This window comes from Camelus bactrianus, chromosome 1 (assembly GCF_048773025.1).
Source record: "Camelus bactrianus isolate YW-2024 breed Bactrian camel chromosome 1, ASM4877302v1, whole genome shotgun sequence".
In the NCBI taxonomy this organism is placed as follows: Eukaryota; Metazoa; Chordata; class Mammalia; order Artiodactyla; family Camelidae; genus Camelus; species Camelus bactrianus.
In genome coordinates, this window is record NC_133539.1 from 110035571 (window position 1) to 110137346 (window position 101776).

At 43.6% G+C, this 101776-nt stretch overlaps 2 protein-coding genes and 2 long non-coding RNA genes across 4 annotated transcripts; 2 read left to right on the forward strand and 2 right to left on the reverse strand.

Annotated features, from left to right (window-relative positions):
• Positions 1 to 2860: 2860 nt before the first annotated feature.
• On the reverse strand, positions 2861 to 32949 carry TF (transferrin). Its single transcript, XM_010947720.3, has 17 exons — positions 32793 to 32949; positions 30628 to 30797; positions 24783 to 24891; positions 23815 to 23991; positions 22899 to 23046; positions 22166 to 22221; positions 21464 to 21642; positions 20565 to 20742; positions 19183 to 19337; positions 17779 to 17869; positions 17154 to 17192; positions 15639 to 15797; positions 12878 to 13022; positions 11673 to 11737; positions 8060 to 8244; positions 6709 to 6898; positions 2861 to 3057 (listed from the first exon to the last, which is right to left on the reverse strand). The coding sequence occupies exons 1-17, from the start codon at positions 32833 to 32835 to the stop codon at positions 3023 to 3025; spliced, it is 2124 nt and encodes a 707-aa protein (XP_010946022.1). The 5' UTR covers positions 32836 to 32949; the 3' UTR covers positions 2861 to 3022.
• LOC123614746 (uncharacterized) lies at positions 2948 to 30621 on the forward strand. Its single transcript, XR_006722216.2, has 3 exons — positions 2948 to 3078; positions 12169 to 12253; positions 30111 to 30621. It is a non-coding gene; the product is annotated as an uncharacterized LOC123614746 (long non-coding RNA).
• A 1764-nt stretch (positions 32950 to 34713) lies between the features above and the next one.
• Positions 34714 to 56186, forward strand: LOC141578724 (uncharacterized). Its single transcript, XR_012509366.1, has 2 exons — positions 34714 to 36718; positions 56050 to 56186. It is a non-coding gene; the product is annotated as an uncharacterized LOC141578724 (long non-coding RNA).
• LOC105063256 (inhibitor of carbonic anhydrase) lies at positions 51947 to 88299 on the reverse strand. The gene is made up of 17 exons (XM_010947721.3): positions 88142 to 88299; positions 82427 to 82599; positions 78990 to 79098; positions 77997 to 78155; positions 76580 to 76727; positions 75539 to 75594; positions 73378 to 73556; positions 71874 to 72045; positions 70820 to 70962; positions 68498 to 68588; positions 67265 to 67321; positions 65982 to 66137; positions 63082 to 63223; positions 55230 to 55294; positions 54381 to 54565; positions 52924 to 53110; positions 51947 to 52136 (listed from the first exon to the last, which is right to left on the reverse strand). Exons 1-17 carry the CDS (start codon positions 88182 to 88184, stop codon positions 52102 to 52104), a joined length of 2100 nt encoding a protein of 699 aa, XP_010946023.2. The 5' UTR covers positions 88185 to 88299; the 3' UTR covers positions 51947 to 52101.
• Positions 88300 to 101776: the final 13477 nt, after the last annotated feature.

The following is a 101776-nucleotide window of genomic DNA, read 5'->3' on the forward strand; positions in this document are numbered from 1 at the left end:
CTATCCTAGTTTTACAGAAGGCAAACTGAGATGGGGGTTAAGTAACCCACCTGGTGATCCCAGGCAGTTGGGTGCCTTTATACGCTCTGACACAGCACAATTCATTTTCCAGGCATTTTGTTGATAAAGCTGGGCAACAGGGACTCCAGATCAGGGAAGGATGTTTAGGATGTGAGGTTAAAGGGAGTAAACCACCTACTATATTTTAAGTTAGCATTATCAATTAAAAGTATCAGAACTGACAGTAATCATACCACATTCTATTTCTTTTCTTTCTATGGTCCTGATCCCTGCTCTGTATCCCCCACCCAACACACACACACGCGCGCGCGCGTGCACACACAGCTCCTTTATAACTTCTCTTAGGGACTAAAAATGCAGGGAAGAGGGGAAGGACCAGACATGGAGAACACCTGCTGTAACTGGGCTGACTGCATAAGGATTTGTAGTCAGAGCTCTGTGAGTGAACAAGTGCTGTGTTGGCAGTGAAATTTGGGCATGAAGAAGGAAGGGTTTGACATGATAAGACAGGGTCATATTGTTTTTTCAGTTTGTTTCCTGGGTGTTATGAAGGCAGAAGAAATGTGCACACCTTCCACATTCGAGTGAGGAGGTGGTGCCACCATGATCAGGAAGGAGAGCGGGAGAGGATGGTGTCAGCGGCTTCCTGTCCTCTCACATCTCCGCCCCAAGGGCTCCACAGCACCCCTGGGGCTCTGTGGGGATGAGTGTGGAAGAAGGACTCCCAGATACTGACTGCTGCTGGCTGAACGTGCTCTGCTCCCTGCTTCTAACAGCAGGTGGAGAGTTACAACAAAACCAACATAGATGATTTTTCCTTCTCTTCCACTAATTAAAATGGCTCATTCACTGGATACATTTTCCCTCTTCTGTTCCCAGTAGCTCCAAATCACAAAACAGAGCCTATCTCAGACTCAGGGACACCAATCATGTGACTCTTCTATCCTGGTTTATCTCTTTAACTCTGTTTCTTTGAAAAAATAGAGCATTAAAAAAAAGAATTAAAATGAGACATGTTTACTATATTAAAAACTCAAGCAGTAATGAAAGATCAAAGAAGAAAGCCACAAATCACCTTAATTTTTATACCTATAGGGTCTGGTGAACATGATTTCAGACATTTCTCTGTACAGATGTACTGACAGGAAGGCAGTGTAACGGGAGGAATAAATAAAAATGAACAGAAATTATTTTCAGAGACTATAATATGCATTGCTGTGTTCACAGTCCCGAGAGCAGTGCCTGGATCATAGTAGGTACGCAGTGCATTGCTGATAAAATTAGATTTGTTGACTCATTGCAGTAAGACAGACCGCATGCCAGAGGAATGGTGGGGCATCTCACCAAACAAAGGAAAAGAAAGAGTTATCATAGAATTTAGGGTGAGGATGGAGTTTGGGTGGATATTGCATAAAGTCAAGTGTTGCTAGGCTCAAAGGAAAACAGGGCTGTGTGTGAAAACGTGAACATCAGGTCTGGACTGCAAAGTGGACCCACGGTCTGTTTCCTTGGATACTAGAAACTTGAGAGATGTAGACTTTTGGGTCCAGAAACCCCCTACCTGCAGCTCTGCCCCTGAGTGTAAATTGAGGCTGTGGTAGGAATTAGGGAATGAAGGGGCAAACCGCAGAGTTGTTTAGAAGGCACATTCAACAGCACTTGCTGACATTGGATGTGGAATGAGGGAAAATAGCGAATTGAAATTTGACTCCTCGGTTTACGACTCCTGTGAGTGGGTAGCAGACCATGTCTTTAACTGATATGAAACACATGGAAACAACAGTAGGATTAGGGAGGCAGGAGAAGGAAGAGGCAAGATGATCACCTCGCCTTTTATTTGTTGGACTTCGGATTACTGTGAGAACTCTACAGTATCGATGCCCAGGAAGGAGGAGGTATAAGTGTGGGACTCTGGCAGGGATCAGAGCTATAGATATAGATGCCCAGGAGGCATTCTCACTCCTTAGGGAGGATTTGGAGAGTGAGAAGAGCACTGGATCAAGAGAAGGACCCCAGGAAGATTACCCTGCACTTCCAGAACTGGTAGGATGAACCCACAGTAAGACCACAAATGGACAGAGAGGGAGGCACCAAAGCAGAGAGCTGCCACGTCAGCGAAGCTGGGGTGAGCTCCAAGGAAGGGTGAACAGTGTCAACAGACTCCGGGATAAAAGAACTGAAATTGGTTTTCACAGCTGGCAGGTGGATGGTGACCTTGACCAGCGTAGCTGCAGGGGAGTGAGTAGAGCAGAAGGCTGATTTCTGTGTGTTCAGCCTTTAACAACAAGTGAGGTGTGGACAGAAAGAGGCTCCACCTTTCAGGAGCTCCACTCAGAAGGGGAGGAGATGGGGCAGTGGCTGCTGTGGGAATCGGGGTCCAGGATGATTTTTAGCAAGAAGAATTTCCAGTGATTCACTTTTCCAAGACTTAAGGGTCAGGGCCTCAAGTATATTTGATGAAATGTATTAAAACTATTTTTTAAATATTTAAATCTGTATTCTTTTCCTCTACTGCCTTGAGCACCCCATCTCAATACTCACCCCACATCCTCCTTCCTGCCCCTTCCTAGCAACACACACACACACACACACACACACACACACAAACACACGCACAGCCATGTGCCATTGATTCTACTATAATGCTATTATAATTACCATGCAGATCCCTTTTAGAAAGAATTGCAACTGGGACTGTACCCAGAAGGTGTGGCTGTGGCAAAGTGCAGACGGATCTTGAGCTCTGAAGGAAGGGCTAGCTGCACATGTGTTTAGTCAGATGGTATAAAAGAAATCCTTTCAGACCAAACATTTAGGAAAAAATGAAATTTTAAAAAGATAAAACCAATAATAATTTTTATTTATTTTTTTGTCCTGCAGAGGTGCCACCACCACCAAACTGTGAAGGCAACCAAACCACTCAAGCCAGCAAAACCAGGGGGAAGCATATGCATCATGTGAGCTCCCATCTCCAGCAGGTGGTGGCCCCCACTCTTGGATTTTAATCTCTGTAGAAAGTGCAGGCTTCCAGGAGTTCTGTGGGCGCAAAGCAGAGAGGTAGGACAGTTAAAATCTACCTGTATTTATTTTCTGTTGAGTGAATTAACAGTTAAGCCTGATAAAAAGGTACTCAGACCTGTTGCCCTGCTCTTCTGATGGGTGGACATGGCCATTCCCCCAGTGGCCTCCTCCTCCTCCCTGCACAGCCCCTGTACCTACACTGGGCCCCACACCAAGGATGGTGACATGATTTCCCTGCCCCACATCATCCCCCACCTTGTGTCTTATGAACGGGGCTCCCACACCTGAGTCCATGTGGCTGGAAGGAACCTAGGAGGACTCCTCTCTGACCTCTTTAGTCAGGTGAGAAACTAACATAAGGAGATGCGCTAAGCACCCAGCACGTGTCGGCTTCCATGCTAGGGGCTGGGGATGGAGCAGGGTCCAGCAGAGTCAGAGTCTCCTCCATCACGAATGATACAGGTTAGGTAAATATAACTGGGGTGCTCACAACAGTGGCCATTGACAAGCATGTTCCTTACACTAGAATTATGTGGACAGCTCTTAAAATGCAGAAGCCCTGAACCTGGCATAGACTTGCTGAATCAATATCTTAAGGACCGTGGCTCATGGACCTGGGCTCTGTAGCCGAAGAATACTCGCCTATAGCTACACGGTATTCTCCCACGTCTTCCAAATGATTCCACGTGATGAAATGATGTCTAACGTAGCTATGGTGCAAAGGTGTGTTTCACCGTCTTCTAACTCTTAGAAAACTGATGTCCTAGATGAGTTCAGGCACACCTCATTTTATTGTGTTTCCCTTTATTGCACTTCACAGATATTGTGTTTCTTTCTTTTTTTTTTTTTTTAACAAATTGATGGTTTGTGGCAGCCGTGTGTCCAGTAAGTCTATTGGCACCATTTTTCCAATAGCATTTGCTCACTTCATTGTCTCTGTGTCACATTTTGGTAATTCTTTAAATAGTTCAGGCTTTTTCATTATTATTATGGTGATCTGTGATCAGTGATCTTTGATGTTACTGTTTTTAAACTGTTTTGGGGCCCCACCAGCCATGCCCATTAAGACAGCAAACTTAATCGATAAATGTTGTGTGTGTTTTGGCTGCTCCACCAACACAACAGTATTGAAATTAAGCCAGTGAATAGCCCTACAGTGGCCTCTAAGCATTCAAGTGAAGGGAAGAGTTACACAACTCTCACTTTAAATCAAAAGCTAGAAATGATTAAGCTCAGTGACGAAGGCATGTCGAAAACCAAGATACGCCTCTTGTGCCAAACAGTTAGCCAAGTTATGAATGCAAAGGAAAAGTTCTTAAAGGAAATTAAAAATACTACTCCAGTGAACACAGAAATGATAAGAAAGTGAAACAGCCTTATAGCTGATATGGAGAAAGTTTTAGTGGTCTGGATAAAAGATGAAACCAGCCATAACATTCCTTTAAGCCAAAGCCTAATCCACAGCAAGGCCTGAACTCTCTTCACTTCTGTGAAGGCCGAGAGAGGCGAGGAAGCTGCAGAAGAAAAGTTTGCAGAGGTTGGTTCATGAGGTTTAAGGAGAGAAGCCGTCTCCATAACGTAAAAGTGCGAGGGGAAGTAACGGACGCTGATACAGAAGCCGCAGCAAGTTCTCCGGAAGACCTCGCTAAGGTAGTCAGCGAAGGTGGCTACACTAAATGACAGATTTTCAATGTAGGTGAAACAGCCTTTTGTGGAAGGAGACGCCATCTAGGACTTTCATAGCTAGAGAGGAGGAGTCAGTGCCTGGCTTCAAAGCTTCAAAGGACAGGCTGACACTCCTGTTAGGGGCTAACGCAGCTGGTGACTTGAAGATGACGCCAATGCCCATTTAGCGTTCTGAGAGTCCTACAGCCCTTAAGAATTATGCTCAGTCTACTCTGTGTGTGCTCTAGAAATGGAAGAACAAAGCCTGGATGACAGCACATCTGTTTAAAACACGGTTTAGTGATATTTTAAGCCCACTTTTGAGACCTGCTGCTCAGAAAGAAAGATTCCTTCCAAAATATGACTGCTCCCTGACAGTGCACCTGGTCACCCAAGAGCTCTGATGGAGAGGGACGGCGAGATTCATGCTGTTGCAGTGACGGCAACACAGCACCCGTTCTGCGGTCCATGGATCAAGGAGTCATTCTGACTTTCAAGTCTTATTATTTAAGAAATACATTTCATAAAGCTATAGCTGCTATAGATAATGATTCCTCTGATGGATGTGGGCAAAGTCAACGGAAAAGCTTATGGAAAGGCTTCCTCATTCTTGACACCATTAAGGACATTTTGATTCATGGGAGAGGTCGGAATATCAACATGAACAGGTTTGGAAGAAGTTGATTCCAACCCTCATAGATGACTTTGAGGGGTTCAAAACTCCAGGGGAGGAAGTAACTGCAGATGTGGTAGAAACAGCAAGAGGACTAGAATTAGAAGAGAAGCCTGAAGATGTGACTGTCTTGCTGCAATCTCATGATAGAATTTTAATGGATGAGGAGTTGCTGCTTATAGATGAGCAGAGAGAGTGGTTTCTTGAGATGGAGTCTACTCCTGGTGAAGATGCTGTGAAGACTGTCGAAATGACAACAAAGGGTTTAGAATATTACGTAAACCTGTTTGATAAAGCAGCAGCAGGGCTTGAGAAGACTGACCTCAATTTTGAAAGAAGTTCTACTGTGGCTAAAATGCTATCACACAGCAACACATGCTACAGAGAAATGGTTCATGAAAGGAACAGTCAACTGACGTGGCAAACTTCATTGTTGTCTTATTTTAAGAAATTGCCACAGCCACTCCAGCCTTAGGCAACCACCCCCCTGATCCTTTAGCAGCCATGAACATGGAAGCAAAACCCTCCACCAGCAAAAAGATTATGACTCGCTAAAGGCTCAGATGATAGTTAACATTTTTTAGCAATAAAGAATTTTTAACTAAGATACGTACATTGTTAGACATTGTTTAGACATAATGCCATTGCACACTTTTTGTGTAGTGCAAACATAACTTTTACATGCGCTGGGAAACCAAAAACTTCATGTGACTTGTTTTATCGCAGTGTTCTGAAACAGAACCCACACAATCTCTGAGGTATGCCTGTAGTGTGTAGGACAACTTTAGAGTTACCAGAACCGATCATTGTTCGAGCTCTCAAGAGCAGCGCCATGTAAAAGAACCCTCTGCGATGCTGCGAATGTTCTCTTTGGTCTCCTACATAGAGCCACATGTATCTGTGGAACACTTAAATAATGGCTGATGTGACAGAGGAACTAAATTTAAAATTTTGTTTAATATTAATTAGTATAAATTTAGCCCCATGCAGCTAGAGGCTACCATTTCGAACAGTGCAGCTCTGTATAAAAAGGAGTTTAGAGAGAGCCATTAGCATAGATGCATCACTCTCTTCCTTTCTTTAGGAATAGCATGGAATTCTGCATGTCCAAGCATTTCACTGCCTCAGTGCCCTCAGCCATGTCCCCTTAACCATCTGGGCATACGAGTAGCCTTTCATTCACACTGGGATTGCATTGTTCCCTCATTATTTCTCTTGTCCATTGGTCATCTCCTGGTGACTACAGCCCACTCCTCCTTTTGTGTCCAGCACCCATAACCCCGACTGTGTTTGCTTTGCAGGTTCCCCATGCTGTTCCTTCTACTCACTTGATTTTGAACATTGTTTCAGGTTAGACACAGCCGTGACATATGCATGTCCTAAGTAGGATTCATATGTTGTTTTGTCCGGAAGTGTAGCCAAACATTTGGTGTCATCTCTGAACAGAAGGTCCTTGGTTTCTGACTGGAACATACAAAAACTGCCCGAGCAGTCATTTCCATTTTTTCCAAATACAAGCTGTCAAATGGACAGAAAGCACATGAGGACCTGTGACAAAGAGCTGCTGGGAGCACAAGGATGGGCTGGAGGAGGAGGCTAAAGGAGCTGGGAACCAGCCCTGGGAAGAAAGGGAGGCTGCAAAGGATGTCCCAGGATCTCCCCACATCCCTCACCTGGCATTCACACAATTATGGACCCCAAATCCATGCTTCCATGAGGCCCCAGAGTCCTCTGTGGGGTCTATCCTGGCCCCATCTCCCTTCCCCACTTCATTGGCAATGGCCTTGGAGACTGCTTCCAGGAAATGAGAGGACAAAAACGTGTCCCCTTTAAGTGTTATTATCAAAGAAGATATTAAATATAAGCCACCCAGTGAGGGCTGGTACAGGTAGCTGCTGAAAGTTCATGTTTGACTGCATCTTTGATCCTGTCTTGATAAGAGGCTTGACTCCTCTAGGCCTTCTAAGATTATAAGTGAAATAATAATTACAAAAAGTTTAGCATTCCGTCTAGAACCCAGGAAATGTTTATTAAATACTAATTATTAGTATCATTTACCTTAAGAGGACTCACAAAGGTATGCTATCTTAATCAAAAAAAGAAAAGAAAAGAAAACTGATGGTGGATCAGCAGGCAGGACGCTGTTGCTGAGGGTGGGTGGTGTTTGCGGGGGGAGGATGAGAACACACAGGCAGACCCCTCCCCAACAAGGCCAGCCCCGGTTGGTTGTTTCCCCAGAGGACAAGCTCCCTCAGGGTAGGGTTCCTGGGTTTTTCTGCCTGTTGGAATGGTTCTCAGTCTGCCTATGCAAGAGAAACACAGTCTACGTTTCATGACTCGTATCAAGAAGGGCTGGGAAACAGGACCAGTCACCTTCATTTAAAAAAAAAAAGGCAGAGGCGGGGGAATGTGAGGGTACCACAGAGCAAGGTCAGAGCCCAGCTGGAAGGGAGATGCTTAGACCCGGGAAATGTGCATTAGATGGTGTGTGGCCGTCGGTGAGCAGAAGATACAAGAGGAGCCAGGCCTGGGAGACCCAGTTCCACAATCCATGCCCTCCCAATTCTTGCCTTCCGAAAAAGAATGCTGGAATGTGGGCTGGCACTTGGCTGTGAACTCTCCCAAACAGTCCACACCCACCTGGGGAAGGAAGGGTTGGAGGCCCTGGCCGGTCCATACCTGCTGTCTGAGTAGCTCATCGCGAACACAAGCTGCCTTATCTTCCCGTGAGACCACAGCATGATGTGGGGCTTTGGCCAGGTGGCAGCTCTCAGCCTCGTTCACAGACTTCCTGGTGCCGTCAGTGCACAACAGCTGAAAATTCTCTGGCTTCAGGTCTTTTGCCCACGCGTCAGTGTTCCTTCCTGGGTACAGAAAAGGTGGGTCAGCGACAGCTTTGATCAAGGCACCCTCAGGGCAGGGATGTGACCAACACACTGGCATGTGGAGGGCCTGGACCCAGTAGCCAGCAGAGGTTACAGTGATGTGGAGAGGCAGAGATTTGCCAGGAATTCCCAGCAACCATGCCTTCCAATCTGCCCACCTAGCTGGGGAGAGTGAGCCACATTCTGTGGATGATGTTCAAAAAGATCTTCATTTCTACTAAATCCCAAAGCATTTGGACCTCATGCTCCAGCATAGGAAGACTGTGACCCTCTAAGCAGGTTGACAATCTCTGTGCTATACCATCAGGCACTAGCAAGCAAAAGAACTCTCCCCAGATGCCCCTTTGGAAGGTGGATCAGTGTTTGAAACCGGGCTCCTTTATACTAGCTCTGCGTGCAATGCACGCATGCCCCTGTGTGTACAGGTCCATATTCCTGTTCTCAGCCCTCTGCTTCATTGTTTCTGTATTCTCTCTAAAAAAGAGAATCTCACCCATTCTCAGGGTTTAAGCTCCTTCCTCCTGAGGCAATTCTCAAATAAGTTTTCCCAATTCGTGCTTCTCTCCTAAAATGCAGGATTGTGGTCTTTTTCTTAATTTAGTTTTTATTTAATTTTTTCATTTACTTGAGCAACTAATACATGAATTAGCTATCACAAAATTTTAAACTTATTTATATACAAGGTAAAAAACACCCCTTTTTCTATACTCTCAAGTGGACACTTTCGGTTTGAATAGAAAACTCCAAACTCTCTCCCCACCAGCAATTGCACACATCTTTTGCTCACCTTCTAATATTTCTCCTTTCCTTTCTTACTAGTCCCTCTACCTCAACACCTTCCAATGAAATCCAGCCTGATTCTCTCCAAACCCATTCTATTCTACTTAGCAATTTAAGCATTTATTCAATACTATGTTCTCAGCCCTCTGCAAGACACAGTCTTATTGGAGGTGAAATAGCACGCATACCAAGAGGAAAAAATGCAGGGCACAGATCATAACATTTTATATTTTTTATTTGTGACACACTCTAAATGCTATGGGAGCTGGGGAGTGAGCCCAATGAGAGCACGTTAACCTGGGAAAGGTAGCTGGAGAAGGCAAGGTTTCAGGTGTGTCCTGTAACATGCATAGGGTTGAGAGGAGAAAGGAATGCTTTTCTGTGGGAGAATGGCGGGTTCTAGCAAGATGCAGGGACCAGTAGGTGCCTGGTATTTCTAATGGGTGGGAGAGAGCAGCCCACTGGGACAGAGTCTTGGGCAGCTGGGCTGAACACGCCCAGGCCCTGCACGCCCTGAGTGTGGGATGGAGTATAGCATTTAGGTGGGAAGCAAAGTGGATCTTTGGGGACTTATGAATGGAAATCAGTGTTAATGCATCAGCCTGAAATAGGATAATTAGGAAAAATAAGAAGGGAAATGATTCAGTCTGGGTTAAGAGCAGTGGGCATCTGGAAGGGCATGATAAAAAATGTTCTTTCCAATAACAATAATGCTTGTTTATTGTGGCTTATTTGTAAAATGCTATAGTTGAAGGAAGAAAACTTTGAAACCCTTATAATCCCACAGCATTCACTTTCAACATTGGTGCCTTTCTTCTGGTCTCTTTTCTAGACCCTCGTATAATATGCAGACACATATCTACGTAATTAGATCATACAGTCCACATGCCTTTGTATCCTGACTCTTCCATATCACAACATACCATAGGATTTAATGAAGACATATTCTGAAGAAACAAAAACATACTAACTGAGAGACTAATCTAGGCTTGACTGGCAGGGCGTATATTGAAGCCCTTCCATAGGAGCAGAGGCTGTGTGAAGAGGACTGGGTTTTGAGAGAAGGGTGAGGAGTTTGGATTCCTACAAGTTGAGGTTGCAATGCCAGTGTACTTTGTACATAAAAATGATCCCAGGGGCAAATAGAGATCCTATTCAGAAGGGTACAAGAAGAAATCAGGGGGTGGCAAAGAACCAGTCTGGGGTAACACTCAGGTAGCCCGAAAAAGGACAGCCCTTAAAGGAAAAGGCAAAAATAACAGGAGGGAAGAAAGAAAAATTAGCCAAACCAATATTCCTTCAAGTGTGTACTTAGCAACTTCTGTGTACCACATACTGTGGCTGGTGATGGAATATAAGAGGAGGGGAAAAGGACTCCAAGCGTCCCTGTAGCCAGTTTATTACAGAAGGTGATGAATTCGACATTAAAAGCAGTGTGGACAGAGGATTCTGTTGTGGGATGGGGTGTGCCATCTGGGAAGGCTTCTTGGAGGAGTTGGTCCTGCAGTAGTTCATTCGAAATGAGGTTGGGTAAAGGGCATGAGGAAGGGAGGGAAGTAATAACCACCTGGACTCTAGGGGGTGCTATAAGCAGCTAGTGATACAGAGTGGACAGATGGGAATGCTCATTCTTACCAACATTTCAAAAAGTTTTTGTCGTGTTTGTTAATGTCATAGCCATCTAATATTCACATATTCACCCGCTAGTTTAGTACCCACTGAAGGTCCTTGCTTGAATCAGTTATTACTATATTGGTTGCCAAATAGTAGTTGTTTTAGCTTCATAATTATTTCTACATCTAGAATTAGCATTCTGTCATAAGGAAGATCTTTCCCTTCATACTCATTTGTTTAATCAGGATGGACTCATGTGTTCTTATTTTATTCAATGGGTTATTCTTTCTTACAACTATTTCTTTTAATGCTCAAAATGTCCCAGATTTGGTCAGTGGAGGGCCTTTAGAATGGTCCTGTGCTCTGACATGTCCCATCTCTCTGAGCGCTTCAGCATCATGTTCTGGGTTCACTGTATACTTTTCCTGCCCCTGTCCCAGAATCAGCTTTTTTCCAGGGGTCCCTGGTTCCTTCTATTGGAGAATGGTTCTAGAAGCCAAGGTCTTAGGTGCTCATTCCTACAGGGGTGCCACTGTCTGTGTGTTTTTTTTTTCAGTGGACCTGTAGTATATTTAAATATATATTGGGCCTGGAAATACAGACAATAGTTATAAAGGACCTTTGGGGGATAATTCACAAAATTTGAATAGGGACTATGGACATGACGAGTATTTAATCCATGTTAGTATAAATTTCCTATCGTGGTCATTGTGATGTGGGTATGTAAGAGAAAGCCCTCATTCTTAGGAAATGTGCCCTGAAGTATTTAGGGGAAAGGAGGCACAGGGCCTGCACCTGTGGGAAGGCTCCTGGGAGGGGAGTCAGAGCCACTGGGAACCCCATGGTTCTTGCCACTCTGCCTTCCCAGGAGAACGCTTTTCTCCTCACTGAACAGACAGATTGAGAATCAGAGCTCTGGACCCTGACAAAGTCCATAACACTTCCACAAAGTCATCTTGAACACAAGCGAACCAGTGACCCTGATTTACGGGAACAAAGGGTTGTGCACGTACCATCTGTGTTCTGCATGACAGTCTGGTCCTTCACAAAGGCCACGTCTCCCTTCTCAACCAGACACCTGCAGGGTCCCAGACAGGGAGAGAGAAGAAAAGAGGTCAGAGACACCTCTGTCATTCAGGAAGGTCACCTTATAGAACCAGCACTGGCCATCTGGTAGCAACTGTGACTCCCACTTTATCACTAATTCTTACATATTATGGATGTAAGTAACAAAGAAAAAGGAAACAACACCTCTAGTAGGCTTTGCAGTTATACAGTCTCAGTTCTACACACTAAATTCTAAATTCTGGCACAGTTTCTCCAACAGAGCTGCATCCATTTCCTTGCATCAGCACAGACATTAGGAGGGCAGTCTTCCAGCAAGGTGATTCCTTATTCACAGTCTACTTGCAAAATTGGAAACTTGTGGACTGTGAATTGTATTTACTCTAACTCACAAGGTGGTTCTAACTGGAAAATTGGGGTAATCTTTGCTTTTTCCTTCCCTAGTGAGAAGTTTGGTTATAATACCACCATCATCGTGAAGTTGATGGATTCATGAACTGCTACGTGACACAGGCCTGAGTCAGAAAGGGTAGGTAAAAAGTAATACGGTCATAAGGTGCACTGGTGTCTCTTTAAAAAATGATAAAGACTCCATGAGACAGAGGTGCTACTCAGAATGTAAAAATCACGTACTTTATTTTTGCATATTTCCGTGGTTCCCCCAGAGGTGCACAGAAGAGCATGAGTCCGACGGTTGACTCCTATGTTTGTTCAACTACAGTAAGGTTTCCTCACTTTGGCACTTAGTGACATTTGGGGCCAGATAATTCTTTATTGTAGGGTGCTGTCCTTTGCATGCAGAATGTTGAGCCGCCTTTACTAATTAGATGCCAGTATCACCCCCAACCCTATTGATAAAAACATCTCCAGGCACTGCCAAATGTCCCCTGAGGGACCAATCGCCCCCTGTTGGGAACTTCTCATCTGCACCATATTGCCACTCTTTGCTGTCTATGACCGACAGGTCCAGAGACAGTGTCCTGAGGGACCTGGATGCCACTTCACACAGGTCTCTACACACGTCTGTAAATGTGGCACCATAACAGGAAGGACTAACAGGCTGGGAACGTAAGAATCTCACCTGAGTTCCTCAAAAGGAATCTTGTCAGGGCTGAGGTTATTATTATATTTGCATGAAGGTTATAAGACTCACCTGAAAGCCCCTGTATAGCCGTAGTATCGCTCATGGTTGTTGGGAAGACACTCCTTTCCCGGAGACGTTTCGGAGCCGATACACAGAGCACAGAGGCTGGAGTTTTTCTGAGACCCAGGGGCACAGCCTGAACTGAAAAATTTATCTGTGCAGGAGAATGAGATGGAGTCAGCTCTTCCTGACTCAATAGGAGTGGCCTTTTTTTTTTTTTTTTTTTAACACATCACAGGTGGGTATGGCCCAGGATAGGTAGAACATACTTATCCTGTGACCTGCCACCAACTCAGGACCTGCCAGTCTGTAGGCTTTAAAAGGAAACTTGATTGAGATTGGGAATGGTTAGTGACCATCACAGTTCAGGGGGCGGGGATCCCACGGGCCTCCCAATAGTCTCGTCACTTGTCTAAAGAGAGAAGTGATGGAAATGAGATGGAAGACGACCTGCAAAGGGTAAAATTGGAGGTCTCGCTCCCTGAGCTTGTGCCGCTTGCTTTCAGGCGTTTCTTCCCTCTGCTGTTTATTAGAAGAGTCTTTAACAGGACTTAGAACTCCAAGTGCAAGAAAGTGCTGAGGGATTTTACTCCCAGTTCACCGGCTCTCCCGTGGCTGAATAACTGCCGGGAAGCTCAGGAGAGCAGAGCGGGTGCCCTTGCGGGTGGGCCACAGAACTGCTGAATGTCGACCCAGCCACACTGTACTTCCTGGCAAACTGATGTCGCAGAACACATCAGTATAGAAGTGCGGTCTCATCTCCAAATCCCTCCCCTCCACCAGCACACACACGGGACTTCCCTGGTGCGTAGCGGTCTTTAGAGGCCTCTCCTTTTAAAGTAGCTCAGGAAGTTAAAGTGCATAAGAACCATAAGAAAACATGTCCATAGTGAACTTACATGCAGATTTTTAGGGGGTAGAACTAAGCTCATAACTGAAGATAATCAGAGGACACACAATAAACTGATTTCCATGCCTTTGAAGGGGCCTAGTTGCTGAGCAGTCATTCGGTGAGACTGCCAAGATCTTAAAGAGACCCCAGGATCCCTCCCACCACCTAGAAAGTCTCGTAGCAAGGCTTGTAGCTGTCCAGCCAGGGTTTCTTAGTAACAAAGATCAAGTTGGTTTTTGCCTTTTTGTTCTTCCATTAATTTTTTACTAGAGATATAATTGACATGTAACATTATATTAGTTTCAGGTGTACAACATGATTCGCTATTGCAAATATATTGTGAAATGATCACCACAATAGGTGTAGTTAACATACATCACCTTACAGAGTTAAAAATTTTTTTTTCTTGTGGCTAGGACTTCCAAAATTAGGTTGAATAAAAGTGGCAAAAGCGGGCATCCTTGTCTTGTTCCTGATCGTAGAGGAAATGCTTTCAGCTTTTCACTGTTGGATACGTTAGCTGTGGGTCTGTCATATGTGGCCCTTATTATGTCGAGGTGTGTTCCTCTGTACTCAGTTTCTGCAGGGGTTTTTATCATAAATGGATGTTGAATTTTACTGAAAGCTTTTTTCCTGCATTTATTGAGATGATCACTTGATTTTATTCTTCATTTTGTTAATGTGATGTATCACATAAAAAATTGTTTTCTTGTGATGAGAGCTTTTAAGACCTACTCTCTTAGCAACTTTCAAAAATGCAGTATGGCATAATTAACTATAGTCACCATGCTGTACATTACATCTTCATGACTTACTTATTCTATAACTGAAGCTCATACCTTTTGAGCACCTTCACCCACTTTGCCCACCCCCAACTCATGCCTCTGGCAACTACCAATGTGCTCTCTGTGTCTATGAGCTCAGGTTGTTTGAGTTTGTTGTTTGTTTGTTTAGATTCCACATATAAATGAGAACATACAGTATTTGTCTTTCTCTGTCTGACTTATTTCGCTTAGCATAGTGCCTTCAAGGTCCATCCACTTGCCATTGTTGCAAGTGGCAAGGTTTCTTTCTTTTTTATGGCTCAATAATATTCTATTGTATGTATATATAAACCACAATTTATCCATTCATTCATGATGGGCACTTAGGTTCTTTCTGTATCACAGCTATTATAAATAATGCTGCAGTGAAGATGTGGGTGCATATATCTTTTCAAGTTAGTATTTTTGTTTTCTTCCAATAAATACCGAGAAGTGAAATTGTTGGATCATATGGTAATTCTATTTTTAACTTTTTGATCAAAAATCTAGTTTTATTTGGGGCAGAAACATGCCCAAATAAAAGATGACATTTCCCAGCCTCTTTTACATCTAAATGTGACTATATATCCCATTTGGGGGCAGTGAGAAGTTAGCTGAAGTAATTGGGTTTGAGTTCCTGAATGGCTGCTTTAATAAGGTGGCATATACTTCAAGTGCCCTTCCTCCTTGTTCCTTGAGGTTGCCTGTCATGAATGTAATGGCAACCATGGGTGACCTTGAAGACAGAGGCATCATGCTCAGAATGGTGGAGAAGGAAGAGAAAGGAGCCTGGGTTTCTAATGACAGTATCAGCCAGGAACTGCTCATCTCTGGTCTTTTGTATGAGAGAGAGAGAAGTAGATGTATATTGACTTAAGTTGTTGCATGCAACTGAGAAGAACCATTCCGATCCAGCTCCTCAGCCCTACCATTACTTTTAGATATTTCCTTGAAGTTCACTAAACCAACTGTATTACCATAGAACCAGGGCCACAGCATTTTGTACCGTACCGCACTCTTCCCTGAAATCTTTCCACCTGGTCCTGACCACAGTGCCCTCTCAGAGCTCACTCACCAAAGTCACAGTGGTTAATCATGTTGTAGAGCAGGCCCATGGGTATGTTCCAGCCAGCAGTTCTGTCCACTCCGGTGTGGCAGGACTTCCTGCCTCGCAGATTGTTCCAGTTGAGATCATCACCTGATGATGACTTAACCACAGCCACGGCAAGATACCCTACAAGGAAGACACCAAAAAAGGGAGTGTTAACATGACTGGAGCCTCCAGGGTGTCCGTCTACAATCAAAGCCTGCCACCTCCCTATGGAGCATAGTTATCCCAAATCATTCCTTCTCTCTTTGAAAGGGTCTTCCCAACAACTGACTGAGGGGAATTACAAGTCATTCCAGGAGGTGGAGATGAATCTGAACTGGAAAAACACAATAGTAAGAATACATTATCATCAGAGCATTGGCTGGTGTATAGCCCTTCCCCAAATGCATGAAGCTACTGACCTTATAAACCAGCAACTCACCCTCCACTGTGGAGCAGCAGAGGAATGGATACTCAAGAGTACGTTCTATGCATTAACAATTGTTAGGAAAGAGTAGTAAATGAGCGATAAACTGTAAGGATATTCTGGCCAGATGTTTTGTGCTAAGGAGAATATAAGTTTACACCAGAATAAATATGCTAAGTGAAACCTGTCAAAGTCAAGTTAGCTGCCATCTTTAACAGCAAATACATGCTGGTCTTTAAAACTGGGAATAGAAAGAATGTCAACTCATGATTTCAGTTTTCCAATTTAATTAATTCAGGAAATTGTTTCCAACAGAAAAGATGCAAGTTTTATTGTCCATGGAATAAGAATGGTTCTAGTTTTAACTAAAGAGCTTGGTTCCTAGTGTGCTGGAGAGAGGCTGGGAGGTTGTAGCTGGGAAAAGTGATGAGGACAGACTTGCACACAAATGGCTGGAAATGACCGGCAGGGACTTGAGCACGGGCCCCAGGGCCCACCTTGATAAGATTTCCTGTCTTGCTCCTGCCACACCTACCAGATCTACCCCTAGCCAGAGCCCTGGGTGAGAGCCGGGTTGGCCTGGGTTCCTGGGCCTTCCGCCTGGCTGGGAGGCTGGGCAATTTCATGCCCCTAAACATCTGCCTGTGTGAGCCACTCTCGTCAGCCCTGCCAGGCACATATAAGCAAGGCTCCTTGGCTGGTGCTAACTCTCAGCTAAAACTTTGCAGGCCTCATGCAATGTGAGACAGTCGGGAGTGGTGGGGAGGGCCTGAATTTGCTTGCTGGATGTCGGAGTCTAGATAGCTTGTAATCTCTCTGAGCTGTTGGTCCTCTTATGCATTCTTAGAGGATACAAGAGCTACCTTATAGGATTAAATGAGAAATCCTGTGTGCAAGTCATGGGAAGTGTAGAAGAGCAATCCTCATTGCTAGTTACCCTTCTCCCATGATTCTTTTGCATTCTGAAAATTGGCTTCTTATGTACTTTTGATTTAAATGTAAACTTCTCTTACCCTTTCCCAAAAGCAATGGGAATTTTTCTTAAACTCATGAGGTTACCAACCCCAACTCACCTTTCTCTGGTGTGCTTTTACAAGCTTCGCCAGAAGTGTCTGGAGAGGAGAAAAGGAAGAAGTCATTAAACACTCATTTGTAGATTGGAAATCGTCTTTCCCATGTGCAGTTGAGAATAAACAGAGCCAGGAGAACTATCTACATAACAGCAGTTCCCAAAAGGTCCAGGCTGTCTTTTTCAAGTTCACTTTAGCTTATTGGAATTAGCCCCAAATTGCACATTTCAAGTTTTTTGCTCTATCTGTCCCATGGCCACAGAGATCCCTGCTGACTATACTTGAATCCATGCACCAGGGCAACATGAGATGTATGAGTTTGGGAAGCAAGAAGACCTGCCAGGAATCCCAGCTGAGAATCCAGCTGTCCTCGGAATAGGGGTCACTTTTAGCTAGAACTTCCTGGTGCAAAGCCTCCAGCTCCCTTGTGGAAGGTACAGTAGAAGAGACCATCCCTCAAGATACTTGTGGGGACTAGCCGTGAGGGAGCCCAGAGCCTAGGAAGTGGGAGATGCTCAGTCAGCAAGAGCTTTATGGCCCATGTGGTATGAATCTGGCTGTGATTTTCCATCTCCTCTCTCCATGGCCCAGAGGCAATGAAACTCTGAGATGCGCCCCCTCCACGTACAGTAGTTCTCCGCCAGGACAGGTACCAGACCACATTTGCCCGCTATGTAGACAAAGCCTCCATCCAAGGTCATGGCATCAGCTTCTCCTTTCTGCAAAGACACAGCACATCACAGCAGGTGAAGAGAGACCAGCTTCTGTCCCACATGCCCTGCCAACTGTTTCCTTGAAGCCACCTTGGCCAACACTGGATGTGAAGGCCCTGGGAGACAGAAGGTGCTAGTACCGGACCCCCGAAGGATCAGTCAGGCACCTCCAACATAGAAAATAAAAGGTACTCTCATTTTCATCCAAACCATGATGAACTAATGATCAACTCTGGGTGCTTAGTTTCTTCAGGAGCAAAGACCACATTTAGTCCCCCTGTCCTCTCATAGGACGCACTGTCCCAGAGACTCTCACAACACCTTTGTGACACCAAGAATTCTCATTTGTAAGGCAGATGCGTGGAGTCACGGACTCTGAGCTGTGTCTGCAGTATAGAGTGCCTCCTGATGGGGGCTCCAGCCCCGAATCTTGGCCACATTGGCTGAGTGCTTTTACAGAGCTTGGTCAATACAAGATCTTCAATGAATGAGTCAAATAAACTTATATGATTTAATAGAGCTAATAAGCCCCAAATTTCAGAGATGCTTAAATTCAGCAAGACTGCCAAGCTTCCCATTGGGCCTGAAAATACACTTTTGAGGAAATGTGGCAAACTGTTCGAGCAAAATGTGTTAAGTGGGCAAAAACATGCAAGTATGATTCATAATAGCAAAAAGATGGGACCAAACTTGATGCTCAATAGCAAGGAAATGACTCAACAATTTACAGCACATTCATACTCTGAAATAGATGTCAACATTAAGACATTGTATTTTCAAAGAATGGTTTGTGATAAGAGAAAAGCTCCCTAGGTAACATTAGGTGAGAAAAGGGTAGTAAGTTGTATATGATGTGATCCTCCTGTTAACAGGATCTCCTCTGATAAGACGGTCATGATTCATTTTTATGTATTTTCTTCTTTATGCCCTTCAGTTATCTAAAAGCAAACATGGAATGCTCTTGTGAACAACAAAGCTAAACTTCTACCTGCTTGCACAGTAACACGACTCTGTCACCCTTGTCACAGCCCACGGTGGGTCTCGGCACACCCACACTGAGGTCCACCCTCCCTAAGCAGACATGCCTCAGATTGCCCTCTAACAGGGTTGTAACACCAGGAGGAAACAGAGCCTTAAGGAGCCCTTCAGATCCACCAGCTCAAAGGTCCTGAAGCTCCCGTGGGGCTGGGCACCCACAGTGAAGGCAATGTTCCTAGGAACCTGGCCTTTCGTATCATTCCCAGGAACACTCACTCAGCCTTGGGACAGGCAGGCAGCAGTGGCAAGGATGCTGCCCTGCGGAGGCAGGAGAGACGTACCATGATCTTGGCAATGCAATCTTCAGTGGTCTCTTCTGACTCACACTCTATATGCCCGCTACTGCTCACGCTCCATGCGTCACACTTGTTCCTCTCCATGTGACCCACTGCACACCATTTCACTTTCTTGCACCCATCCTTTGAGGTGTCCGGGACTAGAACATAAGGAAGAGAATCAGAGACGAGACCCCTCAGATATTGCCTGCTGGGCAGTATGAAGCTAACTGTCCTCATGAAAATGTTAGAATTTTTTTGGCAAAACAAACAGATCCCACTCAAGGAATTCATCTCTTAGAATCAAAGGCAATAACGGTTTCTTGGTTGGTTTCTTATCATTTTAAGTTAGCTTAAAGTTATTTTTTTCCAGCAGCCAGTACTCCTTCCAGCCCCGAGGCACTCGATCACTTCAGGCTGTTTTTTCCCCCTCTTCTTTTAGAAATAGCATTTAACCATCTGAGCCGTTGTTATATTTTTAGTCACTGTTTACTGTCTGTTCCCTGCAGGAGAACATGAGTGTGGCAGGGCAAGGGCCATGCCTGTCTTGTTCTCCATGGGCCGCTTGATGTTCGGGGCAGTGCCTGATTCATGGTCAGTGCAGTAAACATCTGCTGAATACATGGGCACCCACCCAACTTTTAGACTCAGCTCAAGAGACTTCTTCAGGGGAGCCTCACCTCAATTCCAGGATCTGTTTTCCTTTGTTTTGCACTCTTATAAAGCCATAATATTTTATTCTGGTTTTTTTTTTTTTCTGCTGAGGAAATCTCTCATATTTAATTGATCATTCAACAGAGTGACTATTCCTTGAACATCTGTCTTCCCTGCTGGTCTGAAAGTTCCATGACAGCAGAATCTAACAGATCTTGGTCTCATCATTGTATGCTCAGCACGTAGCACAGTGTATGGCTAGATGGTCAATAAATGTCTGTTGAATGAATGTTCAAATTCACCCCCAATTACTTAAAAAATTCAGGAGTAGGATTGACCTGTCTAAAGCTCCAGCTTCACCATGGCACATATTGACCATAATACTGGCTGCAGACGTGCAAGTTTGTAGCAGTTTCATCCTATTTGACTTACTTTGTGCCAGGTTAATTGGCTTCTCAAGGTAGGATAGGGTGGCCCTGATTTATACGAGGGAAAGTGCTGGTATCAATTCAAGTCATTTTAAGCATGAATTTCCCTTAATGCCCTCTGGTGCTGTCCAGGCCCATCTCATGATGACTAACGCCATTCAGCATCCATCTAACACTGGGCTGCACAGGCAAGGCAGATAAAGGATCATCGGGACAGGCATTCAGGACCTGGAAAGAGTATCGCTGGTCCCCACCCTTACCAGATTCCAAGCTCCTAGGGTCACATGATCCTTCCCAAATACTTACGTGTTTCTCCTCTTAGATTACGAATAGCAGTGACATATTCATATCCAAGGTACAGCTGGGAGTCCATCTTAGGGGGGATCTTTAAGAACCCATTGGCAGAGTCCTTAAACAGCAGGTCCTTTCCATGAGGGGAGCTGAAGAGCTGGAATTCCGTAGATTTATCTTTGCCAAAATGTTGCTGTTTGTAATAAAACACAGAACCAAATGACTACAGCAACATGGGAGGCCGCAATATGGCACTGAAGAAAATTTAAAAACCCAGGAAACCAAATGAAAACCGTGAAATTTTCAAAATGCCAGGAGAGAGAGCAGCTGGACCTGCTCTTTCCCACCCAGCACCTTCTCCATTCACAGCCCTCTTGAGCCACGTTAACACCTGATTTCCCTGAATGTGTTTCTGTGCTTGTCTCCCTGGCTGGATGAGAGCTCACTGAGCACAAGAAATGCATCTCCTTCGGAGGCTGACACCGTGTGGTTGCCACTTAGACCTCTGATGGGCAGATGGGAGGGCAGGGCGCGAGAAGGTCGGCTCAGCTCTGGCGTTCTGCTGCTCTAGAGGAGGAGAGCTGGCTGTGTGTGTTACTCCCTTGCAGTCAGGCTGAGGGACGTGGGAAGAGAGATCATTTCACTTCCATCGGGAGAGAAACGGAATAGAGCAATAAGGAGCATCTTCATGTCACTAGTCCAAAACGTAAGGGTCTGGCAGACCAGGCCGTAGGACCAGGCTCTGTGCAGCTCTGAGAGGAGGCCCTGCCGGGTGCTTTCATACAAGCAGGTGGTGTTCACTTCTATGTCCTGAACACAGAAGGACTTCTACAGTGGCAAGAAGGGAGTGAAGGAAGATGCTCCTAATCCAAGCAGGGTCTGCTAAGCAGGAAAGAGGACAGTGGATTCAATACCTGGGCCTGGTTGAGAAGCTCCCAGATCAAGTCCTCCTTGCCGCCCACGCTGCGGGCCACGACGGCGTGGGAAGGGACCTGCGCCAGGTGGCACTCCTTGTATTCGTCCACAGGCTTCCGGGTGTTGTCCCTGCAGAGCAGCTCATACTGGTCCCTGTCAGCCTTGTTAGCCAGGTTCTCTGGGGGACAGAAGCCCAGATGAGCTGACTGCAGGCAGAGCCATGAGCCCTTGTACCCTCCTCTCCCTTGCAACCCCACTGAATCCTAAACTGTGTGAGCTAAGAAGCCTTGAGTGAACACTGAGGGCCAGAAGGAAACTGACTTGCCAAAGATCCCACAGCCAGTTATAGGCCAAGAAGCTTCTGATGTGTTCAGGGTGACTGCCTATACCCCACAATAGGTTTCATCTCGGCAGGCTTACTACAGGCCAAGGTCAGCCAGACCTGCCCCCAACCCTTTGCTATTGCAACACTGACCAGGAGGAAGGATCCCTGTGTCCAGGAGGTTGAATGATGGAAAGAGGCCCAGGAGTCCACGGGAGCACCCCACAGGCACACACCTCTGCACAGGTAAACACCCCAGCAGTGATAAAGGTGGAGCACACTATGCTCATCTCTGACTACTGAACATTGAAAAGGAGGCAGAAAGAAAAGGAGGGCCCTCTGCTTGGGGGGGAACTCCAAATTCTTCCCCATCACGTACCCAGTACCGTTGAGTGCTTGACAAAGGCCACGTCCCCAGCACCGTCCATCAGACACCTGTGGGTAAGAGACTCATTAGGAGAGTTCCTGCAGGGCAAGCCCTTCTTCTCAGGCTTGAGGGTCTGACCCCACTGTCCAGCCCTGGGACAAGGGCAGAGCCTGTCCTCAGACCTGCAGCTGTGGAAGCACCATGGTGTCCTGCCATCCAGGGTACCACCAAATTGGGGGGATGAGCCCACAGGACCTGGAGGTCCTTCACCATGTGCCCCAAAGCATCAAAAAGGCATTGAATATACTGAAAAATGTTTTCAAACTTCCGGTGGAGGATACAGGCATAGGGTCTCCTGAAGGAGGAAAGGTGCCCTTGGCTTTCTATACAAGTTTAGGATATAACCAAGGGGAATGAGGGAGCAAGAAAGGAGCCACATCAGCTGCCTGCACAGGGGCAGTGAAGGCAGGCAGGAGAGAGGCCAGTGCATTGAGTGGGTTACACTGATGCAGTGGAAAGCAGAGGGTCTGTCACCAAAGAATGGTGTGGACACTAGGGCCATGCCTGTCACTTCAGGCTCTGCCTAGTCCACTGAGAGAACTCTCGGGAGACAGTAAGGGTCCCAGGAGAGGGGCTCCCTTTTCAATGTCATAGGAAGGGAGTACGCGCTGGCCTGTAGGGAGCCCCAGCCTGAGGACACCGGACACTTAGGAGCCCAGATGGAGCAGGAGTTGGTCCCACTCACTTGAAGGCCCCCGAGTAGCCGAAGTACGGTTCGTGGTTGGAGCAGGCGCACTTGTCTGTTCCTTTCCCCGCACACAGTTGACACAGTTTGGGGAAGGCTGTCCGATCCGCACAGGGGACACAGCTGGCCGCAAAGAAACTGGACGCTGCTGCTCAACGTGGAGAAACAGAGGCACAGAGCATGAGCCAGCCTGGCCAGAAGCAATTACAGCCCCTGGCCCAGACTTGCGAGGGAATAGAGCAAGACCCAAACAAAACCAGCACCCCCAGACCCAGTTCGCCCTTGTGAGTGTTCACGCTTCAAGATCAAGGATTTCCAAAAAGGGATGAGTTAACCTCTGCCCTCCCAACCCCTTCCCCAGAACCAGGCCTGTGCCTGCCACCAACCAAGGCCTTTCTCAGGTCACTGTCAGCCCCCTTCCCTGCCTTATCCGACTGGAACAACTCAGAGAGAGGTCTCCTCAGGGAGCCCGAGAGATTAGGGGACCTGCCTGGAGAGGTGCAGGCCAAGTTCATGGCCAGAAGATAGGATAGCCACCAGAGAAAGCTCCAGCAGAATGGGAAACACATCAGCCACAGACAGGAAAGCACCCCAGGGAAGTGGACAGAGGGGCCCAGCAACCTTGGCCCTGATTGCAGCCCTCCATCCGGCCTGATGCCCTTCCCCCACCTCCCCACTCCTCAGGACCACTTCTAGTGGGGTGTTGGGAGCTCTGAGAAAAAAGGACTCTTGTGACAGCCCCTAACGGCTGCCGGTGCAGCAGACCTGCCAGTTTAAAGCTAGTTAACCTCCCACCTCCACTCTCAGAGTCATCACACGTGACCACTGGATCGTCTCTGAGTGACCCCGGTGTAGCCCGTATGGGCATCTGGAGAAGAGATGCTTGCCGAGGGCACTCACCATCCTGCCCACTTACCTTTCTGAAGAGATTCCTGTGGCTCAGGCAGTTCCCAATAAAGTAAGCCCATGGGGATGTTCCACCCAGCGGACCTGCCAAGGCCTGTGTGGCAGGACTTCTTGCCTTGGAGCTGGTTCAGCTGGAGGTTACTGCCCTTCTTCACCACGGCCACAGAGTAATATTTGGTTTGTGGTTCTGCAAAGGCACAATGTGAATGAAAGACTCTCAAACTGGGCCCCAGGGAAGCATTGCTCATCACTACTGGGCTCCTGAGTAAGAAAGGGGAACCCAGGGATAACATTTATGGTGGGTTGGGTCGTAAAGAGGGAAGGATCAAAAAAACCTCCCTAGGCTTGTGGGGGAAAGAAAGGACCACAGAGGAGACATTGGTAATAACCCTTCAGGCAAACCCAGGAGCACGAAGGCCACGTACATGCACATCCCGATGCTTTTGCCTAGCCTCACATCCTGCAGGGAGTGTCTGCCTTACACCTACCAAGCCAAGCCCCCCAGGAGACTGGAACTGTGGCAGCAGAGGCCACATCATGGCTCTGTCTAAGTGTTCCTGTCCCCTGACAGAGGCCCAGGGACAGTTGGGTTGCTCTCAGAAGAGATGCAGGGCTGTCAGGGCACTGACTCTGTGGTCTCTCCTCTGATTGGGATTCTTGGCGGGCTCCTCTTTACAGCTCCAAGCCCCAATGGTTCAGCTCGGTGGCACACAACCTGCTCTGTTTCTCCAGAGAGCACACATTCTGGCCCAGGAGGTCCGCGTCATGAGCACCAGTCCTCAACCAGCCCAAAGACCCAGAGCCCTTGAGCTGTGCCTGTGGTGGTCGATGGGGTCCTTCATTTCCCATTCACTCCCCAGCGGGGGGAATCTCATCAGGATCTAATCCCCATTACCAGCCCAAGTGAGACAAGACTCGGCATCTACCAGGAGAGAGCAAAGATCACAGACGCCTTCCTCCACCCCCAGGGGGACTCACCATCTTTTGTCCCATAGAACTCTGCCACGACCGGCTTCAGGCTGTAGGGCTTCAGGCCGGCCTCGAACACCAAGCCCGCGTCCAGTGTCACAGCATCAGCTTCATCGTCCTGGAAGAGACCAGACCAGACTCCAGTGAAGCCCTTACGTCCGAGGAAGGCCTACTCATACTTGGGCACATGGGGGTGACTGGCGGGGCTCCCTGGATCTGGGGCCGAGACCTCACACAACACCGCGGGCTTCAGTTGACTCTCCCTCCCTGGTGAAGGGGATTTGGCCACCACATTTTTACTCCTCGTGCAGAGAGGAAGGAATGGCTCATTTTTCTCTTTTCGCTGGTGAGGAGTCCAGCTCTCAGCCCAGAAAACTACTGTGATTTTACAAGATTGACCCGAATTACAGAGGCTTTACCAGCAGGCCTCTTGGGGGAAACCTGCCCCCCGCCACCCAGCACCAGCCTGGGTGCAATGGCCAAGCACGACCGGCTCTGAGAGGCTGCAGTCAAGGTCTCGGTTCCTCCCCTTGGCCCTGCTCTTACGCAAGTTTACATTTCAAGCCAGGTGCTTTCCTTTGGTGACCTCCTTATCGTGGGCCTTCTGCTGAGGTCTTCCTAAGGTACCTCTGTCAAGACTGCCTTATGGCGGAAGGGAGCCTTGAAAACACTCTTCTCTACTCTGATTTAATACCCAGTACTTTTCCTTCCTGCCCTGGGTCCACATAACTGCAGGAGCCTTTTGTTCAGGGATTGCTGCTGTCTCTGGGTTTAACTTCTTTCTTATTTTCTGAACTGAGTGTTAAATGCTAATTATTACATCTATTATGGCTGATGGTTCATTTGATCAACTACTCAGACGCCACTGTCCAACTCAGCTGCATTTTACACATACAAAAATAGAGGCACAGAAAGTTTAAGTCACTTCCCCTGGCCACAGGGCTAGTAAGTCATGGAGCTGGGGTTTGAATCCAGGCAGTGTGGGTTTATTTCTTCCAATACACTGTTACTTGCTGGTTCTTTTGTTTTTGTTTTTAGTTTTTGCTTCTACTAATTCCCATCTTTAAACCAATAGTTCATTTGAAAGATTATAGATAATTTCCCACTATGTCTAGAATTTATCTTCTCTTAAAGTGGGAAAGCACTGTCTCCTTTTTTTAGCACTGTCTTTTATATAGGCACTTAATAACATATTTTAATTGCCTTTTTTCTTGCTTCGAGTATCTTTAATCAGAATGATTTTCTTGAAGCCTTTGCTGGTACTCCATAAATAGTTCTTACTGATTTAAATTACAAGGCAGAAACTATAGCTCCATGATTTGTGTCCTGTTACAGATAAGTAATAAAACAATACTATTTCTAAATGAAATAAAATAATAATGTAAGCCAAACAATATATTTGTCTAGCTGAAACTTTTCTTTCAATGGTTGAAATTGTTTTTGTTGTTTTGTTGTAATAAAGCATATAACATAAAATCTACCATTTAATAATTTTTAAGTGTACATTTCAGTGCCATTGAAAACATTCACAACTGGTGAAGGACTCTCTTATTCCACAACTAGACTCCGTATATGACAAAATCTTTGTGGCTTTCTTGATATCTCAAAAGGTAGGTGAAATCTCCAGAGGCTCTCCTCACCCACCCCAAAAGGAAATTAGTAAACAAACAAGAGCTTTTTCTAGAGCAGTGAGGTTGGGGCTTTCTTGGTCCAGACACCAGGAATCTGGGCAAGATTCACTGGGGCCTCAGGGGCTCCGGAACCAACAAGCCAAGTCCCAGCTCATGGGGTCCATGAGAGCAACAGGGGTTCCCAAGGGAACCCGAACCAGCAGGGAGGGGGAGGATTAAAATCACACGTGACCTCCCAGGTGCAGATAACCAAACCCACAAAGAGGCAGGCCACAATGCATGGACATCAACAGGAACAAGAGACTTGGGCCCTCAAGGATTGTGGAGGTTCGAATTGTCAGAAGCAACGAACAAGCGCTACAACGTGTGTACTTTATGTGCAAAGTGAAAGCTACAATCATGGAGATAAGCACAGAGAAGGAAATTATCAGGGACAAAAAGAAAAATTGTTTAAACTGGTGCTTCTAGAAGCAAAGCAATATAACTGTTGAAATAAAAAGTGAACGAATCAGCAACAAGTTGAGTAGACATGTTAAATTGAGAATTAGGGAACCGGAAGCGATATCTGAAGAATTTATCCTGAATGCTGCTAAAAAGAGGTGCAGAGACAGAAGCTATGAAAGAGGGGTTAAAAAATATGGAAGCTAGATTAAAGAAGGCCTAACATGTGTCTTCTTGGGATCCTAGCATTAAAAAAGAACTGAAGAAAGGGCAGTATTTAAAGAGATAATGCTGCAAATTTTCCAGGACCGATGAAAACCATAACTCCAAAGATCTAGGATATTCTGAGCAAGATAAGTACCAAGATTTCATAACTGGAAATATCATAGTGAATATATGGAGCATCCTAGACCAAGGGCATGAAATCTCAGAGTTATCCTGAGAGAAGATGATTGAAGGAATGACAGGTTAACACCAGACTTTTCAATGACTGCAATGAAAATCAGGACACAGTGGAATAATATTTTAAAACAGTATAAAAATGTCAAACTAAAATTATACATTCAGAAAAATTATCATTCAAGAATAAGGGGACGATTAAAGCATTTGCAGACAAAACAAACAAGCAAACAACAGAGAGAGTTTAACACCAAGAGACTGACTCTAAAATGGCACCAAAGGAACATATTTCAAGAAGAAAACATATTCCAGAAGGATGGTCTGAAATATAAGAAGAAATGGTAAACAGATCAAATGGCAAAAACGTTAGGTAAATCCAAATCTCCCTCTCTCTCTCTCCTCCCTCCCTCTTTCTGAATTTTTGGGTATGTACACACACACATATTTGTATAGTATTTATATATACTGTCTACAAATACATGAAATGTCTACATTCCAGGGTTAAGAAAAGATAGACATAAAATATCAAATAGTAATATCTAATCAGGGAAGAAGGAAGTCTGAGTTACTGTATTTCAGTTTTTTTATTGTTTCAGAAGGGGACTCAGGATTATTTTACTGTAAAATTTGTTAAGCTAAAATTATACAGTAAAAATTGAAAGGAAATCATTAAAGAATATAAATAAATCATTTAAGTTTACTACCAGTGGGGGAAAAGAGGAATAAAGGGAAAACAATCTAAATGAACACACACATGTACAAACTCAATTTTTAAAAATCAGAAAAGGAAAAATCAGAAATTAGGGGGCAAGCAGGACTAAGAGAAATGAAAAAGTAATATGGCAGAAATAAGTCAAAATTTATCAATGATAATGATTATTATTGGTCTAAATTTACCATGTAAAATAAATAAGATTGTCAGATTGCATTAATAAACAAAATCCAGCAATATACAGTTTTCAAAAGACACACCTGAAGGATAAACACATAGAAAGTCAAAAATAAAGGAATGGAAAAAGACTCAGTATTTACACAATGGAATACTACTCAGTCATAAAAAGAATAAAGTAATGCCATTTGCAGCAACATGGATAGATCTAGAGATCGTCATTCTAAGTGAAGTAAGTCAGAAAGAGAAAGAAAAATACCATATGATATCACTCATATGTGGAATCTAAAAAAAAGAAAAAGAAAAAAAGGACATTATGAACTCATCTACAAAACAGAAGCAGACTCACAGACATAGTAAACAATTTTATAGTTACTGGGAGAAAGGGGGTGGGAAGGGATAAATTTGGGAGTTTGAGATTTACAAATGTTAGCCACTATATATAGATTTTAAAGTTTCTGTTGTATAGCACAGGGAACTATGTTCAATATTTGTAATAACCTTTAATGAAAAAAAGATGAAAACGAATATATGTCTTTATACACGCATGACTAAGACATTGTGCTGTACACCAGAAATTGACACATTGTAACTGATGGTACTGCAATAAAAAAAAGGAAAAGAAAAAGATACAGAAGGAGAATACTAACCAAAATAGATTTGATGTAGTATGTTAGTATCAGAAAAATAGAGGTTAGTCAAAAAGCACTGACAGAAATAGTGATTATTTCATAATGATAAAATATCAAATTCACCAAGAATGATATGGATTAGTCTCTCATACACTGCTGGTGAGAGTGGAAATTGGAATAACTACATTGGATTTGCTTAAAACCCAAATACATTTGGCATTGTCTTAAAAGTAAAATACTCACATATCCCATGGCACAGAAAATCTGCTCCTACATCTATATTCAAGAAAAACTATTAATACTTGTGTCCCAGGAGATTTGTATAGAAATACTCCTCAAGCCCTGATTAGAAAAACAAAAAACTGGAAACAACCCGAATGCCTAATGACCCGAAAAGAAAAAATAAATTGTGGTACCCTAACACAATGGACTTTTGTAGAGCTCTCAAAATGAATGAACAATAGGGGTGAAATCTTAGCATAATATGTGGGGGGAGAAAAACAAGTATAAGAAGACAGCACATAGTAAAGTCATGTTTATAAAATATTTTAAGAAGCAAAACTATATGAACATTCACACATACCTATAAAAGTCTTGAAACTAAGATAAAAGGCAAGAAATTTTAAGGATTCTGTTTGCGCTGGATGGGGAAACACATAAGTAGTTGTAAGTAGGGCAAGGGCTTACATCACCCTGAGTGGTGCTGTTCCCACAGAATCCAGTGCGGCCACACAGCCGCCCTAGAAGTGAGCTATTGTTAATGACAAAGTTCCAAGAACCTCTAGTGGGTTTGTGGATAACATTGTTTCATATTATTAATATATTTAAAAACAAAGAGGGGCATGCATATACCAAAGCTGAAAGCATGTAATAAATCAAGAATTATAATTAACCCATGATAGTAACTGAGGTTCAGTTTTTTTGAAAAACCACGGAATAGTCCAGTTGTTTGTACCAAATCACTGAACCTTGAGTTAATCATGCTCCATTTGGCTGAGTAAACCTCTCCCACCTCATTCTTCCTTCCAGTCTCCTGCCGGCTCTGCTCTTGTCACCCTAGCCTCCCTACAGAAACCCAAACAAGCCCAGCTCTCCCCATGTCTCAGGCCCTTTGCACATGGTATGGTTCATCAGCTGGCATATTCTACCCATAGCCCTTGGCAGGCTTACCTGTGCTCATCCCTGGGGTTTCAGCTTCATTGCTCCCTCTCAGGGAGATTGTCCCTGACACCCAGGCCAAAGCAAGTTTCCTCTGAGAGTTTCTGTTTCTTTTCCTTTGTTGTCCATCACACAATTTGAAATTACATGTCTACTTATTTGCATGTTTTTCTTCTCTCCTGACTAGACTGTATGCTCCTCAAGAGTAAGGACCATGTGTGTTTAAATTCACCACTGCAGCCCCATTGCCCAGCACAGGGTCTGACACATATTCAGATGGGCAGGAACAATGCTGAAGGAGTGAAGAGTATTTGGAAAACCTAGAAATCAAAGGGATCAGCCATCATCTGCAGTCACGACGATGTATTCCTCTTCCCTGCGTGCATCATTCATCTATATCTTGCAATGCATCGAGAACTTCCAAAACAGTGTTACATGGTCATCTTGATAGTAAGTACTCTTGTTTTATTCTCTGAGTTCAGAGAACTTAGTGGCTCAAAATAGTCCCCTTTCAGAGTATGTTGGACTTTGCTTTACGACTCATCAAAGGTGGACCGATCCTATTTCCACTTCTGAAGTGATTTTATCAGCACTAGGAGTTGGCTGCTCCCCACGCCACCCCCTACCTGTGAGTACAGAATCACCTCAGGAGAAAGAGAAAGTATGGGTTTTCTTCCACTCTCCTTTAGGCAGCAGTGACTTACCGCAATGGCCTTGATGCAGTCGAGATAGCTGGTTTTCTTTACACAGGAGACAACAGGACCAGCCTCAAGGACAGTATTCATATTTTCACGGAAACTGGAGCACTTACTGGCTTCATGACTTGAAACGGTGCACCATCTCACAGTTTTATCAGGGACAGCCAGGCACAGCCCTAGGGGAGAGACACCAGAGATCCCTGTGTCAGTGGGAGAGACAGCTGCACCCTCGGAAGGGTCATGAAGGCTGCATCCCCTCTGTCCTGCCCTCCTTCCACTCCTGTCCACAAACAATGAAGGGCATGGGCTCCGCTACACTCTGAGTCTGGGGACAAGTGATGGGCACACTAGTGGCCTCTTAGTTTCCCACTGACCAGCCTGTGCTGGTCAGAGGGATGCCGGCTTGACCATCAGCTCTCAGTTGGAGACAGTGATCTGCTCCTCTGTTCTCTGAGTCTCCTTCATTCATCGTCATGGCCTGTGACCTGCCACGGGACACAGACTTCAGGATGCACAAGGAAGTTTTAGCTACATCAAGGTGTTGGCTCAGTGCTACAACTCTGGGAAGCCAGAAGGGTAGGCATTACATCTTTTAGTATTTAGTATCTTTTAGAGATGAGGAAACTGGGCTCAGAGAGGGCTACTTTACCCAAGGTTACCTAGCCTGTTAGTAGCTGGTCTCTAGTTAGTAGACCAGGTCTCCAGACTTTGGTCTCTGCCCAGGGAACAAAAGAAGATAACGTTGAGTTGTTTTCCATCTTCTTGGCCAGTAGATAGGGGTAAATGATTGATGAAGCAATGAATTTGTTTGTGACACTTGTCTGTCATCCTTTGATTCAGGAATAACTAGAAATTCCACGTATTGAATGTTTTTCTCTGTTTCTGATGACCCATCCCTCAGTTTCTACCATTAGGCTTTTTGGCTGCCACTGGGAGAAGCTAAAGCCAGCCATGTCTGTAGTTATTAATCCACATATTTGCAGACATGTTGTCCCCATGATGTGAGCATTTGGCACTGCCCCCAAAGTCCTCTGTCATTTCTTCTCTGTGGACTAACAGCACAGGGCTGACTTAGGGAAGTTGATGAATATCCGCAAAGCACAAAGCAGGAGCAGGGAGGGAATGGCTCTCCCAGATAGAAAAGGAGGGGCCGTAGGGAATTACTCCCCCCAAGCACCCTTTATTCTACCTCTGCCCTTGGGAAATCAAAGCAGGCAACAGGGGGTCAGTGGCAGGTCCTCCCCAAAACCACTTCTCCAAACCCTCCCCAAACTATCCCTCTTGAGGTCCCAGGGCAGGAATTTGCCCTCAGTCATGTATTTACTTTCCACAGCCCTATGAGATTTTCTGAAGTTGGGAAGAGGGGAGGGCAAAGGCAGGCAAGGTGGGTGGACTCTCAAGGGCTAACTTTTTCAGAGAGACAAATAACCTCACACAGAAGGCTCCAAAGATATGACAAATGCCCCATGAGTGGCAGGCAAAAGTTAGAAGATACAGGGGGCCCAACAGTTTCAAGAGATGATGGGTGTGGGAGGGCCATCCAGCGACAGGCTCTGAAGCACAGATGTGTGCAGCAAAGTCCACTCCACTAGTGCCTGGATCTGTGGTCTCATTTATTCTCACCTGACCCTCCCAGTCCAGGCTATAGTACCCTTCTCACTGCTAAGGACCCAAAAAGTTTGGCTTCAAATTCCACACTCTGAACCCCTTGACAGCCCTGCCTCATTAGCGGGCCATGGAGAGCATCAGCAGCATCCATGGGGCATCAGACCGTCCTTGGGGATTGGGGCACATTGGGGGAGGTCTTGAAAGCCATTCTAAGCTGTTTGGACTTGCTTGAAACCGCAGCGAAGGGATTTGCTAAACCACGATGGAAGTGCCCCAATTTATTGTATTCCCCTACTACAAGATTTACTGGGTATGAGGAGGAGGAAGCAGGGAGAGCGTGAAAAGTGGCAGAGGCACAGGCAGCGCCAGCAGATGCAAGCTGGTGTAAAGCTGCCCCAAAGCTGTCCCCGAGGCTGTGCTGAAGGAGGTGCAGAGGGGCGGCGGGGAGAAGTAAAGGAGAGGTCCCGGGCTTCCAGCCAGAACACTAAGCCCAGGGCCGGTGCGGCGGGCTCCGGGGCTCAGGGGGCTCAGCGACTCCGGGCCTTCCCAGGGCCCGCACTCACCCAGGACCGCGCAGGCCAACAGGGCGCGGACGGCGAGCCTCATCCTCCCGGGTCTGAGGTGCGATGAGATGCGGGATGCCAAGCGCAGAGGGACCTGCTTCTGCGCCTCCTCCCTGCGTCCGGCGCCTCTTTATCCCCCGCGGGGCTGGCCAAGCACAATCTTTGACCTCCTATGTTTGCGCAGCCCGCTTGCCCAATCGCCCCTCAGCCCTCCCCCTTCTCTCCGCGCCCTGGCTGATCGCCTCATTTCCTGACCTCTGGGACGGACCCATGGATGGAGTCCAGCAGAAAAATGCTGATTAGAGGGAAAGAAAAATAAACCCGTTGTTAACCCGCACTTGTTCTGTGCCAGGAGCAGAGCTGCCCAAGGCAGGGACGGGGATGGCTCTGCTTCCGAATCCCGAGGTGCCAGAGCTGGTCGTGCGCATTCCGTAGATGGAAGAGGGAAGGGCACTGCCCCAAATGCAGACTAGAACAGGGGAATGACAGGCAAAGACCTTCCTGGGAGAGAATGTGAGAGAAGAATGAAGCTGGTCTCGAGTCAAAAACAGGCTAAGCCTCCTTCACTTGTTGCCAGGTGCCCCCAGAAATCCTGCTCCGTCCTGGACCCTTAAAGCCCTGCGGAGGAACTGGCCCTCCTCTTGCACACAGACCCGGGACTGATAACCTTCCTTCCTGTCATACAGTCTGCTGGACACCTTGGCTAGGGACAGAGTTACAAGGGAGTCTGAGTCTCTCCCTCAAGAAGCTGCCCGGGAATGTGGTCAAGTCTCTGTGACACACAGAACAAAGTGACACAGGAGCACAAAGAAAGGGACCCAGGAGAGGATGTCGCCTGATCTCAAGGCCCTGGGTCATCCCTGGCTCCCTCCAGAAAAGTGGTCTCCAAACCATTTTGATAGCCCATCATTATCCGGAAAATACTGAGGTGGTCCATTCTATGTATATACTTTTAAAACTAGTATTGTGTACATTTCAATCATGAGAGGAATAGAAATTTTTTTAAACAACGAGACAAAGATGAAACATTTATTTTAAAATCTCTATTTATTCTGCCCTATACACAACGAACAATATTTCAAGGTAAAATACACACTTAGGGAAAGGGCAAAGTTTCTGATAGTAGCTGTAAATCCATAGTCCAGAGAGTCATCAAGATAATTTTAGGATTTTCTTAAGTTACTTCTTAACCAATCCAATCAGATGACCATTGTTTTTGGTCCTATTTACACTAACAAATTTACACTAGATGTGTCAGTAGTGTCATTTGATTTCTGTTCACCTGTGTTAGTATTACCAGAATCATCTAATTCTCGTTTCTTTGCAGGAATCTTTCTAAGGCATTTGTGTATTTTGTGAGGTCTGAGGAGTTAAACCACATTACCTAATCTGTGCATCCACTTTGCTGGGCACATGCAAACCACAAAATGTGGAGCCACAAAAGCCAAAAGCAAAGGACAAGTCAGGGAGTCGCACCTTCCGGCACCCCCTTCCCCACCCCACCCCTTGTGAGGTGTTCCCTGTCTTCCTTCAGGACACCTCAAAGTCCTTCCATGATGCGTCGGCCTGGCCTGTAGACGAGGTGCGAGACGGTACTCATCCCCATATGAAATAGGGGTGAGTGTTAACTTGTTCATCTTTTGCATGAAGAGTAAATATAACCGGAAGGTAAGTTCTATTTCCCACACCCCAGTAAGTTGGCTCACATACAAGGGGTTACACATACCCCACCGCAGAGAGCACTGCTTTAGCAGGGACTTTCTGTCTATGGTAAGGACATATGACAATCCCAGCCCTCCAAATCCCTGCCCTACCATGAAGAAGAGTGGCAGCTGCCACCCTTCCTCAGCCCCTGCCCTCGTGGGCCCTCCTCCTCAAGCCTTGGGAAACCCAGGTTTGGAGACCACTTTGCTGGAGGGAGCCAGGAATGACCCAGCAGGCATTAGGGGAGTCTGGCTTCATGTGGGGAACCTTAGGGTACAGAGATGAAGCTGGAGGTAGAAAGTCAGAGGCAGGGCTGGCTGGGAGGAGACTACACAGAGCAGGATGCCCACACACATCTGAGACCCTCTGCAGGCCCTGCATGAGCTTGCAGAGTCTGCCCAGAAGCAGGAAGGAGAGTTGCCAAGTGTGGAGCTAATCCACCAACTCAGGGCAGCTCAGTGGAGGGCATGGCGGGCAGATGGACCATGATCCTCCCCCCTGGGACCCTCCTGCACTCACACAGTGAGTCTTTCCTGAGGCAGCGCCTCTGGGAACAGGCCCACAGACTAGCCCGAGTCCCTCAGAGAGACCACTCTGGCTAGCCAACCCCACGCCCTGCCTCGATGGAGCCTTCTGAGTCTAAGGCCAAGATGCGCAGGGAGAAAAAGTGCACAGCCCAGGGGTCTGAAGAAGGGCTGGAGGAGACACAGAGAACCGGATCCGCCATCATCTGCTCATGTGGACCTTGGTTCCTGCTCAGGAGGACAAGCTAGAGTGTCTGCCACTCCCCGGAGGCAGGGGAAAGGCCAGCTGTGGGTGTATATGTTCACCCACCTTGGCTGTAAGGCTGGTTGGATGGGGGTGTTTGGAGGAGAGAGGTTAAAATATCAGTGTTCTGGCCCATGACACTTGTCCCTGCGCTCTCTTATATGGTGTTTAATTCTTTATTGGAGACACTCTGCAGCTGGGAAGCTCACTGTCCCTCTTTTACAGCTTAATGATGGCTAACAGCTACTGAGATTCACTGGGCCCTTACCACAGCTGTCCGAGATTGGTACATTAGAATCCCATTTTACAGATGAGATGAGGAAACTGAGGCCCTAAGGGGTTAACAACTTGTCAGGGTCAGCTGGTGAGCCAGGTGCACAATCAGGCAGTCTGCTTCCAGAGCATATGTACCAATGCACCAGGGATCCGGACTCTCCCAGGAAATGGGGACACACAGAGGCCAAAGGGCTCACCTGGGCTCACCCTGAGGAACAGGGCACTCCTAGCCCTGCCACTTCTCCACAGACGCGTAGCCCCCCGTTTCTGTCTGCAGAGAGGTTTGTCTCTCTGGGAGAGGTCTGGGTGTCCCCACCGCAGAACCTCAGGCATGCACTGGCTTGTCATGCTCTGGTGGAAGGAAAGGATCATCTTTTCAGCTGTTCCATGTGCCAGGCACTGTTCTGGGGCAAGGCTTTGTGATCTTGACCAACTGTCTTAGAAGATGAGATCAGCCCCCATTTTTTAGATGTGGACACTGCAGTAAAATAGCAGGTGCTCATTCACAGAGCTCTGGGACCTGAACTCAAATCTCCTGAGTCCCAGCCCTCTCTAGACCACAGCTGCCTTCTTGATTTTGATCTTCTTTCCTTTTTTTTTTTATATTGATCTTCTCTATATTTCTCCAGAAGAGAAGGGGAGAAAGAGAGGAAGGAAAGGAAGAAGGGAGGGAGGGAGAAGAGAAACAGAGAGAGAGAGAGAAGCAAGCTTCCAGCTACAAACCAGTCTAAGTCATGACCCAAATTTTCCACCACAAGCTGAATAAAACTCCGAAATTTCAACAGAATTGGCCCTTTTGTCAAAAGAGCTGAACTTGTGTGTACATGCAGGGGGCTGGGTGGCTGGCCTAGAGGGGATGGGCACGGAGATGTTGGTTCTCTGAACCAATATTTGTTGTTTTCAAATGTTGCCTCATTTACAAAGAAGCAGAGCAAACAAAGAGCTTCTGTCTGCTTGAACCAGCCCCTCCTCCCCAATCCCCTCACTGCTCTCTGCCCAGCACCAGGGCTTCGCTTCTGAAAGACCTGCCTCCGGGTCATCGGGAAGGCGGGAAGGTGGGATCCGGCAGCCTGGGAACTGTGCTCAGAGACTCTGTTTATCCTGCAGACCTGCCGGCTCAGGGATGAGTGCCGAGATAGTTGAGAACCAACAGCAGAGTCCTTTTAGGAAACTGTCAGGTAACTTGAAATGCCACACACCACCACCTCTCTCCCTCCCTCCCTCCCTCCCTCTCTCTCTCTCTCTCTCTCTCTCTCTCTCTCTCTCTCAGTTCTGGCCCTCAGAAGTCCCTGAACAATGAACGATTCTTGTGGTTCTATTCTTTCTCTGTAAAAATAGTCCATAAAAATACCCTTTTCATGAAGAATAGTCCAGAGCCAGATAGCTTCACTGATGAATTCTACCAAACATTTAAGAAGAATTAAAACAATCTTACACACATTGTAATAGGAAAAGAAGGAACACTCCTTGACTAAGTTTTTGAGGCCAGTAAGTATAGTTTGAAAGCAAAAACCATCAAGATTATCATGACAAAGATTTAAAAAAGTACATTTTGTGAACATAGATGCAAAAATCCTAAGCAAAATATTAGCAAATTGAATCCAGCAATATCTAAAAAGAATACTAAATCATTACCAAGTTGAATTTATTCCAGGAATATTAGTTATCTTTTAAAAAATAAATCTATCTGTAATTGATCACATTAACAGGATAAAGGAGAAAAATTATATGAACTTATCAGTGGGTAGAGGAACAGCATTTGGTAAAATCCAATAACCATTTATTTAAAAACTCTCTTAGCAAACTTATTCTAGGAAATTTGCTTAATCTGATAAAATGTATGTATGTGTGTGTGTGAAACATGTACATTAGAAATTTATATATGAAATCATATTTAGTTGTGAAATGGTCAATGAAAGCTTTCCCTTTGAGGATGAGAAAAAAGATCAGACGGTCTGCTATTATAATTTCTATTCAACATTTTCACTTGCAGTCCTTGCCAGTCTGGTCAGGTACGAAAAAGACATAATAAATAAAAGGATTGACAAGGGAAAAATAAAACTTTTACTTTCACAGATGATATGATAGTAAATGTATAAAATTCTAAAGAAACAAGGTTAAATATTAGAAAAATAAATGAGTTAGGCAGTATTGCTGGATACAAGGTAAATGCACAAAAATCAATTATAATTCTATATTCAAAATGAAAAAACATGAAAATGCTATTTAAAAGAGTGTAAGAATAACTAATGTTAAGAAACAAGTCTACCAAAAGATGTCTAAAATTTTTACATTCCAAATTATAAAATATTGCTCAGAAAAATTAAAGAAACTATATATTAATGAAGGGCTATACCCAGAAAGTGGAGTGGCGGCCCAATGCTAAAAGATGTCAGTTCTTCCCAGATTAATACATAGGTTCAATGCACTCACAATCTAACTCCCAATAAGTGTTTTATATTTTCTGGTGGGAATTGACAATGTAATTCCAAAGTGTATATGGAAATGCAAAAGACCTTACATAGACATTTGGTTCGTTGTGTAGGTTGTAGCATATCAAGATAAGAACAGAATGTATTTGATTTTTTCTGAACTTTTCTGTCTAACTCTAAGTACTGACATCTAAAATATAATTGCTTTGTCTATCCAATTCAGGTGTTCATTATCAGTAAAATTATCTAAGTTCTTCCTGTAGCTTGATACTGGACTGTTAGTATGAGTGAAAATTATTAATAGTCTACTAAATAAGTATTTGTAGACCTATATCCACCACAATTGTTATATAGTTCTAATGTTTATTCCAATGTTTCCACATTAAGAAGTAAATTAACCTCTTGACTAGCTATAGTTTAAGTTATATTTCAGATTTCTCTCCTCTTCCTCCTTCTTTTACATATATATGAAAAATTTCAGATATACACAGAAGTAGAGAAAATTATGAAATAAACTCACATGCACATCTTACTCAACTTCAGCAATTGTCAGTATTTTGCCAACCTTCTATCATCCATCCACCCACTTCTTTTTTTCCTGGAATAACAGACGTCATATTATTTCTCCCTCAAAAGTATGCATCTCTAACAGCTCAGCAGTTTTTTTTATGTATGACCATACTGCATTTATTACACTTGTCAAAATGAACAGTTATTCCCTATTACCATCCAAGTCAATTTCCCTGGTTGTCTAAAAAATCTTTTTGATACCTTGTTCAAATTAGAGACTAAAAAAAGATCCAGGTGTTGAATTGGTGGTATCTCTTAAATCTCTTTTACTCTAAAACAGCCCTCCTACCTTTTATGCTACTTACTCACTGAAGAAACTGCATTGTTTTCTCCTTTCCAAGATTCTGGATTTGAATGATGTGGACCCTTGCGGTGTGATTTGACATACTATCTTGTATTTAGCAGAATTTTGTAGAAAGTCTCTCAGTTTGAGTTTGTGTGAAATTGCCTCATGATTTGACTCAGCGTGTGCATTTCTGGCAGTAAGATCACAGAAATGATGCTGGGTTCTTCTCAGGGTGTTGCATTAGAAGGAGCGCAATAGTAACGCATCCATTATCACTTCTGTTACCTCTGCTTGGTCAAGGTGGTATCTGACAGGTTTCCACACTGTAAATTTCCCTTTGTAATTAATGAGCAGTTTGTAGGGAGGTATTTTGAGACTACTTAATATTTTTTTCCTCATCAGAGTTTCATCCCCCCGTTTTAGCATTCATTGATGGTTCTGGCCTGAATCAATTATTACCATACTGGTTGCCAAGTAGTGGTTTTCTGATTATATCATTCCTTGTATATTTATCAATTGACATTCTAAAGTAAATGAGTGTTTCTCTTCTCTATTTAATTTTTTATTTCCTTTTGTTTGTTTTTATCAACATGGATGTAAGGGTTTCTTTTTTACTCAGTGGGTTATATATAATACTCTACTATCATTCCTTTCTTCCCATTATTTATTGTGCTAAAATATACATAACATGAAATTTATCATCTTAATTATTTTTGAGTGTACAGTTCAGTGGTATTAAATATATTCATATTGTGCAAACTGTCACCGTCATCCATCTCCGGAATTCTTCAAGCTATGAAATTGAAACTCTATAACAATAATTCAGTAATAAAACAGTAAACAATAATTCCTCATTTTCCTCTACTGCCAGACCCTGGCAATCACCCCTTTACTTTCTGTCTCTGTGATTTTTGATTACTCTGAGTATTTCATTTAAGTGGAATCATACAATATTTGCCTTTTGTGATTGACTTACTTCACTTACTGTAATGTCTTAGCTTCTTCCATGCTGTAGCATATGTCAATAATTTCCTTCCTTTTAAAAGCTGAATAATAAAAATATTCCATTGTATGTATAGATCATATTTGCTTATCCATTCATCTAAGAATGGATGCTTGGGTGGCTTCTACATTTTAGCTATTGCAAATAGTACTTCTATAAACATGGGTGTGTAAATATCTCTACGAGACCCTGCTTTCAATTCTTTTGGGTATATACTCAGAAGTGGAATTTCTGGATCATAAGGTAATTCTCTAATTTTTTTGAGGGAACTCCATACTGTTTTCCACAATGGCTGTACCATTTTACATTCCCACCAGCAGTGGGTTGATTAAGACCAGCAGGGTTTTAATGTATCCACATCTTTACCAACACTTACTACTTTCTGGTTTTTTGATACTATCATTCCAGTGGATAGGAGATGGTATCTTAATGTAGATTTGATTTGTACTTCCCTAATTATTAGTGATGTTGAGCATCTTTTCATGTGCCTATTGACCATTCATATAATTTCTTTTCAGAAAAATTCTATTCAAGTCCTTTGCCCATTTTTGAATTGGTTGTTTATTTTTCTGTAGCTGAGTTTTAGGAGTTTTCTATTTATTTTGGATATTAGTCCTGTGTCAGTTATCTGATATGCAAATATTTTTCTCCCATCCTATGGGTTATTTTTCACTGCTTATAGTGTCTTTTGATGCACAAAAGTTTTAATTTTCATTAAGTTCAATCTGTCTGTTTTTGCTTTTGTTGCCTGTACCTTGATGTCACATCCAAGAAATCACTGCCAGGGCCAATGTCATGAAGCCTCTGCCCTATGATTTCTCCTAAGCATTTTATACTTTTAGGGCTTAAATTTAGGTCTTTCAATAATTTTGAGGTAATTTTCATATGGTATTAGGTGTGAGTCCAACTTCATTCTTTTGCATGTTTATATCCAGTTTTCTTAGCACAGTTTGTTGAAAAGACTGTCCTGTCACCCACTGAATAACTTGGGCCCTCTGTGGAAAATCATTTGACCTTATATGCCAGTGTTTATTTCTGGCCTTTCCATCCTATGCCTTTGGTCTATGTCTGTCTGTGTGCCAGTGCCATGCTCTTTTGATATCTGTAACATAGAATGTTATGTTTGTAGGTATGTTTTGAAATCAGGAAATGTGAGTCCTCCAGCTTTTTCTTATTTAAGGGGGTTTTGGCCATTCAGGATCACTTGAGATTCCATAAGCATTTTAGGATTTTTTTTTTATTTCTTAAAAAATGTCATTGGAATTTTGATAGGGATTGCGTTTAATCGGTAGATTGTTCGGGTAGTATTGACATCATAACAATGTTAAGTCTTCTAATCTCTAAACTTGGAATGTCTTTACATTTATTTTATGTCTTCTTTAACTTCTTTTAGTAGTGTTTTGTAGTCTCATTGTGCAAGTCTTTCACCTCTCTGGTCAAGATAATTCTAAGCATCTTTTTGAAACTATCATGAATTGGTTTTCTTAAATTCCTTTTTGGCTTGTTCCTTGTTATATAGAAAAGCAGCTGAGAGGGGGAGGGTATAGCTCAGTGGTAGAGCATTAAAATGAATAAATAAACCTAATTACCTCCCCCCAAACAAACAAAAACATTTTTTAAAAAAGAAAAGCTACTCATTTTTGTGGGTTGATTTTGTATCCAGCTACTTTGCTGAATTTATTGATTAGTTGTAACACTTTTTTTGGTAGAATCATTAGGGTTTTCTACGTAAAAGATTCTATCTGCCAGCAGAGATAATTCTACTTTTTCCTTTCCAGTTTGGGTGCCTTTATTTTTATTTCTTGCCTAACTGCTCTGGTTGGAACTTCTATTATTGTGTTTAACAAAAGTTGTGAAAATAAGCATTCTTGCCTTGTTCATGATCTTAGAGGAAAAGCTGTCAGTCTTTCACTATTGAGTATGATTTCTGCTGTGGGTTTTTCCATTTATGGCTTTTATTTTGTTGAGTTAGTTTACGTCTATTCCTAGTTTGTTGAGTGATTCTTTTCAATGAAAGACTGTTGGGTTTAGTCAAAAGCTTTTTCTACTTCAATTTAGATGATCACATAGGGTTTTTCCTTCATTTTGTTAATGTGATGTATTACACTGATCAATTTGCATATGTAGAACTGTCTTTGCATCACGGAAATATATCCCACTTGGTCATGGGATTGTCTAATTTCACTTGTGATTTCTCCTTTGTTCCATTGGTTGTGTAAGAGTATATTGTTTTACTTCCACAAAATTGGGAATTTTCCAATTTTCCTCTTGTTAATTGGTTTTAACTTCATTCTGTTGTGGTCAGAAGATACTGTGTATTATAGCTATCTTTTAAAATCTATTCAGACTTAATGTGTGGCCTAATATATGGTTTATCCTGGAAAATGTCCCATGTGCACTTGAGAAGAATGTATATTCTGTTATTGTTGGGTAGAGTGTTCTGTATGTCTGATCTAGTTGGTTTAATGAATTGTTAATGTCCTCTGTTTCCATGCTTACCTTCTATCTGGTTATTCTGTCCATTACTGAGAGTAGAGTATTGACATCTCCAACTATTATTGTACAACTATTTCTCCCTCCAATTCTGTTGATTTTTGCTTCATATATTTTGGTGGTCTATTATTAGGTTTGTAAATGTTTGTAATTATTATATATTTTTGCTGTATTGAAACCTTTATTAATGCATAATGTCCTTCTTTATCTCTTTAAAGCTTTTAAATTTAAAGTCTATTTTGTCGAATATTATTATAGCCAACACTGTTCTCTTTTGGCTACTATTTGCATGGAATATTTTCTTCCACCATTTCACATTCAATCTATTTGTGTCTTTGGACCAAAGTAAGTCTCTTATAGACAGTGTATTATTGGATCATGTGTTCTTCCCATTCTGCTAATTTCTGTCTTTGATTGGAGAATTTAATCTATTTACATTGAAAGAAATTACTGATAAAGAGGGACTTCTGTCATAGTACTATTTGTTTTCTATACGCCTTATAGCTTTTTTTGGCTTGCTTCTCATTTCCAGCATTCCTGTCTTCTCTTGTGTTTAGTTGATTCTTTTGGTAGTGAAACATTTTAATTTTCCTCTCATTTTCTTGTGTGTATTCTGAGCTATTTTCCTCATGCTCACTAATGGAAATTACATCCCAAAGTTATAACACTCTAATTTGAATTTATGCCATCTTAACTTGAATAACACACAAAAATGCTTCTTTACAGCTCCACTCTCCACCCCTTTCAGTTGTCTGATGTCATAAAATTACATCTTTACACATTGTGTCTGAAAACACAAACTAATAATTTTTTATGCATTGGTCTCTTATATACGTAGAAAACAATATGGAGAGTTGCACCCGAGTATTGTTACAATAATACTAGCTTTTATAATCCCTAGTGTATTTTCCTTTACTGTGATTTTTATTTCTGCAGAAGGCTTCAAGTTGTTGTCTAGTGTCCTTTGATTTCAACCTGCAGGACTCCTTTTAGTGTTTCTTGCAGGGCAGTTCTAGTGGTAACAAATTCCCCTAGATTTTGTTTATCTGGGAAAGTCTTAATTTCTCCCTCACTTTTGAAGGACAGCTTTGCCAGATATAGGATTCTTGATTGACAGTGTTTGTTTTTTTTTCTTTCTTTCTTTTAACACTCTAATCAGCCCACAGCCTTCAGACCACCAAAGGTTTTGAAGAGGACTCTGTTATAATCTTATTGAAGATCCCTTGTATGTCAAGAGTTGCTTCTCCCTTTCTGCATTTAAAATTATCTTTTTGTCTTTGGCTTTTGACAGTTTGGTTAAAATATGTCTCAGAGTACGTCCTGAGTTCATCTTACTTGGTGTTTGTTGAGCTTTTTGGAGTTATATAATATAAATATTTATATATATTTATAAATAAATAAAATATATCTATTTCATCAAATCAAGGAAACTTTTGACCATTATTTCCTCAGATATTCTCTCCACTCCTTTCTCTTGTCCTTCTGGGACTCCCACAATGCATATGTTATTCTGCATTATGGTGACTCATAGTTCCCTTATTCTTTGTTCACTTTTTCTCCATGTTTTCCTTTTTATTCCTCAGACTCAATCATTCTAATTGTCCCATCTTTCAGTGCACTGATTCTTCTGCTTGTTGAAATATGCCTTTGAGTCCCCTCTATTGAATTTTTATTTTAGTTATTGTACTTTTTAGCTTCAGAATTTCTTTAAGGTTTCTCTTTTTATATTTTCTATCTCATTATTGATATTTCCATTTTGTTTATACATCTTTTTTTCCCCACCTTTTCCACATCTCCTTTTAGTTCTTTGAACATTTTTAAAACAGTCATTTTAAAGTTGTTGTCCAGTAGATCCATCAAGAGGTCTTTTTCAGGACTAGTTCCTGTTTTGTTTTTTTCCTCCCATTGAATGGGCCGTACTATTTCTTTGTATTCTTTGTGTTTGTGTTGTTGTTGTGAAAACTGGAGATTTGAATCTAACAATATAGTAACTCTGAAAATCAGATTCTCCTTCTTCCTCAGGGTTTACAGTTTTTTCTTGTTTTGTTTTGTTTTTATTGCTGTAGGCTATCTCTGTGCCAAGGATCAGCCTGAAATACAAACTTAAGGTCTTTTGATATATTTTTGATCCTGTTCCTTCCCCTGGGTATGCACATGACTTTCTAATTTCTTCTGAATATGTACTTGCTTTTGAATACCCTAGTCTTAAAGGTCTGGCTCTCAAAAGGGAGAAAGACAGAAAAATGAAGGGGGTGGAGAGGATAAAAAGGTGTCAGTCCTTTAAATCCTCTGGAAGTCTCTTGGAGGAGGAAGGTCTTGCAACAAAGAGGGGAGGGGCAATAACAATGACTTCCCTCCTCTGTATCTGCACTTCCATGTTCAGAAGCAGCAATCAATGACCGTAACACAGATCCCCAATATTTGCACGACAGAATCCTTATTGCCCACCCTGGATTCACAAGCTATGTGCAAGCTGCTCCTGGAATACACGCGCAGCTACCTGACATGAGGCAGGGAGGAAGGGGATGGGTAGCCACTGCCAAGCTAAGAACTGAGATTGACTGCAATTAATGGCAATTTACCCTTTAAGCCTTCGCCTAGAAGTTGGAAGCTTTTAATAGACTCCAAAGTTCAAAAATACTTATATTAAACAGATTCAACCGCTGTAATTATTGTCTGGGTGGGAAGACAAATTCTTGGTGCTTTATACTCTGCCATCTTTCAGGAATCCTCCTCTTCCCTTATTTTGATGATCAGATTGTTGTGGCCCTTCAGGCTCGCGCCTGCTATTTTTCACAAGCCCGATAATTTTTTAAGCACTTCACTTTTTGGTAGAATAAGACATTCAGGCTTACCTCATAGTGTCTCTATCTCAGCTCTTGTAATCTCTGTTTCTGGAATCTCATTTCTCTAAGACACTTTATCCTTTTAGCACAGAATCGTATTTGGGAACCAAAACGTGGGTGCTAGGTGTGGTCACTGCTTTGGAGATAAACTGACAGTAGGACCTCCCAAGAGACAGATATATAGATATTGACACAGATCTCCATAATAACACACACCTCTATCCATTTCCGTCTCTTTCTCCAACCATGAGTTCACACCGATTCCTCCGATTCCAGCTGAACACCACAGCAAATCTAGTTTTCTTTCTCCTCATATTTGCAACTCCCTTCTCTCTGGCAGTGAGAAAGCTGGATCCCAATATTCTCAGTATCTTTAACTATTTGCTCCTCCTCTGTGTATAATCAATCTCCTGATCCTCCAGCTGCCCTTGGCCCCAGTCTCTCAGGCTCCACTGCCTCTGGCCACCTCAAGGAAAAGGAGGAGAACAAATAACTATTTTTTAACTGAAGAAAAGAACAAAAAAGGGAAGGAAAGAGAACAAAGCAGGGAAAAGGAAAAGAAAGGGGAGCTTTTTACCTGTCTCCACAGTCACACAGTCAGTATACTGTGAAGGGCTGAGCAGGATCGTGGGCAGAATGAGGAATAACTGAACAGAGGATGGTCAGCATTTTTCACCATTAAACAAACCTCTGGGCTCCTTTCCCTCAACTCAGTCATCCTTCTAGAATGTAATGGGACAGACTAGAGCCTATTTGTCCTTGTTTCGAAAGCCAGAGATTTCCATTCTGCAAGCAAAAGAACCTCCTAAGAAAACCCTTTCCTTATCAGTATAATGTTCAACCTAACCCAGCTGCAGCTGGCCTCTAGGCAAATAGGTACAGAAGCCACTGACCCTGAAGCTGAGTGGACTCTGGAAACTGTCATGTGTAAATAAACGAAAGTCCCTGATCAAAGGCAGGCATGCAGGAGAATTTGGTCTTCTCGGGCATGCTCTTTGCAGGTCACTTGGACATTTATGGCAAAGATGGGGAGGGGTTAGATGTCAGGGCCAGGGGCACAGTTTAGAGCCCCATGGCTGGGTTGATTTCAGGCAAAATTGTGAAACAGGCGGCATCTGTCCCAGGATGGAATATCTGTCCAGAGGTCCCTCAGGCCTCTGCATATTGTGCATGCCTTTTATTCACCTGTCCATTCTTGAGGACAGATACTGGGTGTTGTCTTGCACGATCTGTGGAATAAAAAGCGTATGAAATTGGAGTCAGAGACTCCTGGGTTTGAATCGTAGGCCACTTAGAAGCTACATGATGCTGGACAACTTACTAATCTATTCCTAGCATCTGCTTTCTCTTTAGTAATAGGAATATGGTTACCTACCTCCTCAGGTCATTTTGAAGATTATTCACAGTGCTATTAAAGGGCTAGTCCTGCCTGACAGGTAGCAGTCACCAACAGATGGCAGTGACTATCATTATTACAGAACGGCCAGCCCAGGCTAAGTAATCACATTCAGTGAATGAATGAAGTGGCCCCACATAATTTCTTTATGGCCTCTTCCATTGCTAGCGGGCCCTTGAGCAAAACACACCCTGCAAGAGCATCTAGCACAATGATCTCATTTTACAGACAGAAAAACTGAAGCCCAGCCAGAGGACATAACTGGTAGGGTGCCCAGCAAAGTAGACAAAGCTAGAACTAGGACTTCGGGCTCAGCATCCTGAGCTATCCCCACCACCCTGTGACACGCTTTCTTGGAAGGTATCATTCACATTGTCTTCTAAGATCATTTAGGGATTTCACTTCCCATTGCTCTTTTGCCAAGAGAATCCAAGTCCCGGGATCTTCCGGTGGGCCCATGAGGAGGGGCTGGTTAAGCTGAGCAGAGTCTAGTGCTCTTGGGGTAAAACAAACAGGTCACAGTTTCCTCTACCGCCCCAATGGCAAACGCCATTGATGTCCCGGCTCGCCATGGAAAAAGTCTAGCAAAGTCCACCTCGCTTCTCAGCTGTTCCAAAGTAAACCTCTGACCTACACAGATTTGTGGTCAATTGGTGTCCACTCTTGGTTTCTGCAGTTGAATTATCTTACCCTTTTAGTTGCCCTAAATGTTCTGCAGATAGGCCTTTTACATAAATATATGAAATGTGTCTATATATGCAACAAGACTTATTAGCCCCAGAGGGTAGCATTGACCTGAAAATGGATTAAGTAGCTCCTTAATCTAAACTCCTTCACCCCAGGGGAGGGTGATGTGAGCTTGCAGAAGAATCACTGGGCTGGAGCTATGAATACACAAAAATTGTACATCAAGGGGTGCATGTGTGTGTGTGTGTGTTACTAGGGTGAGAGTCTCAGGATTTTATTAATCCTCAAAGGGGCGCATTAGTACCCCCAACATGTTGAAATACTAAACATTAATGATCTACCTTAGTCTTCTTTCTAAGTCTTAGAATTGGGAGGAAGTGAAGGTAGGGTACTTGATGGCTCTTTTCTAGTGCCGGGGAAAAGTTCTTGGTGGACCAGGAACTTCAGGCTTCTGCCTCGGGTCTGTGCCACTCAAGACTGCAAGGGTGGCTCTCCTGGTGGGGAAACTGGTGGCAGAAACTCAAGTCCATCAGAGGCAACTGTCTCTGAGGTTTTGGGCAGCAGAACCTGAGAACTCTGTAGCAGGTCAAACTCTAGAAGAGAGTCTGCCTAGAAGCCCCAGTGTCAAGCATAAGCCTGTAGCTCCCTAGGGGCATCCTGCAGGGAGATAACCTAGGACTGGACGTGAAGACACCTTTCCCAAGGAGGACCTAAATGATCTGTAGCAATTTGGTGCAAGAGACATTGGTGGAAGTGGAGTCAACTTTGTGTAGGAAAGGAACAAGGAGGATGAAGTAAAAAAAAAAAAAGGTTTAGACCAAAGCAGACAAAGGAATAAAACCAAGAAACCCAAGAAAGCAAGCTACTATGTTTTTGAATAAATCACAAAACAACAGAAGAGGGGTCTCTGTAAAGTAAGAAACTCTTTCCTGAAAATAGCCTTGTTCTAAAAGCTCAAACTGCACCTTGAATTGAGTAATAGACAGTACCATGGTCAATTACTATACAAAGTTATTACAAAAAATAATAAATCAGGAGAAAAATAACATCCCTACAGACAAGGAAAGCATGCCAGAAAGAGGTACCCACAAAATATCTAAACTCTGTAACCTATACAGAAATGTGGAGAGAGCCACAAACAGTAAAGATGTGGGTAAATTTTAAAGATTTTTGTTTTTCATTTTTAAATTTCTTTAAAAGATAATAGATGGCAGGATGTAAAAAATAATAAAAATACATCGTGGAGTTTCTAACATATGTAGCAGTGGAACGTATGGTAATGAGAGCACAAAAGACAGAAGAGGGATATCAGTGGGTAGTACAGCCAACTTGTGTCGACTCGCAAAAGCTGTGTGTATCTCTTCTCAACTCTGAACTTGTTGATGTCCCTTTGGTAGCTTGAGATCATCCATGGCCAGAGTATTTACTCCATGAAACTAGCAAATGATGCAAATCAAGGCCTTTTTTAACTTGAAGATCTAGTTGTTAAATGTTTATCCGCACATCACTGGGGAAAGTGGAGCTGTACTATATAGGATCTTATGTATCACAAAGTGATATAGCATTATTTGATGCTAGTATTAAGCTAAAGATTGAGATTATAAAACTCAGAGAAGACATTGAAAAATTTAAGAATAGCTAATAAGCCAATAGAGAAGATAAAATAAAATACTAAAAACTATTCAATTAATCCAATAGGAGGCAGAAAAGAGGAAGCAAGGAACAAAGAACAGATGAGATAGATAGAAAACAAATATGAACAATCACATGACATATAAATGAACTAAATGCATCATTTAAAAAGGAAGAGAATGTCACACTGAATGAAAAAAGAACTGAACTATATGCTCTTTATAAGAAACCCTCCTTAATATAAAGAAATAGATTAAAATTAAAAGAATGGAAAACAATACACCAAATACAAACTATCATAAGAAAGGCAGAGTGGACATATTAATAGCCAGTGAAATAGACTTAAAGAGAAGAAGTATTTCCGGGACACCTGGGGACATTTCAAAATGATAAGGGAGTCAATTCATCAAGAAAGCCTAACATCTTAAACGTGTATGTACCCAACAAAGCCTCCACATATAGAAAGCAAAATCTGATCAAACTGGGGGAGAAATGAGCAAATCCATACTTGCAGTTGGAGAGTTCAATCCTCTTCTCTCAGTAATTAATGTAAAAAGTAGACAGGAAATGAGTCAAGCAGAGGATTTGAACAATAACTTTAGCCAGCTTGACCTAATTGGTACTTATAGAACTATACTGCTTAGTAGCGAACTACACCAAACAATTAAGAATACCTATTCTTTTCAAGTATATGTAGAACATCCACCAAGATAGGCCATGTGCTGGGGGAAAAAAAAACCTAAAAAACCCAAACTCTCAATAAATTTAATGGGATTAAAGTTATACAGAATATATATCCTCTACCCACAAAAAAATTAAATTAGAAATCAATTACAAAATCATATCTGGAAAATCACGACATATTTAGAAATTAAAATAGCTTTTAAATAATCAACAGATTAAAGAAGAAATCTTTGAAAAAATTAGAAAGATTTTACCTCAGTGATAATGAAAATAAGCATATCAAAATTTGTGGGATGCAGCTAAACTAGTGCTTAAAGGGAAAATTATTATTTTAAATGTCTATATTAGAGTAAAATGTTCTAAATATTGATCTAAGCTTGTACCTTAAGAATCTAAGAAAAAGAAAATTAAATGAAAAATAAGTAGAAGAAAGGAAATAAGATTAAGAGCAGAAAATGAAATAGAAAATAAACAATAATGAAAATTTTTATAAAGCCAAAAATTCACTCTAAGAAAAGTTCAAGAAAATTGATAAAGCTACAGCTAGACTGATCAAAAACAAGAAGCAAGAAAACACAAATGACCAGTATGAAAATGGAAGAAGAGATATCACTACACATCCTATAAATATTAAAAGAAGAATAAAGAAATATTTTGAATAATTTTATGGCAAAAATAGACAATTTAAGTGAAACAGACAAATTCCTTGAAACGAAAATTTTGCCACTTTAGATTTTCATTGGTTCTTTTTTTTTTTTTTTTTTTTGGAGGTAATTAGGTTTTTAATTTATTTTTTAATGGAGGCACTGGGGATTGAACCCAGGACCTCATGCAGGCTAAGCAGGTGCTCTACCACCCAACCCCATTGTTTTTTTTTTTTTAAACCTTACACTTTTTTCTTTGTTATGTTCATGTTTTCATTTAAATCCTTGGACCTGTTTGTAACAACTGTTTAAATGTTGTCTGAATACCATTATCTTTGTGGTTTCTAGGTATGTTTCTATTGGTTTGTTTTCCTTATGACTCTGAGTCACATTTTGTGCATCTCTGCCCATCTGGTAATTTTTCATTTGATGCTGGATACTATGTATGCTACACTGTTGAATATTTGGATTTTGTTGTCTTCCTTTAGTGAGTACTGAGGTTTGTTTTAGAAGGCAGTCAAGTGACTTGTGGATCCAGTTGATCCCACCAGGGTTAGTGTCACTCTCAGTAAGGGCCGTTTTAGAGCAGCCCTTAGTCTACAATTATTTCAGCCCCAGATGCCTTCAGTGAAAAGCTAGGTGTTCGTTGAGGTCTCTTCACCTGACTTGGTAGGAACGTGAATGATTCCTGGCCCCGTGGGAGCCCTGAGCATTGTTCAGCTTATGGGTCTCTCACAGTTATCTTTGCCTAGCCTGATGGACTTCAGTTTCATTCTACACACAGGCAGATCAGCATTTTGCCAAAGATTCAAGGAGACCCCGATACAGATCTCTTCTGTGTACAAATTCCAGTCCCCAAATTCCTATCCCTGTTTCTTCCTCTCAGTGTGATGGGCTGTCTTGTGTTTCTGCTCCCTTTGTGGTGATCTGGAGATTTCCTCTAGGCTAAAAGTGGAGTTATCATTCTGTTTACATCTTCTCTTTTCCTTCTTTCAAGGATCAAAGTCCTGCACTGTTATCGTCCAATGTTTGAAAACATTTGTTTCATATTATTTTTTCCAGTTTTTCAGTTGTTTATGGAAAGAGGGCAAATCCTATAGTGGTTAATCTTCCACAGGCAGAAGCAGAAGTCCACACTCACAAAACCGACACTTAACAACCTATAACTTAGGTCCCCAGGCAGCATTTACTGAGTCTCCACCATCGGCTGGGATCACAGTAATAACAGTGATGGCAAAATCTCTGAAAAGAAACTGACTTAAACGAGTGTAAATCAGGAAGCTGACTGTAAAAGGGTAGTAGGATTGGATTCCTGCAGTAATTTTAATATTTTTCAATTAATCTGATCAGGATTTTGATTCCACTTGACATTATGAATTTTAACTGCTCAGATATATTTTTAACATACATAAACTCATTCCTTATCCTTTGTTTTCACTGTGTAAGTCCTTGATACGGCACACATTGATGCCTTTTTTTTTTTTTTGCACACTTGTAATCACCAACCACTCAGACTCTCATCAGATTTATTGCTTAAATTCTATTTAAGTGAGTCCACTCTTGGGTAAAATAATTAAAGAATAGGGAGGGAAGTTGAGCTCGTCTTATAGGGGGCTTAAGAAAAGATGTAATTTAGTAGATATTCCATTCAGAAGCGCAATTCTAGTATAAAGAAACAGTTCTCCCACCCTCAAATCTGAGAACATTTCATGAAGTTTTCTGAGAAGATACAATAATTTTCATTCATTTTAATTTTTGCATCAGTTACAGTACATAATTATAAAGATAACTGACATTAACACAGGCCCGCCACACAGACGAGTGAGAATGTGGTCCCACCACATCCACGGGTTCTGAGCATCTCAGCGGTTGCCACTTTGAGCAGTTTTTAATTTCCATGGAATGTGCAGGCATCCAGAAGTTCTGTGAGATGAAACATAAGAGGAAGACCATCAGGTACTGCCTGTGCTTATTAAACACAATTCTGTTCCTATTTTCTAAAAGTAAATGGTAGATAATAAAGATTTTTTTTAAAACTCTCTCTCTCTTCCCCCACTAACTGATGTCAGTGCTAACCTTAAACATCTGTTTTCCTTTCCTCCTCTCTCATCATCTCTAATGCATGATATAATTTAACAAAGTTTCAGGCACACTCACAATAATTTGGTTTTTTCAGCTCTAATTTTATTTCTCCAACTTATTTCCTTTTGAGGCAGCTATGCTGTTTCTATCATGTACAGAAATAGAGAGGAACGACCTACTTAGTGTGCATATGTAGAAATGGCCTACTTAATGCTAGCAATGCTTTGTTTCTATTAATATTATTTATACATTTTACCTAAAATCTTTGAAAGTTGGTCCTTTATGAGTGGTATTTATCTGTCCTTTCCAGCCTTCTCCCTATACCGAAGTGCTCACACGCATACATTTTCATTCTCTCAGCCGAAAAATAGAAATACATATGTTAGCAAGTTCAATTCCCAGATGATCTCAAGTTCTATTGTACTCTGTCTTCTTCAGACAACTTGGCTTTTTTCCAGGTAGTCCTATTCTGTTGCCTAATTGAGTTGCAAGCTTGGTAAGCCAGGAGCAAGCCCTCCAAATCCTTGTGTTCCTATTCATACTGGCCCAGGACTTGGCACAGGTCATCCTTAATACAAACATGCTTACTGGACCCCGACTTTATTGCTCCTCTATTTATTCTACTCACCAGAGGGTAAGCACTGTCTCATGTTAGCAATAACCTGAAGATACTCTGGCCCTAAGTATTTTTGATAAGTTGTTTTGTCCTGAAGTTTAGCCAAACATTCCGTGTCATCACTGAAGAGCAGGTCCTTGTTTGGGGACTTGAACAGCTGGAACATCCTGTATTCAAACCCATTTCTTCCAAAGAGCTCCTGGATCAGACAGACAGACAGTGAGTGACCAGCGGCCCCGGGCAGCATGGGGTTGTGTGCTCTGCCTCAGAAGCCCTGAGCCTGCTGGGCTGCCCTGAGGCCCTGGGAAACCTGGGACACAGCGACATGTACGAGGCACTGTAGTCAAATGGCCAGAAGCATGGCCTCTGGGTTCAAATCCTGGCCCGAGCTTTTCCTGTCGTATGACTTTAGGAAAATTCTTGACTGAGCTCAGTGAACATCAGTTTACCCATTTGTAAATGGAGATAATTACACGAATTAGTGAGATGATCTGTGTAAAGTGATGGCTACATAGAAAGAGCACCACGTTTGCCGCCGTATCACTATCCATCCACCACTGCCGGATGCTTTCAGCTCTCTGGGTCGTGCTTGCAGGTCTCCCTGCTGTGTGGACCCCTCGCTACTTTGCCTCTTCTATTCCCTGGATCCGCCCCAGGCACTGACCACTGCCGTCTCTTCCTGCCTCTCCCCTCTCTTCTTTCGTCCACTTCCCTTGTACCAAGGTGGCAGCTCGCCCTGTGTGGGCCCCACCCCTTCAAAAGTCCACGACCAAGTGCTTCCTGTTTTGCCAGCTCTCACTGGGTCATCATTCTTTAACCGAGTTGTGCGCATATGCTAAGATATGGATTCCTCATTTGGGGCTCCTCCAGGAACGGGGTGTGCTAGTGTGAAATGCAGAAGAGCCTTTGGGTTTTCCCTGAGATCATCTGATCCAGGCAGCCTCTATTCCATACAATCAGCCCTTGAAGGCTGCCTGCAGAGGTCAGAAGCTGCCCAAATGTTGGCTCTTCAACTTTCATGAAGCCCAAAACAGTGCTCAGCCTGGCCAGTTCAGGAAACACACTGGGACCCTCCCTAGGTCAGGCAGAGGACCCTCCGTTCTGCCTTTCTCGCATGCGCCCAGCCTAGTGTGAAGGGATTGAGCCAACTCCCTTACTCCTGTGACAGAACAAGCCCAAGAGGTACCCTGGCTCTGCTCAGAGATCCGAGCGAGTCTCAGGGAGGCGTGGTGATGCCTACGTGTCTGAGACTCTTCCAGTCTTCTGTGATATTCTAGACAGCCCCAGAGCAAGAAGTGAACACAGCCACCAGCCTTCCACTTTCAGCAGACGCAGGACCCCCACTCAGGGAGGAAGGCCCCCTGCCCAGGGAGAGAGCACATGTGGCCGGGCTTGGTGGGGGGTGTGTGTGTGTGTGCAACTTTGCAAGTGAACTGAGTATTTGGAGGATGAGGACTGAAGGCACGTACCTGTTGGTTGAATAGCATTCTGCGGACAAAATCTGCCTTATCTTTCCTTGAGACCACAGCATGACTTGGGACTATGGCCAGGTGGCAGTTCTGGGCCTCAGTCACAGGCTTTCTGGTGCCATCAAGACACAGCAGTTGAAAGTCCTCCTTCTTCAGACCCTTTGCCCAGGCCTCGGGGTTCTTTCCTGGGGAGAAAGAGGAGGCGGATGGGCCAAAGCTGATGGCTGTGGTCAAAGTACCCTCACTGGGTGCATGTGACCGAACACCAGTGTCTGGGAGAATTACAGAGACAAATGAAACAATAAAGCTTTTAGAACAAAACAGAAGAGAAACATTCATAAACTCATAAACTCATAACCTTTTTGGTTAGTGCTTTTTCAGTCCCGTTGAAGGCAAAGATTTCTTCAACAGGCCTGAAAAGCACTAGCTGGAAAGGAAAAGACTGAGCAATTGAACTATTTTAAAATTAAGAATGTTCTTCAAAAGACATCATTAAGAAAGTGAAAAGACATGCCTTTTCAGAGAGGGATGAGATATTTGCAATACATACAGCTGACAAAAACTGGTATCCAGAATATACAGAATGCCTAAAATCAAGAGAGCAAACGTGCTCATATGGACAGTGGCCTCCGTGTATCTGTTGGTTGGGTTCAAGGCCAATGTGATAACCAACCCTGCCCAGTCTGACCAGACGTAAGAATTTTCTCATTCCCTAAATAAAAGACATTAGGACCAAAGTCACTGGAGTCTGATGGGGCTAATAAACTTCCCCCGTTGCCACCTGGGGAGTGATTTTCCAGGACAGACTCGGAGGTTTCCGAGGGAGGATGGGGCAGCGCCGGCACTGACCGTCAGTGTTCTGCAGGACCGTGGAGTGCTTCACAAAGGCCACGTCTCCCTTCTCCACCAGACACCTGCACGGCAAGGGTCAGGTCAGCAAGGAGGGCCGACAGGAGTGGGAGGGAGAGCGGGAGGCTCGCGTCCCCTCTCCCCGGGCCACTCGGCATGTCTGACACGGACCGCTTACTCCCCCACACACAACTGTCGTGCCTGGCTGTCCCTGGGAACTCGAGGGGAAATGTAATAGGAAAAGAAATCTGCTTGTTTTGTTTCTACTGTAGATACCCACTGTTTGCTTCCTTATTTTAAATGCAGATCAATTTCTCCACAGGAGATGCTTGTGCTCTCGTGTTAACAGGGATACTGGGGAGAGGGTACAGCTCAAATGGTAGAGCACATGCTCAGCATGCATGAGGTCCTGGGTTCAGTCCCCATGTATCCTCTCTAAAAAAAGTAAATAAATAAGTAAACCTAATTACCTCCGTCCCACCCCAAAACAAAGCAAACAAACAAACAAAAAACAGAGATATTCAAGGATGATTCTCAGTTAGATAGAAACTCACATCAGAGATTAAAATCAGCATGGAAGATGTGATTCTGAAGGAGTCATCACACACATACAGCTACTCAGCCTTAATACACGTTAACGTACATCACTAGGTATCTGTCCACACGTAATCCCCCCAAAAAAGTTTCTCTGTGTTTAAGGTGCATTTGTGTTGTTCAAGTACAGTCAGCTTACAATGTGTCAATTTCCAGTATATAGCATACTGTCTCAGTCATACATATACATACATATTATTCATTTTCATATTCTTTTTCATTATAGGTTACTACAAGATATTGAATATAGTTACCTGGGCTATACAGAAGAAACTTGTTGTTTGTCTATTTATGTACACTAGTTAATATTTGAAAATCTACTCAGCCATAAAAAGGAATAAAATAATGCCATTTGCAGCAACATGGATAGACCTGGAGATCATCATTCTAAGTGAAGTAAGCCAGAAGGAGAAGAATATAATACCATATGATACACTCATGTGGAATCTAAGGTATATTCTTTATGGGAAATGTTGAGCACACTGAGAAATCAGTTTTGTGATATTCAGTCAGTTCGAAATTGATATTAATCATTAATTTTCAGGAGCACCTCTCCAGTTGTCTCTCCAGTCTTCAGGTCTCTCTATTCTCAGCTAGGATCAATTACTCCCAATCAATCTTCCTACATAGACTTGCCCTATTTCTTTGCTTTACTCCCCCATCCAAAGACTCTCAGTCCTGAATGAGCATGATCACCTGCCTCAGGTGTGTCTGCACCTCAGCAGTAAGGCAGACCTGACCTTCCTGATCATTAACGTCACCTGGGCATTCTTGTGGTTCCTGCTCTATTCCAGACCCGTGGTTCTCAAAGCGTAGGCTGGACTTCCAGCATCAGCACCGTGGGGAACTCGCTAGAAATGTATATTCTACTAAGTTGCTTTGCTGTACCCATGATACTAACATTGGAAATCGACTACACTTCAATAAAAAAAAAAAGAATTAAAAAAAATGCACATTCTCAGCTCCCACCCCAGACCTACTACTGGCTCAGGAACTCTGGGGGTGGGGTACAGAATCTCTGTTTTAACAAGGCCTCTGGGAGATTCTGATTGGTGCTCAAGTGTGAGACCACTGCTGAGACACTCCCCTCCCTGCTCCATAGAGCAGTGACTTCAAAACGTTTTCCCACTTCCCGCAGACCTGTCTCTCCACATACCCTTCCCAACCTTCACTCTGACGTGTGCGCCCGCATCCCAGAGGAAACACAGAAATCATCACATGGGCTCATTTCAGCATCCTTCTGCCACATCCTGCAGCCCAAGTCTCCAGCACTCTTCTCCTGCCCTCCAGGTACAAAGGAGGGGGGAAGGCCTCCTCCCCAGGTGCCCTGCATCCCACCCTGCCCCCCTCAGGCACTTCCCACTGTAGTTATCCTCTGTCCTTTATAACCCTTTGCACTGTGCTCTTTCCATCAACATGCACACTTCTTTTTAAAACAAACAAACAATAAGCCCTGCCTTGGTCTCACACTGCCCTCAGCCATGGGCCTCTCTCCTTGACTCATCCAAGCACCTAAAAAGATCATAGCACTAACCATCAGCACCCCTGCACACAACCCTCTCTGACCCTTGCCAGTCATCTTATGGGACTGACTCACTATTGAATCGGTTCCTGCCGGAGTCACCAGATGCAGGGGCCAGTGCGCCGTCCTCGTTTTACTTGATCTCTCAAGTTCATCCTTTCCCAGTGATACGAAATTTCATCTTTGCTATAGACCAAATCTAGTCTGTCCATGGGTTTGTATTGGAAGGTGTTTCTTTTCCATTGATTGATTTGTCATTCACATAAACCAGCCCGGACTGATCACAGTATCACAATACTATATAGTATTAAAATGTGATTTTTTTTTTTTAGATTTTACATACTAAGCTTTATGTAGGAACTGAACATAAGAAAGAAAATAATATTAGCAGCCAACAGTTATTGAGCACTTACTGTGATGGCTGTCGTAAAATTTAATTGTCATAACAACATATGAAGAAGATAATTGTTATAATGTGATTTTTTATATCTAGGAAAACAAAATTGCCTCTGTAGAATTTTATTTATAAATTTTTGGTTCTTATTTGGTCTACCAAATTTTCATACTTTTTTGAGAACTGACTCCCCCTCCACATTCCCTTCAATTCACCTGATCACAGTGGAGGAAGCTAGACGTTAACAATGCAACTTCACTGCATGAGCTGGACAAGCAGGAAGTTTCACCTGAACTTGGCTGACAATCCCGTTTCCTGGGGGCCGGGACATTATGGTCTGTGTTTGACTGCTTCTTTATAACTGAGGAGCTGGAACAATATCGGGACTGCTGGTCACAGACTTTTTCCTCCATGTAGACTGAGAAACAGAAACCCACCATGTAGGAAAAGAGAAGTGAGGCAGATGTGCAGAAAGAAGAGAGACAGGGGAAGCAGAGTGTGTCCCCTTATGCTAAAAACTCATTCATCGTTTATCTGGAATTCTAATTTAACTGGATGGCCTGAATTTTACCTGGTGACTCTTGCCTTAAAGCATCTTGGCTGGGTCCTCGGGGGGGGGCTCCCACACACCTGTTAAAACATCCCCTTGGATTAAGTTTGTTCACGTGAGGTTTTTTTCACTTGCAACCAAAGCCCTTATTCATTTTATTAAAGAAAAAAAGGTATTAATCAAGATAAATTGAGAAGATGTATAGTTTTCCAGAGAGTGAAAAGAGCTAAAGAAAACATAAAGCAAGACAGGTGGATATGAAACATTGGTGAGGGGGTGTGTGTGTGTGCATGTGTGTGTGTAAAATTACAGAGTGGCCAGGAAAGAAATCCCTGAAAAATTCTAAAGTTGATGAGGGACCTAGCCATGATGATATGAGAAGGAAGAGCACTCCAGATGGGGGTAAGAGCAAGTGCAAAGGCCCTGAGGCAGGAGCATGCCTAATATCTTCAAGGAACAGCTGGGATGCCAAGATGCCTGGAGCAGAGAGAGCAAGGGGAGAGGTAGGAAATTAGGTCATACAGCGCCTTCCCAGATCACAAAGGGGCCATACAGGTCAAAGAAGGACCTTGGCTTTTACTCTAAGTAATATGGGAAATCACTGGGGGGATTTAAGCAGAGAAATATGATGCTCTGACTTATATTTTAACAGAATCACTCTTGCTAATGTGTTCAGAATAGACTGTGGCTTGGGCAGGAATAGGACAGATGACAGAAACCTGTTAGCGGGGCTACAATCTGGGGAGATATGATGGTAGTTTGGATCAAGGTGGTACCAGTGAGGTCAATTCTGGCTACCCTCTGCAGGCCAACATGATTTGATGATGACCCAGATACAGAGTCTGAGAGAAAGAGTAGACACATAACATACTCACCCCAAGGTTTTGGCTTTTTCCAAAAGGAAAAATGGAGTTGCCTTTAACTGAGATGGGGAAGATGACAGGAGGTACTGGTTTGGGTAGGAGTGTGTGAAATTTCAGAAGCTCAGTTTGGGACATTTAAATTTGAGACGCTGATTAGAAATCCAAGCGGAGATGCCCAGGAGGCAGTTGGATATATGACTCTGGCATTCCACCTGGAGATTTGAAGAGATGGCTGAACAGGAATGTAAATTTAGGAATTGTCAGCATATAGATGGATCAAAACTAGATAAAACCACCCAGGTGTGGGCATGAAAAGAGAAAACCAAGGATGAAGCCCTGAGACACGCCGACAGGTAGAGGCTGGGGAACAAGGCAGAACCAGCAAAGAGACTGAGACACAGTAACAGGACAGAGAGGAGGGAATCCAAGAGAGTGTGGTGTCCTGAAGCGCAGGAAGAAAATGTATGCAAGAGGAGGAAGTGATGGGTGGTACCAATGATCTGATCTTTGGATTTATTTAGCAACATTGAGGCCACTAGTGATTTAAAAGTGCAGTTTCCTCTGCGTGGCAGGTGGTGGTGTACCAAGGGGGAGGTGTGTTGGGAGCAGACTCCCCACGTGCCAACAGTGAGGAGGAAGGTTTTCTGTAGGTAATTTAAATACAGTAATAAAACCAGCTCCACTGGTTGGGGGTGGGGGAGGTGAACAGATTCTCAAACTGGGTTTTAGGGAGATTGAAAGGAGAAAAACTGAAATGAGCAAGGATGTGAAAACACACTGCTTCGAGGAATTGTAAAGAGAAGAAGCAACTTGGGAAGTTGCTGGAAAGTGAGATCAAGAGATGTTTTACCTATTTCTTTATGTTTGAGATGAACAGATAGCAGCATGTTTGTATGCTGATGGAAACCATCCTGGAGAGAATGAGATGTGAGGATGCAGGAGAGAGAGGGAAGTACTGGGGCCATGCCCTCAAACGAACTGGAGGGGAGGCGACTAGTGCAGGTGCAGGACTGGGCTCAGCCAGGAGGCAGCCTGCTCTTCCCGAATAAGAGGACAGAGGGCAGCGTCGATGGGCACAGAGGCCAGCACAGGGGCAGACGTAGCAGTGGGACATCCTCTTTTTTGTCACTGTTGTTTTTTTTAACATCTTTATTGTGGTATGGTTCCTATACAGTAAAATACACGTATTTCAGATGTACACTTTGATGAATTTTGATAGATGTGTAACACCAGTGACACCACCTCCACAATCAAGATAGCTAACAGCTCCATCACTCCCCAAGGGGTGCAATTTTCAAACTCCCAATTTACCCCTTCCCACCCCCTTTACTCCTGGTAACCATAAGTTTGTTCTCTATGTCTGAGTCTGTTTCTGTTTTGTAGATAAATTTGTTTGTGTCCTTTTTTTTTTTTAGATTCCACATATAAGCAATATCATATGGCATTTTTCTTTCTCTTTTTGGTGGGACATCCTCTTTTGGTTGCTTCCATTTTCTCAGGTGAAATAGGAAACAATGGTGTGACAGATGGAGGAAGAAGTTTTGGAGGACTGAGGAGAGGAAAGAGTTTGGAATGGTCTTCCAGGAGAGGAGGCTGGTGACTGTGTTAGGTAGCGAGATAAGTGGGGGCACTGGGCAGACAAATGGAAGAGAGGGAGTGTGGTCCAGATGATGGCATTATACCCGCCTCCAGCATAAAGGGGCTTTACTTCTTATAAATGAGTGGCAAGAAACTGGTTAGAACCCCACAGCCACGACTGCACGGTAGCAGAAAGGAATTAACCAGATACAACCCAATGTTCGTTGTATTATAATTAACAATGAGGTTTAGGCCCCCTGCCATGGGTGTTTCTGTGTACACCATGGATAAGGACATGCGCAAAGGAGCCAAACGTGACTCAGCACTCCAGGGACAAGAGCTGTCAATCAATCAAGAGACCACCTCTAAGCGAGGGCATGAGAGAAAAGAGAGACAAGAACCGTGGCTTTTTCCTCCTTTGAATCAGCTCGTCTCCCATTCTTGGGGCTTACTTTTCCCTTCTTTTTAAATAAATCGTTTAAAACCTTTCGCTACACAACGAACCATGTCCTGACTGTAAACTTGTCTTCCATGTATGACAAGAATCGGGGTCTTTACCTTTTGGGGTAACAAGTGGACTAGAGACAGAGGGCTCATCTGAGTTGGGTTCTCACTACTTCACAGGGAGGCCTGTCAGCTGGAAGTGTCAGCGCTGAGTAGTGGGAGGCTGGACCTAACCCAGGTCGGGGCTCAGCCAGGGGAGGGGACAGGCATCTGAAGATGTGCACAGCGGGGTAATTATCACGGTTCGCTGTGGAACGTGTGCTGGGTATGGAGGGGGAGGACAGGAAGTGGGGTGAGAACAGAGAAGAGTCTGCAGGACCAACAGATCACAGGTCAGTGGGAGTGAAGGGCTGTTGAGTCAGGAAGCTAGAGGGAGAGAGAGGCAGGCAGGAGGTGATGGGGAGAATAAGACGTTCGGAGCTAAGATCATTCACCTTCATTTTGGAAAGAGGGGAAGTCATGGTTCAGGACAAAACTCTGAGGATGGCATTCTAGGTCCTCTGTGATGCTATCATAATCATACTAAAATGGGGCCATCGATCCTAATATCAATGCACCTCCCAATGTAAAGTTAAACTATTTTAGCCTAGGTTTAATGTTCAGCAATACTGTGGTAGCAGGATCTGTGAAATAGGTCACTGATGTATGGCTTATGAAGGGGACAAAACTGGAGAGGACAGGACGAGGTAGTTTGGTAGTGCGATGAATAGAAGGGTCATTTCTAGAGGCTCACGCCATCTCCACACCATAGCCACACAGCCCAAATCCACACAACATGCCCTAGTGCCTCAAAGTGTCCACACTGCCCACTCACTGTCCCCTCCTCCCATGTCCACCTCTCAGGCCTCAAACACAGCATGATCTGTCCCAGCCCCTGCCTTTGTCCTCTCTGGTCCTTCCTCCTGGATTGCTCTTCTCCCAATTTTCTCAGTCCTGATGCCCTCTCAGTTTTTAACCCTCTGATATGGCCCCTCTGATACTGAGGCCTTCCCTAGTCACCTTTGCTAAGATTGTCCTTGAGTCACTGCCCACCCTTTGTTACCTCCGTAGCACTTTATCACAGTTTGGAAGTGGTTGTCCTTTATGACTTTTATCCTACTGTCCCCACGAGACTCAGGGAGTTGTAGGAGATGTGTGTCCCATTGCTGCTATAACCCCTCTGCCTAGAACAATGCCTGCCACATACTAGGTGCTCAATAAATATTTCTGGAATGGATGAAGGAGCCCAGAAATATCTGTTCTTAAACTGTACTCATCCACTGGGTGTAAGAAGCACGTGTGCAGTGTCCTTCTTTTTATTTTTTTTTTAATTGAAGTATAGTCAGTTACAATGTGTCAGTTTCTGGTGTGCAGCACAGTGCCCCAGTCATGCATATACATAACATATATTCGTTTCCATATTCTTTTTCATTAACGGTTATTACAAGATAGTGACTATAGTTCCCTGTGCGATACAAAAGGAATTTGTTTTTTTATCTATTTTTATATATAGTGGCTATTGTTTGCAAATCTCAAACTCCCAAATTTATCCCTCTTCCTTTTATTTTAAACTGTCTGAAAGATCCTGTGACCTGTTCACAGACACACAAAAGAAAGGATCAAAGATAGAAGCGGGGTTGAGACCCTGCGTCCGTCATTCTTGCCTCTCCCCAGGCGCCCTAGGTCAGCTGGCTCTGCCCCAGAGTTCCAGTCCTCGGGGCCACCTGGAACCTGCAGCTCTGTCTGTTCCCTAACTCTGGCTCCTCCTAAATGTAGCACCCAGACAGCGGGATGATGAAAGAGCTGAGAGGATAAGAAGTTCACTGGGCTGGGGCCCAAGTGGAAGGGGATGGACGGACGCTACTCACCTGAGTGCCCCACTGGAGCCGTAGTACCCCTCCTGGCTGTTGGGAGCACACCTGTGGGCTGACTTACTGTGACCGCTGCAAAGAGCACAGAGGCTGGACTCTGGATCAGACCCAGGGGCACAGCTTTGACTGAAGAATTTATCTGCACAGGAGGAAACAGGAGGTCAGCTTTTGTAGCCTGTGTTGGCAAGAAAGACTCAGATTCTGTCCCTAAAATTGCCTGAGTGATATAAAGACACATTCAGGTATTTAATACCATATTATTAGAAACAAAAATCTTATGGAATAAAAAAAAAGTTGCAGCTGGAGCAAAGTAAAGGGGGACTGGCTGAAGCTGGGACAAGGGTCTGTGAACTCACAGAAGTCCTGGCACGGGGCAGTGGCGTGGAAGGGTGGACACAGATTTAACACTAAGAGAGAGGACAGAATTGGAAGTCCTGGCTGGCTGCACCTGTCCCGCGTGCTTCCTGACCTGTGCTGCCCTTGTCCTTCTCAAGGTCGGCCACCATGACTGAAAGGCCAGAAAGTGGCCGGAGAGGCCTAGCCACCAAGCCTTGTGCCCGGGGCACCGTGGTGAGGAAACCTTACAGGCGCCGCCCTCCTGGACCCCAAGCCCCCGGGCAACAGTCTCAACTCAAGTAACCACACCAGTGAATTCGTGTGTCTCCACTGTGCTCTGGGGAAAAGAACATGGTTCCAAGGCTACAGATAAAGGAACGCGGTGTAGACAGGGGAGTCAGATAAAGAATAAATAGGAATTACTCAAGTGAAGGGCGAAGGGACAAGCTTTCCAGACAGGGAGCAGCTTCTGCAAAGGCCTAGGGCGAGGGTTTCGGGGGAGTGGGGCAAACAGCACAGAGAGCTTAATGGAGGCCATTGGGCCTGGCCCACCCAGAGGCCCAGTGAGTGAGAGGAGTCTGGGTCCGGTTTTGCACCTTTGTGTACATCTGTTCTTTATCCATACAGAAATGGGAAGCCTCTGAAGGGCTTTAGACAAAGCTGGCCCAGGGGTCTAGCAGTGGGGTGAGCCGGGGAAGATTGGGGTGCAGGCAGCAGGCAGGAGTCCAGGGGATGTGAGGGCAGCTTGGACCAGAGCAGCACAAAGGGGAGGGGCCAGGTAGAGGGAGGAGAAGCTGGCATCACTGGCGATGGACGGGCGTGTGGAGGATGACAGCTTGGTTTCCAGCTATGCCTGTGGCTGGACTGTGGGGGTCTCCTCCAAGCTAGGTAGCCCTACGGAGATGACACATTCCGTTTTGTACAGGCTGAGCTTCATGTGCCTTTGCGCTATCCGACTACACAGTGTCAAGCAGGCAGCTCGATATATACAGGTCTGGAGGTCAAGGAGAGATCTGTGCTAGGGAGGAAAACTTGACAGTTATCAACTTACAGACACAACATTAATAATTGTGACAGCAGCAAACATTTATCTAGTGCTCGCTATGTGCCTAGCTTTGCATAGATAATATTTGTTTAGATGGTAATCAAGGCTAGAGGCATGGATGTGAGTGCTTGGGGGTTGGATTTAGAGTAAAGGAGAAGTTGCTTTAAGCAACTCAAATATTTATTAACCAGGTTGGGAAAGGGGGACTTTGTAGGGATAGGAGGAAAAGGGTAGCAGTGTGTTTTCACAAGAGCCAGAAGATTGTGGATTAAGGTGATTTGAAGAAGGAGAGGTCATGGAGGAACAGGTTGAGCAACACAGAGGTCCCCATGGCCTTGAGCAGACCTCTCTGTGTAGAATGATGCTGTGGAGCCCGAGGGCGGGGAGAGCAGCCGTGAGCAGGAGGTGAGTGGCTCAGACCGGGCTTCGAAGAGGTCTGGCCTTAAAGGGGAGGAGTAGGCTGGAGGGGAATGTTGGGAGCGGGAGGATTTTTACAGATCAAAGACACTGGATGCGTTTACATGTTGAAAGAAATTGTTGGCTCTATCAGAGGAAGAAGTAGCAGTCACCAAGGGTGAGGGTCTGGGGAGGGGCACAAGGCAGGGGCCCACACCAGGTGCTGGTGGGAGGGCTGGCTGGTTGTGGGGGGAGGCTGAGCAGATGCGGCCAGCAGAGCCCTCAAGCTTTGGCTGGTGGGGTGTTGACGGGAAACTTTTTGACTTTCAGTTGTCCCTTGCAGGTGCAGATGAGATCATCTGCTGAGAAAGGGTGGTAGGTGGGTGTGGGGTGGAGGTGTATGGACAGTTAGGATGTTAGGATAATTATTCAGAAGTGTGGGGTGTGGAGCAGAGAAACGGTGGGGGTGCTCCTGAGTTCCGGGGCCCCCTGAGGCCAGCAGCTGGAGCATTTCCATGGAACGAACTGCTCTGCGCTGTGACATCCTCCAGCTATGTTCAGCTGCTAAGTGCAGAGGGCTGAGATGGCAGTGATGGGGTTCATGCAGGGCTGGGATCTGTCAGATGGCTAAGGACATCAGGGGGGCAGGAGCCTGTTAAGTATTGGCAAGAGTGTTGCTGAAATGACTAACGTGAAAATTTAAGAGGAGGATGAAAATGAGAGATGAAGATTCACTGGTCTAAAGTTTTCAATTAAGAAAGCAGCCAATTCAGTTTACATGGGAAAACAACACAGGCACACACACCCCCCGCATGTGCACACCTACACCCCGCTCTTGCATTGCAACCCAGGCTCCTTCCCCGAGTCAGATGAAAGACACAAAGAGTAGGATATTTCCCTGAGATCTGCCCTTTGGGCCAAGCCACGCCCCTCAGAAGCAAGCGGGGGGGGCAGGAGATGTGAAAGGGGAGTCTAGCTAAGGAGATGTGAAGCCGCCCACTTGTCTGTCCAGCCCTGGACCACACCACCCATTCATGCCGTTCCTTGATCTGAAGTTCTCCCCTATTCCGGCACAGGCCCCAGGGAGGGGCTGCCACCCCGCCGCCCAGAGCACACTCACCGAGTTTACAGGACCCAGTCTGGTTGTGTATGAAACCCATGGGGACGTGCCAGCCTGCAGAAGTGCCAACTGCGCCATGGCAGGACTTCTTCCCTTGCAGAGAGTTCCAGGTGAGGTCGGCATCTGACTTCTTGACCACGGCCACGACGTAGTAACCTTGCAACAGAGACATCAACGTGCAATTTCAAGTCCTCCAGGGCCCTCCAAAAATGTACCCCGGGGCCACTGCAGCTCTCCCCCACCTGCCGTTTGCCCAGGGGAGGGGGACAGCTCGAGGCCCTCGCCTTGCTTGAGCAGGAGATCCTCCCAGTATACATCACGGTTAGGTACTGGGCCAAACAGTCTGACTCTAATGCTCTCCAGGCATGTCTGCATACATACACTCACAAATATTTATCCACACACTTCGGACTTGTTCAATGGAATCCTCCTCTACATTCTTTTCTGCCAGTTGCCTTGTTCTTCCTCAATGATACGTTGTAGACAGCTTGTTGATTCCTTAGAAGTAGATGCAGCTATCTTATTCTATTTATTAGTTGAAGCTAAGTTACGTCCCTCTGTCTGGAAGTATGGTATTTTATAATCCCCTGCTGGTGAGCATTTATGTTGTGACCCACTTCCCCTATTACAAACCACTTCTCTAAACAAATCTTTGTACGTAGGAGTGTGCATCTGTTTGCATTATTTCTGTTGAACAGAAAGAGCTTTAATGACTTCTTAAAGTTGTCTTTGATTTTCTAGGTTTGCAATAATACCCGCATCTATGACTCCCCTACCCCCGTGAGGCCTCCACATGGCCCCGGGCAAGCCAGGGGCAGGCTCCTGCCCGCCGTGCTGACCTCCGTGCAGAGACGGGTGGCAGCACGTGCCGGGGAGCACCCTGGGGGCTCAGCAGGGGCACAGGGTTTCCAGTCACGTGGCCTCTGCTCAAGCCCAGGTGCCGCCACTTCCCAGCTGTGTGGCCCTGGGCAAGTCCCACAGTCCCTGAGCCTCACTTTCCCATCTATGTGACACGGACAACGATGCCACATGCCAGAGGATGCTGAGCAGAGTGAGCAGGAACGTGCAAGCAGGAGTCCTCTGTCGACTGTGGAGGACCTGAGAATTAGTAATTATTATCACACAGCTCACCACAGACTTAGCTCCTCACAATGAACTCGGTGGCAGGGTCTTCTTTTATTTCACATCTCTAGTAACTTTTGTTTATTTGTAAAGCTTTCCTCATCCTCTCCCGGACAACAGGCCTTTACCTTTAAGCCACAGTGTCACTGATTCTGACTCACCTTCCGTGGGTGTGTTTACACACTTAGATCCAAACTGCTCTTTGCCATCATGAGACACTAAAAAGAAAAAGAAAAACAACTGAGGTACAGGGCATTAAACGCTCACATTACTCAAGCCAGAGTCATAATTCTCAATCTCAATAGGATTAAAATGAGGAGAAACGCTCACTCAGCAGTTTGTCATTGGCCGCCAACAAGCCAAGATTCTGCAGGCCTACTTTACCTCCTCCCCATGATCTTTGTTATTTGAACATTAGGTTCCATCCCAGAATCTGCTCAACACTCGGGGAGCTACAGACAAGGAAAATGGGATGTTCGTTGAAGGGGTTGAGGGGGAGAGCAGAAGCCACTGACGGCCTTGCCAGAGGTCCTGTCGCATTTGCTGTTTGGTTCTAGTCATCCTGACACTCTTCCCTTCAGAGCTCTGGGCTGGGAGGCAATCGTTAGAGTCTTGCTGTGTTGGAGGGGAGGGATCCAGCCCACGCGGTCAGAAAGACCTGGATGCAGCCTTTATTCTACCTGAGACACATCACTCAACTTCCCCCAAGCCTTAGTTTTCACACCTGTAAAATGGGGATCCCACTATGTTCACTACGTTCAACTTCACAAAGTTGTTTTGCTTTGAAGGACAAAGCGTGGTTTCTCCCTCACTGCCAAGCAGATGGGGGGTTCAACAAATGATACTGGTGAAATGCTTTTTCTGGAGGGGGGGGCTTTATTTCTCCAGGTGGATGGATCCCCACTAAAGACCAGGACCTTGTGGCCCCATGCTTCAGTGTCCCAGTGCAGCTGAGTGAGTTAATTTGGGATTAGCAAATTTGGCAAAAGGATCTAGGCACCTGTGGCTCATAGGGTGGTTTCCACTGTCTCACCTGTGACAGAATGTGTTTTCTTCTGCCCTCAGCCAGGGGGCCAGCCAGCAGGTCTGTCCTCCTGAACTGATGGGCCCTCTAACTCAAGGACAATTTGCCGAGCCCTGTGGCCAGCTCTATGCCACGCCCTCCAGCATCACCTTTTCAGTAATAAAGGTGTTATTCTGATTTATTTCTGCCTAACTCCTGCCTCTATATCTTAATTGGTTCTGACTCTGGGGAAGTTAGATGTAATCTACTAGCTCCCTTTGCTCCAACAATAGTTACTGTTATCTCAACACTGAACTAAATCATTTCCTCATCTTTCCATGTCCACGTAGCCCAGAGGGAAGAAAACACAGAGACCCTTCCCCCGACGTACGGTAGTTCTCTGCCAGGACAGGCACCAGACCACACTTGCCCGCGATGTAGACAAAGCCTCCATCCAAGGTCATGGCATCAGCTTCTCCTTTCTGAAGTTAAGAAATAAATCAACAGCACAACAGTGAGGCTGTTACGCTGTCTCACCCTCAGAGGTTTCCACCTCGTTGGCTTCCTGTCCCATGTCCTTTGATAAACCAGATGGTGGATTACCCTAAGCTTGTACCACATAAACACAGGGTTTAGAAACCTGGTCACGCCTTTAGCCTGTTCACCCAGGAGCAAACACCCAACCCAGGTCATGCTCCCTGGATGTCTCTGTGTCCTCTCATGGGACCCATTCTGAGTACCGGGCACGCTCGCTCCGCACTTTCTTTGTGACCATTGCCACTCACTCCACAATCCACATGGTCTGACTCAGGGTATGTATTTAATCTGTTTCTATGCAACACGTTTTCTTCTATATGGCAGAGTTTAATTCTGTTCCTATAACCCCATTAGCACACTACTCAAATAATTCATTAAAATTAACATATAATTTTAATCAATAAACTTTTCCAACAGCTTAACAAAATATGTGTACCTACGGTCACAGATGAGGTGATCAAGAAGAAAACACACAGACACACTCTCTGCTCTTCACCTGTTCACTGCCCTTCCAGAAAACTGTCTTAAAACAGTAGTCATGGTAATAAAATAAAATAAAATAAAATAAAATAAAATAAAATAAAATAAAATAAAATACAGTAGTAACTATAGAAGCAAAAACTTACCAAGCCCTTACTGTGTACCAGGTCCTTTTCTAAACACTTTAGTGATTACAGTGATTACAGGTGTATTCCTCACAAAACCCAGCAAGGTAGGCACTATAATTCTCCCCCTTTCAGACATTAGTAAACTGAAGCAGAGAGAGGTTAAGTAATTTGTCCAATAGACAGCCACTAAGACTTAAACTTAGGTAGTTTAATTCCTTAGCTTCTGCCCATAATCACAATGTAGCAGCCTCCGGGATCTGACTGCTCCAAAGGACACATCCCTAAATACAATTCTATGTACGTTTTTTTTCCACCCATAAAATGAGTGAAAAATCTGCCTCATAGGCTGATCATGAGGATTAAAAGAGTTAATACAAGTTAAGAGTTCATACACATGCGTGGCACTTAAAGTAACTCCAGATATATTGACTGTCATTAATATTAAAGGTACACTCAGAAATATTGATGGATATAAGGCAAAAATCTTCAACCCCATATTATCTATAATGGCAAAGGATTTGGAAATAATTCAAATGCAGATATTTAGAAATTGGCTAAGTAAGTTGAGGCAGAAATACTTGGTGGACTATTATGCAGCCATTAAAAACATATTTTAAATGAATGCTTCATTAGCTAAGAAGTGCACCAGCTGTGCTCAAGAATTGAAACAATAATAATTGCTAACATTCACTGACTTTTTATTATAGGCCAGGCAATGTTACAAGCATTCAAATTTATTTAATTCTGATAATTGACAAATTTAGGAGACTGTATACATTGCAAGATCTTAATATTATGAGTTGGTCCCAGGAAGGTTTACCAAAATTATGAACTTCTTAAGAAAAACTGTAGTGTCTCCTAAGTTTGTCAGTTTTTCAGCCTTTTATTTATAAATTTATTTTTTTCTAATCTCAAAAATATTGTCTGCTCATAGAGAAATGGACAGTTAATAACCAATGCCATACCATAAGTCAGAAATTATGTGGTGCTAATTTTTGAGTGATGAAATTGTGAGTATTATTTATTTTTCATTTCTCTTCCAGAGTGTAAGATCTTTATCACCAGAAAAAAAAAAAAAAAAACTTACTTGCCCAGAGGACTGAAAAGATTGATTTGCTTTCACAATCCACAGGGGCCCTGACTACCCCACTTCCAAGGCAAGACCCTCAGAGCTCCCTGGACTGCAGAGCTGAGCTCTTTTTTTTTATGTGGAGGGGTGGATTTAGGTTTATTTATTTATGTATTTTTTTAATCGAGGTACTGGGGACTGAACCTAGAACCTTGTGCACACTAAGCATGTGCTCTGCCACTGAGCTATACCCTCCCGCCTGCAGAGCTGAACTCTTAAGGAGTCTGGGTCCTGGGCTGCTCTGTACTTTCAAGCTGGAGGGACCTGTGGGTACAGCGGGGAGGGGAGCTTTGGAGAGTTGGGGGCAGCACATAATAGGTACGTCTCATGCTCAAGGCTGATGGGGAGACACTCAGGAAGGGAGCCTTCAACCTGACTCAGCAGAAGCGCCGTGTGCCCGGGTGTCCAAGCCCAGCTGCGAAAGCCCGGCCCTGCCTACCACGATGGCGGCAATGCAGTCCTCAGTGGTCTCCTCCACTGTGCACCTCAAGATGCCACCGCTCAGGGCGCTCCACTCGTCACACTTGGCCTTCTCGTGCTGGCTCACTGCGCACCACATCACCCTCTGGGGGTCTTCTGCACCTAGAAATGGTGGAGAAGAGCCAGAGATCCAAAGGAAGCCCCGAGATGGGACTAGGAGGTTAGCGCCCCTGGCTTCAGAGTGGCTGTCCCATGGGCCCTCGCTGACAGGCTTGGCATGTCTTGTGCCCATGTTGCAGCTCATTCCCACTCATCACCTCCCAGGAGACATGAGGAAATTGGTTCCCAGAAAAAGCAGTGAAGACAGAGCAACAGCCCCCCTCCGTACCTCCCCAAATCAGACATCAGCTCCCCGGGGGGAGGCTTCTCTGAGCCCCAGCCCAGCGCAGGGCCTTCTGGGGTTTTCTCTCACAGGACAGGGTTCTCCCATCCAGAGAGTGTCCCCCAGTCAGAAGTCAGTGCCATCTGTTCTGGGTGAGCCTGCTTGCTCTCCCCCTCACCCAGTCTTTGCTCTCCAAGTATGCACACGTTTAACCCAGAGGTTTGGGTAGATGTTCAGTAACTACTGGCTAACTAAATAAAGGGGGGAAAAATAAGGAAGGAAGAAATGAACCATGAACCATTGGGATCCAAAGGAAAGTAGGAGCTGGATTAGAACCTGAAATTCTAGCTCTGCTCCTGACCTTGGCAGAGGCCGTGTTCCCGTTTCAGTTTAGGATGGCCTGTTTTCCCCAGCAAACAGACCTACTGCCAGGTGGGACAACCCTGGTTAATCCAAAGGCGCCAGGACCATCATGACCTCAAGTTGCCTGTAATCTGTGGGTCTTCCAAACCCGTTTTGATCCCATTATTGAGACCTCTTCCCAGCTCAGCAGAAAAGCCCCACAGGAGCCCAGCACAGTTGGTAGCACCCTCGGGCCCCTCCAGCGAGGCTTGCAGACACCAGGAAAGCCCCCTGGGCCCCCACCCTGCCCCTGCCAAGCTCTCCAGGTCCCTCCCAGGACCTTACCCACCTCTCCTTAGACGCTCAATGGCAGCAACATACTCATATCCCAGGTACAGCTTGGTGTCCATCTTAGGTGGGACTCTTAACAACCCCTGGGTGGCGTCTGTGAACAGCAGGTCCTTTCCATGAGGAGAGTGGAAGAGCTGGAATCCTGTTGTCTTGTCTTTTCCAAAATGTTCCTGTTCAAAGGATAAAAGAAACGGTGACAGGAGGAGGCTGGTATAGAGAGGTAAAGGGCAGACAAACGCCAAAGCAGACAAGGAAAACAGAAAGGGAGGGAAATACGAGCGCTGAGAGTGAAGGCCGTGACCGAGGCCCTCCGCAGCCCCTGTGGCTCACGAGGTTCCCGAGTCTTCTCCAGGGAACGCTTGACTCAGATCCCAGCTTGTCCACCTTGGGCAGCCTCAGGGAAACTGCCAGGGGTTGCCCCCCAGGGCTGCACAAAGGGTGATGGGCCCCATGGGCCAGGCAGCTGTCCCTCTCCTGTGCCGCTTTCCCATGGGGCAGTCAGTGACGGCAGCCTCACCGCTGGCCGCCTGATTTTGCCCCAGGTGGCTCCAGCAGGCTTCATCCTGAAGCAGCTGGTGATCCAGGACCTTTAAGCCTGGAGGTCAGGAGTTTGCCACCCTAGGCCTGCCACTGAAGGACTTCAAGCAGTTCCTTCCCCTTTCTGACCCCCCCAAAAACGAAGGGCTCTTGGCTTATAACTCCTGCCACCTGGCCCAAACCCATTCCTGACTGTACCTCCCCATAGCACCCATCCACACGCTTTTTGCAATGTCTGTCTGCTCTTTGCTTTTGCAGGGGCTCAGCACGAAATGTCACCTGCTATGTTCTCTGGCATACCCCCACACTTCCTTGGGGTGCACACATCTTACTCTCTGGGCCCAGGAACCTTCCCAGAGACAGTCTGCAAATCAGTCCCTCTGTCCTTTTCAAAGGACACAATCCACGCCCCCAAGGTTGTGCCCTCTGGGGATGATTTGTGCGCACAATGTGCTCGTTGTACATTCCGTGAGGGGCCCAAGGGCAGGTCTTTTTGTCTAGTCCATCTCTGAACGTCCAGTGCTGAGCAGAGGGCACTGACAGAGACGGGGTGGTGACAGATGGGGGCTGGCTGTGAGAGAGGGCAGCCAGCGCAGGACAGAGAATGCTCACGGCCGCTGAGGGTGCCTGTCAATGGGATTGGCGGAACAGCTCCTGGAGGAAGGACATCTGTGCTGCATCCTGAGGGCCCCTTTAGGACTGAGAAGAATAAAATGGGGCAACAAGGGGCTTCTGTCAAGTCTTTGGGCCACCATGTGGATGACGCCAAACAAGGGAAGTTTCGTGGCCACTGCAGCCTTTCCTGCATCCAGACTGAGTGCTTGTTGGTGAAGTGGAGGACTTGTGGCCTGGGTCCTGCTGTGTCCAACACCCAGGACTTCCAGAAGGCTAGAAGGAATGAAGGGAAGTGCCCCAAATCCAAGCAGGGGCCCCTGAGCAGGAGGAGCGGGCAATGGGTGGGTTACCTGGGCCTGGTTGAGAAGCTCCCAGATCAAGTCCTCCTTGCCACCCACACTGCGGGCCACGACAGCGTGGGAAGGGACCCGCACCAGGTGGCACTCCTTGTATTCGTCCACAGGCTTCCGGGTGTTGTCCCTGCAGAGCAGCTCATACTGGTCCCTGTCAGCCTTGTTAGCCAGGTTCTCTGGGGGACGGAAGCCCAGATGAGCCAGCTGCAGGCAGAGCCACAAGCCCTGGTCCCTGCTCCTCCCCGAATCACAAACTATTTGGGGATTTGCTGAAATAACTTTCTGGGCCCAAGATGGAGCCACTCCTGCCTGGGATGACACGTCAGCCACCCGAAACTTAGATGACTTCCACGTGCCTGTAAGTGCTCCACTTGGCCAGAAGCGCAGCCCCGTCGGTCAGCCAGTTCCCCAATGCCAGGTCACCCCTGGCATCTATCCTTCCTTCCTTCCTCTCACGCCCTGCAAAGTGGGTTCTGTGGCCCTGTTAGGTAGTTAGATAAGTGGGGGCACTGGGCAGATAAGTGGAGGAGAAGGCAGATGGTCCAGAAGATGGCATTACGCCCGCCTCCAGCATAAAGGGGCTTTACTTCTTCTAAATGAGCACCAGCAAGAAACCGGTTAGAACCCAACAGCCACAACTGCTCATTAGCAGACACAACCCAGTGCTCATTTTAATATAATGCTATTGTGGCGTAGGCCCCCGCCTCATAGGATTTTCTGTGTGCATCATGGGTAAGGACATGCACAAAGGGGACAAACATGACTGCACGTTCCAGGGGCAAGAGCTGTCAATCAATCAAGAGACCACCTCTAAGTGAGCGTATAAGACAGGAGACCAAAGACCCCTGCCATCTGCCCTTGGATCAGCCCACCTCCTATTCTTGGAGCTGTACTTTCTCTTTGCTAATAAATCCTTTAAAATCCTTTGCTACACAATGCACCGTCTCCTGTCTGTAATCTTATCTTTCAGTTATGACAAGAACTGGGGTCTTTTCTTTTTCCCTTTTGGGGTAACAGCCCCACCACCAACACTCCTTCTCACCCCTAAAGCCCAGTGGATAGTCTCTCGTAAACATCTCCTAAAAGGCAGTAAGGGATCTGTTAGAATAGTGGACACGTGACTTTCTGCAAAGGGAAATCGGGATGGTCTGGGACAATTGGTTGTTTTCAGAAAGCGAGGATGTTTTCAATGCTTGGGGGGGGAGTGTTGGAAGACTCTATCCACTGGCATCACTGGGCTGCCTTGAGCAGCCCGAGGGAATGACAGTGGCAATTATTTGGAACAGTTGATTCTGGGAGACGAAACCCATAGATGACCTCACTAATTAAAATCCCTGATAATAAGACATACATCAAGTGCCAAAATGCTAACAAACCAGGTCAGTGTGTAATAATGAGGGACAGTGAATTGTGAATGGCTGAACCGGGAACAAAGGACGCTCCGTTTCTATTTCATGTCAGGGAAAGACACCAGGCTGGGGGGAACGCAGCCCATGGAAAAGGTGAGGATTCAGAATTCTCCTTGAGGTAGCAGACGCTGATTTTAAAAGTGAACCTAAAATAGAATACACATCCTTTTTTTTTTAAACATCTTAAATGATAAAAGTGTGTTCTGCATCTGATAGAAATTTAATTGGTTATAAAATCCAGAATCCGTAACCAAATATTCCTTAAATACTATTTTGTTTCTGATAAATTGCCCAGAACACTAGAAAGTTTGTTTTTTTTTTTAAATATAGAAATGAAGAAATACATTTTTGTCTAAGGTAGTAAAGCTTTTGCAACAGATTTCATTGTAGTTGTGCTAATAAGTTCTGAAATCATTATAATTATTTGCTTAAGGGGATTAAAGCATTTAGGAGCTGTTTATAATGAAGCATTCAGGAGAATGTGATTAGATCTGAAATTGGTGTTTCAGTAACTAAGAATTTGATTATGAAAACTGGTGGTGAGTAATGTTTAAATGTTCACAAAATTTGTTTAGTAGATTTACAGACTGAACAAACTGAGCACTAAACAAAGTACGAATAACAGAAACGCTTTTTAGACAGAAACTCTCCTATTTCATTAAAGATCTTGCCATCACCATCTCTAGACATAAGGAAACTCTGGGGAGAGAACCAGGTCCCCTGGCCGGGGCGTGGCGCACAGCCCTTACCGAACACAGTCATGTGCCTCACGAAGCTCACGTCCCCCGCACCGTCCTGCAGACACCTGAGGGACAGGACAGCTGTAGTCAGGCCACTGCCCACAACACAGCCTCGCCCCTCCCCTCGTAGCCCCCCACGGAGGCTCTGCCCTGGCCACCGGCACAAAGGACTTCGCCCACAGTTTCCCGCGCTTCCGTCTGTCCTCACAGAGGCGATGGCCCTGTCTGAAGGGTCTTTGAAACCCCAGAGCCAAGCCCAGGTCTGAAGCAGGCAGGAGCCCCATAAGGCACATCCCAGGCTACTCTGGGGAGGGACGGTGTCAAAGAGGGACCTCACCTCCCTCTTCAAAGGCAGCCTAAAGCAACAGATTTTTTTTTTAAATTGAAGTATGCTTGATTCACAATGTTGTGTTAGTTTCAGGTGTACAGCAAAGTGATTCAGTTATACCTACACACACATATATTGTTTTTCAGATACTTTTCCGTTATAGGTTATTACAAGATACTGAATATAGTTCCCTGTGCTACACAGTAGGTCCTTGTTGTTTATCTATTCAGATTTTTAAAACATAAAGATTTAAAGTCTTTTACATAGAGGACAACCACTCTAGATAGCCTTGGACTCCTGGCCAGCTTTGCTGTGGCTCGGAGCGGGAGCTATTTCTCTTACAATGTGTGGACTATAAAGAGGTGCCTGCTTGTAGGGGGCTTAGAGGAAGGGGGGAAGGGGGGAAACCCTGACACCGGGAGATGTTCAGGGAGAAAAAAGGGCCGGGGGAGGTCCTGGCCTTTGGCCGGGCCAGGAACCCAAGCCTGTGTTGGTGGATCCAAGGACCTCCCTGGCCCAGACCCTGGACTCTGGGGAAACAAGGGGGCTCCCCAACACAAGGCTGCTCCTTAGGCTGGTCAGGAGTGAGGGCAGGCTGTGGGAGGCACTCAGGACCCTGGGCTTCACGGTGATGCTCTAGTGTCTAGGGCAGGCCCTGTTCACTCCCTGGCCTTAGTTTCCCCACCATCAAGTGAGGAGGAGGAGCAAGGGGTCCCACTCACCTGAAGGCACCTGAGTAGCCAAAGTACGGTTCGTCGGAGTTGCAGGCGCACTTGTCCGTCCCTTTCCCCGCACAAAGTTGACACAGCTTGGGGAAAGCTGTCTGATTCATACAGGGCATGCAGCTGGCCTCGAAGAAATTGGACATTGCTGCTCAACACAGAGACAGAAGGACCTCAGGGCGTGAGCCGGCATGGCCCCTGGGGGCCTCTGGGTGTGTGTGTGCACGTGTGCGTGAGCGGCCCTGTGTGAGAGCCCAGGAGTCTGCACATGCCGCAGGACTGTCCTGGGGAAGCCACTGTGTAGTGGCGGTGGACAGTGCCTGGGCCCGAGGGCACAGGTGGCCCAGGTCCCTGTGGGTTCGGGCATCGCAGTCACCATGGGCCAAGGGCTCTAGCCCACGAGGTGTTTCCCAGCCTGTCCACTGCAGGACCCGAGAACTGCGAACTACACTGAACCAAGCTGCCATCCCAGCCACCCACCTGGTCAAATCAGCAATACGGAGGCCCTGGGGCGGGGGGGGCGGGGGCAGACAGAACTTTAAACTCGCAGGAACCCCCAGTAGCCCCAGTCTCAGGACAGGGTCTCACCCACCCCTCTGCTCTTCCGATCCGGGGCCTGCGTGGCTCACGGGATCCTTCTTCTAGAATTTATGGGCAGGGGTTGGGAGATAGCTTACCTGGTGGGGGTGAGGGGCTGCCAACAGCCGCCTCATGACCACCCAGACAGATGTCCAGCAATGTCTGATACTGGAGCCAAGCGGGACCCCCAAGAAAGGGCAAACCTGGCCAGAGCTGTGGCCAGGCTGCAGCACCCCCTAACCCCAGCAGCCCCTAACCCAGGAGAAACATGGATGCAGCAAGGCTGGCAGGGCTCAGAAAGACACGCTTTTGCAGAGTGCAGAAAAGTTGGCTGTCAACTTTCAGGGGCTGAAAAGGCACCCCAGGCTCACCTTGGCTCATCATAACGGAACAAGAGACTGGAGTACACAAAAAGCATAGCTCTGTCTGCTCATCCCCTCTCGCCTTCATTCCAAGCCCCCACCCAGGGCACCGAGGCCCAACTGCGGGCGGCGCGGCGCTCATCCCTAGTGAGCTTTCCTGGGCAGCTGGAAAGGAGTTTCCCCTCTGCGTCGCCACGATTGCCCTGGTCAAGCCAAACTGGGATTACTGTGAATGGGGGGTTGTCAGGTGCCTAGAGACAGGGGCATCTCTGCTGAGAGAAGGAAAAACACATCTGGCAGTCCCCGAGGGTCACGGGTGCAGCAGACCCAGCCAGGAGCACGTTTACAGCAGGCTGTCCTCACCCCATGTTGGAGCTTATGAAAGGTGTACACCTGACGGTGATGGTAAGGCTCCAGTACAATCCATGTGGGCAACTGGAGTAGGAGACAGAAGGCACCCCGCCCGGCCAGCTTACCTGCTTCCAGGGAGTCAGAGGGAGATCCCCTAATGAGGGTGTTCCACCCAGCAGACCATCCCAGGCCCGTGTGGCAGGTCTTCCTGCCTTGCAGCTGGCCCAGCTGGAGGTTGCTGCCCTTCTTCACCACAGCTACGACATAATGGTGGGTCTGTGGATCTGCAAAGGAGCAGAGAAAGAAGGACCAAAGGAAGAGGCCACATCATTGCACCGACTGTGTGTACAATGAGGAATTTGGGGAGATACTAGGACCTGCAACATCTCCTGGTAAGTGGGCATAAAAGGAAAGGGAATGGCCTTTACTCGACAGGAGAAAGAAAACTGTTCCTTTTTAAGGCAATAAACTTTAATCCTTTTTCACATCAGTCATTACAGAGCCTGCAGCTCCTGGTCATTCTGCTGTTACTGTTTCTCCCCAAGGACTTTTCTCCCTTCTCTGCTTCTCTATCTGCAGCCCAGACACGAAGGTGAAGGTACCTGGGCCACCCCCAGGATTCTGCCAGGGCCCTGCAAGTTGGGCTCAGCTGGAAGCAGGGTATGCTCACACACACTGGTGACACTCATGGACAAGTATGGCAGGAGGCAAAACCCCATTCTTTGACTCTCCAAAACCTCTCCTCGCAACATTCACAGGCCGATGTTCTACGGCACCTGAGGGGCACTTGGCACAGGGAAGAGGCTGTCGGGCCTGTGTGTCTCTGAAGACGGGCCTCCCATTGGTGCAACTCCACTGGGTGGGTGGTGGACTCTGGAGAGTGCGTCCGCCTCTCAATCAGCAGCACCAGCGGCTTTCCCATCAGGATGTATAATGTTCACAGCTTCCCAGGGAGAACCAAGATCCCAGCCTCCATGGGTCAGCGGAGGGGACAGCCTCTCACGTTCCAGAGAGCTCCAGCAACTTTGTTCCCTGCAAGTATAATGCTGACAAAGCCCCTGCCTCCACCCGTGGCTGCTGTGTCAGAACAGAGACCTGGGTCCCCACGGAGGACGCACCATCTTTTGACCCATAGAATTCTGCCACAATGGGCTTCAGGTTATAGGTGGCCAGGCCTTCCTGAATCAGCAAACTGCCTTCGACGGTCACAGCATCTGCCTGTTTTGCCTGAAAGAGAAGAGACCAGACGTGAGTGTAGCCCCTCACCTAACCCTCTGCTGGGGACACTTGCCACATAGATACCTGCATGGCTCAGACCTCCTCCGCCTCCCTCGTGTAGGCTCGAAAGCCTTCTCAGTGAGCCTTTCCCCAACCACGCTCTTTAAGCTACCACCTTGCAAATGCTGGAAGCCTTCTGTTTTTCTCCTGAGCCTTTATCAACCACCTGACAAACCTTTTTCGTTTATTGCTTGTTCTCCCCTTTGGAATGCAAGCTCTGCCAAGGCGGGGATATTACTGCTGTGTGGGTTTAGCCTCTTGAATCCTAGCAGCTACTGCAAGTAGATGTTCAATAAATGCCTCTGGATAAGTGAGTGAATGAACTATAGAATATTTCCATCCATAAGAAGTCATGTTTTGCACTCTTGAATCTGGATTCCCTCTCCAAGGATCTGTCAGCTAAGGTTTCCTTCCTTCCTGTGAGAAGCAGTAAACTCACAGCCTCTTCTAAAAAATGAGGGTGGATCATTTCCCTCACCATCACGGAAAACTTTTGTTTGTTTGTTTCTTGCAGCTAGAAGTTTGTACCTCCTAATCTCCTTCACCTATTTCTTTCTTCCTCCTATCTGCCTCCCCTCTGGCAACCACCTGTTTGTTCTCTGTATCTATGACTCTGTTTCTGTTCTGTTCTATTTGTTCATTTGTTTTGTTTTTTAGATCCCACATATCAGTGAAATCATACAGTATTTGTCTTTCTCTGTCTGAGTTATTTCACTTAGCATAATACCTTCAAGGTTTGTCATTGTTGTCACAAATGGCAAGATTTCATTTTTATGGCTGAGTAATATTCTGTTGTATATATACACCATTGCTCCTTTATTCATTCATACTGATGGCCACTTAGGTTGCTTCCATATCTTGACTATTGTAAATAATGCTTTTTATTCATGTATTAACTGACATTTAAAGTAATTTAGCTTTTTATAAATTTAATATTGTTTCTATATATTTGCTTCTCTTTTCCCATCCCATTTTTTCTTATGCATATTTTACAATAGTTATTCATATATGTGTATGTATGTATATAAAGTTAGTACCCTATTAGATGCATATATCAGAAACCAACTTAAGAAAAGGAGGGATTTAGTATAAAGGTAAAAGGACAAGAAGACCACAAGGCCTCGTGAGCACCATCAAGGTCAGAAGCAACAAGAATTGACATGGGTTTCAGTCCATCCCCAGGGGCTCTGGCTCTGGTTCTCACTCTACCCTGCTTTATATACATCTTCCCTCCTGACTATGTCTTCCTCCAGTTCCACTATCAGATGCAAAGACAACAGTCTTACAGAGGCTGCTTAACCAGCTCCCACAGTTGCATAAGGTCAGATTCCTGTAACAAATCAATTCTCTCCATACATGTGCACACATACATGTACATATTGGAATGAATTAGAGAAAAATACTTAAATCAAAGTTTGTATGCCTCTTTATGACCTTTACTGAATACTTCCAAAGTGTCTCCCAGAAATGATGTCGAAATTTCTAACTTACAGTGCCAAGAGAAATTCATACCAATTTTATCCAAAACTACCAGAAAGAAACACTATCATTTAAGAAATATTATTACATAACTAATTATAAACTGTGACTTTAAGGATGGATTAATTTGCATCTCTTCGATTATTAAAAAGGATGAACATTTTTCCTTCCTTGTTTATATCATCTATTAGTTGCAATTTCTGTGAGTAGTTTGTTTATAGCTTGTTATTCTTATAAATTTAAACATCTTTATATAGCTTTTACACTATGCTGTTTTGTCATAGCTGATGTGTATATATTTTTCTGTATGCTTAGGGCTTTAAAAATTTTTTTTTTCAGAGATTTAAAATTTTTCCATCTCCAAAGTTGCCTAATTTTGTGATTTATCTTGTTATATCCATCTATATTAGTAAACTTGAGTCAAACTAGGAATTCATTTTGGTAAATGGATTAAAAATCTCACTTGATTTTATTTCTAAATGGCTACCTTGTCCAACTAAAAAATCCTTTCTCAACCATTGGTTTAGAAAGATTGCCTTTTCTTACATACCTGTCTAAATCCACATGTCTTACATAAAATTAAACCTCAGGCTCAAGGGCCCTAAGGTTGGACATTTATCATAGTCTCCATCTACATCATATCTTGTAGATAATTAGAGAGATGGACGGATTTCCAAACATCCAAGACATCTAAGTTTGCTCCATCTGTCCAAGGACGCTGTTCTTTGTAACATTTATTTGAATACGTTATGAGAGGAGGTGTATAAGTCAGTGGTAGAGTGTGTGCTTAGCATGCATGAGGTCCCGAGTTCAATACCCAGTACCTCCATTAAAATCAATCATTCAATCAATCAGTATGTTATAGTTCCAGGCAGGCCTCAGTCACTCCCCTGGCAATTTTATTTTTCATACTATTTTATATTCTCATCCATGCATTTTCTTAAGAATTTAAAAACTATTTTAATAACTTTTAAAATTATAATATATTTTTGATGAAAATTATGTTAATTTTAGGAATTAACTTTGGAAGACTATGCAAATATATGATGTTTAGTCTTCCTATCTAGGAATATGGCATATGTTTTAATTTGTTAATAAATATTTTTCACTTGCCCCAGACTTTTGTTTTATATTCATGACAATCTTGCAGATCTCTCATGTGATTTTTTTTTCCTGAAACATTTTCCTGTATATCATTTTTAATGTAAATGAGATCACAATTTGGGGCTATTTTTGTCCAACTAGTGATTGTTCATATACGAAAATAACATTAATTGTGATATATTTATCCTTTACCAAACTAATTTTTTCACTAATAAACATCTCTCTTGATTCCACTGTACTTTCTAAGCATGAAATTGTCTGGAAAATATTGGTATTTTGTTTGTTTCCGACTCATAGGCATTTTATATCTTACTGCATTACTGGGAAATTCCAAAAACAGTATTAAGTAATAATAGTGATACTAGAGCTTCTTGTTTGTTTCTCAGTATTTGTAGATTTCCCTTCCAGTGCAGGTCTGGCTCTGCTTTACCATGGGCATTTTCACTGAGTCCTCCTCTACCAGTTGTTTAATTATTATTATTGTTGTTTTCACTACTAATGAATGTTGAACACCTATGTTTTTGTCTACACCCGCTCTCTGTACTTTCAGGTCTCTAGCTTATTTCTTTCTCCTCTAAAGCACGGTCTAGTTCCTGTGGGGAGAAAATTGTTCTGAAGCCATAAACAATAACATGTGCAGAAAAAGAAGAAAGTATTGATTTCCTTCCATTCTCTCTAGGCAGCAGTGACTTACCTCAATGGCCCTGAGGCAGGCAAGGTAAGAGTCTCTCTTTATACAGGTGATATGAGCACCTTCCAATGGAATGAGTTTGCTCGTAACACCACGGAAATGGGAGCACTTCTCGGACTCAGAACTTGAGACAACGCACCATCTCACAGTTTTCTCAAAAACAGCCAAACACAGCCCTGGGGGAGAGAGGGCAGGAGTGTAAGGGACCCACCGCACCCACCTTTCTCTGCTGGAAGAAGAAGTTAAAGACAAGGTCCAGGGTTGGCTGAGAGGGGTAGACAAAAATTGGATTGGCTGCCTGGCTCACATAAATTCTCAGGTCCCATTTCTCTGATTGTACCTTTCCCTGTGGAGAAAAAAAGCTAAAAGCATCCCCCAAAAGCTAAATATAGAATTACCATATGACCCAGAAATTCTACTCCTAAGTATAGATCCAAAAGAATCAAAAACAGGTACTCCAATACATATATACAAATATTCACAGCAGCACTATTCACCACAGTCAAAAAAGGTGGAAACAACCCAAATATACATCAGTGGATGAACTGACAAACAAAATATAATATGTCTGTACAACGAAATGTATTCTACCATAAAAAGAATAAAGTACTGCTACATGCTACAACATTGGTAAGGCTTGAAAATATTACGTTAAACAAAAGAAGTCAGACATAAAAGGCCACACGTTATATGATTCCATTTATAAGAAGTATCTGTAATAGGTAAATCCATAGAGACAAAAAGAAACTTGGTGGTGGCCAGGGGCTGGGGGACAGGAGGATGGGTACTGACTGCTTATGGGTACTGGGTTTTCTCTTGGGGAGATGAAATTGCATTGGAATTAGATAGAGGTGGTAGTTACCTAACACTGTGACTGTACTAAATACCACCGAATTGTACTCTTTTAAATGATTAATTTTATGTTAGTGAATTTACCTCTAAAGAAAAAAAAAACATTATGAGAAGGAAGCTGTGGGCCTAGTGACTTAGTCTTTATCTTGACATTGGATACTCTAACCTTCCATGGTGATAACTGCCCAGGCATTAAAATCAGAGGCTGTTTATTTCACTGGTGCTTTAAGCTGCAGTAACTAGTGTCGAGAATATTACAAAGGCAACATGCTGCTTACAAATCTAGGGTATTTGAGCAAAATGTTATCTTAGATGAAATCTAGAAGGTGAAGGTGACAGCATTAACAGCCAGCAATTTTTTTTCTTTTTTTTTTTTTAATTTGAAGTACAGTCAGTCTACACTGTTGTGTCAATTTCAGGTGTACGGCACAATAGTTCAGTCATACATGTACCTACGTATGTTCACTTTCATATTCTTTTTCTTTCTTGTTTTTAATAGGAACATACATATATTTGTTTTCATATTCTCTTTCAGTTACTATAAGATAGTAAATATAGTTCCCCGTGCCTCTATTCTTTTTCATTATAAGTTACTACAGATACTGAATAAAGTTCCCTGTGCTGTACAGTATAAACTTGTTGTTTATCTATTTTATATATAGTAGTTAGTATCTGCAAATCTCAACTAGTGATTTTTGAGGAGGCCTCGCATGTCAGGGAGTGGGCGAGGTACATGGCCCTCTTCTAACGTCCACAAGTGTTCTGCCAGTTGAATATTGGTGTTCCAATTTTGTAGATGAGACTAAACAAAAAAAGCAAACAACAACAAAAAACTGTCAGAGGCATCAAATAATGAGAGATGAAGCTAATATTTGAAACACTCAGCTCTATTTGACTCCAAAATCTGTACTGCCTTTGAACTATCTGTAAGCAAGAAATATCAAAAGGAATGGGGCAGGAGATAAATTTCCTCAGAGAGAATCCTATACCAAAGAGCTACTGTATACAACTGCAGTTTTTTTTTTTCCTTTCTCAAAGGTAAGCACTTACTGGGAAAGCGTTTTGGAAAGTCTGCATTTTCAGTCACCTGTGCTTATGTTCAGATGATTACGATTGTAGCTTTGGCACTTCCCATGTATTTTAGAAGTGTGAGTATAAAATAGGGTGAATGACGTTTACATTGTTGAGGAAAAGCTAAAGTCTTGACAAACACATGGTACGAAAACAGGGAACTAAACAACAATAGAATTGTAAGATTTATACTACCTTCAAAACTTACTACAAACTGACAGTAACCAAGGCAGAGTGCTATTGGCACAAGAAGAGACACAGAGCTCAATGAAACAGAACACAGAGTCTAGAAATTGACCCACATAAAGGTCAGTACATTTTCAACAAAGCTGCAAAGGTAATTCAGGAGGCGAAAGGATATTCTTTTCAAAAACAAGTCCTAGAATAACTGGATATCCCCATGAGAAAAGTAAATCTCAACTCTTACTTTACACCATATATAAAAATTAACTAAAAATGTACCGTAGACTAAAACATAAAAACTGAGGCTCTAAAACTTCTAAAGTAAAACAGAGAGGAAAATATTGAGACTTTAGGGATAGCCAATTCCATTTTTAGAGAGGACACAAAACATAAAAACAAAAAAAATAAAAATAGGTAGGTGAACCTGATTGAAATGTAAAACAGCTGCTCTTCAAAATATATCTTTTGGAAAATGGAAAATTAAGCTACAAGCTTGAAGAAAACAATTATAATACATCTATTTGACCAAGGGCTTGTATCCAGAATAAATAAAGGGCTTTTTAAACTCAATAATAAGTCAAATAATCCAATTGAAAAAATATTGAAATATTTGAACAGATACTTTATTAAAGAAGATATACAAGTGGCCAATAAAAACAGGAAAAAATGTTCAATATTATTACTCATCAGAGAAATGCAATTTAAAACCATAGTGAGATGCCACAACACACCTACTAGAATGGCTAAATGTGAACATACTGACAACACCAAGTGTTGGCAGGATGTCCAGCATCTGAAATTCTCATATTGCTGGTGGGAATGTAAAATGGTACAACTACTCAGAAAAGTTTGACATTTTCTTAACAAGGTAAACATACACTTACCATTTTGACCCAGGATACCACTCTCAGATGTTTATTCAAAAGAAATGAAAACATATGCCCACCCAAAGACTTGTACACTAACATTCATAGCAGCTTTAGTCGTAAAACGCCCAAACTGCAGTCAACCTCAACATCCACTAACAAATGCATAGATAACAAACTGTGGTAAAGCCACACCACAGCATACTACTCAGCAATAAAAAGGAGTCAACTTTGATACCACAACAATGTGGATGAACCCCTAGACAATTATGCTGAGTGAAAAAAAATCCAGACACAAAAGACTATGTACTGTATGATTCCATTTATGTGAAGTCCTAGAAAAGGCAAAACTTACCAAAAGTGGGGAAAAAATGGGAATGACTGGGAAGGGGTAGGGAACAGATTGGGAGTGATGGTAATGTTCTATATCGTGATTGTGGCAGTAGTTACATGGGTAGATATATTTGTCAAAATTCACTGAACTGTATGTATACTTAAAGGAGGGCATTTTATTATATGTAAGTTATACATCAATAAAAATGATTTTAAAAAGACAAAGAACGAGAGTGTGTGCAAGCAAGATAAGGGTCGGTGGAGTAAAGTAACCTAAACGAAGCCAGCCATCAATAACAGTGGGAGGATTTCAAGAAGGGGCGATTGTGGGGAGGGTATCGCTCAGTGCTGTAGAGAGCAAGCTTAGCATGCACGGGGTCCTGGGTTCAATCCCCAGGACCGCCACTAAAATTTTTTTAAATAAAAACTTAAAAAGATAAAGTATATATATGTGTGTGCGTGTTATATATATATACTTTATATATACATACATACGTATATACATATATATATATACACATACATACGTATATATATATATATATATAACACACACACATATATATATGGGCAATCAGAGCCCATAGTGAATATTTCAATCTGATCCTGGAAGGGAAAAGCTGCTGATGGCCACATGTTCACTACATGGAGAAATCTCTTCCCCAGAAGAGCAAGAGGCAGAGAAAGTAGGTGGCGGCTAAGGTGGAGGATGTTCTGAGCCCCTGATTCTTGGCTCTTGCAAGGCCTACTAATAACCATTCCCTCTCCTTTGGCCTTTTGAGTTTAAACTAGTTTGGTTGCATATCTGTCATTTGCCACCAGAAAAGTTTTTGTTGGCAGAGAACACTGAGCTTTGAAGAAGGCACGTCCTGGACTGCAGCCTTGTCCAGCAGCCAAGAGGAACGGAATGTTGGGGGAGGGGGGCAATGCTGGGGGAGAGGCAGCTCCTGCCTCTGGTTTGTAAACACAGAATTGACTGGGAAAATGAACTTTTGGTCAGTATCTGACACTGCCAAGAGAGGGGATGGAGGAAGAACAAACACCACAAGCCCTGTTCAGGAACAATGAGGGAGAGACCAAGGGGGCTGTACTTTGGATTTCCTGTGAGGTAGCGGGACCACAGCTATAGCTACCTTGCCAGCCTGCCCCAGCCCCAGGCCAGCTCCCTGTGTAGCCCTAGGTGGCAGCACTGGGCCAGGGAGGGTCCACCACAAGCACTCCTCGCCCTTCCTGCCTTCTCCTTCTGCCCTGCCTAGACTACCCCTTCCCCCATGATAGATGCCCTATCCCAGAAATGCTCTGACAGCCTGAGACTTGCCTAAGCCAGGGCTGGACAAACCCAGTTGTTAAGCCAGGGAGGACTGTCCTCCTGCATCTCGGTAACTTTTCACCATTGTCTTCCTTACAGCTACCCAGCCAAGAGCTCTGCTGACCCCCAACACAGGAAGGGGCCCCTCATGTTTATGTGCAGGATTTTTTTCTAGTGATAACTCACCTGTATTTAGAGCTGTGTCCTTAGGTACCTAACCTCATTTCACTTTCACAACAACTGCGTATTTGTTGTGAAAAAGCAATTTCTACAGAACTGAGGAAATTAGCTCAGAGGGGGCAAGGGATCACCCAGAGTCACACGGCACTGAGTGGTGGGTGGATCCCATTCTAGGCTGATTGTTTCTCCCCTGTATTCCCTCACCTCCCTGGTTTGTGGTAGGGATGGGAAGCATTGTACAGTTTAGAGCAGAAAAGATCTTTTTAGTTACATACCTGACATGCCGTGTGCCCCCTTCCCCTTCTTAGTAATAATCCATGAGCCCTGGAATTCTCCTTGACCTTGTTTCCTCCGCTGTGAACTGGTTCAACAACCTCTAGGCTAGGGGTCATGAACTTTTTCTGTAACGGACTAGCTGGTCAATTACTAGATTTGTAGGACACACACAATCTCTGTGGCAATTACTTAACCCTGCGCTTAAAGCCTGAAAGCAGCCATGGACAATGCTTACCTGAATCAGCATGATGCTGTTGCAAAAAAAAATTCTATTTATCGATGCTGACATTCGAATTTCATGCAATTTTCGTGTGTCAACTAGTCTTTTTTATTCTCTTTCATCCATATAAAGATGTACAAACCATTCTTAGCTTATCGGGCTGTACGTCAGGCAGCAGGCGGAATTTGGCCGGCTGGTTCTAGTTTGTGAACCCCTGCTCTAGGCTACCGGTTTCTGCAAGGGCGAAAGTTTGTCAGGTGCAAGGATGCCGCGGCAGGCGGAAGGCACTTTGTGGCCAGCCAGGCGCTGGGCTGCTTTGAGGTCTCTTAGATCAGGCAGTGCAGTATCCTGCGATGGCTGACCCTTGGCTAGCATCCTGTCCCTAACCTGGAGGGCCGGCCCCCACCCGGCTCCCCGTGCGTACTCACCCAGCGACCCCGCGCACAGCAGGACACAGATGGCGAGCCTCATTCTCCGCTGCGGGCACACGACAGCCACCCGGCTTCCAGGACCTCAGCCAGTTTTACCTGCCCGCAACGGGGCGGCTCCGCCTCCTCCCAAGGGTTCGCCCTCCCTTCCGGGTGGATCGCGCTCGCCACACCCCCACTCCTCCCCCGGGCCACTTGCCCGCCCACCCGCGGCTGCTCCCTATGCCCAGCGCCCTGAGCTGGATCTCCGCTCGCGGGCCAGGGGTGCGCACCCCGGAGGTACCAGCCGCAGCAACCCAGGAGCCCGCTGGGCTGACTGCCTTACTCCACAGAGAGAGAAACTGAGACCGGAGACCAGAGTGACCGCCTGGGCCCCAGGTTAGTTACTAGAAGGTAGGTTCCCTGATCCCCCCAGACATTCATGTAGACAAGCAACTCTTAGATGTACTGAACACAGACTCCTCGGGACTGAGGGGAGGTCGGCAAGGTGAAAACGGTGGACCCTTTCCCCAGGAAAGCATGTGCACACGTATACACTACGTTTTAAACACAATTTTCAGGGATCCTCAGACTCCTCCTCCGAAAGCAGCTCAGTTATCCACTCCGAGTCCCTCCTGCAAACTCTCCGGGCCCCCACCTCCGTGACACGGTCCCCTGCAACCTTCTGCAGCATGCTGAGGTCAGGCGAAGCGCTAAACCGAGAGGGTGGCTTCTACCCACCCCTGCAGCCTGCAGCCCGCAGCCCGCAGCCCAGTCTCCCTGAAGTCTGTGACCTCTGCCTGGGGGAAATCTTCTGAATTTAGATAGAGTTTTAAGAACTTTTTCTTGGAGTATAATAAACATACATAAAACTTCACATATCCTGAGAATACAATTTAATGAATTATCACCAAATGAGCACATGTGTGTATAAAAAGTACCCACATCAAGAAACAACGTTAACAGAGCTGGGATGCCCGTCTTCCAGTTACCTTCCATCTCCCCACAAAGACATTCATTATCTTGACTTCTAGCAACATTGACTAATTCTGCTGATTTTTTTTTAACATAGATATTGAATCACACAATATGTACAAATCTGTCTTCTTTCACTTGAGCCTATATTTGTAAGATTCATCTATGTTGCTGTGTATAGTTGGCCTTCAGGCAATGTTGGTGTCGCATATGACCCCATACTGTGTCTGCAGGACATGCTATTTATCTTTCCTGTTAATGACAGTAGTTTCCAGTTTGGGCTCTTATTGTGAGTGCTACTGTGAACATTCTGGCACACGTCTTTTCCTGCACATATGTATGTATTTCTGCAGGGTATTTTATTTTCCAGGAAGAGTAATTGCTTGCTTATAAAGTAGGTACATGTTCAACTCTGATAGATACGGCCAGTTTCCCCCAGCGGTTGAACCAATTTTTACTCCCACTTTAAAAGTAGGAGAGTTTGATTGTTCCACGTTTTTGCTGTTTTCCTGGGAGTGTTGGTGGTTTTGCACTATAATTTTGAGTTTCTCTGATGACTTATGAGGTTGAGCACCTTTCTATATGCTTATTGGCTATTTAGATGCCCTCTTGTTCAAGTCGTCTGCCCTGAATACATTTTAAATAGGCTTTCTATCAAATGAAGTTTTGGGACTGGCAATATAATAATTCAAACTGCAAACCAAGACTCGTCTAATAAAGCAGCCTCGGCATTTGGCCTTAAGAATGTAAGAATGTATTACAATTGAATTTAAACAGTCTGCCTTATTATTTTAGCCCACCATAGCTCTTATTCTGCCCACTCTCCTTGTGTGCAAAGGGTGAATCTTTGTTAAGGAAATACTGTTGTTTGTTTCAGCTCCTACCAAGACTATGAAAAGTTCTTCCCTCTGCCAGAGACTAACCCTGCCCTCCACTGAGGCCAGAGATAGTCCTGGGAGTGAGAAGAGGCTGTAAATCATGGAAGTCACAAAGTTGAGAGCACGAGACTATGATACACAAACCTGGCCTCTCCTCCATTTCCCTGAAATACACATACATACACACAAACACACACCTCAGATTAAACAGTATCCACTTCCTTCTGCATCTTGCAGACATCACCATCCTTGGACAACCAGTGGGGGAGATTCCTCTTCCCTTTCACACCACCTCCAGCCAACTGAGTTGAGTTTTCAACTCAGGAAACATACATTATCCCTCTCTATGTGCCAGATGACAGGGTGGAGTGAGGAGGGGAACTTTCACATCTGGTCAGCTTCTGAGGTGATCCTCTGGACTTTGGAGTGAGGCCAGGTGGAGCACACTGAGAAAGGCTTAAGGGCCTCAGTTTACCCGGGATCCGTGCTGAGCAGAGAGGCTGGCAGGGTCCGTGATGACCACACCCCATCTCCTTGTGAGCTGGAAATAGCTAGCATATTTCTAGTCAGAGACTAAAGCAATCTTTAGACCAGCAATCCCTCCTGAACATCATCTCACAGGAAAGGATGAACAAGTCCTGCCCTTGGTGAGACACTCATCAGGGGGTCTCCGGCATGGGGTTTGCCTCAGAGACTACTAAGGGGTAAACCCTTACTCTGGGTCTACTGTGATGGGGACATTGTCCTGAAGACCACCTGCTGCACCCACCCATGCTGAAGACACTAACAGGCCAGAGACTCTGAGTCAGACTCTCAGCAACTTCCACCTCTCCTTCCACTCGAGGAATCCTTTGACCTTTAGAATTTCAATAATGAAAATAGCATTTCCTCTTTTTAATCTAGAGAAAAGGGAATATGTATAGTTTTAAAGTGAAACTTTTATTGAACTTACATATAGAAAGTGTACAAATCAAGTGTACGGCCAGTGGATTGACATACCATGAACACACCCATGTAACCCACACTCAGAGAAAGGGAATATTGCCAGCACCCTAGAAGCCCCCTCTTCCCTCTTAGAGTCACCAGTGATCAAAAGTACCCATTATTCTGATTTTGAACACTGTAGTTGAGTTTCACCTGTTTTTGTATTTTATGCAAATGGAATAATAATGTAAACACTGTTTTCTGTCTTGGTTCTTTGTCTAAAAATAATATTTGTGAAAGTCGACCATGCTGTTTCACATATTGTAATTTGTTCATGTTCACGGCTGTGTAGTATTCCAATGGTGAATATATCAATGACTATTGATGGACATTTGGTGTTTTTTTTTTCAATTTGAGGCTATTATGAAGTAATTACTGCTGTGAAAAAATCTTGTACATATCTGTTGGTGACATGTGTATGCATTTCTGTTGATTCTATACAAAAGGGAACAATTTCTAGATCACAGCATATGCCTATGTTCAGCTTTAGAAACTGCTGCTAGGGCAGGAGGGGAGTGGCTATAGCTCAGTGGGAGAGTGCATGCCTAGCACGCACAAGGTCCTGGGTTCAATCCCTAGCATCTCCATTAAAATAAGTAAATAAATAGTAAAATAAAAACTTAATTACCTCCCCCCTACAAAAAAATATATAAAAAAAAAATCCTGCTGCCAAACTGTTCTTAAAGTAGTTTTCAATTTCCACTTTCCTCCCACTCCTAACAGTGCATAAAAGTTTCAGTTGTCCCACATCCTTGTCCACACTTGGTTTGGGCTGACTGTTTAATTTTAGCTCTCCTGGAGCATATGATACTCATTACAGTTTTGATGACTGATGACTGGTAAAGTTGAATACTTTTTCACATGTTTATTGGCAATTCAGATATCTTCTTTTGTGGTATGATGATTTTTTTTTCCTCTTTTTTAACTGAAGTACAGTCAATTACAATGTGTCAATTTCTGGTGTACAGCACAATGTGATATGCCTATTTTTATTGGATTATTTGGCAATTTTTTCTTGCATTGTAGGAGTTCTTTTTAAATTCTAGGTATGAGAACTTTATTGGACACAAGTGCTTCAAATACCTTCTTCCGTTTGTAGCTTGTCTTTCACTCTTGATGATGTCTTTGAATAAACAGAAATTTTAAATATTTCTGAGTCCAATTTCAACATTTTCCTTTATGTTTAGCACTTTTTTTGTCAACTGTTTAAGAAATCTTTACCTATACCAAGTTCATGAAAATAGTCTCTTATGTTTTAGGAGATTTATAGTTTTACCCCTCACATTTAGCACTGGAATCTATCTGGAATTGATTTTTTTTTTTTTTTTTTAGCAGAGAAAGGTTTAATTGCAGGGTTCAAGCAAGGTGAATGGGGTGGCTTTTCTTAACATGACATTTTTTTGCCCCAAATATTTACTCATTAGATCTCCTGGAATTTTAATAAATGGTTTATAAACCCTCTAATCTGTACTATCTAACTACACCTATAAACTGAATGACTTGGTGAGCTAGCATGATGTCACAGAAGATAAGGCTGAGAAGCGTGGCCTAAATTCTTTTGGAACTCTATTTGTGAATGGTGTGAGATAGCAGCTTTCCCCTCTCATTTATATGCCCAGTTGACCCAGCATCATTTACTAGAAAGATAATTCTTTCCTTACTGCACTTTAGTATAAACGTTATCAAAAATCAGGTAACTGTCTATGTGTTTCTGGACCCTTCATTCTGGTCTACTGATCTATATATCAATTCTTCCACTTATAACTCATTGTTTTAATCTCTGTAACTTTATATCTTCATATTTCATATTTCATAGTTAAGTCCTCCCATTTGTCCTTCAAGATGGACTTGGTTTGTTTGCTTATTGTGGTGGTTGTTTTAGCTTCTGCAATTCCATGTACATTTTTAAATTGACATCTCAGTTTCGGGGAAAATAAAAATACCTACAGAGATTTGACTGGAACTCACTGTCTTCAGTGAGTTAGGAGTGTGGAACTATTCAAAATTTTGATTAGTTTGGAGGGTCCTGACATCTTGACAATTTTATGCCTTGCAATGCATGAATATGGTATATCCTTCCAATTATTTAGCTCTTCTTTACTAGGTCTTCTCTTGATAATATTTTATTATAGTGTTCAGTTTAAAGGTCTTGCACATCCTTACTAGATTTGTTCCTAGATACCAACTGCTCTTTGGTGCTATTATAATGGCATCATTATTTTAACTCATTTTCCATTTGTTTCTTGCTGGTATGTGTAAAAACAGTTGGTTTTTGTATATTGACCTCGAATCAGTGACCTTATTAAATTATCTTATTAATCATAAGATAGTATAATATCTGTATAGTTTTAAAACATTTAAAAATTATAACATGAATCACCAGTGCATTTAGTGCTTTGATGTTTGAAGACGTATCATTAAATGTATAGACATAATTAGATCGTTGCTTTTTGTTTAAACTAGGCAGTTGAAATGGCTGTGAAGACTGACTCTAAACCAAGAGTCCTCAAATAACTATTGAAATTGCACAATAAAAAATTATATAATTATAATAGTTTCTTTTGGATTTTCTGTGTATATCCTTATTTTTGTGTGAATTAATGTTTTTTTGTTTGCTCTTTTCCAGTTCTTATAATTTTATTTCTCTTTCTTGATTTACTGCACTGACTAGAACTTCCAGTACATCACTGCATAGAATTGGTGATAGCAGAGAAAAGTTTTCAGTAATTCACCATTAGGTAAAATGCTAGTGTTTTGTTTTGTTTTGTTTTCAATATTATTTAGATGTTTAGATTAATGAAGCTCTCTTCCTCCTGGTTGCCTTTTTTTTTTTAAATCATGAATGGGTGTTGAATTTTTATCAAGTATTTTTCCTATACTTACTGACATAATCATATGATTATGCCTCCTTTTTATGTTAATGTGGAGAACTACTCTTATTGATTTTTAAATGTTAAACCACTAAAACATTCCTGGAATAAACCTCACTTGGTTGTTACGTATAATGCTTTTAATATATTGCTGACAGTGAAATTCTAATATTTTCTTTGTGATTTTTTGCATCTATCTCATCTTTTTTCATGAGACAATTTATTCTTCATTTTTTCTCTATTTCAATTTCCCTGTAAGTTTGGTTTTAAGGTTATGCAAAGTGGGAAATGTTGTCCCTTTTCTTATTCCTTGGAAGACATCTAAAAGTAGTGTTATTTTCTTATTAAATGTTTGGAAGTCTTCACCAGTAAAGTCACCCATGTCTAGAGTTTTATTAGTGGAAAGGTTTTCAATTCGAGATTAAATTTCTTTAACAGCTAGACGAGTGTTCAGATTTTCTGATTCTTCAAGTTTCAGAATTGGTACATTTTGTTTTTCAATGAATTTGTCCATTTCATCTAAATTTCAAATTTATTGATGTAAAGTTGTTCACAATATAAAGATAATATTGTTCATTTTTAATGTTTACTAGTTTATTATAAAGGATATTATAAAGGATATAGATGAAAAGCCAGATGAAGAGGTTCATTGGTGAAGTCTGGAAGGGTCCTGCGTACAGGACCGTCTGCCCCTGAGGAACACCTGGAGCGCACCACCCTCAGCACGTGAAAGTGTTCACAGACCTGGAAGCTCCTATACATTTTCATGTATAGAGAATCCTTGCTATAACTTTCTTTTTCATTCCTGAAATTTAGGTTTTCTTTTTTTTCTTGATTAGCATTGCCAGGGTTTTATCTGTTTTATTCATCTTCAAGGGCCAAATTTCGGCTTTGTTGATTTTCTCAATTGCAGATTCACTTCTTATTTCATTGATTTTTACTCTCTTGACTTTCTTTGGGTTTTGGTTTTTTTTTTCCCCTAGTTTTTATAAAAGGGAGTTAAGATCATTGACCTTCAGCCTCTCTTCTACTCTAATATAGGGATCAAAGGTGACAAATTTCCCTAAAAACACTCCTTTTCTTGATATATCTTTATGATTATCCCCAAAATATTTAAATATATGTTCTAATTCAAAATATATTCTAATTTTCATTGTGATAGCTTATTTGACTTATAGTTTATTTAGAAATGTACTACTTGATCTCCTGCATTTGCAACTTCCTGCTAATCTTTTATTACTTATGTCTAGCTTAGTTCCAGTATGTTAAGGTATCATGCTCTGAATAATTTCAGCCTTTTGAAATGTGTTGAAGATTGTTTGCTGGTCCAGCATACAGTTACTTTTTGTAGTTTAGTGTGCATTTAAAAATAATGAGTATTCTGTGGTTGTTGGGTAAAGTGTACTATTTGTGTGTATGTATAAAATATGTAATATTTATGTATAATATATAAAGTACCTACATAAATGTATATGTGTATATAAATTGCAAATTGTGTTGTTCAGTTCTATCTTTGAATTTTTATCCAATTTTTCTATTAGTACTGGAGAAAGATGTATTAAAGTTCCCCACTGTGATTGTGGATTTGTCTATTTCTTCTTTTAATTCTGTCAATTTTTGCTTTATATATTTTAAAATTATATTTTTGAGTGCACACATATTTGAGTTTTGGGGATTGTGATCTCTTACCTGTAGGTTAGTCCCTTTATAATTATGATCATTATGAAATGCCTCTTTATCTCTAGTGATGTTTCGTGCCTTAGATTCTTGTCTAACATGGATATAGTTACACCAGCTTTCTTTTGATTGTTGTATGCATTTTTTATTGTTTTTAATTTGGGGGGAGGTAATTAGGTTTTTACTTATTTTCAGTGGAGGTACTGGGCATTGAACTTAGGACCTTGTGCATGCTAGGCACGCGCTCTAACCCTGAGCTATACCCTCCCCACTGTATGCATGTTTTTTCATCCTTTTGTGCTCAGTGTTTCTGTGCCCTTATATTTCAAGTGTGTCTTTCATAAGCAACATGTATTTTAAAAGTTCCATCTGACAATCTAGACTTTTAATTGGCATATATAGTTTGTTGACATTGAACGTAATTACTGATTATTTGGGTGTTATCTACCACCTTATTATTTTTTTCTATTTGGCTAACCTGTTTTATGTTTCCTTTCCTCTCTTTTCCTGCCTTCTTTTAGATTAGTCATTTTTTAAAAATTAGTTTATCCTTTTCTCTCTATTAACTTGTTAGTTACATGTTATTTTTCTCTGTTTTTTTAGTGAGTATGCAATAGATTACAACACACACACTCTTGACTTACATTGTAAGGAAAGTTGTCACTGCTACAACTTCTTTGTTAGTGGTAGGGGCTTTATAAAAAGTTCATTTACTATCTTCTGTCTCGTGTTATTGTTTTGCATTTTTAATTACATTTATAGTTTAGAATGTCATAAAATATTATTGTTTATTAAGTCAGTATCTGTCTATATCTAACCACATATTTACTCTCTTCATTGCTCTTCACGCCTTCCTCAATTTCTTTTTGTTTTCTTTTGTTTTCTTTTTCTTTTTTTCTGTTCTTTTTCTGGGGGTGTAATTAGGTTTTTTTTTTTAATTTATTTTTAGTGGTGATACTGGGGATTGTCAACTGAAATAAAATCACGCAACGTGAGAGTTGTGGGTTAAGTTTTATTCGGGGCAAATTGAGGACCATAGCCCGGGAGACAACAACTCAGATAGCTATGAGGAACTGTTCCAAAGAGGCAGGGGGAAACTCAGTACTATATCCGATTTCAGTGAAGGGTAGGTACGTGCAGTCAAGTACATGTTTCGGCAGAGGCTGCTGCAAGTCACAGGGAGCAGAAGGCACTGTTAATGATTTTAGTGCTTTTCTAGGTATGAAGAGATGCAAGAATTTGGGCTTATGAAATCTTCTCCTGATAATATCTAATTATTTAAGGCCTGTTCAGTCAATTTTCCCAGAGCACAGAGTGTGTCATTCCTGAATTCCTTTCAGGGAGTGTTGGAGGTCGGCAGCTACAGCGGCTTGTGATTTAATCCAAGCAGGGTTAGATGGCAAGTGCCAACATGATCCAATCCTTGTAGAGGCAGATGGCAAGTGCCAGTTTTCAGTTAGCAGGACTGAACCCAGGACCTAGTGTATGCTAAGCATGCACTCTATCCCTGAGCTACACCCTCCCCCCAACTCCTTCCTCAATTTCTATGTTTCTATCTGGGATCATTTTTATTCTATCTTAAGAATTTCTTTCCCTAAGTGCAAATTTTCTGGCAAAGACTTTTCTCAGGGTCTTAAGGGTTTTTAACTAATAGTTGCATAGGGGTTTTCTTTTTTCCCATTGAGTATAATATTCTACCCTGTTACTTTCTTCCATGACTTTAATAGTGACACTGTATTGTGTTCTTCCGTCCGTAGTTTCTGTTGAGAAGTCAACTGAAGTCAGTTGCTCCTTTGCTCCTTTGATAGTAACCTGTTTTTCTCCTCTGGCTGCTTTTAAAACATTCCTTTTATCTTCCTTATGTTCTTTGGTTTGACCATGGTATGACTAAGTGTGATTTTACCCTAACTGTGAATGTGTGGGCTGTTTTTCATCATTTTTGGAAAATTCTCTGCCATTGTTTGTTTAAATATTCCTTCTGCCTATTCTCTGTTGACTCTACTTCTGTGATTTTAATTGTATGTGTGTGAATCTTTTAAACATACACAGATGTATTATGCTTTTTTTCTTTTTCTGTATTTCCATCTTTTCCCTCTGCTCTAGTTTGGGTATTTTATATTAACCTGTTCTATGCTTTACTAATCCCCTTTTCTCTGCATCTATTGTATTGCTAAATCCATTTAATGAGAAATTAACATTAATTATTGCCTTTTTCATGTAAAAATTTTTTTGGAGTAAAACAGACTCCTTTGCTATTTACAATGTTATTTCTGAGTTGCAAAAATTCTCTTTCCATGGTTTCATAATTCCTGTATTCCCCCATTCAATCTTGGCTGCCACAATCAGACAAAGTACAGAGACACTTTTTCTTGCATCTGTAGTGGAATTACTGCCTTTTTCACTGCTAAAATTTCCATTTCATTTCTTCTTCATAGATTTCAGTTCTCCAGTGAAATTCTCCACCTTTTACACTATTTTGACCATCTTTTTCTCTATTTTTACCACATTTTACTCTATTCTCTTGGCCTAATAATCATAGTTTTTAAAGGTCCTTGTCTGTCTGCTAGTGCAGCATCTGGATTATTTGCAGATGTATTCATATTGTGTGCTTTTCTATTAGTTTTTTGGACATATAGTTCTCCTGGCACGCCTTTTAATTTTTGCTTAAACAACTGGATATTGTATATGGTATTTCGTAGAGGCTCCAGATGACATACCATCATTTCCAGAGTGTGTTCACTCTTCTATTCTCCTAAGAAGATACAATGGGGACTAGTCACTTTCATCCAATCTAGATTTGGCTGAATCAAGACAAATTTGCAGTTTTGACAGGTTCCTATATTCTCTCACTGAAAGCCTGGGGTGGTGGGCAAAAAAATGGCCCTTCCCCCAAAGATGCCCATGTCTTAATCCCATGAACAGTGAATATGTTACGTTACATGGCAGGGGAGGATTAAGGTTGCAGATGGAATTAAAGTTGTTAATCAGGTAGTTTGGGGATAAAGAGATGGTCCTAAATTATATGGGTGGGTCAGTGTAATCACAAGGGTCTTTTAATGTGGAAGAGGGAAGGAGAAGTGTGTCTGAGTGAGGCAATGTAAGAAAGACTGCACTTGCTGGCTTTGAAGATGAAAGGGGGTAGGGCCACGAGCTAAGAAATGTGAGCAGCTCTAAAGCAGGGAAAGGCAAGAAAATGGATCCTCCTGTGGAGACTTCAGAAAGGAGTGCACAACCCTGCTGACACCTTGAGTTCAGCCCAATGAGATCCATTTCAAACTTCAGACCTACAGGCTACAGAACTGTAAGATAATAAATTTGCTTTAAGCCACTAAATTTGTGGTGCTTTTTACAGAAGCAACAGGAGACGAACACACCCAGCATAGTCTCTGGGACCTCTCTAAGGTGTGGAATTAATTTTTGCCTCCCATTCCATGAAGCTTCAAATTGTGCCAAATATCTTAAGGGGAAAACTGGTCTTTTGTCAGGCTTAGCTCTCTGCACCTCCCTTCTCATTGGGATCTGGCCTCCAATTCTGTTTTTCCAGCCCTGACATTGCCAAAGCTCTGCTAGTAGTGGCCTTTTGCTCAGGCAAAGCCAGATATCTCTTGCCCTGTGCCCAGAAGTGGCAAATTCCCCCAGGGAAATGTGGTTGCGGAATGCTATCTCACCTCTCTGGGTCACCCCCTCCCTTTTCCAGAAATCTGGCACCTCTAATCTCTAATGCTCTTAAGTAGATGTTTTCCGGTGCTTTATTGACATCTAGATGTATTCAATACGAGCACAGTTCCTACACAAGCTACTTCACACCGTCACAGAAGCACAAGTGAGGACTATGTTAGCTTCTCATTGTTAATCTTTATTTTTCAAGACTGTAGCATATTGTTACTGAATGAATGAATTTCACAAGTTATTAGGCTCACTTATAATTGATCTAATTCTTCATTTATTCATACCTATGAAAGGAAATAGGTATCTGTGAGAGCAGAGACCGCATTTTTCTTGTTCAACATGCTAATCCTAGGTTGGAAAATAGTGCCTGGTATAATATAAGGCTCAAAAAATTATCAAATAGATGAATAAATGCAAATAAAGAATTGTCTCAAAAGTGGATTGAGCAATCATCTCTGTAAGCCTGTGGACAAAAGTCAAATAGGATCAAGAGGTGAACATTGCTCCTAAGGTTGATGATCTACCTAAAGCTAACAGCCTAAATCCAACAGGCCAAGGTGCCTTCTGACCTCTGCGGAGCAAAGTCTGGAAACTTCCTATGTACCAGGGCAGAGTCATACTGCAAAGGGAGGGCACCCACATGCTAGAGCCATCTCTGTTGCTTGGGCACAATCTCTCACAATAAATAGCAGAGCAATTTAGAAGATTTTACCGTAGGAGACAATTCAAAGACTTCATGATGAATTTTGGAAAATCAGGAATTTGTAAATTTATCATTAATGATGTGCCAGGCACTGAGCTAAGTGCTTTCCAAATATTAATTTATAGTAATCCTAAGAGGGAGATGCTCTCGTCATCTCCATTTCATACAGGAAGAAAATGAGGCACAGAGAGGTTGAGGAACTTGCCTGAGGTCAGACAGGCAGTACACATTAGAACCAGCATTCAAGCTAGGCAGCCCTCCCCCCTGTGGCCTCTGGAGCAATTTCACTCTCTCCTTTTTCCAAGGGCCTCTGTGATAACCAAGACTACCTTCTGAAGTGGCAACACATTTGTTTAAACCCTGTTGACTTCAGAATTGACTAGGTTGCTACTGGTTGCTGTCACAAAACCCCTAATCTCAACAGTTTAACCTAACAGAGGTTGGCTTCTTGCAAATATAATGCCCAGTCGACAGCAGTGGTGGTGATTTGCTGGAGAGGCAGTGGTGGGGAGTTCACCTTCATAGCTCTGGTCAGTTATTCAGACATCCAGGCTGAGAGAATTTTTTTTAAATAATGGCAAACTTTATTGTCATAAATCACAGGAATTGCCCAGGACATATTTCACAGAACTAGAAAAAATCATAATAAAATTCATATGGAACCATCAAAGACCTAGAATTGCCAAAGCATTACTGAAGAGAAAGAAAGAGGCTGGAGGAATAACTCTCCCAGACTTCAGACAATACTATAGAGCTACAGTCATCAAGACAGCATGGTATTGGTACCAAAACAGACATATAGACCAATGGAACAGAATAGAGAGCCCAGAAATGAATCCACAAACTTCTGATCAACTCATCTTTGACAAAGGAGGCAAGAATATACATTGGAATAAAGACAGTCTCTTCAGCAAATGGTGTTGGGAAAACTGGACAGCAGCATGTAAAACAATGAAGCTAGAACACTCCCTTACACCATATACAAAAATCAACTCAAAATGGATTAAAGACTTAAACATAAGACAAGATACAATAAACCTCCTAGAGGAAAACATAGGCAAAACATTATCTGACATACATCTCAAAAATTTTCTCCTAGAAGAAATAAAAGCAAGAATAAACAAATGGGACCTAATGAAACTTACAAGCTTCTGCACAGCAAAGGAAACCAGAAATAAAACAAGAAGAAAACCTATGGAATGGGAGAAAATTTTTGCAAGTGAAACCAACAAAGGCTTGATCTCCAGAATATATAAGCAGCTCATACGACTCAATAAGAAAAAAATAAACAACCCAATCCAAAAATGGGCAGAAGACCTAAACAAGCAATTCTCCAAGGAAGACATACAAATGATCAAAAAGCACATGAAAAAATGCTCAATATCACTAATTATCAGAGAAATGCAAATCAAAACTACAGTGAGGTATCACCTCACACCAGTCAGAATGGCCGTCATTCAAAAATCCACAAATGACAAATGCTGGAAAGGCTGTGGAGAAAGGGGAACCCTCCTACACTGCTGGTGGGAATGCAGTTTGGTGCAGCCACTATGGAAAACAGTGTGGAGATTCCTCAAAAGACTAGGAATAAACTTACCATATGACCCAGGAATCCCACTCCTGGGCTTGTATCCAGAAGGAAATTACTTCAGGATGACACCTGCACCCCAATGTTCATAGCAGCACTATTTACAATAGCCAAAACATGGAAACAGCCTAAATGTCCATCAACTGGTGACTGGATAAAGAAGATGTGGTATATTTATACAATGGAATACTATTCAGTCATAAAAAAGACAATACAACGCCATTTGCAGCAACATGGATGTCCCTGGAGAATGTCATTCTAAGTGAAGTAAGCCAGAAAGAGAAAGAAAAATACCATATGAGATCGCTCAAA

Bases quoted from the DNA above. Each gene is read 5' to 3' on its own strand.
- TF (XM_010947720.3), bottom strand. From the start codon at position 32,835: ATGAGGCTCGCCGTCCGCGCCCTGTTGGCCTGCGCGGTCCTGG. The intron at 23,047-23,814 runs GTAAGTGGGCAG...CACGTTGAGCAG, and splicing joins ACAGGAATCTCTTCAGAAAG to CAGCGTCCAGTTTCTTTGCG. The intron at 21,643-22,165 runs GTACGTGATGGG...TCTGTCCCCCAG, and splicing joins CAAGCACTCAACGGTACTGG to AGAACCTGGCTAACAAGGCT.
- LOC105063256 (XM_010947721.3), bottom strand. From the start codon at position 88,184: ATGAGGCTCGCCATCTGTGTCCTGCTGTGCGCGGGGTCGCTGG. The intron at 53,111-54,380 runs GTACGTGCCTTC...TGTCTGATCCAG, and splicing joins GAATGCTATTCAACCAACAG to GAGCTCTTTGGAAGAAATGG. The intron at 52,137-52,923 runs GTGAGTAGAATA...TTCATCTCACAG, and splicing joins GAGACAGTGCTTACCCTCTG to AACTTCTGGATGCCTGCACA.